The following is a 144,179-nucleotide window of genomic DNA, read 5'->3' on the forward strand; positions in this document are numbered from 1 at the left end:
TTTTTTTGTGAGATTTATTTTTGAGTTTTTAGCTGAGCTTAGAACGACCTGTGTTCAAGCTTTTAAGGTGTCTTTTACCTCTGCTTTGTTTGCCTATATACGGGTGATTGTATTAGAAGTTAGAGGTTAGATTTTTCAATTGTTCTTGTTGGGAAACACGTTTAGAAGTCTCGGGAGAGATATTCTGTGGGAATCGAGGGGATCTCGTGCTTAGGGGGAGCCTAAGTTGCTGTTGAAGAGGATAGACGTAGGTTGGGTAGCTAGCGAGGGAGTCGTTGAGTGTAAAACCTTATCGTACCACATTATCATAGTAGATTGCTTTCCACCGGGCAAAGGCCCTCCAGACGTAGGCACGAATTGCCGAACTGGGTTACCAATCCATGTGTTCTTTATATTTTCGCACTTACTGCTTTCGCTGTTTGATCACTCGAATTTTAGTGTTTGTCACAGAATCCGTCACAACATATTCTGTGACATACGCACAGATCACGTAATTTCAGGCCGGCCAAGTGATATACATCACTTAAAAAAATATCTAGACCCTTGATGACGCGGCAATGTTCAACCTTATCCTATTAATTACAAACCAACCTATTTTCCTTGTTTTCTTTCAAATGGGTCCTCAATTTTCCATTACAACTACACTCGTTGTGACTAAGTTATTTAATTAAATCCGTGACCGATCGAATTTTAATTAAATAATTAGACCGAGAATTTTCTTGTTCGTTCTCGATTGATTTAAATATATTCAAGGTTTCTCGGAAATAATTCTCGTCCTTGAGAATTTATTTTCATAAATTAAATTCCGGAATATTTACTCGGAAAATAATTTATTATTCAAGACGAACTCAATAAATCCTTTATTTATTCCGAGATTTTCCATTACCTTAAAATAATGTAAATTAACTCGATAAACTTCAACGTCCATAATTCACTCAAAAATATAATTGTAACAAACGGAAGCTCGTTTATTTCATCCGAAATTTACAAAGAGACCGATACAAAAGTCCATACTTTACAATCCCTACCCCCTTAAAAGAGTTTTGTCCTCGAAACTTAGAACAAGGCATGGTACTTCTTTTGCATCTCACTCTTGAGTTCCCAAGTGGCTTCTTCTCTGGATTGTCTTTTCCATAGTACCTTGACCAGAGGGATAGTCTTATTCCTCTATACTTTCTCTTTGCGATCAAGAATCGCAACAGTAGGCTCTTCATACCTAACTTCAGGAGATATCTCAACCTCTTGCTCTTGTAGAACATGCGAAGGATCAGACACATACTTTCGCAGCATTGATACATGAAACACATCGTGGATGTTGGACATGGATGGCGATAACGCCAAGCGATAAGTTGTCTTGCCTATCCGTTCAAGGATCTCAGAAGGTCCAACATATCTCGAACTGAGTTTTCCTTTCTTTCCAAACCTCATCACTCCTCGCATAGGTGAGATCTTCAGAAAGACTTTCTCTCCTGCCTCAAACTCTAGCGGCCTTCTACGCTTGTCTGCGTAGCTCTTCTGACGACTCTGAGACGTCGTCATTCGAGCTTGGATTCTCTTAATCGCTTCTGTGGTCTGCTTTAACATCTCAGATCCAATAAATTTCCTCTTACCAGCTTCATCCCAATGAACTGGAGAGCGACACTTCCGCCCATACAAAGCCTCATACGATTTCATACCAATTGTTGCTTGGTAGCTGTTGTTGGACGAGAGCTCAACTAGCGAAAGGTAATGACTCCACGAGCCGTGGAACTCCAAAACACACGCTCGGATCATATCTTCTAACACTTGGATCGTGCGTTCACTCTAGTCGTCAGTTTGGGGATGAAATGCAGTGCTGAATTTCGGTCGCGTCCCCAAATGCTGTTGTAAACTCTTCCAAAATTTGGACGTGAAACGAGTATCCAGAGACGATTGAGCTAGGAACTCCATGTAGGCGTACAATCACCTTAATGTGGAGCTCATCAAGCTTATCCACGGTGTGAGTGGTCTTTATAGGTAGAAAATGAGCTGATTTGGTCAATCTGTCAACAATAATCCAAACTAAATCCTGACTAGTGGTGGTTTTAGGTAAACCAGACACGGAATCCATCGTTATCTGCTCCTATTTCTACTGGGGAATTTCTAAAGGTCGCAGCATTCCCGCTAGTTTTTGGTGTTCCGCCTTAATTTGTTGACAGGTAAGACATTTTTGAAAAAATTCAGCTACATCTTTCTTCAATTCTAGCCACCAGTAGACTTTCTTCAAGTCTTGATACATCTTTGTCACACCTGGATGTACAGAATACGGTGTTCCATGAGCTTCTTCAATCAATTGTCTTTTGATCACCTCGTTGGACGGTATACAAACTATGTCGTTGCACCTCATAATTTTCTTCTCATCTAGCTTAAATTTACCTTATGCGCCATTCTGCGCCTGAAACATCTTCCCAAGAAGATACTCGTCTGCATAGTGATAATCCTTGATCTGTTCCAGCAACATCCGACGTACGCTGAGAGCAGCTAATCTTCCAGTGATCAGCTGAAGCTCTAGCTGCTGAACATCGTCTTTTAGTTGAAGAGACGTTTCAACCAAACTTGTTAAGGACGCTGCAGATTTGCGGTTAAGCGCATCTGCGTATTTGCCTTACCAGGATGATAATGCAAATCAAAGTCTTAGTCATTCAGAAGTTCCATCCAACGTCCTTGGCGCATGTTCAGGTCTTTCTGAGTATCGAGATATTTCAGCGTCTTATGGTCCATATAGATGTCGCAATGCACTCCATACAGATAGTGTCTCCAAATTTTCAGAGCAAAAACGACAGCTGCAAGCTCTAAATCGTGTGTAGGGTACCGAGTTTCATAATCTTTCAACTATCAAGAGGCGTATGCGATGACTTCCCCATGTTGCATCAATACTGCACCCAAACCTTGTTTAGACGCATCACAATAGATGGAGAATCCATCTTCTCCCTGTGGAATTGTGAGTACTGGCGCCGTTGTCAGCCGGCTTTCCAGATCTTGAAAGCTTTTCTCACACGTCTCGGACCAAATAAACTCCTTTACGAGTCAATTGGGTCAGACGCATAGCTAATTTAAAAAATCATTCCACGAACTTTCTATAATAGCCCGCTAGGCCAAAAAACTTCTTATTTCAATTACCGTTTTCGGCTGAGTCCATAGCTTCACCGCTTCCACTTTGGCTGGATTTACTATGATTCATGCGCTACTGACCACATGACCGAGAAAAACAACATGCTCCAGCCAAAATTCACACTTGGAGAACTTGGCATGCAATCGTTTTTCCCTCAGCCTGCTTAGCGCTAGCTCCAGATGTTGTTCATGCTTTTCTTTAGTCTTCGAGTAGATTAGAATGTCGTCGATGAACACGATCACAAACTTATCCAAAAAATTCTCTAACACTCGGTTCATCAAGTTCATGAACACTGCAGGCGCGTTAGTCAATCCAAACGACATCACTAAAAACTCGTAATGACCATAACGAGTACGAAAAGCAGTTTTTGAGATGTCTTCGTCTCAAACTTTCAGTCGATGGTATGCAGAACGCAAGTCGACCTTGGAGAATACAGTTGCTCCAGCAAGTTGGTTGAAAAGATCATCAATGCGCGGCAATGGATATCTGATCTTGATCGTCACTTGGTTCATACCACAGTAATCAATACAGAACCGTAGTGAGCCATCTGCCTTCCTAACGAACAGTACTGGCGCTCCCCACGGTGAATGGCTCGGTCGAATGAACCTTTTACTAAGCAATTCCTGAAGCTGTATTTTGAGTTCTTTCAATTCTGCTGGAGCCATATGATACGGGGTCTTAGATATTGGCTTTGTACCTAGGATGAGTTCAATATTGAACTCCACCTCATGATCAGGAGGTAGGTCGGGAAGATCTTCGGGAAAAACGTCAAGAAAATCTCTAACGATTGGAATGTCTTACGGCTGTGACATAACTGTCTTTGTGACGTCTACCACACTCGCAAGATATTCCATGCATCATCTTCACAACTTTTAGCGCCGATATAACCGGAAAACTTGATTTCCGAGAAGAACCTTTGAACTGGAACGGTTCAAGTCTTGGGGGTTTTTTTTTTTACAAAACCGACTTCCTCCGGCAATCGATGAGTGCATGGTAGTTACTTAGCCAATCCACTCCAAGGATCACATCATAATCTACCATCTCCGGTTCGATCAAGTTTTGTTTTAGTGTCCAATTTTGGACCTAAATCGACACATTCTCATACCGGTACATCGACTGATATTTATCTTCATAAAGCGTAACCGTCACAAACGGATACGAGAACTTCTTCATGCAACGTGGCTCACAATATTCACGTTAAGTCTGTGCATATATTTCATCTTGTGAGCCTGATATGTGGGTACCAGGGAAGGAGCGAACCTTGCCAACGAATTGAACTTCGCAGCGAACCTCGACAAAGAGTCATGAACTCACATACCTTATTTAATAAGTTGGCTTCGCTTAAATACTTCCCAAGAAACAGGTTCAGAAAGTACACCCATGTCATTGTGTTAATATCCTCATATGAGCCACTATCTCCCACCAACCCCTTGCTTTGTCCTCCAACTGATTAACACCACGCGCCACTTTCTCGGTGTCTGACAGCTGCATATAATTATAGATCTGCTGAATCTTCTTCAGCCATTTCTCAGCCGCAGCTGGTTCAACGTTGCCGTCAAAAGTCGGTGGCTTCTGCTTCCGAAACCTCTCGTACACCAGTTCATCTACCGGAGGAACGACGTCTGACATCTGGAAGTTCAATTCTTCCGGAGAATCCACAATCACTTGTGGTGGCTTATCGAGTCGTTCGTCCTGGGCTGGAGGTTCAGGGTTCAGCTGGGGTAACGCGTTTAATCTCGTCAAGACATCCGCGATCGTGCGGCTATGCTGCTCTATCCGTTGAGCAGAGCTTGATTTTGACGCTCTTTATGCTCGTCTCATCGAGCATCATCAATTCATATTTTTCAGGATGCGTCTAACATCTGTGAGATCCGCAGCTGAAACATTCTCGGCATTAGACGTACCTCGTCTAGACCCCACTTCCTTCTTATTTTCTCAAATAAGAGGATGAGCATGGTTGAGCATCACAATCAACCATAACGAGAATGCAACATCAATACGAACTAGCCTCTCAAGGCCTAGTCCAACGAGAGACTTAAACACAAAACGCTAGTTCTCTCGTTAAACACAAAGCAACCACTCTCATGGTTGACAAGCAAACGTCTACACAGCTAAGTCGACCAGAGGCTCGACGGGATTCTCCTCGCAATCTCCCTCGTCACAGTCAACCTTCTCGTCATCATGCGGAACAACCACCGGAAAATCAATCATTGGGGGTAAGGTACTCATATACCACATCGCTTCACGACAAGGAACTCAGTCTGCATTCTCAAGACAACGAACGAGGGACAATAAGATTCCAGCGTCAGATATTGGAGATCTACAAACGTCTCCCAATACTCGATACCTCATTGGAGTCTATTCTTGAGCACAACGGAAACCGGTCCAGAATTTCTGGACAAATCGGTCTCTAGATTGGACAACCGATTCAAAAACGAGCTGGTAGAATCCGTAAGCTTGCTCCTCCCATTCGTCCCTATCCCCTGACCCCGAACGTGCATTGTATCACCTTTTCGAACATCTCTCAATATCGGCTGACATTACCGTCAGCAGTGTAACGAGTCCATCGACTCAACGTTGGGCCAAAAAGGAGAGGTCATCACGATATTCGTACGGGAGCAATGAAACGTCGAGACGACACTCATCCACTCACAAGTGAAACCGATCCACCGATCCCTAAGTGATGGTGCCTCTCACGACACTGAACGTACTTGCGGTCAAAAGAATTTGCTTGACCGCATCGCGGTACATACAAATCTCATCGGGGAGGAGAGATCTAACTCCTAGCAACTCATCATGCATCATGTCAAACCTATCTCTAGACAGGTCGACTCTAACCACAACACTATCACATGGCATTCTCGCGACCTATACCGAGAACACGTATCCCAAGTCTACAGAAACGGCTAAACCTGGGGCTCTGATACCACAAAATCTGTCACGACCCGCGAGCGTCAGCTCGCCCACGAGCCGCGACCGATCAACTCCAATATCATACATATCAAACAATAGATCATAATACTTTTATATATTAAAATAGTTTACGAAAATCCGGAGAAAATTTTCGCTTTTATAACTTAGAGTCTTATAGCGACTCCCACTAGTACAAAAAAGACCTTTGGGTGCGACTTTTTTCGCACCCAAAAGTCAATTTTCGCACCCAAAGATATCTTTAGGTGCGACTTTGGGTGCGACTTTTCCGCACCCGAAAGTCCGCACCTAAAAGTCTTAGGTGCGAAAAGTCGCACCCAAAACTCTTGACTTTCGGGTGCAACATTTAGGTGCGACTTTCCGCACCTAAAGTGGCACCTAAAAAGTCACCAAAAATTAAAAAAAAATGGCGGCTTTCAGGTTTGTTCTTATCTCCGTCGCCGCTCCTCGCCGCAGATAAGAACAAACCCGAAAGTCGCACACACACATATACACACACACAGAGAGAGAAGGACTGGTCGGAGGCTCGGGACTGGTCGAAACCCGCAAATGGTCGGAGGCTCGGGACTGGTCGGAGGGGCTGCAGCGGAGGGGCTGGTCGGAAGGGCTGGTCGGAGGGGCTGCAGCGGAGGTGTTGGTCGGAGGGGCTGGTCGAAGGCTGAGAGAGAGAGAGAGAGTGTGTGTTAGAGAGAAGGGGGAGAGACAAAGTGAGGATGAGAATCTAAGAGTGAGAGGGAGGGATTACCTAGCCGGAGAGAGATCACGACGACGGAGCTCGGAGTGGTGGCGGCGACGGAGCTCGGAGTGTGGTGGTGGTCAGAGAATTTGTAGGAGAGAAATCGGAGAGAGAGAGAGAGACGAAATGAAATGTTTTGGCTCGGATAGAATGAAACCGAGCAAAAATTTGATTTATATAAAACTTTGAATTTGGATGCGACTTTGTCGCACCCAATGACACTTTTGTCGCACCCAAAGACCTGTGTCAGTACTGTTGGGTGCGACTTTGTCGCACCCAATGATTTTTGTAAAAAGAGGGAGAAAATTTGACCGCGAAAAAATTTGGACATTTGGGTGCGACTTTGTCGCACCCAATCATATTTTAACCAAAAAGAGGGAGAAAGTTGGCCGCTAAAATGTTTTCAGTCTATGGGTGAAACTATGTCGCACCTAATAGTTTTGATAGACTTTTGGGTGCGAAAAGTCGCACCCAAAGTTAAAAAAATCAGCGAAAATTTTCATATGCTTGTTTGAGTTTTGGGTGCGAAAAGTCGCACCTGAAAGCCTTATTTGAAAGTCGCACCCGAATGTCTTCCGCACCGGAAAACAGTATTTGTAGTAGTGTTCTATACAAATACGTTCCGGAACGTTTTAACAAAAGACACTAACCCCCGGTTAAGAAACCCCATAGCCCATAGGTCAAGGCAATACGCGCTCGGTCTCGGTCTTCAATCTCGTTTCCCGCTTACAAGCTTTTCACTTATCTACATTACCAAGGGTCATAAAACTATTAGTTGATTGACTCAGTAAGCGGGAGTCTAACCTATGAAAGTAAAACATCTAATGCAGAGCCATGTGACGTGCAAACAATCACATAAGAATGTAGGATGCCATTGCCGCTAATTCTATAGCATGCATAATGTGTGAGCACATCCTAGCTAACACTTGTCACTCTGCAAGGTTATACATTTCTCTGTTATAACCTCCGGAATGACAAGAGACCAACTTCAGACTTCGAGCAGCCGTCTTCCGCTGGCCTAGAGTTTTCGTTTTGTCTGGGATCCACTAGTGGTACCATTTCCTTTTCATTATGACGTCAGTGCATACTGGGCTCTGACGGCAATGAGCTCGCGAATCGCGACCTTCACCCATTCCGCCATACGGTGCCTGCATCAGCTACCGTCGAGTCTCCAGTCCCGCAATGAGCTCGCGAATCGCGACCTTCACCCATTGCGTAAAGAGTACGCAGCGCACGGATTTTTAAATCCGCTTCATACAAGTCATTGACTTGTAGGTACCACCGACAACGTTTTTAATCTTTGGGTACTCTAGCGTATAGAGTACACGACTAACATACAGGAGAGCGTCTCGGGTTAAATCCCGAAAGAATTATTGTTTCCCTTTCATGCTCGTTAAGTGTTTTAGATTGAAGACTCAGGACGTGACTCCTGGTACTTCTACCCTCGGCTCGAATCCGAGAGTCCAACCTGCTCTCCTGTCACCTCAGATCTAGCCAAAGTCTATGGTTAGCAGAGGGATCTAACTACAACAAAGTAGCAACGTGGCTGATTCAAGTTAGCGTTTGAACTTATGGGTAAAAAACCAACTAAAATTTTCCATAAAGAGTGGCCGAAGCCTTGATCTTCACTGTTTGTGTCTTTTAAGGCTTTTCCTACTCTTTATTATTATTAACAGGTAAATGCACGTAAACAGGATTATTCCCTTGGTAAGTAGTTGACTTATGTCTCCACGCTTACCTGGAATAGCTCGACAGAAAGTTCGACGACTTCTGACGATGTCTTGATTTTCACGCTCTCGTGATACTTGACACTTGTCGAAACGTCAAAAGAAGAGTTAATCGAGCTTTGCTTCGATAACTCTTTTTTTTTAATCTTCCAAACCCGAGTTCGTCGCCTTCGACTCGTCCGGTTTCCGCTCGTCCGTACAAAACTGTCATCAAACCACGGAATCCGATTAAAGGTTAATTCCTTAATGATTTACTCAATGGTTAATAGGATTTACTGTTAATATGAAATAATTAGTAAATCGTATTTACTGTTAGATTAACTACAAAATGTTACGGTAAATAAAATTTACTTTTGTTCTTGTTATGATAAATAAGATTTAATGTTATTCTTATTACGATAAATAAGATTTATTGTTTTCTTGTTACGGTAAATAAGATTTACTATTGTTCTTGTTACGATAAATAAGATTTACTGTTATTCTAGTTACGACAAATAAGATTTACTCTAGTTTTTGTTATTGTCAATTAGATTCACTATGATAGTTAATAATATTAACCTAAGGGTATAATTGGAATATTGGAATGTTGTCATGATAAATTGGCTATTTTCCTAAATATGTTAATAGTTGGGCTATAATTTTAAAGTAGGGGTGTCATTTTGACTAATTCTTTAGCCAGCCCATAATTTATTAGTTTTATTTTTTGTTTTACATAGCACACTGTTTTTTTATAAGGTCAATGATCAATGTATTTTGTTTAACATGGTCAAAAAGTTCTCATATGTATCACAAAACGAAAAGAAAAAAAAATGAACTACCAACTTGTTCAAAGCATCTCTTGGTACAATTAAACGATACAAGGCATATCTGTAACTGCTCCATACATGCTAGTTGATAAATTTTGTGACATGTCAATATGGCAACGTAGTAGAATAATGCTTTATTAAACTCCTTTAGTTGGTTGATGTCATAACTTATTTATCATAATATTCATTCAATGATATCTATTAACCGTGTTTTGATTTTCCAATGTTATTTAATTATATTATAAGCATCGTATAGAATTAATCCAAAAATGCTCATCCTTTGAATATTCTAATTTAGAAATAATAATTACCGATGCATTTATTTACTTGTTCAATTATGAAAGAGATTTCGCTTATTAATCTTTATTTATATTTATTTTTTATAGGAAATAGCTTCATCAAAATTTGTTTGAGCAATTTCAATAGGATATTCTCCGCAGAAGAACCAGTGTCAATGCTTCTCACTAATTAATATTTTCCGCCTCAACCAGATAGAATTAGAAATCTCGTGTCACCAAACCTTGTTGGAATCAACGAGCTAACCAACTTTAATAAGATTGTGGATAGCTTCTTGAATAGTACTAGAGCCATGAGAAATTTAGACTCTACATAAGTTATTACAAGCAAAAAAATATCATTAAAAATCAACTCTATCGGAGTCGTATTATACCCATCGTTGAAGTTTGTAGATCATATACCTTGAGAATCAGACTCCGAAAATGGCGTCTAACAAACCTTGTGACATGTGTGAATGTCGTGGAGAATCGTACGAGTTTCAACCACCTCGAGGTTATACTGTTGTACAAAGTACGAATTCGTACAACAGTTTTTGTTCATTCTTTTTCTAATAATATATTTTTTCTATTATAACAACATCTCAAATTCCAATTTTTTTTTCTCTTATTAATCAGTGTTTTAAATAATTTTACCATAGTCAAACTAAAAAAAATTGTGATTTGAAATTAATAAGATAAAAAAAAGGCCAAAAGACAAAAAAAAAATGACTTTCATGCTAATTATTATTTTTTTTGGATGATTGAAAGAAAAAAAAAAATAGGCCCCTTTTTTTTTCTTCGCCCAGGGCCCCCGATTTAGTTGAGCCGGGTCTGGCCGCGACCTATCTAGCTCTAGCCGCAACGGGAATGTACGGCAGCTACATTAAAATTAATAATAGTTCATTGAAAAATTAGTAGTTCTAGGCAAGGAAAAAATGCCGTTTTCGTTACCATTTCGAGTATCCTGATTTACGGAAAATCGACAAGCCGATGAAAAATCGAACGAAAAAATGTGGAAAAGGGTATTCGATTTGCCGTTTTCAAATGCCGTTTTCCATAGAAAACCGACAAGCCGATAAAAAACCGAACGGAAAAAATGTGGCAAAATATATTTAAAATATATACATGGAATACATACATATATTTTTCAATTTTTAAACATATATAAAGAAAATACATTATGTATATAATCTTTTTTAATAGAAAATTGTATATATATATATAATATTTTATAAATTTGTGCTATTAATGTATAATATTTTATAAATTTGTGCTATTTTGTATGTAATATTTTTTATATAATATTTTGTATGTAATATTTTCAAATAAAATAGAATCTTTACAAAATATTTGAAGACTAAAATATGTAATAATAGTTTGTATGTAATACTGGATACATTGTATATAATACTTTATAAAAAAAAAACGACAGCAGCAAAAACGATAGAAAAAAATGATAGCAGCAGCATCAGCGGAAAAAAAAAAACGACAGTAGCAAAAACGACTAATAAAAATGACAAACGACGAAAAACGACAAAAAACGAAAAACGACGAAAATCGGCGAAAAACGACATATTACCCTCTCGACAGCCGTTGACTAGCCGGAAACGAATTTCCGGGCGAAATTGCAGGAAATTCGTCGGCTTTTAAATCCTTGGTTCTAGGTACATAAATTTAATAAAAATTCAAAAGTGTCGATACAAATTAAATTTTTTATGAATAATTTAAATATAAATATAATTTAAATATAAATATATTTGGATTGTGAGCTTTGTAAAAAAAAAAAAAAAAACTTCAAATCATTATTCTTTTACTCAAAAAGTAAAATACTTTGACTATGCAGTCAATTTATAACAATTATTTTGTCTAATATTTTTTTTTAAAGAAATACGATTTATCTGGAAAGTGGGGGTGCTCTTGACGTGGAGGGTAAGGAACTTCCTCGGCTTGTGTACATCTCACGTGAGAAGCGACCCGGTTATCAACATCACAAGAAAACCGGCTTTCCTTGGAGGAGATCCACTTTTTCTCGCACAAGAAGAACCTCATCCATGTGCAAATCATTATCATGGTCAACATGAACAGGAACAACCACTTGAGAAGAAGATAGAGACAAAGGTACTTGCACTCTAACTTCTTGGATTTTCACATTACGTGGTTCCAAACTCCCACTAACTTCACCATTTTCTATGAACCTAGCATTACATGTTTCAACAATTCTCGTACTATGGTTAGGGCAATAGAATCGATACCCTTTAGATTTTTCTGGATAACCAATGAAGAAATCACTGATTATTCTTGAGTCCAGTTTCCTTTCATGTAGATTATAAATTCTTATTTCCGGTGGGCAACCAAAAATATGCAGGTGCCTTAAACTAGGCTTTCTTCCCCTCCGCAGTTCAAAAGGTGTCTTAGGAACTGCCTCACTGGGAACCCTATTCAATAAATATACAGCGGTCTTTAAAGCATACATCCATAAATATTTGGGTAACGAAGAATTGATTAACATACTCCTAAGCATATCCATTAAAGTACGATTACGTCTTTCTGCTACACCATTTTGTTGTGGTGTTCCTGGCATAGTGTAATGAGCACAGATGCCACAGTATCTTCCATAGTATTCACCACCTCTGTCAGACCTGACAATTTTCACCTTTCTATCTAATTGTCTTTCAACTTCATTGACAAACACCTCTAGGTTATCTACCGTTTGAGATTTTTTATGCAACAAATAGATATATCCATAACGTGAAAAGTCGTCGATAAAAGTGATGAAATACCTTTCTCCACCAAGTGATGGAACATCAAACGGCCCACAAATATCGGTATGTATAATTTCAAGGAGCTGTGAGCTTCTTGTGACTGCTTTCTTAAGCGTGTGTTTTGTGTGCTTTCCCTTAATGCACTCTACACAAATTCCAAGATCGGTAAAATCCAAATCAGGTAGGATATCATTCTTCACCAACCTTTCGATTCTTTCTTTGGATATATGACCCAAACGTTTATGCCATAAGTAACAAGATGTTTCATTAGATAAATCACGTTTAGTACCAACATTATGATGCACGGTTAATAGAGTTTCAGCAAAAAGGGTATCAAGCTTTAGTTTGTACAAACCATCACAAAGAATACCAGAACCCAAAAAAAGATTTTGTTTGAATAAACTGAAACATCCATTCCCAAAATTAAAAGAGTACCCGGCTTTATCGAGTTTAGATATGGAAACCAAATTGCGAGAAACGGAAGGAACATAAAAAAGTTTGAAAAAGGTCTAAATGATGCCCAGTGTCTAGGACTAAACGATAGGTTCCAATTGCTTCAACTTGGACTTTGGCTCTGTTTCCCATGATGATGAATTTTTTATTTTGGCTTATGGTTTAGGTCGTAAGAAATCTCTGCATCGTATTTGAAACATGAGTGGTACAACCAGAATCAAGCCACCAAGTATTATAAGGAACTTCAGCAAAATTTGATTCGAAACATACAAAAGCACTAGGCTTACCCTTTCTTTCGAACCACGCCTTACGTTTCAGGTAATCTTTCTGCCAGTGTCCATTCTTTTTACAGAAACGACACACATCATTTCTTTGTTCCTTCTTGTGGATTTGGGCAGATAACTCATTAAGCTTTGATAGTCCTTGCTTGCCCTTTCTGGTCTTCCATGGTTTCTTTCTAGCTCCTTTATGACCAACGAGATTGGCAGAATGATTTCCCGATTTCTTAAGCCTCGCTTCCTCTTGAATGAGCATACTTTGTAATTCATGCACATTTCATTTATCCTTCAGAGTGTTGTAATGCACGTGAAATGTGCCATACTCGGGAGGTAAGGAATTGAGGATGAACGTTATGAGAAAATTTTCATTCACTTCGATTCCCATGGTCTTTAGTCTTGCTGCAATGTTTTTCGTTTCGACAACATGCGCATGCATGGTATGAGAACATTCAAACTTCATGGTGGTTAACCTACCCATTAGTTCCCCAGCCCGCGACTTATCAACCGAGTCGGACTGAGAGCTTTCTTCCATAAACTTCATAAATTCCTTAGCATTTTCAGTTTTCTTAAATGTGGACTTGATGTTGTCTTCTACAGTCATTCGCATAAACATTAGGCTCAGTCCGTTAGATCTTTACCAAGCTTTATGGAATGATCTTTGGTCAGCGCTGCTAGCTTCAGTTAGAGCAGCAGGTTTCTCACTTAAGAGTGCCGAATCAAGATCCAGAACACCGAGGTGGAACTGAACTTGTTCAGACCATTCAGAGAAATTAAGACCATTGAACTTAATAACAGACGTGGCTTGCGACTGAAGAGAAACAGGGAAAGAGGCTGCAAAAATATATAATATATGCTTAGATTCAGAACACGTAAAATAAACATAAGGTACATATTGAAGTCACCTTTGGGCAGAACAACAATATATATAATAAGGTATACATAAATGATGCTAAAAATGAATTTTTCACATTATAGGCTATTGACATACTTGAATTAAATATATTTGCAATCTTTGGATATACTAAACATACCTAACCTAGCATATCAATTAACCACCATAATATTCATGAATTATAAAACGAATAATCAACCTTTGGGCGATCCAAAATATCTTATAGCCATGAACTTCAATTTACTCATGATAAAAACTTAAAATATCATAATGTCATTTACTTTAAAAGTATCACATAAACATGAGTAATTGAATTTATTTTAACTTGATACATAAAACTTTTCTAATTCGGCCACTTTGGTGACTAACAAATTGAATATAATGTATAGATATCAAAATAAAATAGATAAAATATTATGCGATATGATAATATCACAGAACTTAAGGACTAGATATTATGATTTACATATATATTCATAAATATTATGATTTTAGTGTACCAAATCGTGGTAATCAAACCAAAAGGGTTTTCTGACTTTAATTTCGTAAATTACTAAATATAAAATACTTGCTGAGTATTCACAAACATATACTCAAAGTCTTGATTATCAAAGCAGAATCAGTAAAAAGAAAACTTAAAAAAAAATAGTATCTCATAATCCATTCTTTCAATGGGATAAGAACATGCAAACCAAGCAAACATTGCTTCAGATTAAACGTGACTATACAGCAAAACAATGATGAATTTGGAAAGTTGTACATGTGCGATTAATCATTGCACTAAAAGAAATTATATTTCAATGGCAGCCATCCAGTAAAATTAATCGGTGAAAAGCAACAATAATAAAATCAATGTGCAAAAACAGTCATCTCAGCTTCAAGCGATTTAAAATAATCAAAGATAATCAAAACTGTATAAGATACACGCTAATATATTCACGCATTGACATAATAAAATACCGATTATATGTCAATCGCAAACAATGAAATATAACCGCAGCCAAACCTAAAGCTATTTGATAAACAATGAACCCATAATAAAACCGAACAAAATTAAATTATTCAAGCATATCACATCATCATCGTTAATGGAAAATTACTCATTCAAAATCAAGACTTTGATACCACATGTAAACATAATTTAAACGATCCTAATTAGCCAAGATCTTAGAACTAGATGATTTTCACAGAACATTAGGGATTGGGAAAACTTACCTCGATCCATGACGAGAGTGACGGTGACGACAGCGGATGATCACCGGAATTGATTTCAGCTTTCTTTTGATGGCTCAGAAAAACTACGTTATGGGTTGAAAGATGACCAATCCCTAGGGTTAGCTTTATAGAGACTCACGATTAGAGTACAAAGAGAAGTTACGTTTTATTTATTAACCAATAGAATTTATCTTATTCATTATTTAACTAATGGGTGTTAATACATTTGGGTCATAATTGTTTCACACATACAAACCCACGTTGTGGGCTTCAGAAATAACGGGTCACCAACATTCACGATATTCCTAAACAGTCCTAATTCTTAGTGCATAAGGACTATTTTTCTAATTTGTTATGATCATACATTATTTAGTATCCTTTTGTATAGTTTGGATTATTCATATTGTAAATTTTAAATTCAACGTGCAATATCAAAGCAATATATAACGAGTTTGTCTTTTAAATTATTCCTAATATATTTTCAAACAATTCTTATAATATCTTAATGAAATCATTGTTACGGTGAAATTACAAATACACTATTCACTTCATTATCTCATAGCAATATAATAGTTATCTGTTAGTTCGACATATTCTTTTTAAATATGATGAAGATAAATATAAGTAAGATTTAAATTTATTCTATAATGTATAGGTATAGGATAAAGTAAATCACCCAAGACATATTGAGACTTCTTAACAAATGTAAAATTTATAAACTAGTCTATTAGTAGGACAATTAATTTTTATCGTATTGTCGAAGAGCACTTGCCGTGTGTGTGGGGACGAGATCGGGTGCAACGAGAACGGAGAGGTGTTCTCGGCGTGCCACGTGTGCAAGTTTCCGGTGTGCCGGCCGTGCTACGACTACGAGCGCAGCGACGGAAACCAGTGTTGTCCTCAGTGCAACACTCGTTATAAGCGCCACAGAGGTGTGCGATACTACGTACATTTCCGTATCTATGCGCTGGTTGACGACGAGTTTCCAGTTAAGAATCATCTTCAGCTTGATCACTCAGATCAGAATCCTCTTGCCAACGAATCGGTAAAAAAAAATATTATTTTCCGGAAGATCTATTTGAAGACATTTTCAGGGCAATTATAAATAATTATTTATTTTACGGGACGGTGGAGACAACCATAACAATAATAACAGTAATCAGCAATGGCAGCCCAATGTTCACGCTTTCTCTGTTGGAGGAAGTGGTAATTGGATTTCCTAATCGATATCAGAAATATATATATAGACATTCAATTAATTAAGTTGCTGTGATTGGAATGTGTAGTTGCTGGTAAGGAATTTGATGGAGAGAGAGAAGGTTATGGCAATGAGTCCAATGAGGAATGGAAAGACAGAGTGGAAAAGTGGAAAGCGAGGCAAGAAAAGAGAGGAAATGTGCTCAGCAAAGACGATGTAAACAACGTTGAAGCCGATGAGGATGATTACATGCAAGTCTCAAATCACCTCTCAATAAAAGAATAAATAAAAATTACTCACAACTGAATAACAAGAGTAGGCCAATTTTTATTTATTATTGAGCTATGATTAAATGGACAATCTTAACATTAAAGTTGTGTACTTGAAAAAGAAAGACAAGAAAGTCACCAATATCTCCACAAGAGCAATTCCCATCTTTATGATACTAACTGAAGAATAGAAGTAAAATGAAACAAGGTGTAGTATAATTGTTGAAAGAAATTACCAATAATCTCCACAAGAACAATATCCATCTTAGAAATGGTGAAACCTACTAGCGTCCTTGAGAACGATTTCTCTCCCGGCGACCAAAGCGATCAACTTGATCGCGGAGTTGCAATCACCGCTGACCCGATGGCCCTGCGCGATCTGCAGCGGCGTCCCGTCGGAAGTACTGATGATGCCGAACGAGATCGCGAGTTTCTCGCTCTGATGCGACGACCGTTCTTCGCGTTCGTCGAGCACAGAGCCTCGCTCGGGGACGTACCCGAGCTCTGTGATCTCGGCCGTCAGTTCCTCGAGTTTCCGGTAGATTTTTTCGGTTTCCGCATGGGTCTTGTCTCCAGACCGAAACACGTGAGCCTGTTTCTTCACCTCTATCCAAGTGCACGCCGGGAAAATCCTCAGACCCTTCCTTTTCAGGGTCCGAATCACGGAAGAAGCTTCCTTTGCCTTTCCTGTGGCCTTGTATATGTTCAAGAGGAGAGGACTAGATAGCCGTAGAGCAATTCCGGCTCCATTCAGTAGATCTTCTCGGCGGCGATTCTCCCGAGCTCCAAATCCCCGTGGACCCGGCAAGCGGTGAGAAGCGCTTCCCACATGTTGATCTTGGGCTCGAACGGGGCTTTCAGTATCATCTCGTGGGCTTCTTCCAACCAGCCTTCTCTCCCGAGCAGCTCGATTATGCACGCGTAGTGCTTCGCCCGAGGCTTGACCTTGTGGTCTCTGCTCATCGACTTGAAGATCGCCCAGCCTTGATCGGAGAGGCCCGAGTAGGAACAAGCCGAGAGGACCGCGAGGAACGTGACGTCGTCAGGAATGATCTTCCAGTTGTTCTCCCTCGTCATCCTCTCGAAGAGCTCGATGGCCTCGCTCCCGAGCCCGTAATTGCCGTACGCGGCGATCATCGCGTTCCACGTGATCACGTCCTTGAGCGGCATTTTGTCGAACACGTTGTGGGCGTCCTCGGCGCTGCCCCACTTTCCATAGAAGTCGATGAGCGCGGTGTTGGCGACGAGGTCGAATCCGTAGCCGTGGTTCACGAGGTCGGCGTGGGCTTGCTTGGCGTGCGCCAGCGAGGCGAGTCTCGCGCAGATCTTGATGACTATGGAGAACGTGAAATGGTTGATTTTAACGCCCGAGTCTCTCATCTCGTAGTACGAACTCAGGGCTTCCTCGGTGTGTTCGTGGCGCGCGTTCGCTGCGATGATCGAGGTCCAAGCCACCGTTGTCTTCTCTGCCAGCCCGGAGAACACGAGCCGAGCTTCTTTAATGGAGTTGCACTTGCTATACATGTCGATCAGAGCGCAGGCCACGAAGGCGTTGGCCACCACGTTGGACTTGACCGCGCAGGAGTGAATCTGCCGTCCGATCGTCACGATGCCGAGGCCCGAGCAGGCTCGGATCACGGGGGTGAATGTGTGGGCTCCGATCTCGGAGGAACAGACTGATCGCCTCGGCAAAGTGCCTCGAATCCACGAGGCCCGCGATCATCATGGTGGATGAGACCAAGTCCCACTCGGGCAATTCGTCGAACAGTTTGCGTGCGTCGATCATCATCCCGCACCTCACGTGCATATAAAGAAACCTCTTCCTCATGTGCAAATCCAATTCAAGGCCAGTCCTGGAAACGAATTCAGAGAGATTTTTCACTCCTCTAACGGAGTTCAATCCGATGCAAGCCCATACCAGTGAATCGAGAGTACTGGTCCGGATTCCATTACAGCCAGCGATCTCCAAAACCCCGAAAAGCTCGAGTGCTTCTTCGTATCTCTTCCCCGAAACAAGCTTCTCTATCTCATCGCAAATCCCACTCATCGACCTCGTAGCCACCTTCGGCTCCTCGATCGATGCCGTTTTTTTCCTCTCTCCAACGTCCACCGCGAAACGTTTCGCCTCCGGGCGTGGCTGGAGAGAGCACTTTGCGCGGGGAGCCACAGCCTTCGGCGGCGATATCAGAGATCTCCGGCGCTCGAAGGACCGAGTATCGGAGGAAGAAAAACCGAAGACGCAAGAAATTGTGGCGGTTCGAGATCCGAGCGAGATTTCCATGGCTATAGAGATGAGATCGTAGCTTTGGAAACACACGCAGAGAATAAAGATAAGAGCGAGTTTCGTTCGGAGATTTGCTTCGGAGAGTACGCAGGCCCGGCCCTAGTAGTAGGCCACTGCTTACGGCCCATCTCCTTTTGAAAAATATTAAGCCCAAAAAAGGGCCCTTTTTGAAAAATAATAAACCCACAAATAAATGTATTTCTCTAATTATGTTGATAAGACATACGCCTTTGAGTTGTGGAGTCCTATATTTAATTATCATTTTGCTCTTTCTCTTTTGTCATTGACTCCTCTCTTACACCCTCTCACAAATACCAACATTCATCCAGTCAAAGTCAAGTACATGGCCCACCTTCATAACAAAAAGTACGTGACCCAATCCAGAAAAAAAAAAAGTATATCATATAATTATCTTCCATGCAAAAAAAAATGAATTGGTACTAATAAATTATTGACCGAAATGATGAAAAAAATATATATAGAGAGAAAAATAATAATAAAAAGGAGCAAAATGTTATGACCTCATTAAATTATAAACCTAGTGATCAATAAAAGAATTAGTGATGACTAAAATATTACAATGATAAGAGGTTATGGACTATTTACATTAAAAAAAATAATGCCTGATTATTTATTTTCGCTTAAGGCTTCAGTATGCCTTGGGCCGGCCCTGAGACCGACTGTGATACGATATATTATATGCACTGTGTGTGTGTGTGTGTGTGAGTGCGTGGATCCTTAATATAGAGGCGAGAGATACAGAGAGAGTATAAGTGCCAGCTTTGTTTATATTTATTTTAAGAATGATCCAACCACATCATTGAATATGTGGGTTGAATGTCAATTTCTTTCCTGAAAATATAAACACAGCCAAAATAAGCAAATACTCATATCGGGAAATATGATAGGCAATGAAAAACAGCAAAAAATGCATGAATTTGTACGAGATACACGTGGGAGTCAAGACGCAGTAAATAAAGACTAGATAATATAACATATTAGGTCAATGGATGTAACTTATTGTGAGTTGCGTGACTGAAAGAAGTTTTTATTTTATTTTATTTTGGTTATTAGTAAAAGCGTGATTATATTTGCTTTGAATCCGGTTCAGTGAGAGAAGAAATCGATATAATGTAGGATACAGAAGTGAAAACCTACCATCCGCGTTAACTTATATATAAGAAGCTCGATATAAGGTCAGACGAAGTTTTGAACTACCAACCTTTCACTCCCATGTTTAATTTTCCCTCTTTTGAATTGTTATAAGCATTTGAGTTCTTATAAATGTTTGTATTTCTCGATCTGTTCATTGGCTAGAATGGTAGTCATTTTCACTTATTTTTTTTCCTTTGTCCCGCCTTTTATTCAGGATCAACAAATTGGACTGTGGAGTTTTGAATTCTCAATTGAAATTTGTAAAAAAAAAAAAAAAAAAAACTCGATATGTTTTCCTTGGGAGTTGGGACTCTAAGCCATGAATTATTTAAGCCGGAACTTTTACAAACCTAGAGATATAACAAAGAAAAACACATTCAATCCAATAACAGTACACGGAAGCAGCCCAAATTGTTTTAGAGCCAACACAATACTTCCATATATATGTTACTATTACTTTTCAACGACCTGATGAAAGCCAAGGCTCGAGGAGGAGGAAGTTGCCACTAAAGCACCACAGTCCTATCTCGATGATTCTCTTGCACATTGTTTTGGTCAGAGAACTTAAATCTGATGACGAAAACACCATGTTTTAGATGCCAACTGGATTCGCTCCACCTGCAGAGTGGGGAGATTATGAGCTTAAGGGTGTCAATATGTAATTGCGGATATTTATAATTAATAAATCTCAATTTATTAATTGAGAATATAATTTATATAAAAATGACTTTTAAAAGTAGCAGGATATCAGAATATAAATCTCGATTCATTAATTGAGAGTATAATAAACGCGAGCATATCGAACGGCACAAACTGAAACAACCAATTTGTACCTAAGAGCATCTCCAATACATTGCACAAAACTCTATAAATAGAGTAAAAACTCTTCAACGATAAAAACTCTAAAAAAAATTATTTGGTGTAAATATTACACTAAATATTTAAGCATTATTTTAATCTAATTAATTCACAATTCTTAATTATAATTTATAAGTACATATTTTAATTAATCCAAATTCAATCAATATGTTTGTCGGCTCGTATTTCGGAAAACCCAAAGGAAATGGGGTCCAACCAAAACAAAAAGCACGTTTGCCTCTATGCCAGCTGCTATACCTGCCTACCAGCTCCCCGTACATGCATGAAGAGTGCCGCCCACTCTCCTTGTTGCTTCACGCCCAAATGGGTTGGTGAGCCCGCCCACGTTTTGCCTTCTTGTCTGATAATGTCATCCGCTCAAATGCTCACACCAACACAACCCAAACACGATAAATACCACATTCACTTCACCAATTTCTCTCAAGAAAAGAAAAACCTAGGCAAACTCATGCTAAATTTCTCTCTCACTTCTCTCGCTTGATTTTCTCCCACAAGAACACTTAAGATCAAAATAACACCACATGAAAAAGAGAACCAATTTTCTCTCATCTCTTTCAACCAAAATAAAGAGAAATAATCTAGTTCTATTCTCTCTAAAATGGAAGAAAAAATATTTATTGTCTCAAAAACATTTTTCTCACAAAACAAGGCTGATCAAGCCAAATTAGACTTCCCTCTAAAAGTGTTCAAGAGTTTGAAAAATCAATTTTCATGCTCTTCACTTAGTAAGAGAAAAATCTCGTCGACCCGTGATACGATTCAAGATCCTCTGAAGCTCTTGGACACGTTGGACCTTGTCCTAACTTTTCTCGAGCCCTTTGGAATCTTGAAAAAAGTGATTTCTCCTCCCAAAACACAATTTAAAAACTCATCTGAAGCTCCTGACTGCTTTGGGCATTGTCTTAAACTTCCTTGAACCATTTGGAATCTCAAAGAGTGATTTTGGGTCTATCAAAGACTAGGCACGTGACTATTCCAAGTACATCAAGTGTCAACAAATGTTAAATCCAAAAAACGGTTTAACAATGTTTTAAATTGTTTGGAGCTTTGTTTATAATTCAAGTTAATTTCTTCAATTCCACTTAAATTAAATCAATAATTAAAAAAAATGAGAAATTGCTCAAAGTACCACCATATCAATAACTTTTTTCCAAAAATCCACCAAAGTATAATTTTGGCCAAAAATACAATTTGGCCACTTGTGAAAAACCAAATATACCCTCCACCTTAAATTTTCTTTCATTCTCACACCTACCTCATTTATAGAGTTCCTGAAATTAAATTATTATTTAATTTAAAATAACATTCTGTTATAGAGTTCCTTATTAATTATTAGTCCTGTTTGATAAAAGCTACAAGCTTAGCGAACAATTCCACAACCTTCTCACTCTTCGGATTACCGAAATGAAAGCAATGACCTTCTCCGAGAGTCTCTACGATCTCGACGCTCCCGGGCCAATCGCTCTTCCTCAGTTCCTCCACGTAGCGCTTCCCGGGTCCCGCCAGAACGTCCTTCTCCGCCACGAACACCAAAACCTTCTCGCACCCGATCCCACCCAGATCCTCTGCGGTCGGGCTCATCGTAGGATTGCCCGTGTCGGCCTTGTTCCTGATAGGGCCGAGTTCCTCCACCGTGTTGGGCTGCCACCCACCTTAGTATGATATTGTCCACTTTGGGCCCAAGCCCGCACGGATTTGTTTTTGGGTTTCCTTCCCAAAAGGCCTCATACTAGTGTAGTTATGTGGGTCTCTTATATCCAATGCATTCTTTGCATTCACTTCCGATGTGGGACTTTGGTTTGCATCCCAACAATCCTTCCCTCAAACCAAGGACCACATACACATGTCCTTCCCTCAAGCGAAATCATCTTGTACCGCCGTTTGGACGCTAACGGGACCCGCCGCCTGACCGGCATCATTGTCAGGAAGACTTTCGACACAAGGCACACCATCGCGAGGTCACCACACAGAGGGATTCTCCTTCCACATCGCAAGCCCAACCCAAACTCTCAGTCTCCTGAACCATCGGCTCTGATACCATTTGATAGGGCCGAGTTCCTCCACCGTGTTGGGCTGCCACCCACCTTAGTATGCTATTGTCCGCTTTGGGCCCAAGCCCGCACGGATTTGTTTTTGGGTTTCCTTCCTAAAAGGCATCATACTAGTGTAGTTAGGTGGGTCTCTTATATCCAATGCATTCTTTGCATTCACTTCCGATGTGGGATTTTGGTTTGCATCCCAACAGTTCTCGGGCCACATGTACATAATCATCTCGTCGTAGTGGGTCGCGATCCACTGCAGCGCGGCCCAGGAGTCGTCGAAGCAGGCGGGCATGGGCCGGGCCGGGAAGAGGCCGTAGTCGACGGAGACGGCGACGGCGCCGGAAGCGGAGGAGACGGCGGCGACGTAGTCGTGGGACATGGCGGCGAAGGGGGATCCCATGCAGAAGCCGCCGCCGTGGGCGTAGAGCAGCACCGGGAGCTTTTTTCCGGCTGCGGCGTTTTCAGGGAGGAAAATTCTGGCGGTGACACGTGGATCGCTGGAGACGACGACGTCTTTGGATCGGACACCGTTGACGGGAGCGTCGGATGGAGGGACTGTGGGGCTGGGCGGCCAGTTGAGGATGACGTGGCCGTCTTTGTAGACAGTGAAGAAGGCGAACCGGTGGAGGACCTCATCATCGGCGGCGTTGGACGGCGGAGATGCCATTTCCCGCTGTGGCCGGGGAAGAGTTGTGAAGAAGGAAAGGAAAAGAGAAGTTTGTGTGGTTTTTAGTTATGTAAAGAATGCGAGTTTATAAATTATCAAGACGGAATCATAGGATTATATTAATAGTGTAGCTATTCATATATTTATTACAGCTCATATCTGAGATTCTGAATACACTAGCTAGTATTTTAAGAGAACGTGAGCTGAATTATTTGATTTTCTAATTTATTTAATGATGATGATCATATAGTGGGATTGATATTAAGATTGCTTAACTTTGGGTGAAAAAGCTTGATATATTGTATATTGAGGGCATGTTTTTTTTTTTTTTTTCCTCTTGTAACTTTATAATTAGTAAAATAAAATGGTATATATATTTAATAAAATTCTACTAAAATAGAGAAGAATTGTTAAGAGTATATCCAACCTAATAAAACTCTAAAATACAGTTTTTTTACACTTTAAAATGCAATTTATATCCCGTTATTAATGGATTTATTTTTATTATAATGATTTTGTATTTGAGTGATGAACATATATTGAGATTGAGATATTAAAATGTACCCCGAAATTATATCGGCAAACATGTTTACTTTACACGTGCTTATTTTAATTGTCCTCCTGTTTAATAAATTCAACAAGCTTATCCAACATTTCCACAACCTTCTTACTCTTCAGATTCCTCAAATGAAAGTTGTGATCTTATGCGGGTGACTCCACGATCTCAAAACTCCCGGGCCAACCGCACTTCCTCTCCTCAGCTCCTCAACCGCACTCCACGATCTTCAGTTGCACCGTTAAATAAGATTAGTTAAGTATGGTAGAAATATACATGATATCCTCATATTAAACACAACTCATTGGATATTTTGTTTTTAGCATTGTCTTTTAGCACATATGCACTTTTCATTTTATTTTATATTCTTATATATTCTTTATTTGGTTGTGGCCCATTGACAAGTGGAGCTGTTCGCTGACCGGGATGAAAATCATTTACCATATAATATATGTTTGTCCAAGATAGTCCTAAAGACAATTTCACCACCTCGAAGGGAGTATTGTACTATTACAGATTATGTTTGATGTAATTATGCATTAGTTGGTGGTTAGTTAACCAAATTAGTTTGCAGCTCACACGTCACTGCCAATTAGTTCAGCAAGCTCACACAAATATATCACATTGATGTAATTGATTGATTGATTAATGATAAACTAGCAATCATTCATTCATACCACTCTTTTGCGCATTATTATAATATGGCATCATAGCAATATTTCCTCATTCTTGTTTTCTATTCTAGTTCCATCTCCTAATTATTAAGAGAAATTACCTAATTTACAACCAATTTCATAACATTTTCCCATTTTTCACCAAAAAACTATTTTTTCCCAAAATACCACCTCTAGGTCAACAATGTTGATATTTATGTCAACAATGTTGACATCTAATAGTGAAGAGCAAACATAGATATCAACATTGTTGACATAGATGGTGGCATTTTGAGAAAAATTAGCATATTAGTGAAAAATGGGAAAATGTTATGAAATTAGTGACAAATTAGGCAATTTCTCAATTATTAATCTGCTGTTGCCCATACATATAGTCGGTATAATTTACATATCCCAACATTGACTACATATTTGTGGAGTCATGCGTTGATGATCACAGACCTTTGAACTTTGAATTTAATCTTCTCAGTTCTAGGATTCACAAAAACAACATTGAGGCCGAATCATTGAGCCAACTTATCTTCCATTCTCAGTGGAGATTTTAAATACACCAGTCCTTGGCCTGATCCCCGGCAGACATATCTTTTATAATCTCCAAAGCAAACTCTGTTAAGCAGAAATGGGAATTCAATGATAAACATAGTCTATAAGAGAGAGATTAGCTAAGTCGCTAGTAAACACCAAAACTTCATGACAAAGAGAACGTCGATTTGAGTTCCATGACAAACGTAGAGCTCCAAGTATTTCGAAACTCAAATAGTCGAATGGAGAAAATCTCAACCAAACCGTTAAACCAGAGAGGGTAAATTAGTAATTTAATTTAGTTTCTTATACGTTGAAATCATATTTTAGTATAAAACAAGTCATCAAGATATTTTTAGTTTTCTTGGTGATAGAGTAGTCGTGTAATCACACATTATTATTGATTACCATGGGTCGTATCACAAACATTATTATAAATCTATTATTTTTTTATTTTCCTTTTTCTTTTATCAAACAGAAAAAAAAAAGCTCACCATAAACAATGCAGCTCCAATAAACTCCTTTCTGACCCAACCAACACGGTCTCCGGAAAAAAGTCAAAGTCAAAGTCAACTACCGGCGAGACGAAGGCCTGCCACGATGGCGGCGGTTGACACGGGCCTTGCGAGCCTCGTTCCGGATCTGACGCTTCTCAGTCTCCTTTTCCATCTCTTTCAATGCGGTGACGCCGCGCCTCTTGTACATCTTGAAAGTGACCCCTCTCTCCGCGGCCATTTTCCGGACCTTCTCGGTGAGCTCGGCGGCGACGACCCTGTTGTAGAGGCTCTTAAGGCCGAGCATGAGCTTCGCAAACGTGTCGGGCTCGGGCATCTCCCCGGCCTCGGTCATCTGAACGCAGTACGCGCACGCCTCGTCCACGCCGCCACGTTCACTTCCCCTCCCCCTTTCACTATCGTCTCCCACACGTCCTTTGCCATCTCTCGACCCTCCCTTCCTTCGCCAGCCTGTTCATAAAGGTGGGCAAAATGGTTAACCGCTTGAATCTAAAACCGTTAAACTACTAACCATTCAGAATGCCGTGCTTTTTTTTTAATGGTCAACCAATTAACCGTTAATTTCGATATTTATTTTTCTTGATGGTTGGTTAACCCCGATCAATCATGAAATAACCGGTTAATATTAACAATTACTTGAGTAACTAACCCATTAAAATTTGGAAATTTGTTTAGTCAACTTTTTTTAAATTTAAGTAAATAATCATTATGGTGATGTGGCATTGTTTGGACGTTATTAGCATTCCACTTATGCCCTTGAAGTCTGATGATTATTTACAATTATTAACGAATATTTACAACTATTAATGTCTTTTTTGGTTTTGTTATAAAATCTCGTGACTGTTTACTTAAAATTTACCAAAGATTAGCTAAACATGAGTTTTAGGAGTTCCTCCTCATCTCCTCCATTAGCTCGAGACACTCCTCGAGCTGCTCTTTCCGCTCGTGGGCCAGCATGATGTGGAGATACGTCGTCTCGTTCGGGCGAAACCCTTTCCGGGTCATCTCGTGAAGGGTTCCGTAGGCCTTCTCGACCTTCCCGCACTTGCAGAAGCCACTGATGAGCGCGGTGTAAGCCACCACGTCGAGCTCGCAGCCGCTCCGCTCCATGTTGGAGAACACCCTCGCCGCCTCTTCGATCTTCCCTCGCTTGCAGAGCGACTGGACGAGGATCGTGTACGACGTGGCGTTCGGCGATCATTCTTTTTTCCCTTTCTCCCTCATCTCCTCCATGAGGACGTACGCGTCGGTCATCTTCTCCGCAGCGGCGTACCCACTTATCAGGGTGTTGTAGACCGCGACGTCGGGCTCGAGGCCGGCTTCGGTCAACTTCCTCAGCACGAGCTTCGCCTCCGTGAGCTTCCCTTCCCGGCACCAACCGTACAACAGCGACGTGAAGTGCTTGAGATCGGGCTCGAACTTCTCGCGAATCTCCTCGAAAAGCGACGCGGCTTCTCTCACGCTCCCGTTCTTGCACAGGGCGTCCAGAAGGCAGCCGAAGGCGTGCCCGTCGGCCTCGCAGCCGTACTTGGGCATTTCGTCGAGCACTTGGACTGCGTTCTTCACCATCCTTGCCGAGGCGAACCTCCTCATCAGGACGACGAAGATCTCGGGGGTTATCATCTGCGGATTCTCGGCCCTCATTTGCTCCAGCAGAGCCCACACGGCGCCGAACTGTCGCATCTTTCCCAAGCATCTGACCATGGATTTGTAGACCCTCGTGCTCGGCCTGAAATCGGGGTGCTTCGAAGCCCACGCGTAGAACCGGTACGCCAGATTTCCGGCGTCTCCGCAGCGTCTCAGCACACGCTCCGTCAATCCCCGTCTCATGAGAACGCCGGACTGGTCTAAAGCGAGCTCCAATTTGGGGACCCTGGTGTGGAATCTTTGGAGGATTCCGTACACCCTTTCGATGTCGTCCGAGAATTCGTCCGTGCGATACTACGTACATTTCCGTATCTATGCGCTGAGAAAGTTTCATGAAAACTTGTGGCCTAAGTTATTATTATCCTGTTCAGGTTGTCCCAGGATCGCTGAGGATGATGAAGACGAATTCGATGGAGAAGATTTTGACGACGAGTTTCCAGTTAAGAATCATCTTCAGCTTGATCACTCAGATCAGAATCCTCTTGCCAACGACTCGGTAAAAAAAAAATTATTTTCCGGAAGATCTATTTGAAGACATTTTCAGGGCAATTATAAATAATTATTTATTTTACGGGACGGTGGAGACAACCATAACAATAATAACAGTAATCAGCAATGACAGCCCAATGTTCACGCTTTCTCTGTTGGAGGAAGTGGTAATTGGATTTCCTAATCGATATCAGAAATATATATATAGACATTCAATTAATTAAGTTGCTGTGATTGGAATGTGTAGTTGCTGGTAAGGAATTTGATGGAGAGAGAGAAGGTTATGGCAACGAGTCCAATGAGGAATGGAAAGACAGAGTGGAAAAGTGGAAAAAGAGGCAAGAAAAGAGAGGAAATGTGCTCAGCAAAGACGATGTAAACAACGTTGAAGCCGATGAGGATGATTACATGCAAGTCTCAAATCACCTCTCAATAAAAGAATAAATAAAAATTACTCACAACTGAATAACAAGAGTAGGCCAATTTTTATTTATTATTGAGCTATGATTAAATGGACAATCTTAACATTAAAGTTGTGTACTTGAAAAAGAAAGACAAGAAAGTCACCAATAATCTCCACAAGAGCAATTCCCATCTTTATGATACTAACTGAAGAATAGAAGTAAAATGAAACAAGGTGTAGTATAATTGTTGAAAGAAATTACCAATAATCTCCACAAGAACAATCTTTGAAATGGTGATACCTACTAGCGTCCCTGAGAACGATTTCTCTCCCGGCGACCAAAGCGATCAACTTGATCGCGGAGTGGCAATCGCCGCTGACCCGATGGCCCTGCGTGATCTGCAGCGGCGTCCCGTCGGAAGTACTGATGATCCCGAACGAGATCGCGAGTTTCTCGCTCTGATGCGACGACCGTTCTTCGCGTTCGTCGAGCACAGAGCCTCGCTCGGGGACGTACCCGAGCTCTGTGATCTCGGCCGTCAGTTCCTCAAGTTTCCGGTAGATTGTTTCGGTTTCCGCATGGGTCTTGTCTCCAGACCGAAACACGTGAGCCTGTTTCTTCACCTCTATCCAAGTGCACGCCGGGAAAATCCTCAGACCCTTCCTTTTCAGGGTCCGAATCACGGAAGAAGCTTCCTTTGCCTTTCCTGTGGCCTTGTATATGTTCAAGAGGACTAGATAGCCGTTGAGCAATTCCGGCTCCATTCCGTAGATCTTCTCGGCGGCGATTCTCCAGAGCTCCAAATCCCCGTGGACCCGGCAAGCGGTGAGAAGCGCTTCCCACATGTTGATCTTGGGCTCGAACGGGGCTTTCAGTATCATCTCGTGGGCTTCTTCCAACCAGCCTTCTCTCCCGAGCAGCTCGATTATGCACGCGTAGTGCTTCGCCCGAGGCTTGACCTTGTGGTCTCTGCTCATCGACTTGAAGATCGCCCAGCCTTGATCGGAGAGGCCCGAGTAGGAACAAGCCGAGAGGACCGCGAGGAACGTGACGTCGTCAGGAATGATCTTCCAGTTGTTCTCCCTCGTCATCCTCTCGAAGAGCTCGATGGCCTCGCTCCCGAGCCCGTAATTGCCGTACGCGGCGATCATCGCGTTCCACGTGATCACGTCCTTGAGCGGCATTTTGTCGAACACGTTGTGGGCGTCCTCGGCGCTGCCCCACTTTCCATAGAAGTCGATGAGCGCGGTGTTGGCGACGAGGTCGAATCCGTAGCCGTGGTTCACGAGGTCGGCGTGGGCTTGCTTGGCGTGCGCCAGCGAGGCGAGTCTCGCGCAGATCTTGATGACTATGGAGAACGTGAAATGGTTGATTTTAACGCCCGAGTCTCTCATCTCGTAGTACGAACTCAGGGCTTCCTCGGTGTGTTCGTGGCGCGCGTTCGCTGCGATGATCGAGGTCCAAGCCACCGTTGTCTTCTCTGCCAGCCCGGAGAACACGAGCCGAGCTTCTTTAATGGAGTTGCACTTGCTATACATGTCGATCAGAGCGCAGGCCACGAAGGCGTTGGCCACCACGTTGGACTTGACCGCGCAGGAGTGAATCTGCCGTCCGATCGTCACGATGCCGAGGCCCGAGCAGGCTCGGATCACGGGGGTGAATGTGTGGGCTCCGATCTCGGAGAATTTCTCGTGGATCACGAGGAACAGACTGATCGCCTCGGCGAAGTGCCTCGAATCCACGAGGCCCGCGATCATCATGGGCAATTCGTCAAACAGTTTGCGTGCGTCGATCATCATCCCGCACCTCACGTGCATATAAAGAAACCTCTTCCTCATGTGCAAATCCAATTCAAGGCCAGTCCTGGAAACGAATTGAGAGAGATTTTTCACTTCTCTAACGGAGTTCAATCTGATGCAAGCATATACCAGCGAATCGAGAGTACTGGTCCGGATTCCATTACAGCCAGCGATCTCCAAAACCCTGAAAAGCTCGAGTGCTTCTCCGTATCTCTTCCCCGAAACAAGCTTCTCTATATCATCGTAAATCCCACTCATCGACCTCGTAGCCACCTTCGGCTCCTCGATCGATGCCGTTTTTTTCCTCTCTCCAACGTCCACCGCGAAACGTTTCGCCTCCGGGCGTGGCTGGAGAGAGCACTTTGCGCGGGGAGCCACAGCCTTCGGCGGCGATATCAGAGATCTCCGGCGCTCGAAGGACCGAGTATCGGAGGAAGAAAAACCGAAGACGCAAGAAATTGTGGCGGTTCGAGATCCGAGCGAGATTTCCATGGCTATAGAGATGAGATCGTAGCTTTGGAAACACACGCAGAGAAGAAAGATCAGAGCGAGTTTCGTTAGGAGATTTGCTTCGGAGAGTACGAAGTCTGAGACCAACTCCATCCACCCGATTACACCATTTTTAACTCATCTATACCAAATCCCCAAAAAAAAAAAAAACAAAAACTCTTATGTATACTCCTTGAAATATTAATTTTATATTCAACTTTCTCTTTTTATTTCCATACTCTTATATTTATTTCATATATTCCAATTATACTACTTATTTATTATTTAATAATAAATTATTACTCCATAAAATAATTCAAAATACAAATTAACGTAAACTAAACTTAATATTTATTAATGTCATTTTAGTTTTTCTCAAACTCTAAATGTCAATGTTGTATTTGAAAATAAATATAAAATATAAAATATGAATAATTTAAGGATAAATATTATATAATTTTATAAATAAGTGCAAATATATAAATTATAAACTTTACAAGGGCTAAAAAAAATTTAGTGTAGTGAATAGTGTTACGCCATATTTGACGCAACACTAAAATCAATTAAACACCCACGCCATTTTGGCGTGGGATATAGGGTATGGTTGGACTCCACCCTGACGCCATTCAATGGGAATGACGTTCGGGTGGAGTTGGTCTGAAGCCTGAAAGAAACGGTTTCTTGCATTGTTAACTCCGCCTATGTTGTTTTGACTGTTTGTCTGAACACTGAACATAAAATACTTTTTAAATCACTGACATAAAATAAAAAAATAAAAAAAAAGTAGTTGGCTGAGTGACCCAAAAAACCACATTTTTAGATAGCGAGATCCGACCTTTGTTAAAATGAATAATAGTTCATTGAAAAATGAGTAGTTCTAGGCAAGGAAAAAATTTCATTTTCGTTACCGTTCCGAGTTTCGTGATTTACGGAAAATCGACAAGTCGATGGAAAATCAAACGGAAAAAATGTGGAAAAAGGTATTCGATTTGCAGTTTTGAAATGCCGTTTTTCATGGAAAAACGACAACCCGATGAAAAACCGAACGGAAAAAATGTGGCAAAATATATTTAAAATATATACATGTAATACATACATATATTTTTCATTTTTTAAACATATATAAATAAAATACATTATGTATATAATATTTTTAATAGAAAATTGTATATATATAATATTGTGAAATCCCAAATTTTAAGCTTTATTAAAAAGCTAAAATTTTGGTGTTCGAGTGACGCTAGTATATTTATATATATATATATATATATATATATATTGTTTTTTTTATAAAGTAGTAGTGAATGATTTTAGTTATGCGGTAGTTTTGATGCTTTAGTTTTTATGTGTGTTTTGGTGTGTTTTTGAATTTTAATATACTCTTTAAAATACAAATTATGGATATATATGTATTGTATATAAATTATATATTATAACTATATACGTTATATATATAGTATATGATTATATATATTAATTATTTTTTTTTGTACGTATATGTATATATATAATTATCATGTATAGTATGATTATATATATATATATATATATATATATGTATTATAGTATATTATATTATATAAGGTATTATATAATATACATAGTAGTCACGTGTGGTTAGGATTTATATATACGTATATATATAATAACGGTTATATAGCTATATAAGCCACGCGGCTATAGAGATTTTGGATTTGGCCAACGTTTTGTTAATTTTCTGTAAATAGCCACAGCTATCTATTTTCAGTCTAATAAAATACCAAAATGTCCCCACATAATTTCCGCCCATATACACACGAAAAATAAAAAAAATTTAAACCAAATATACGGTCAATAATTACTAGCACAAATCAAGGAACCATCAATTAACAATCGAAATTAAAAGACCAACACCACAAAATCCTTCAAAACAACGCACCACAGAATCTCAGAGATGAACCATCGCCACCAAGCCCACCACGAATCTTTTCTTCTTCTGTCATCTTCTTTCTTCTCCGGGGAGGCAACAAGAAGAAAGAAGATGACAGAAGAAGAAACAATTCGTGTAAATGAGGAAAATATTCATTTGTCCACTCTGAAGATGTCGGCCATGTTGTTCTCCGCCGTGATCATGCTCGACGAGAGAGATGAAGAATTGGGATTGAAGGAATTAATGGATTATCATGATCTTTTTTTTTTCTCTTCTTCTTCTTCTTCTTCTTCTTCTTCATCGAAAATGATGGTGGTTTTGGGTGTATGAGATTAACAGAGTTATTGTGAATTTGTTGAGATTTTGGCTCTGGCTATTTTTTTCAAAAATAATTGTTAATACGATGTTCATTAACAGTTATTTACAGTATATGTTGATTAACAGTTATTTACAGTACATTCAGCGTGATGTTGATTAACAGTTATTTACAGTATGCTCAGCTTAAAGCATTGTAAAAGCAAAGATGATTTTCAGTATATTCGTGTAAAAACAAAAATGATTTACAGTATATGCGTGAAATACAAAGCATATTTACAATATATTCGTGTATTACAAAACTGATTTACAGAATCTTCGTGTAAATACAAAGCATATTTACAGTATATTCATTGTAAATGTAAACCATATTTACAGTCGTGTAAATAAAACTGGAAAAAATTCTGTAAATATGTAAATAAAACTGGAAAAAATTCTGAAAAAACCAGTTCGAAAATCATCAGAGTATTCTAATATTTGAATTGGAATAGGCGGCCATTTGAGATCATCAATAAATGAGTACAAATTTGCAGATATTGTGTATATTCTACTCGGCCACAAATATAAAACCGCCAGATTATGGAAACTAAATCTCAATAACTAATCGCACAATTTTCTCAAACAAGATCCAAATATTTCGGGAATATAATAACTACTATCCAATTCAGTTTATACCAAATTTTTAAAACCGTCTAAATTATTAATGCGACTTAAATATATTAGAAACACACACGTCCAAAATAACCACTTTCCTATTAAGTTTATTTTTAAAATTTAAAAAACTGCCTAATAAATAATAAGTCACGACGATTAAATAAGGGCAAATTAGTAACAAAAAAACAGTTAATATCCTTCCACGTAGGCGCAATGGCTATTTACAAAAAATTAACCAAATGTTGGCTAAAACGCAATTGTCACTGTTTGTAAGGCTTATTTGGCCAATTTTTTGATATAATAATAAAAGTAATAATAATTATTATTATTATTTTTTTAAGAAAATAAGTAGGATTAGGGTTTGGGCTTTTAGGGTTTGGGCTTTTAGGGTTTAATTAAGTCATATTTAAACATCCCCTCATCTTCTTTTAACGCTTCTTCTTTGCTCTCCCTCCCCCATCCCTCTCTTGGTTTGAAAATTCGTAGCTCCTATTAGGTATGCTTTTTTTTTTTTCTCTCTGGTTCGGATTATTTGAAAACGGTTTCTTAAAACGCTTGCCCTGGTTTAAAAAAAATGTTTTTGCGTTGATTCTTTTTGGAAAAGTTAGGTTTATGTTTCTTTTTCAAATCAGTGCACAGACCTGAGACCTATTCCCGATTTTCAGACTTTAAACGCTTACTGTGGATTCAACAAATTTGGTTTTGCGTTGATTCTTTTTAGAAAAATTAGGTTTAAATGTCTTCTATCTAACCCTTTAATCGAAAAATATTTTTATCAAATATATAATATTTTCTGATTATTTTCAAAACAGTACGCAGACAGTTTTTTACAATAATTTTAAAGTTAGATTTTAGCACTTCTTTTATTTTTAATAAATAGTTAAAAAAATATTTTGGCCGTGATGCCTTTACAAAAAGTGATCCAAATTATGTGTTATACGTACTGGAATTTTTACAAAAGTTTTCTCAGAGTTTAAATTTTTCATCGAAACCCTAATAGCCAAGGGTATTTTCGTAATTTCACGTTGAATGTCGTTTCTGAAAATTTCCAGAACCTACAGTATGTCTTGAATCCTTTCCTTAGCTGATCCCCGGTAGCTTTTTATCCCAATTAGGTTCCGAGTCGTTTTGAGCGTCATTTTCCTTCGACGATCTACGATCGTAACCTTCGATATCCAGGTGAGACAAATCTCACTACAACACAGATTAGTTCAAAAATAAATATGATGATTTATAATTCATGTTATAGTTTGTTTAAAACTTTATATGTTGGAGTATGTTTTTCTTTTTGATTGTGTGATTGATTGTAGTAGTTAGATTTATGTTTGGTCAACTATGAAGCGTTAAGTTAAAGTAGATTTTTGAGAATGTACATGGTTTATATTTTTTTTAGTCATGTATTGTATGAGCATATGTTTGAAAGTTTTTATGTACATGTCATATCAGTATGTAATGTTATTTTAAAAGTGAAAAGATAAAGATAAGCAATGGAGTCGTATCGCCTCGAGAGTTATTAAGAAGAAGTTTCCCGGGCCGAGGCTCTAATGGAGAAATTTCTCGGGCCGAGGCCCTAATAAGTTTAAAAGATAGAGCGAAGTGTGGGACTTTATAACCCCCATCTCTTCGTATCTAAAGTGTACACTGAAATTGGTACGACTACCCTAGGGGCACCCCGAATTAAAAGTTGATATAATCATGAATAGAAAGATCACCTCACCGTTTAGTTTTAAAATACTAATAACCGGTTCATGCATTGCATTACTCTTTTTATTTTGTCAGCTTTATATTATTCTCGCTGAGCGTAAGCTCATCTCTTCGAAAAAAAATATACGTCTGTGTTGTAGGTAAACATCTTACAAGGAATTGAGCAGGTCGGACTAGCGACGTCGATAGCGAGAGGGTTTGGTCATGGTTTTCATTCACGAAATAAGTCTTCCGCTACATGTTATTAAGAAATAAAGTTTAAAGTTTTGTTTTCGTTATTAAGAAATACGTCTTCCGCTACAAGTCTCTTAGAAATAATTTTTTTAAAAAGTTTTTATTTTCAATTATTTCAAAGTTATGAAGTTTCAAAGAGTTTTCTAATTTGGTTGAGATTTAGAATACGGATTATGTTGTAGTATTATTGCCGCTATGTTAGTTTAAAATTGGTTTCAGTTTTGGTTAAGTATTTTTTCTAATTAAGTTGTTTTAAATGCAATCTTACCTTTTCTTAATGTTTTGTTTCTTTTTAAGAGCTTTAAAATTTTGGTTCGCCTTTATTCGATGTTTTAAAAAAAAAAAAAAAATTCTTCCAAGTTTTCTAAATAATTTTCTAAAGTTTAAAAAGTAAGATAAGTAAGACGGTCCGAAAAGTCGGGTCGTCACAAATATTTTATAAATTTGTGCTATTAATGTATAATATTTTATAAATTTGAGCTATTTCGTATGTAATATTTTTTATATAATATTTTGTATGTAATATTTTCAAATGAAATAGAATCTTGACAAAATATTTGAAGACTAAAATATGTAATAATATTTTGTTGTAATACTTGATACATCGTATATAATACTTAAAAAAAAATCGACAGCAGCAAAAACGACAAACGACGAAAATCGGCGAAAAACGACAAAAACCGAAAAACGACGACGAAACGACATATTACCCTTTCGACGGCCGTTGACTCGCCGGAAACGAATTTCCGGACGAAATTCTTGGAAATTCGTCGGCTTTTAAATCCTTTATTCTAGGTACATAAATTTGATAAAAATTCAAAAGTTTCGATACAAATTAAATTTTTTATGAATAATTTAAATATAAATATGCAATCAATTTATAACGATTATTTTGTCTAATATTTTTTTTTAAAAGAAATACGATTTAAGAAAAGAAATATCTATTCCTTTAACACCATAAAAAAATGAGTTTAGTTTTATTTTGTTGGATGTATCGAGTTCGTTGTGTATATTTTTAAGAGTTGAAACCTAGAATAAAGTCAATATAGCGGCTCATAATTTTATAATTTACTTTTTTTTAATAAAAATAAACTCATTTGGTTTGAATATATCTCGATGAAGTCTATGATTAACTTTGAGTTACATGATTAAAAATGAATTATATTTTTCAAAATAAAACAATTTATTTAAAAAAAAATAATCATATAAAACTAATTATTTAACAAAATAACAATTGTTTCAAGTTTACATCAAAATAATCAAAATTCTTATCTATTTAGCAATTTTTTTATACAACTATACTACAGATAAATTGCATATCTCAATATGTAAATCTATTCACATCTAATATTTGCCTTTTTTATTTTATTTTTTTTATTTGGACTATCTCTAATTTTTAGATAAACCTAACTAGCTAATAATATACCAATAAAAAAAAAATCAAAATGAATGATTTTTTATAGGGCTGTACAAAATCGAACCGAAAATCGGATAAAACCGATATCCAAACCGAACCGAAACCGATATTTGGAGTCACGTCAGCTAACCGAAATTCGGATTCGGATAACCGATCCGGTTTACAAAATTGGACCGGATATCGGATTTGATTTTGGGAAAATCTGGATATTGGTTATTTTTTAATTAGAAATAAATACATATTAAAAAAAACTTCTCATATATCAACTCCTACTGCTACTACAACTTGATTTGATTATATGATTTATAAAGGTATAATTTATATTCCATTAATAGGACGGTTAATTTTATCGTATTGTCTTATTATGTATTTCGTTCAAAATATTATTATATTATCATATCATGTATTGTTAATTTGAAGAAGGAAGTAATATTTTGATATACGGTTCAAAAGATTTTTTGGTGTTGTTTGTTTCCATTCCATTGGATATATGGTTGTAATTGTAAATACAAACTGAATGTTAAATGTTGAGAGTTGAGTGGGTGCCAACCTAGTTGGGATGTGCTCAACCTCTCATATATCATTCATTTCTTGATCAATATCAATGAAGTATTATTTTTATTCCATTTTTACATTCATGTTTTTACTACCTGATTATTTATCATTTTAAATTTTAATTTTTTTGTTTGCATCAACAGATAACCATATACAATTAATATGCCAAAACGTAGTTTTGTTTCTTTAGATAGAAATAAACTGGTATAGTTCACAATGAAAGAAGAGTCCAAATAACAGTAAAAAAAATAGAAAGAAAAAAAATGGAAGCATGCTAAAACGTGAACATGCTTATACTATTTCCGATTTTATTTTGCAAGTATGGAAAAATGATCAAGACATCGTTTCTTAGTCCTTAACTATACGTACGTGCTTCCATGCTAATAATAAAAAATAAAATAAAGAGATAAAATATCCCACTTCCCCCTTTCAACTCATAAACACCCAAGTGAAATGTGGTTCCTAAGGAGACAAATAACTAATAATAGTGGCAAAAATATTAAATGTTTAGACAAAACACTACTTATATACTCTTTTTTTTTTTTTTTTGCAAAAATACCACATGTTACTATTTAGTAACGCTGTAACTACTTGCACCGTTAAGTTCAAACATAAATTTTAACGGCGAAAGTATTAATACGTAACTAAATTTGTAACATGAGATATTTTTGTCCATGAAAAAAATGAGTATAAATATCGATTAGAGTAAATTTGAGCAATTTTGCAGCCATTTTATTTTTCAAATGTCATAAAAATTTAACAACGAACACAACTAGCCACATCCCACCTCACCCCTCACTCTTTTCCCCTTATAAAAAGCAAGCCTTGCATTCTTTTATTTTTCATTCAAACCATCACTCACACTTAGACAAAGTTCTAATATCCTCTTTGAAGCTCCTTTTTCAATTACACTATTCTCGTTCTTATATATATATATATATATATATATATATATATATATATATATATATATATATATCTTCCCATCTCTATATCAAGCTCAAAGCACAAATGGCTTCCAACACAATGCCGTCATGGACCGACAAGCAAAACAAGGCCTTCGAGCGTGCTCTTCCCTTGTTCGACAAGGAAACCCCTGACCGTTGGGTCAAGGTTGCAAGAGCCGTTAGCGGAAAAACTGCCGATGAGGTTAAGGTGCAATGTGAGCTCCTCATCGAAGATATTAAGTTTATCGAGTCCAACCAAATTCCGCTCCCAAAGTACAAGACCACCGGTGGGTGGTAAAAAGAGGTATACCATGCATGGTTGTTAAATATAAGAGTTCTCTTTTTTTTTTCTTTTTTTTTTCTGGTCAAACGATTTACAACTACTTTTTCCCATCTAAATAACAAGCCCATATTTTTGTCCCACGATAGTGCTTCCCAAATCCAAAGCTTACTAATGGCTCAATCAGCACTAACTCCTATAGTTGGTTGATGCTATAACTTATTTATCATAGTATGCCCATTCATTTAATAATATTTATTAACCGTTTGGATTTTCCGATGTTATTTAATTATGTTACAAGCATCGTATAGAATTTATCCAAACATGCTCATCCTTTGAATATTCTATTTAAAAATAATAATTACCGATGCATTTATTTACTTGTTCAATTATTAAAGAAATTCCGCTTATCGACGCCGCTAGTCCGTCCTGCTCAGTTCCTTGTAAGATGTTTACCTACAACACAGACGTATATTTTTTTTCGAAGAGATGAGCTTACGCTCAGCGAGAATAATATAAAGCTCACAAAATAAAAAGAGTAATGCAATGCATGAACCGGTTATTAGTATTTTAATACTAAACGGTGACTTGATCTATCTTTTCTTGATTCTATCAACTTTTAATTCGGGGTGCCCCTAGGGTAGTCGTACCTATTTCAGTGCACACATTAGAAACGAAGATATGGGGTTGCAAGGTCCCACACTTCGCTTCTTATAAACTTATTAGGGCCTCGGCCCGAGAAATTTCCCCATTTGGGCCCGTAAGTCGGCTCGAGAAATTCTCCTTAAGACCTCCGTAGCTCGAGGCGGTACGACTCCCTTGCTTATCTTTATCTTTTCACTTTTTTTTTCTTCGTTACATGCACGAATGACGTATGACATAGAATAAACATGATAACATGACTAGAAAAAAGAACATGATATAGGTATTCTAATTTATAACATATCATCAAATAACATATCGTACCATATCATATCATCACATAGCATACCATACCATATCATATCATAAACTCAGCATATCATAACATATCGTTCATAATTTATCATACCATACCATATTATATCAAATCATTACATAACCTACTATACCATATCACATCATAAACTCCGCATACATAACATATCATACCATAACACACGTATGTCAAACAATCAAACAATAACAATATAAAAAAAAGTAATAAACTCATTCAGATCATATAACACTTAATATATTTTTGAACTAATCCGTGTTGCAGTGAGATTATTCTCACCTTCGTTTCGGAAATTACGATCGTTGGTCGAGGACGGCTCGGGAAAACTAGACGGGTCGGAAAATCTACGCGACTCGGAACCTAATCGATGGAAATAAATTATTAAGCTACTGTGTAAGAAGTTCTAATGACAACTCAGGTTCTGGAAATTTTCAAAAACGGCTTTCAAAGTGAAATTACCAAAATACCCTTGGCTATTAGGGTTTCGGTGAAAAAATTAAAACTCTGAGAAAACTTCTGTAAAAATTCCATTACGTACAAAACATAATTTTGATCACATTTTGTAAAGGCACCACGGCCAAAATCTTTTTCTATCTATTTATTAAAAATAAAAGAAGTGCTAAAATCTAACTTTAAAATTTTTGTCAAAAACTGTCTGCGCACCGTTTTCAAAATAATCAGAAAATATTCTGTATTTCATAAAAATATTTTTCGATTAAAGTTTTAGATAGAAGACATTTAAACCTAACTTTTCCAAAAAGAATCAACGTAAAACCAAATTTTTTGAATCCAAAGTAAGCGTTTAAAGTCTGAAAATCGGGATTAGGTCTCAGGTCTGTGCACTGATTTGAATATAATCAGAAAATATTCTGTATTTTATAAACATATTTTTCGATTAAAGATTTAGATAGAAGAAACATAAATCTAACTTTTGCAAAAAGAATCAACGCAAAAACATTCGTTTTGACACCAGGACAAACGTTTTAAGAAATCGTTTTCAAAGAATCTGAACCAGAGAGAAAGAAAACATACCTAATTAGACCTACGAATTTTCAAACCAAGAGAAGGATGATGGATGGAGAGCAGAGAAGAAGCGTTAAAAGAAGATGATGCGATGTTTAAATATGACTTAATTAAACCCTAAAAGCCCAAACTCTAATCCTACTTTTATTCTTAATAAATTAATTATTATTATTATAATAATTATTATTATTATTATTTGAAAACACACGCTGATATAAAAAATATAAGTAACTATGTATAACTAACTTTAATACATAGTACATACACGCTCTATATATATAAGTATATATACAGTAACTATATATAACTGACTTTAGTTACTATTATTACTTTTATAATATATATATATATATATATATATATATATATAAACGTATGCACAAATCCTACGTGACTACCAATTATAATATAATATTACCTTATATAATATAATACACTATATTATATAATCATATATATATAATGATATATATATACGTACAAAAAAATTAATTAATATATGTAATCATATACTATATCTATAACATACATAACTTAGTTATAATATATAATTTATATACAATATATATATATATATATATATATTCATAATTTGTATTTTAAAGAGTATATTAAAATTCAGAAACACACATAAAAACTAAAACATCAAAACTACCACATAACTAAAATCATTCACTACTATATATATATATATATATAAATACTAACGTCACTCGAACACCAAAATTGTAGCTTTTGAATAAAGCTTAAAATTTGGGATTTCACAAGTAACATGTGGTATTTTTGCAAAAAAAATTAGCATATAAGTAGTGTTTTGTCTAAACATTTAATATTTTTGCCACTATTATTAGTTATTTGTCTCCTTAGGAACCACATTTCACTTGGGTGTTTATGAGTTGAAAGGGGGAAGAGGGATATTTTATCTCTTTATTTTATTTTTTATTATTAGCATGGAAGCACGTACGTATAGTTGAGGACTAAGAAACGCTGTCTTGATCATTTTTCCATACTTGCAAAATAAAATCGGAAATAGTGTATGCATGTTCACGTTTTAGCATGCTTCCATTTTTTTTTCTTTCTATTTTTTTTACTGTTATTTGGACTCTTCTTTCATTGTGAACTATACCAGTTTATTTCTATCTAAAGAAACAAAACTACGTTTTGGCATATTAATTGTATATGATTATCTGTTGATGCAAACAAAAAAATTAAAATTTAAAATGATAAATAATCAGGTAGTAAAAACATGAATGTAAAAATGGAATAAAAATAATACTTCATTGATATTGATCAAGAAAGGAATGATATATGAGAGGTTGAGCACATCCCAACTAGGTTGGCACCCACTCAACTCTCAACATTTAACATTCAGTTTGTATTTACAATTACAACCATATATCCAATGGAATGGAAACAAACAACACCAAAAAGTCTTTTGAACCATATATCAAAATATTACTTCCTTCTTCAAAGTAACAATACATGATATGATATATAATAATATTTTGAACCGAATACATAGTAAGACAATACGATAAAATTAACCGTCCTATTAATGGAATATAAATTATACATTTATAAATCACATAATCAAATCAAGTTGTAGTAGCAGTAGGAGTTGATATATGAGAAGTTTTTTTTAATATATATTTATTTTTAATTAAAAAAAATCGGTTAAATAACCGATATCCAGATTTTCCCAAAATCAAATCCGATATCCGGTCCAGTTTTGTAAACCGGATCGGTTATCCGAATCTGAATTTCGGTTAGCTGACGTGGCTCCAAATTTCGGTTTCGGTTCGGTTTGGATATCGGTTTTATCCGATTTTCGGTTCGGTTTTGTACAGCCCTACAAAAAAATCATTCATTTTGATTTTTTTTATTGGTATATTATTAGCTAGTTAGGTTTATCTAAAAATTAGAGATAGTCCAAATAAAAAAAATAAAATAAAAAAGGCAAATATTAGATGTGAATAGATTTACATATTGATGTATGCAATTTATATGTAGTATAACTGTATAAAAAAATTGCTAAATGGATAAGAATTTTGATTATTTTGATGTAAACTTAAAACAATTGTTATTTTGTTAAATAATTAGTTTTATATGATTATTTTTTTTAAATAAATTGTTTTGTTTTGAAAAATAAAATTCATTTTTAATCATGTAACTCAAAGTTAATCATAGACTTCATCGAGATATATTCAAAACAAATGAGTTTATTTTTATAAAAAAAAAGTAAATTATAAAATTATGAGCCGCTATATTGACTTTATTCTAGATTTCAACTCTTAAAAATATACACAACGAACTCGATACATCCAACAAAATAAAACTAAACTCATTTTTTATGGTGTAAAGGAATAGATATTTCTTTCCTTAAATCGTATTTCTTTTAAAAAAAATATTAGACAAAATAATCGTTATAAATTGATTGCATATTTATATTTAAATTATTCATGAAAAATTTAATTTGTATCGACACTTTTGAATTTTTATTAAATTTATGTACCTAGAACCAAGGATTTAAAAGCAGACGAATTTCCAAGAATTTCGTCCGAAAATTCGTTTCCGGCGAGTCAACGGCCGTCGAAAGGGTAATATGTCGTTTCGTCGTCGTTTTTCGGTTTTGTCGTTTTTCGCTGATTTTCATCGTTTGTCGTTTTTACTGTCGTTTTTGCTGCTGTCGTTTTTTTTTTTTTTAAATATTATATACAATGTATCAAGTATTACAACAAAATATTTTAAAAAAATTTAGTCTTCAAATATTTTGTGAAGATTCTATTTCATTTGAAAATATTACATAAAAAATATTATATAAAAAATATTACATACAAAATAGCTCAAATTTATAAAATATTATACATTAATCGCACAAATTTATAAAATATTATATATATATATATATATATACAATTTTCTATTAAAAAAGATTATATACATAAAGTATTTTATTTATATATGTTTAAAAATTGAAAAATATATGTTTGTATTACATGTATATATTTTAAATATATTTTGCCACATTTTTTTCGTTCGGTTTTTCATCGGGTTGTCGTTTTTCCATGGAAAACAGTATTTGAAAACTTTAAATCGAATACCCTTTTCCACATTTTTTCCGTTCGGTTTTCCATCGACTTGTCGATTTTCCGTAAATCAGGAAGCTCGAAACGGTAACGAAAATGACATTTTTTTCCTTGCCTAGAACTACTATTTTTTCAATGAACTATTATTAATTTTAACAAAGGTCGGATCTCGCTATCTACAAATGTGGTTTCAACTTGGATCCTGCGCAGTCAAGTCCAACGTGGTGGCCAACGCCTTCGTGGCCTGCACTCTGATCGACATGTACAGCAAGTGCAACTCCATTAAAGAAGCTCGGCTCGTGTTCTCCAGGCTGGCGAAGAAGACAACGGTGTTAAAACCGACCATTTCACCTTCTCCATAGTCATCAAGATCTGCTCGAGGCTCGCCTCGCTGGCGCACGGCAAGCAAGCCCACGCCGACCTCGTGAGCCACGGCTACGGATTCGACCTCGTCGCCAACACCGCGCTTGTCGACCTCTACGGAAAGTGGGGCAGAGCCGAGGACGCCCGCAACGTGTTCGACAAAATGCCGCTCAAGAACGTGATCACGTGGAACGCGATGATCGCCGCGTACGGCAACCACGGGCTCGGGAGCGAGGCCATCAAGCTCTTCGAGAGGATGACGAGGGAGAACAAACGGAAGATCATCCCCGACCTCATCACGTTCCTTGCGGTCCTCTCGGCTTGTTCCTACTCGGGCCTCTCCAATCAAGGTTGGGCGATCTTCGAGTCGATGAGCAGAGACCACAAGGTCAAGCCTCAGGCGATGCACTACGCGTGCATGATCGAGCTGCTCGGGAGAGAAGGCTGGTTGGAAGAAGCCCACAAGATGATACTGAAAGCCCCGTTCGAGCCCACGGTCAAGATGTGGGCCGCGCTTCTCACCGCTTGCCGGGTCCACGGGGATTTGGAGCTCGGGAGAATCGCCGCCGAGAAGATCTACGGAATGGAGCCGGAATTGCTCAACGGCTATCTAGTCCTCTTGAACATATACAAGGCCACAGGAAAGGCAAAGGAAGCTTCTTCCGTGCTTCGGACCCTGAAAAGGAAGGGTCTGAGGATTTTCCCGGCGTGCACTTGGATAGAGGTGAAGAAACAGGCCCACGTGTTTCGGTCTGGAGACAAGACCCATGCGGAAACCGAAAAAATCTACCGGAAACTCGAGGAACTGAAGGCCGAGATCACAGAGCTCGGGTATGTCCCCGAGCGAGTCTCTGTGCTCGACGAACGCGAAGAACGGTCGTCGCATCAGAGCGAGAAACTCGCGATCTCGTTCGGGATCATCAGTACTTCCGACGGGACGCCGCTGCAGATCGTGCAGGGCCATCGGGTCAGCGGAGATTGCCACTCCGCGATCAAGTTGATCGCTTTGGTCGCCAGGAGAGAAATCGTTCTCAGGGACGCTAGTAGGTTTCACCATTTCAAAGATGGAGGTTGTTCTTGTGGAGATTATTGGTAATTTCTTTCAACAATTATACTACACCTTGTTTCATTTTACTTCTATTCTTCAGTTAGTATCATAAAGATGGGAATTGCTCTTGTGGAGATTATTGGTGACTTTCTTGTCTTTCTTTTTCAAGCACACAACTTTAATGTTAAGATTGTCCATTTAATCATAGCTCAATAATAAATAAAAATTGGCCTACTCTTGTTATTTAGTTGTGAGTAATTTTTATTTATTCTTTTATTGAGAGGTGATTTGAGAATTGAGAATTGCATGTAATCATCCTCATCGGCTTCGACGTTGTTTACATCGTCTTTGCTGAGCACATTTCCTCTCTTTTCTTGCCTCGCTTCCCACTTTTACACTGTCTTTCCATTCCTCATTGGACTCATTGCCATAACCTTCTCTCTCTCCATCAAATTCCTTACCAGCAACTACACATTCCAATCACAGCAACTTAATTAATTGAATGTCTATATATATATTTCTGTTATTGATTAGGAAATCCAATTACCACTTCCTCCAACAGAGAAAGCGTGAACATTGGGCTGCCATTGCTGATTACTGTTATTATTGTTATGGTTGTCTCCACCGTCCTGTAAAATAAATAATTATTTATAATTGCCCTGAAAATGTCTTCAAATAGATACGGAAATGTACGTAGTATCGCACACCTCTGTGGCGCTTATAACGAGTGTTGCACTGAGGACAGCACTGGTTTCCGTCGCTGCGCTCGTAGTCGTAGCACGGCCGGCACACCGGAAACTTGCACACGTGGCACGCCGAGAACACCTCTCCGTTCTCGTTGCACCCGATCTCGTCCCCACTCACACGGCAAGTGCTCTTCGACAAGGCTTGTCGTGTCGGAGGCCGATTCTGCAAAAAAAAATTAAAAAAAAAATTATGTCGTGTTGTCGAATCGAGTATTGTGTGTCTGTGTGTATGTGGGGTTAGGAAAGTTATACCTCGGTTTCAAGGAACGAGGTAGAGCCGGCCATGGGATTCGAGGCCATGGCGTGGTGATATGATCAGAGGAGATCGGGGATGAAGAGAGAGTTGGTTTTTGTTGTGGAGGAATGATGAGAGTGTGGTTATATTGTGGGGATTGAGAGTGAAAAAGGAGAAGAGAGAATGGACAAGAGAGTTAGAATCTACCTACTGTGAGTTTGGAAGTCGTGAGTTTGATTCTAAGAGACGTTAGTGATTTGGTACGAGATCAAAAATGGGTTTGTTTTCTATTTTAATATATATTTTTTGGTGTTGCTTAGGTTCAAAGGAAGCATGCTAGATTATATTTTCTGATTAACCTAAGCTTGAAGTTTGGTTGTCACTTCATTTTATTGCCTCTGGCCGTGTATGATTTAAGCTTCGCGTTTGGTCATCAATCGCGTTGTGTTTTTTTTGGTAAGATGGGAAATTTTAGATTTTTAAAGATTACCCAGTCTCAATCACACACAATCCTGCCGAATTTTCTTCGACAATCACAACACAACACGCAATACAATCCGTAAAGGAATTAGCCGGTAAGATATTACAAGTAAACATCCAAGGGATAATAGAGAGAACACAACAGTATCAATCTCAAGGTTATGTAGTCGACGACACTGTATTATTATAATTTAGACCCGAGAACAGTCGATTCCTTGCAGATAACACGGCAATGGAGCCAGATAATTCCCAGAGCCCTAAATACGAGTATTAAGAATAGAGTGTGGCAAAACTTGTTTAATGATAGTTCCAACTGCAATAATTGACAAGTTTAAAAAGCTCTTCTTCCAAGCTACGGCTACTCGATATTACTATTGATGTATTGGCAGTTTCAATTCTAATGCTAAGTTGACTTGCGAGTCGGCTTATTCGGTTGTTCTCGGACGCTTTGTTGGTTGAGAACCGGCTTCGCACGAGTCTAGCTCATGTTTCTCAGCTTCCTCTTGATGCCCGTTGATCTTATCAGAACCTTCTCGCGGTTTAGTTTTGGCATCGTTTTCACTTTTCCCGTGGTCGGTTTTGGAGGTCTCTGGGTCACCCTTTTCAGGGGAATCTCGAATTGGGTCGGAAGGCGCGGCAGAAAGGTTCTCAAAAGCTGAGGATGAAGCCTTTATCTTGTCCATACCTGATTTGCATTGCTTCTCGAACATCATTTGCAAGTATCTCCCTTGTTCTTGTATTCTCAATTGCATGTTTCTTTGTATCTGCACAAGACATATATGTATATCAACATTTATAGCGTTACAACGTGCCCACAAAGGAGAGTGGTAGAATCAAGTTCATTTTTTTTGTATTGTGATCAATTGTGAGGAACATATAGGTGTTAGACTCATCAGGTTATCATTGGTTGGCATCTAATAATCCTATTTGACAAAGAAGTCTGGAGTATTATGAGCTTTCATCTCAAAAACCCTTGACCTTTATAAAATCTGTTAGTTATCATTCAGTTTCAATAAATGATGCTAACAAGAAGTAACACATGACACTACTGCGAACTATGGTTTGGACGACACACTTTGGATGACAGTTCTTAAAAAATGTCGTCCAAGCCTCCTCGCCACGGCGCAAATTACGCTCATTGCGGCTAGGAGCATGTTGTACAACAATTTATTTAAAATGTCAAAGCTTTTGTAATTTGACCGCGGCGGGATTCACTCTCACCGCGGAGACGAATATATTGCATGGCCGTTTTTTTTTATCTGTCTCACATAGTTGTCTCTGTACGATAGTTTAATGTAGCTGCCTTACATTCCCGTTGCGGCTAGAACTAGATAGGTCGCGGCGACGAGAACTTTGATTGACAGTAGTGTTCAAAAACTGCTGTACGAATTCGTACTTTGTACAACAGTATAACCTCGAGGTAATTGAAACTCGTGCGATTCTCCACGACATTCACACATGTCACAAGGTTAGTTAGACACCATTTTCGGAGTCTGATTCTCAAGTTATATGATCTACAAGCTTCAACGATGGGTATAATACGACTCCGATAGAGTTGATTTTTAATGATATTTTGTTGCTTGTAATAACTTATGCAGAGTTTAAATTTCTCATGGCTCTAGTACTATTCAAGAAGCTATCCACAATCTTATTAAAGTTGGTTAGCTCGTTGATTCCAACAAGGTTTGGTGACACGAGATTTCTAATTCTATCTGGTTGAGGCGGAAACTATTAATTAGTGAGAAGCATTGAAACTGGTTCTTCTGCGGAGATAACTCGTATCAAGAATCGAATTCATGTCAAAGCATGGGAAGATTCAAGCAGCAGCTATAATTGTTATACGAGGAAGATTCATGCAGCAAGAACTCCAATACTCATTTTTCAATGATATCTGTAATGTTTGATAGGGATACCGGAGTGAGATACCGGACATAAAATAAATGACGCAGTGAGATAACGAAGTGAGAAAAGCGAAGATACTCGTAGGAAAGTACGAGGTATCGAAATGACGCAGTGAGATAACGAAGTGAGATAAGCGAAGATACTCGTAGGAAAGTACGAGGTATCGAAATGACGCAGTGAGATAACGAAGTGAGATATGCGAAGATAATGTACGATATATGATGGGTTTACCTTTTCTTTCAATACTTCATTCTCTGTCAAAGAATCTGTATTGTGACAACCCGACTTTTCGGACCGTCTTACTTATCTTACTTTTTAAAACTTAAGAAAATTTGAGGTAAATTTTTTTTTTAAACATAACTTAAAATATAAAGTTTGAAAACTCGTAACCTAAAAATAAATTTTCATTTAAACTTGATGAACGAAAACAATTAAAAAGTCGAAGTTGCATAATGGAAATTTAAAACAAACAAAATACCATCGTAAAATAAATACCATAAATAAAGTCGTAACCTTTAACGAAATTGAAAAACATAACTTAAACTATGAACAATAAAACCTTGGGTTTGGATTATTGCAAAACTGAAAGAAAACGGAAGTCTTTTTATTTTCGAAAACGGCAACCATAACCCAACCCTCTCGCTATCGCCGCCGCTGATCCACCCTCCTCACTTGTTCATATGTTGTTTACCTACAACACGGACGTAAATACATAGAGTGAGGTAACGCTCAGCGAGAATAACTATAACTCACAAAACATAAGCAATAAAACAAAAATGCATGAACCGGTTATTAGTACTTTAAATTTTAACCGTGACATGAGATACCCTATTAAAAGTCTATCGTATTTTAGTTCGGGGGTCCCCTAGAGTAGCCGTACCGATTTCAGTGTACACTTTGGTAACGAACCATGGGGCTGCGACCTCCCATAGTACGCTCCGTCACATACATAAACATATGAGGAACTCTCTATGTGAGCCCGTAGTTCGGCTCGAGAAATTCCTCTAGGTACCTCCGTAATTCGAGGCGGTACGACTCTCTTGCTTACTTAACTTATTAATCGTGTTTATTACGTTAAAAGCATGAGCGACATAAGATAAAAAAACATACATGATAACATAGCTAGAAACATAAGACGTGTTATAGATATTCTAACACACAAGCATAAGATAATAACATAAACTCACATATCGTCATATCATATCATAACAAGCACATTCCGAACAAACACGCACACACAAAAATTCACACAATACATAAATACTTCATATCACATAATGCGTATTATATATATATTTTCTTAACTAATCCGTGTTGCAGTGATATTATTCTCACCTGGATATCGGAATTACGATCGAAGACCGTCGAAGGAAAATGATGCTCTTAATGACACGGAACCTAAACGGAAAAGGTTGACTATTACTTATCAGGTAAGAAAAGGATTTAATACATGACTTAGTTTCTGGAAATTTTCAGAAACGAGATCCGACGTGAAATTACTAAAATACCCTTGGCTATTAGGGTTTCGGAGAAAACTGAAACTCTAGAAAAACTTTTGTAAAAAATCAAGTGCGTATAAAATATAATTTTGAGCACTTTTTGTAAAGGCATCACGGCCAAAATAATATTTTAACTATTTATTAAAAATAAAAGAAGTGCTAAGATCTAACTTTAAAGTTTTTGTAAAAAACTGTCTGCGCACCGTTTTGAAAATAATCAGAAAATATTCAGTATTTGATAAAAATATTTTTCGATTAAAGGTTTATATAGAAGGCATTTAAACCTAAAGTTTCCAAAAAGAATCAACGCAAAACCAAATTTGTTGAATCCAAAGTAAGCGTTTAAAGTCTGAAAATGGGGAATAAGTCTCAGGTCTGTGCGCCGATTTGAAAATAATCGGAAAATATTCTGTATTTTATAACAATATTTTTCGATTGCAGCTTTAGATAGAAGACACTTAAAACTAACTTTTCCAAAAAGAATCAACGTAAAAACAATTTATTTGAAATCAGCACAAGCGTTTTAAGAAACCGTTTTCAGGGAATCCGAACCAGAGAGAAAAGAAAGCATACCTATTAGGAGCTACGAATTTTTCAAACCAAGAGAGGGATGAAGGAGAGAGAGCAGAGAAGAAGCGTTAAAAGAAGAGGAGGGGATGTTTAAATAGGGTTTAAATAAACCCTAAAAGCCCAAAACCTAATGCTACTTTTAATATTAATATATTAATTATTATTATTATTATTATTAAACCTAAAACTACACGGATCACATTAACTTTTATATATATATATATATATATATATATATATAAACGTAAGAATCTAATGTTATATAATATAAAGTAATATATATATATATATATATTATTACGTTAACTTAAATTTCCTATAATATATATATATATATATATATAATATATATATATATTATTACGTTAACTTAAATTTCCTATAATATATATATATATATATATATGAATTATGTATAATAACTTATTTATAATATATAATTTATAAATATTATATAACTTATGTATACTATATCCATATTTTATAATCTAAAGAGCATAATAAAATTAAAAACACTTTAAAGTACACATAAAAAAAAAAAAAAAACTTCAAAAACTACCACATAAATAAATCATTTACTACTACTTTATAAAAAAAACTAACGTAACTCGAACACAAAAATTTTAGCTTTTTAATTAAGCTAAAAAAAATTGGGATTTCACATGTACCCGCTACGATATTCTTATTATCCGTCAAAGAATCTATGATGAAGCTATTTCCTATAAAAATAAATATAAATAAAGATTAATAAGCGAAATTTCTTTCATAATTGAACAAGTAAATAAATGCATCGGTAATTTTTATTTCTAAATTAGAATATTGAAAGGATGAGCATTTTTGGATAAATTTTATACGATGCTTATAATATAATTAAATAACATTGGAAAATCCAAACGGTTAATAAATATCATTAAATGGATGGGCATATTATGATAAATAAGTTATGGCATCAACCAACTAAAGGAGTTTAATAAAGCATTATTCTACTACGTTGCCATATTGACATGTCACAAAATTTATCAACTAGCATGTATGGAAAAATATAATTTTTTTCTCAAATACTAATTGACTTGAAGAATTAGTACTTAGTTCTCGTAACAAAACAAAAAAAGGGAATTGCATTTACAGATATGCCTTGTATCGTTTCATTGTACCAAGAGATGCTTTGAACAAGTTGGTAGTTCAATTTTATTTTTAATTCTTTTTTTTTCGTTTTGTGCTATTTATGAGAACTTTTTGACCATGTTAAACAAAATAGATTGATCATTGACCTTATGAAAAAACAGTGTGCTATGTAAAACAAAAAATAAAACTAATAAATTATCACTAATGGTACACCTCTTTTTGGATATTTGAAGAGTGACCTAATTAATATTAATGTCGATATTTGGGGAGTGCGTATAAAATCTAATCTAAAATTGGATATATATAAAAAAAAAAATTGCACATTCTGTAATAAATATTTTTGACTTATTGAAGATTTATATAAATGGTGAAATTTTGAGGGGGAACGTATCCTAATAATTTGAGTAATATTTATATGGATAACTTTTTAAAATTGGCTTATACATAGTAAATTGTTTTTCTAAGGTGAATGCAGATTGCAAAATATGAGGTTGGGGGACATCGAATGTAAAATTTATCGGACCTTTCTATTAAAAGAACATTATTACTTTATGTTTAGGGGAAAAAAATCCTATTTATCCTCTAAGTTGTGCATCTATTTGTGTGTCTTTTGAGCATACTGTTTATTACTTAAGTCTCCCTAAAAATAGTTATTTAGTAACTCAAATACATCCTTTCGATTAGGTCAGAGATCTCTCGGTTTCGCTTCATATATCTTTTTTCTTCTTCTGCTTTTTGAGCTGCGGTTTCTGTTTGGCTGTTTCGTATGATATATTTTTCGAAGATTTTACATTGCTGATTCAATATTTGGATCTGAAATGTGACACGATGATATGCGAGAGAGAGAGAGAGAGAGAGAGAGAGAGAGAAAGAGAGAGAGAGAGAGAGAGAGAGAAAGAGAAGGCGAGAGACTACTGATTATAACAGAATGATCTCATAATGAAATCTTACGTTGGAAAATACGAGATTGCAGAACAAAAAGCTATGGAGACTGAGATAATCAAGAAAGAAATAGAAATAGCAATTACGAAACGAACTAAACATGCATAGCTAGAAATTACGAAATAAAACGAAAAATTAGATTATTCTTCGATCATATTTAATCTGATACGTGGTTGAGCTTGAGGTTTCTAATCCTGCAATGGAAAACAATAAAATAATAAGTATGTGAAGCCACGAAATTAGTGGTTTGTAAATAGATTCCAGTAATTAATTAAATACATGAAACGAAAAAAAAATATAAAAAATAAAGTAAAAACGCTCGCTTCAGTTAGTTATTGTATATATCAAATAAGGATGTGTTTTCCAGGAACTAATAAGAGTAAACATGAATGTGTTTTTGAATAGATTTTTAAATTTATTTTTAGGAAGGCTCTTTCTTTTTGTTAACAGATTCTTATCGGTATATAAGTGAGAAGCCAGTGCTGATTGAGCCATTAGTAAGCTTTAGATTTGGGAAGCACTATTGTGGGACAAAAATCTGGGCTTGTTATGTAGATGGGAAAAAGTAGTTGTAAATGGTTTGATTAGAAAAAAAAAGAGAACTCTTATATTTGACTACCATGCATGGTATACCTCTTTTTACCACCCACCGGTGGTCTTGTACTTTGAGAGCGGAATTTGGTTGGACTCGATAAGCTTAATATCTTCGACGACGAGCTCATAGTGCACCTTAACCTCATCGACAGTTTTCCCGCCAACGGCTCTTGCAACCTTGACCCAACGGTCAGGGCTTTCCTTGTCGAACAAGGCAAGAGCACGCTCGAAGGCCTTGTTTTGCTTGTCGGTCCATGACGGCATTGTGGAGGAAGCCATTTGTGTTTTGAGCTTGAGAGAGATGGGAAGATATATATATATATATATATATATATATATATATATATATATATATATATATATATAAGAACGGGAATAGTATAATTGAAAAAAGAGCTTCAAAGAGGATATTAATTAGAACTTTGTCTAAGTGTGAGTGATGGTTTGAATGAAAAATAAAAGAATGCAAGGCTTGCTTTTTACAAGGGGAAAAGAGTGAGGGGTGAGGTGGGATGTGTCTAGTTGTCACGGATGTGCCTTGTTAAATTTTTATGACATTTGAAAAATAAAATGGCGGCAAAACTGCTCAAATCTACTCTAATCGATATTTATACTCATTTTTTCCTTGGGCAAAAATATCTCATGTTACAAATTTTGTTACGTATTAATACTTTCGCCGTTAAAATTTATGTTTGAACTTAACGGTGCAAGTAGTTACGGCATTACTAAACAGTAACATGTGGTATTTTTGCAAAAAAAAAATGAGCATATAAGTAGTGTTTTGTCTAAACATTTAATATTTTTGCCACTATTATTAGTTATTTGTCTCCTTAGGAACCACATTTCACTTGGGTGTTTATGAGTTGAAAGGGGGAAGAGGGATATTTTATCTCTTTATTTTATTTTTTATTATTAGCATGGAAGCACGTACGTATAGTTGAGGACTAAGAAACGCTGTCTTGATAATTTTTCCATACTTGCAAAATAAAATCGGAAATAGTGTATGCATGTTCACGTTTTAGCATGCTTCCATTTTTTTTTCTTTCTAATTTTTTTTTTTACTGTTATTTGGACTCTTCTTTCAATGTGGACTATACCAGTTTATTTCTATCTAAAGAAACAAAACTACGTTTTGGCATATTAATTGTATATGATTATCTGTTGATGCAAACAAAAAAATTAAAATTTAAAATGATAAATAATCAGGTAGTAAAAACATGAATGTAAAAATGGAATAAAAATAATACTTCATTGATATTGATCAAGAAAGGAATGATATATGAGAGGTTGAGCACATCCCAACTAGGTTGGCACCCACTCAACTCTCAACATTTAACATTCAGTTTGTATTTACAATTACAACCATATATCCAATGGAATGGAAACAAACAACACCAAAAAGTCTTTTGAACCATATATCAAAATATTACTTCCTTCTTCAAAGTAACAATACATCATATGATATATAATAATATTTTGAACAGGATACATAATAAGACAATACGATAAAATTAACCGTCCTATTAATGGAATATAAATTATACCTTTATAAATCACATAATCAAATCAAGTTGTAGTAGCAGTAGGAGTTGATATATGAGAAGTTTTTTATTAATATATATTTATTTTTAATTAAAAAAAATCGGTTAAATAACCGATATCCAGATTTTCCCAAAATCAAATCCGATATCCGGTCCAGTTTTGTAAACCGGATCGGTTATCCGAATCTGAACTTCGGTTAGCTGACGTGGCTCCAAATTTCGGTTTGGTTTCGGTTTGGATATCGGTTTTATCCGATTTTCGGTTCGGTTTTGTACAGCCCTACAAAAAATCATTCATTTTGATTTTTTTTATTGGTATATTATTAGCTAGTTAGGTTTATCTAAAAATTAGAGATAGTCCAAATAAAAAAAAATAAAATAAAAAAGGCAAATATTAGATGTGAATAGATTTACATATTGATGTATGCAATTTATATGTAGTATAACTGTATGCAAAAATTGCTAAATGGATAAGAATTTTGATTATTTTGATGTAAACTTAAAACAATTGATATTTTGTTAAATAATTAGTTTTATATGATTATTTTTTTTTTAAATAAATTGTTTTGTTTTGAAAAACTAAAATTCATTTTTAATCATGTAACTCAAAGTTAATCATAGACTTCATCGAGATATATTCAAAACAAATGAGTTTATTTTTATAAAAAAAAAAAGAAAATTATAAAATTATGAGCCGCGCTATATTGACTTTATTCTAGATTTCAACTCTTAAAAATATACACAACGAACTCGATACATCCAACAAAATAAAACTAAACTCATTTTTTATGGTGAAAGGAATAGATATTTCTTTCCTTAAATCGTATTTCTTTTAAAAAAAATATTAGACAAAATAATCGTTATAAATTGATTGCATATTTATATTTAAATTATTCATGAAAAAAATTTAATTTGTATCGACACTTTTGAATTTTTATTAAATTTATGTACCTAGAACCAAGGATTTAAAAGCAGACGAATTTCCAAGAATTTCGTCCGAAAATTCGTATCCGGCGAGTCAACGGCCGTCGAAAGGGTAATATGTCGTTTCGTCGTCGTTTTTCGGTTTTGTCATTTTCGCTGATTTTCGTCGTTTGTCGTTTTTACTGTCGTTTTTGCTGTTGTCGTTTTTTTTTTCTTTTTTAAATATTATATACAATGTATCAAGTATTACAACAAAATATTATAAAAAAATTTAGTCTTCAAATATTTTGTGAAGATTCTATTTCATTTGAAAATATTACATACAAAATATTATATAAAAAATAATACATACAAAATAGCTCAAATTTATAAAATATTATACATTAATAGCACAAATTTATAAAATATTATATATATATATATACAATTTTCTATTAAAAAAGATTATATACATAATGTATTTTATTTATATATGTTTAAAAATTGAAAAATATATGTATGTATTACATGTATATATTTTAAATATATTTTGCCACATTTTTTTCGTTCGGTTTTTCATCGGGTTGTCGTATTTCCATGGAAAACGGTATTTGAAAACTTCAAATCGAATACCCTTTTCATCATTTTTTCCGTTCGGTTTTCCATCGACTTGTCGATTTTCCGTAAATCAGGAAGCTCGAAACGGTAACGAAAATGACATTTTTTTCATTGCCTAGAACTACTAATTTTTCAATGAACTATTATTAATTTTAACAAAGGTCGGATCTCGCTATCTACAAATGTGGTTTCTTGGGTCACTCAACCAACTACTTTTTTTTTTTTTTTTTTTTTTTTTTTTGTATTTTATGTCAGTGATTTAAAAAGTATTTTATGTTCAGTCTTCAGACAAACAGTCAAAACAACATAGGCGGAGTTAACAATGCAAGAAACCGTTTCTTTCAGGCTTCAGACCAACTCCACCCGAACGTCATTCCGACTGAATGGCGTCAGGGTGGATTCCAACCATACCCTATATCCCACGCCAAAATGGCGTGGGTGTTTAATTGATTTTAGTGTTGCGCCAAATATGACGCAACACTATTCACTACACTATTTTTTTTTAGCCCTTGTAAAGTTTATAATTTATACATTTGCACTTATTTATAAAATTATATCATATTTATCCTTAAATTATTTTATATTTTATATTTTATAATTTATTTTCAAATACAACATTAACATTTAGAGTTTGAGAAAAACTAAAATGACATTAATAAATATTAAGCTTAGTTTATGTTAATTTGTATTTTGAATTATTTTATAGAGTAATATTTTATTTTACAGTACGCATGTCATATGAAACACTGCCTCAACTTTCTTCTCTCTGCGTGTGTTTCCAAAGCTACGATCTCATCTCTATAGCCATGGAAATCTCGCTCGGATCTCGAACCGCCACAATTTCTTGCGTCTTCGGTTTTTCTTCCTCTGATACTCGGTCCTTCGAGCGCCGGAGATCTCTGTTATCGCCGCCGAAGGCTGTGGCTCCCCGCGCAAAGTGCTCTCTCCAGCCACGCCCGGAGGCGAAACGTTTCGCGGTGGACGTTGGAGAGAGGAAAAAAACGGCATCGATCAAGGAGCCGAAGGTGGCTACGAGGTCGATGAGTGGGATTTGCGATGAGATAGAGAAGCTTGTTTCGGGGAAGAGATACGAAGAAGCACTCGAGCTTTTCGGGGTTTTGAAGATCGCTGGCTGTAATGGAATCCGGACCAGTACTCTCGATTCACTGGTATGGGCTTGCATCGGATTGAACTCCGTTAGAGAAGTGAAAAATCTCTCTAAATTCGTTTCCAGGACTGGCCTTGAATTGGATTTGCACATGAGGAAGAGGTTTCTTTATATGCACGTGAGGTGCGGGATGATGATCAAAGCACGCAAACTGTTCGAGGAATTGCCCGAGAGGGACTTGGACTCATCCACAATGATGATCGCGGGCCTCGTGGAGTCGAGGCAGTTCGCCGAGGCGATCAGTCTGTTCCTCGAGATCCACGAGAAATTCTCCGAGATCGGAGCCCACACATTCGCCACCGTGATCCGAGCCTGCTCGGGCCTCGGAATCGTGACTATCGGACGGCAGATTCACTCCTGCGCAGTCAAGTCCAACGTGGTGGCCAACGCCTTCGTGGCCTGCACTCTGATCGACATGTACAGCAAGTGCAACTCCATTAAAGAAGCTCGGCTCGTGTTCTCCAGGCTGGCGAAGAAGACAACGGTGGCTTGGAACTCGATCATCGCAGCGAACGCGCTCCACGAACACACCGAGGAAGCCCTGAGTTCGTACTACGCGATGAGAGACTCGGGCGTTAAAACTGACCATTTCACCTTCTCCATAGTCATCAAGATCTGCTCGAGGCTCGCCTCGCTGGCGCATGGCAAGCAAGCCCACGCCGACCTCGTGAGCCACGGCTACGGATTCGACCTCGTCGCCAACACCGCGCTTGTCGACCTCTACGGAAAGTGGGGCAGAGCCGAGGACGCCCGCAACGTGTTCGACAAAATGCCGCTCAAGAACGTGATCACGTGATGATCGCCGCGTACGGCAACCACGGGCTCGGGAGCGAGGCCATCAAGCTCTTCGAGAGGATGACGAGGGAGAACAAACGGAAGATCATCCCCGACCTCATCACGTTCCTTGCGGTCCTCTCGGCTTGTTCCTACTCGGGCCTCTCCAATCAAGGCTGGGCGATCTTCGAGTCGATGAGCAGAGACCACAAGGTCAAGCCTCAGGCGATGCACTACGCGTGCATGATCGAGCTGCTCGGGAGAGAAGGCTGGTTGGAAGAAGCCCACGAGATGATACTGAAAGCCCCGTTCGAGCCCACGGTCAAGATGTGGGCCGCGCTTCTCACCGCTTGCCGGGTCCACGGGGATTTGGAGCTCGGGAGAATCGCCGCCGAGAAGATCTACAGAATGGAACCGGAAAAGCTCAACGTCTATCTAGTCCTCTTGAACATATACAAGGCCACAGGAAAGGCAAAGGAAGCTTCTTCCGTGCTTCGGACCCTGAAAAGGAAGGGTCTGAGGATTTTCCCGGCGTGCACTTGGATAGAGGTGAAGAAACAGGCCCACGTGTTTCGGTCTGGAGACAAGACCCATGCGGAAACCGAAAAAATCTACCGGAAACTCGAGGAACTGAAGGCCGAGATCACAGAGCTCGGGTACGTCCCCGAGCGAGGCTCTGTGCTCGACGAACGCGAAGAACGGTCGTCGCATCAGAGCGAGAAACTCGCGATCTCGTTCGGGATCATCAGTACTTCCGACGGGACGCCGCTGCAGATCGTGCAGGGCCATCGGGTCAGCGGAGATTGCCACTCCGCGATCAAGTTGATCGCTTTGGTCGCCAGGAGAGAAATCGTTCTCAGGGACGCTAGTAGGTTTCACCATTTCAAAGATGGAGGTTGTTCTTGTGGAGATTATTGGTAATTTCTTTCAACAATTATACTACACCTTGTTTCATTTTACTTCTATTCTTCAGTTAGTATCATAAAGATGGGAATTGCTCTTGTGGAGATTATTGGTGACTTTCTTGTCTTTCTTTTTCAAGCACACAACTTTAATGTTAAGATTGTCCATTTAATCATAGCTCAATAATAAATAAAAATTGGCCTACTCTTGTTATTTAGTTGTGAGTAATTTTTATTTATTCTTTTATTGAGAGGTGATTTGAGAATTGAGAATTGCATGTAATCATCCTCATCGGCTTCGACGTTGTTTACATCGTCTTTGCTGAGCACATTTCCTCTCTTTTCTTGCCTCGCTTCCCACTTTTACACTGTCTTTCCATTCCTCATTGGACTCATTGCCATAACCTTCTCTCTCTCCATCAAATTCCTTACCAGCAACTACACATTCCAATCACAGCAACTTAATTAATTGAATGTCTATATATATATTTCTGATATTGATTAGGAAATCCAATTACCACTTCCTCCAACAGAGAAAGCGTGAACATTGGGCTGCCATTGCTGATTACTGTTATTATTGTTATGGTTGTCTCCACCGTCCTGTAAAATAAATAATTATTTATAATTGCCCTGAAAATGTCTTCAAATAGATACGGAAATGTACGTAGTATCGCACACCTCTGTGGCGCTTATAATGAGTGTTGTACTGAGGACAACACTGGTTTCCGTCGCTGCGCTCGTAGTCGTAGCACGGCCGGCACACCGGAAACTTGCACACGTGGCACGCCGAGAACACCTCTCCGTTCTCGTTGCACCCGATCTCGTCCCCACTCACACGGCAAGTGCTCTTCGACAAGGCTTGTCGTGTCGGAGGCCGATTCTGCAAAAAAAAATTAAAAAAAAAAATTATGTCGTGTTGTCGAATCGAGTATTGCGTGTCTGTGTGTGTGTGGGGTTAGGAAAGTTATACCTCGGTTTCAGGGAACGAGGTAGAGCCGGCCATGGGATTCGAGGCCATGGCGTGGTGATATGATCAGAGGAGATCGGGGATGAAGAGAGAGTTGGTTTTTGTTGTGGAGGAATGATGAGAGTGTGGTTATATTGTGGGGATTGAGAGTGAAAAAGGAGAAGAGAGAATGGACAAGAGAGTTAGAATCTACCTACTGTGAGTTTGGAAGTCGTGAGTTTGATTCTAAGAGACGTTAGTGATTTGGTACGAGATCAAAAATGGGTTTGTTTTCTATTTTAATATATATTTTTTGGTGTTGCTTAGGTTCAAAGGAAGCATGCTAGATTATATTTTCTGATTAACCTAAGCTTGAAGTTTGGTTGTCACTTCATTTTATTGCCTCTGGCCGTGTATGATTTAAGCTTCGCGTTTGGTCATCAATCGCGTTGTGTTTTTTTTGGTAAGATGGGAAATTTTAGATTTTTAAAGATTACCCAGTCTCAATCACACACAATCCTGCCGAATTTTCTTCGACAATCACAACACAACACGCAATACAATCCGTAAAGGAATTAGCCGGTAAGATATTACAAGTAAACATCCAAGGGATAATAGAGAGAACACAACAGTATCAATCTCAAGGTTATGTAGTCGACGACACTGTATTATTATAATTTAGACCCGAGAACAGTCGATTCCTTGCAGATAACACGGCAATGGAGCCAGATAATTCCCAGAGCCCTAAATACGAGTATTAAGAATAGAGTGTGGCAAAACTTGTTTAATGATAGTTCCAACTGCAATAATTGACAAGTTTAAAAAGCTCTTCTTCCAAGCTACGGCTACTCGATATTACTATTGATGTATTGGCAGTTTCAATTCTAATGCTAAGTTGACTTGCGAGTCGGCTTATTCGGTTGTTCTCGGACGCTTTGTTGGTTGAGAACCGGCTTCGCACGAGTCTAGCTCATGTTTCTCAGCTTCCTCTTGATGCCCGTTGATCTAATCAGAACCTTCTCGCGGTGTAGTTTTGGCATCGTTTTCACTTTTCCCGTGGTCGGTTTTGGAGGTCTCTGGGTCACCCTTTTCAGGGGAATCTCGAATTGGGTCGGAAGGCGCGGCAGAAGGGTTCTCAAAAGCTGAGGATGAAGCCTTTATCTTGTCCATACCTGATTTGCATTGCTTCTCGAACATCATTTGCAGGTATCTCCCTTGTTCTTGTATTCTCAATTGCATGTTTCTTTGTATCTGCACAAGACATATATGTATATCAACATTTACAGCGTTACAACGTGCCCACAAAGGAGAGTGGCAGAATCAAGTTCAATTTTTTTGTATTGTGATCAATTATGAGGAACATATAGGTGTTAGACTCATCAGGTTATCATTGGTTGGCATCTAATAATCCTATTTGACAAAGAAGTCTGAAGTATTATGAGCTTTCATCTCAAAAACCCTTGACCTTTATAAAATCTGTTAGTTATCATTCAGTTTCAATAAATGATGCTAACAAGAAGTAACACATGACACTACTGCGAACTATGGTTTGGACGACACACTTTGGATGACAGTTCTTAAAAAATGTCGTCCAAGCCTCCTCGCCACGGCGCAAATTACGCTCATTGCGGCTAGGAGCATGTTGTACAACAATTTATTTAAAATGTCAAATCTTTTGTAATTTGACCGCGGCGGGATTCACTCTCACCGCGGAGACGAATATATTGCATGGCCGTTTTTTTTTATCTGTCTCACATAGTTGTCTCTGTACGATAGTTTAATGTAGCTGCCTTACATTCCCGTTGCGGCTAGAACTAGATAGGTCGCGGCGACGAGAACTTTGATTGACAGTAGTGTTCAAAAACTGCTGTACGAATTCGTACTTTGTACAACAGTATAACCTCGAGGTAATTGAAACTCGTGCGATTCTCCACGACATTCACACATGTCACAAGGTTAGTTAGACACCATTTTCGGAGTCTGATTCTCAAGTTATATGATCTACAAACTTCAACGATGGGTATAATACGACTCCGATAGAGTTGATTTTTAATGATATTTTGTTGCTTGTAATAACTTATGCAGAGTCTAAATTTCTCATGGCTCTAGTACTATTCAAGAAGCTATCCACAATCTTATTAAAGTTGGTTAGCTCGTTGATTCCAACAAGGTTTGGTGACACGAGATTTCTAATTCTATCTGGTTGAGGCGGAAACTATTAATTAGTGAGAAGCATTGAAACTGGTTCTTCTGCGGAGATAACTCGTATCAAGAATCGAATTCATGTCAAAGCATGGGAAGATTCAAGCAGCTATAATTGTTATACGAGGAAGATTCATGCAGCAAGAACTCCAATACTCGTTTTTCAATGATATCTGTAATGTTTGATAGGGATACCGGAGTGAGATACCGGACATAAAATAAATGACGCAGTGAGATAACGAAGTGAGAAAAACGAAGATACTCGTAGAAAAGTACGAGGTATCGAAATGACGTAGTGAGATAACGAAGTGAGATAAGCGAAGATACTCGTAGGAAAGTACGAGGTATCGAAATGACGCAGTGAGATAACGAAGTGAGACATGCGAAGATAATGTACGATATATGATGGGTTTACCTTTTCTTTCAATACTTCATTCTCTGTCAAAGAATCTGTATCCGCTACGATCTCATTATCCGTCAAAGAATCTATGATGAAGCTATTTCCTATAAAAATAAATATAAATAAAGATTAATAAGCGAAATTTCTTTCATAATTGAACAAGTAAATAAATGCATCGGTAATTTTTATTTCTAAATTAATGTTTTCTCACAAAAACAATTTTTTTCAAATTGTAGATGATCATTTTTCTTGATGTTAAATTTTTTTTTAATTATTTTTATACTATTTTGAGATTTATTCAATATTGTTCATTGTCTATATAATTTCATTTATCGGAAAAATAATTGTTTTCATTTATGTTTTTGTATTTTTTGCTGTTGTTGTAAGTTGTAACATGATATACCTAGTACTAGCAACTAGCTAAAAACATAAAATTTCTATTTGTGTACGGAACATCATAGGAAATAAAGTTCTTTAAGCATCTTTTGTCATAATATTTTTTTAAGGCCATTTGCTATCTTTTTTCATATTTGATTGACTATTTTCTAGCTACCATATACTATAAGCTTTGTAGGGATGAGAATATTTTTTTAGATGATAAATAAATAAAAATAAAAAATATGAGAAAGAAGAGTAGAAATAAATAAAAATCATTTTACAGATACATGTAGACTGGTCAAAATATACTCAGACCCCCTGCTTCCTCAACTTTTTCAGGGGCATTGTTTCGTCTATGAAAATTTAGATCATCAGTATTATTATGCTTCTTTATGTTAATAAAATACGTGAAATATAAAAAATTTAATTTATATTTGCATTTTTAATTTTTGAAGAAATATATTTCGAAGAACGCACGTGATCACATAGCAGAAAATATATAAACTCAATTTTATGACCTTCATCTTATAAATTTAATCTTGTGCTTTATCACACATACATTTTACAAAATCTCTCTTGTAAATTCATATTTTGTAATGATCTCCAATCTTCCATTAATATATGGACTACTTACATATTTTGTCCCTCAACTCTTACTCATGTAACGATAGTCCTCTCAAATTCAAAAAATAGCATCCGTGCCCTCAAAATCCGACATCAGGGAATATGTAGTCCTTCTGTTAAATATTTTTGACGGTGTTAAACAATTAAAAGATAAAATGGTATTCAACCTTATCTTTTCTTTATTGTTTATTTATTTTATTATTTTTGTTTATTTTTTTTAAAGAGAGAGAAAGAGAAAAATAAAATAAAATTCTTTTAAGGGACACACTTATGGTCACATTATATGCTAAAGGCTTTGTAGGATGGAGAATAAAGGCTAGAGATTTTTTTTGAAGAGAGAGAAAGAGAAAAATAAAATAAAATTCTTTCAAGGGACACACTTATGGTCACATTATATCTAAAGACTTTGTAGGATGGAGAATAAAGGCTAGAGATTTTTTTTAAAGAGAGAGAAAGAGAAAAATAAAATAAAATTCTTTTAAGGGAAACACTTATGGTTTGTTGAGATTCTTGAGAATATACATGCTCAGAGTCATTGCTTCAGCTATTCTATTCTTTGTAGGTGCATTGCTTTATTCTATTGATATAACATTGCTTGATCTTTTAAAACATGGCTTTTATTATTCTTTGTATATTAGTTCAAATTAAAAACCTGAAAAGAGAAATTTGTATCTTTTATTAATGGACAAAAGTACTGATAATAATAATAATGAAGAAATCATGAAATCCTAAGCCATTGGGATGAAAATTTACTTCCATATTCTATAAAATGTGGAACCATAAATTATAGGATGAAAATTTTCATTCCAAATATTTATGCATTAATCTAGATGGATCTGGAAATTCATATTTTTATATAAAAAAAAAAACTAAATGTGATATTAAATCATTTTAAAATTTGTTTTTGTAGTTGTGGGTTGTAAAATAATTGATCTAAGCAATTTTACACTTGTGTATATGTACTTTTGATGACAAATATGTGATTTAATAAAGTAGTTGATTCTAATATATTATTAATTCTACAAGCGAATATATCAATTAATAAATTATTTAATGGAAGAAAAATAAAGGTGAGAGATTCCGATTCTCCAAAGAAGACGATGGCTCGCTTTATCCCGGAGAATAACAGGAAGGTGAGCATAAGTCTGGGAGTTAACTGTTGAGCCCTCCGACGTGTTCTGCGACGGCGATAGAGTAATCGGTTTATTGGTGGCGTAGACTTTGCTTATTGGTGGAATCGGCTCCATGAGAAGGACTTGACCCCGAGCATGAGTGTATTTCTCATTCAATCCCATGAGGAATTGCATAACATATTCCGATTCAGCGAATTCACTCAATTTGGCCTTTCCTCCACAAGTGCACGGACACGTACAGTCTGGTTTGAAATCACAAAGATCTTGATGAATAGCCTTGAGTCTTGTGAAGTAAACACCGATGGATTGTTGATCTTGTGATAGGTTGATGAATTCACGCCTTACTTGGAAGATTCTTGGCCCGTTGCTTTGTTGAAATCGATCCTTCAGATCGTTCCAAATGTCTCTGGCAGTTCCTCCAAAAAGAATGCTCGAAGCGATTTCCTTGTTCACAGAATTCATGATCCAAGCGATAATAGTGCTATTGTTTCGACTCCACAAGCGAAGAAGATCTGGATCTTCAGGCGAAGGCTTCAAGATCGTGCCGATACCATATTGGATTTGAGAATCCGATCCAAGAATGAAAGAAAAAATACTGTTTCATTGATTCAAAATAACCAGAGTACAAAGGTATTTAAATACAAAAACTATCAGCTTTAACAAACGTCAATCGACTATGTCCACACGACAAGTCGTATTGCAATTCATTAAAGCCTCAAACTAAAACGACAACAATGGTCGTGTTTGGCACAACTTTTTTAAGCCTGTTTTTGCTGTTAGCAAAAAACAAACTGCAATCTTACTGTTTGGTAAAACAGTTTTTAGAAAAAATTTCAAAAACGATTTTAAAAATTGTGCATGAGTCACAAAAGCTACGAATCTTAGCATTTAGAAAGTGTTTTTGTATTTGATATAAAATTATTTTAATATCCTCACGTGATTATCCATATCACTGTAAAATATTTATTTTATGTCTATTTTAGTCTTTTTACTATAATATATTTATTTTACCAAACGCAAAATGAGCTTTTGTTATTAGCAACAACTGTTTTATAAACAGCTTATCAAACACCTATCAGTTTAAAAAAAAAAAAAAGTTTTTTCCAAAAACTGAATCTAAAAGCGTTTTTTTTAAAACAAAGCTATGCCGAACAATGCCAATAACAAACGAAGAGAAATTAAAAACAGAAACACGCTAAATAAAGCCAACGAAGAAACACAACCAGCCAAAGTCCCTCATCTCCAATACTCTGCGTGTGTTTCCAAAGCTACGATCTCATCTCTATAGCCATGGAAATCTCGCTCGGATCTCGAACCGCCACAATTTCTTGCGTCTTCAGTTTTTCTTCCTCCGATACTCGGTCCTTCGAGCGCCGGAGATCTCTGACATCGCCGCCGAAGGCTGTGGCTCCCCGCGCAAAGTGCTCTCTCCAGCCACGCCCGGAGGCGAAACGTTTCGCGGTGGACGTTGGCGAGAGGAAAAAAACGGCATCGATCGAGGAGCCGAAGGTGGCTACGAGGTCGATGAGTGGGATTTGCGATGAGATAGAGAAGCTTGTTTCGGGGAAGAGATACGAAGATGCACTCGAGCTTTTCGGGGTTTTGAAGATCGCTGGCTGTAATGGAATCCGGACCAGTACTCTCGATTCACTGGTAAGGGCTTGCATCGGATTGAACTCCGTTAGAGGAGTGAAAAAACTCTCTGAATTCGTTTCCAGGACTGGCCTTGAATTGGATTTGCACATGAGGAAGAGGTTTCTTTATATGCACGTGAGGTGCGGGATGATGATCGACGCACGCAAAATGTTCGACGAATTGCCCGAGAGGGACTTGGTCTCATCCAACATGATGATCCTGGGCCTCGTGGATTCGAGGCACTTCGCCGAGGCGATCAGTCTGTTCGTCGAGATCCACGAGAAATTCTCCGAGATCGGAGCCCACACATTCACCCCCGTGATCCGAGCCTGCTCGGGCCTCGGAATCTTGATGATCGGACGGCAGATTCACTCCTGCGCGGTCAAGTCCAACGTGGTGGCCAACGTCCACGTGGCCTGCGCTCTGATCGACATGTACAGCAAGTGCAACTCCATTAAAGAAGCTCGGCTCGTGTTCTCCAGGATGGCGGAGAAGACAACGGTGGCTTGGACCTCGATCATCGCAGCGAACGCGCTCCACGAATACACCGAGGAAGCCCTGAGTTTGTACTACGAGATGAGAGACTCGGGCGTTAAAATCAACCAATTCACGTTCTCCATACTCATCAAGATCTGCTCGAGGCTCGCCTCGCTGGCGCACGGCAAGCAAGTCCACGCCGACCTCGTGAGCCACGGCTACGGATTCAACCTCGTCGCCAACACCGCGCTCATCGACTTCTACGGAAAGTGGGGCAGCGCCGAGGACGCCTGCAACGTGTTCGACAAAATGCCGCTCAAGAACGTGATCACGTGGAACGCGATGATCGCCGCGTACGGCAACCACGGGCTCGGGAGCGAGGCCATCAAGCTCTTCGAGAGGATGACGAGGGAGAACAACCGGAAGACTATCCCTGACGTCGTCACGTTCCTCGCGGTCCTCTCGGCTTGTTCCTACTCGGGCCTCTCCAATCAAGGCTGGGCGATCTTCGAGTCGATGAGCAGAGACCACAAGGTCAAGCCTCTGGCGATGCACTACGGGTGCATGATCGAGCTGCTCGGGAGAGAAGGCTGGTTGGAAGAAGCCCACGAGATGATACTGAAAGCCCCGTTCGAGCCCACGGTCATCATGTGGACCGCGCTTCTCACCGCTTGCCGGGTCCACGGGGATTTGGAGCTCGGGAGAATCGCAGCCGAGAAGATCTACGGAATGGAGCCGGAATTGCTCAACGGCTATCTAGTCCTCTTGAACATATACAAGGCCACAGGAAAGGCAAAGGAAGCTTCTTCCGTGCTTCGGACCCTGAAAAGGAAGGGTCTGAGGATTTTCCCGGCGTGCACTTGGATAGAGGTGAAGAAACAGGCCCACGTGTTTCGGTCTGGAGACAAGACCCATGCGGAAACCGAAAAAATCTACCGGAAACTCGAGGAACTGACGGCCGAGATCACAGAGCTCGGGTACGTCCCCGAGCGAGGCTCTGTGCTCGACGAACGCGAAGAATGGTCGTCGCATCAGAGCGAGAAACTCGCGATCTCGTTCGGGATCATCAGTACTTCCGACGGGACGCCGCTGCAGATCGTGCAGGGCCATCGGGTCAGCGGCGATTGCCACTCCGCGATCAAGTTGATCGCTTTGGTCGCCGGGAGGGAAATCGTTCTCAGGGACGCTAGTAGGTTTCACCATTTCAAAGATGGAGGTTGTTCTTGTGGAGATTATTGGTAATTTCTTTCAACAATTATACTACACCTTGTTTCATTTTACTTCTATTCTTCAGTTAGTATCATAAAGATGGGAATTGCTCTTGTGGAGATTATTGGTGACTTTCTTGTCTTTCTTTTTCAAGTACACAACTTTAATGTTATGATTGTCCATTTGATCATAGCTCAATAATAAATAAAAATTGGCCTACTCTTGTTATTCAGTTGTGAGTAATTTTTATTTATTCTTTTATTGAGAGGTGATTTGAGACTTGCATGTAATCATCCTCATCGGCTTCAACGTTGTTTACATCGTCTTTGCTGAGCACATTTCCTCTCTTTTCTTGCCTCGCTTTCCACTTTTCCACTCTGTCTTTCCATTCCTCATTGGACTCATTGCCATAACCTTCTCTCTCTCCCTCAAATTCCTTACCAGCAACTACACATTCCAATCACAGCAACGCAATTAATTGAATGTCTATATATATATTTCTGATATCGATTAGGAAATCCAATTACCACTTCCTCCAACAGAGAAAGCGTGAACATTGGGCTGCCATTGCTGATTACTGTTATTATTGTTATGGTTGTCTCCACCGTCCTGTAAAATAAATAATTATTTATAATTGCCATGAAAATGTCTTCAAATAGATCTTCCGGAAAATAATATATATATATATATATATATATATATTTTACCGAGTCGTTGGCAAGAGGATTCTGATCTGAGTCATCAAGCTGAAGATGATTCTTAACTGGAAACTCTCGTCAAAATTTTCTCCATCGAATTCGTCTTCATCATCCCCAGCGACCCTGAGACAACCTGAACAGGATAATAATAACTTAGGCCACAAGTTTTCACGAAACTTTCTCAGCGCATAGATACGAAAATGTACGTAGTATCGCTCGTAGTCGTAGCACGGCCGGCACACCGGAAACTTGCACACGTGGCACGCCGAGAACACCTCTCCGTTCTTGTTGCACCCGATCTCGTCCCCACACACATGGCAAGTGCTCTTCGACAATACGATAAAAATTAATTGTCCTACTAATAGACTAGTCTATAAATTTTACATTTGTTAAGAAGCCTCAGTATGTCTTGGGTGATTAATTTACTTTATCCTATACCTATACCTATACATTATAGAATAAATTTAAATCTTACTTATATTTATCTTTATCATATTTAAAAAGAATATGTCGAACTCTGAAACAGATAACTATTAATGTATTTGTAATTCTCATCGTAACAATGATTTCATTAAGATATTATAAGAATTGCTTAAAAATATATTAGGAATAATTTAAAAGACAAACTCGTTATACATTGCTTTTATATTGCACATTGAATTTAAAATTTACAATACGAATAATCCAAACTATACAAAAGGATACTAAATAATGTATGATCATAACAAATTAGAAAAATAGTCCTTATGCACTAAGAATTAGGACTGTTTAAAAATATCGTGAATGTTTGTGACCCATTATTTCTGAAGCCCACAACGTGGGTTTGTATGTGTGAAACAATTACGGCCCAAGTGTATTAATACCCATTACAACACGGACGTATATACATAGAGTGAGCTAACGCTCAACGAGAATAACTATAACTCACAAAACATAATCAATAAAATAAAATGCATGAACCGGTTATTAGTACTTTAAAATTAACCGTGACATGAGATACCGTATTGAAAGTCTATCGTATTTTAGTTCGGGGGTCCCCTAGAGTAGCCGTACCGATTTCAGTGTACACGTTGGAAACAAACCATGGGGCTGCGACCTCCCATAGAACGCCTCGTCACATACATAAACATAAGAGGAACTATCAATGTGAGCCCATAGTTCGGCTCGAGAAATTCCTCTAGTTACCTCCGTAGTTAGAGGCGGTACGACTCTCTTGCTTACTTAACTTATTAATCGTGTTTATTACGTTAAAAGCATGAGCGACATAAGATAAAAACATACATGATAACATAGCTAGAAAGATAAGACGTGTTATAGATATTCCAATACACAACATAAGATAACATAAACTCACATATCGTCACACCATATCATACCAAGCACATTCCGAACAAACACACACACAATACCTAAATACTTCATATCACATAATACTTAGTATATTTTTGAACTAATCCGTGTTGCAGTGAGATTATTCTCACATTCGTTTCGGAAATTACGACCGTTGGTCGAGAACGGCTCGGGAAAACTAGACGGGTCGGAAAAACTACGCGGCTCGGAACCTAATCGATGGAAAAAAAATTATTAAGCTACTGTAGAAGAAGTTCTAAAAACAACTCAGGTTCTGAAAATTTTCAAAAACGACTTTCAAAGTGAAATTACCAAAATACCCTTGGCTATTAGGGTTTCGGTGAAAAACTAAAACTCCGAGAAAACTTCTGTAAAAATTCCAGTACGTATAAAATATAATTTTGATAACTTTTTGTAAAGGCACCACGGCCAAATTAAGTTTTAACTATTTATTAAAAATAAAAGAAGTGCTAAAATCTAACTTTTAAATTTTCGCCAAAACTGTCTGCGCACCATTTTTAAAATAATCAGAACATATTCTGTATTTGATAAAAAAAAAATTCGATTAAAGGTTTAGATAGAAGACATCTAAACCTAACTTTTCCAAAAAGAATCAACGCAAAACCAAATTTGTTGAATCCACAGTAAACGTTTAAAGTTTGAAAATCGGGAATAGGTCTCAGGTCTGTGCACTGATTTGAAAATAATCGGAAAATATTATTTATTTCATAAAAATATTTTTCGATTAAAAATTTAGATAGAAGACACTTAAATCTAACTTTTCCAAAAAGAATCGATGAATTTTTGAAGCCAGGGTAAGCATATGAAAATCAGTGATTGATTAAATCCGAACCAGAAACCCTTTTTAAAAAAAAAAATTGTTGTTCATATAAATGTTAAAGAAAACCATAAATTTTCATATAAACCAAAGAGCTACATGAATTTACCTTGATTAGGGATGAAGAAAGAAAAAAAAACACTTCTTCAAAGCTTTACACTAGATGATCTAATTAGTATTTGGTGGCTAGGTTTTTTTTTTTTTTTTTTTTTTTTTTTTTTTTTTTTTTTTTGGAAATGGAGAGAGGGATAGAGAGGAAAAGGGTAGAGAAGGCTGAGGGATAGAATGGCGTGAAAAGAAGAGAAAATGAATTATGGGGTCTGGTGTATTTATAAGACTTTTGGCATAAAACCCTAGCAAAAGACTTAGTCAAGAATTACGGCGTCAACCAATTACTTTCTTATTAACAAACTCTACGTAATAAAAAAAAAAGTACATATATCATATATATAGATATTTTTTTAAAAATAAAAATTGTTATTTCTTCCCCACTATAATACGTAACCAATAAAATAAAATATTATTATAAAGTATAAAGAGTATCCAACTTATATATAAGTATATATATATATATATATATTATATAACATAAAAGTTAAAACATACGTCAGACTCATAATAACAATATATAGGGAAATATAACCATACATAATATAATATATTATATTATTATATATATGGTTATTAGATATATCATGCACTCCCGTTTTTTTTTTAGAACTAAAACTAGCTAAAAAGAAATAACTTTTCTTATTGGACTAAAAAAAAAAACGAGATATCACACAGCCGTTTCGGCAGAGATGCAAAATATTTTTTCTCCTTGCGAGGACATCGTTTGTAGGGAACTATATATTCATGACTAAGTTTTCAAAATATGGTTTATATTTTTAAGGGTAATCTAGCAACGTAGCCAATTTCAAACATGGTTTTAAGGATGTAGCCAACGTTTGGTAAATTTTTGTAATCTAGCCATTTACAGAAATAAACGGTTAGAAAATATCGTAAATACCCTGTTGTCGCTGTTTTTCGGACAACTATTTAGGAGCCAAAGACGGTTAGACCCAAGGCCGGACCAAGTGGTCTCGTCTTGACTCGAGCGTGTCGGACTTGGTATCCCAAGTCGTCCCTTAGCTGTAGATGTCCCTTGAGTTCGTCAGAGTACCTGAAAAGGAGTAGAGAACACGTGAACTACAAAGGGAAAACAGGGGGGGGTGCCCATGTTTACCTCTCCGACGCTCAACATTAGTGTGATTGAGGTGGAGTACAGAGGTTTTAGGGGTGTTTAGAGGCCAAAGCTTGAGAGAAACGAGCGAGGTACGAGTTCGGCAGCGTTTCAGTACTCAAGAACGGATTACCTGGACCAAGGGGGGTGCCTTGGTATTTATAGGCAGCCAAGGGGTGGTTTGAAGACCCCTTGGCCGAGTGAGAATGTTTGGGTCGGCCTTGGAGGAGGCTGGGTCGGCCAATGGCCGAGTGAACATGGTGGTGAGGTTCACTCGGCCATTGGCCGAGTGAAGGTCTTGGGCCGGCTGAGGTTCACTCGGCCATTGGCCGAGTGAACTGCTGGAAGGTTCACTCGGCCAATGGCCGAGTGAACTGCTGAGGCAGCTGGGAGGTTCACTCGGCCATTGGCCGAGTGAACTGCTGGAAGGTTCACTCGGCCAATGGCCGAGTGAACTGCCTTGGTGGCTGAAGGGTTCACTCGGCCATTGGCCGAGTGAACTGTCCAATGGCCGAGTGGGCCATTTGACCCAGCCAATGGCCGAGTGAGCCATTGACTCGGCCCACGGCTGGGCTTTGACTTGGCCATTGGTTTGGGCCGGCTCCTGGTTGAGTCAGGGTTTCGCCGCCCAAGACCTCGTACTAGCCATGTGGGTCGAAGAGATGCCCTTGTTCCCGTTGGCCCTAGACGGGCCAACAACATTAGCCCCCCGAGTTTCCGGTCGAGCGTAGGTCGAGTGGAAACTCAAAATCTACGTTTTTATGCGGACGCGGGATGAATGCTCTCGGGTTTGCATCATGAGGAATGGCCTTCGCGCGTCGCGAGGGACGACTTTTTGTTTCGAGTTGATCGCGCGTGGCTCATTTTCTCGATCTACCAATGAGGGCGTGATCGATTAGCACGGCTTTATTGCGTTGTGCGCGTCTTATTTTCTCGACTTGCCAACGAAGGCATAATCGATTTGCACGTCTTTGTTGGTTTGTGCGCGTCTTGTTTTCTCGACCTGCCAACGAAGGCATAATCGATTTGCGCGTCTTTGTTGGTTTGTGCGCGTCTTGTTTTCTCGACCTGCCAACGAAGGCGTAATCGATTTGCGCGTCTTTGTTGGTTTGTGCGCGTCTTGTTTTCTCGACCTGCCAACGAAGGCATAATCGATTTGCGCGTCTTTGTTGTTTTGTGCGCGTCTTGTTTTCTCGATTTGCCAACGAAGGCATAATCGATTTGCGCGTCTTTGTTTGGACGCAGACCTTGAACCTATTTGTAACTCGTTGCCTGTCGGCCGACGAGCTGGGCGGCGAGCGCAATGCCACATTTGTGCGGCGAGGTTTCCCGTGGACGCTGGCTAGACCAGATATGCCCTGCGGATGCAGACCTTGAACCCATTTGTAACTCGTTGCCTTTCGGCCGACGAGCTGGGCGGCGAGCGCGATGCCACATTTGTGTGGCGAGGTTTCCCGTGGATGCTGGCTAGACCAGATACGCCCTACGGACGCAGACCTGGAACCCATTTGTAACTCGTTGCCTTTCGGCCGACGAGCTGGGCGGCGAGCGCGATGCCACATTTGTGTGGCGAGGTTTCCCGTGGACGCTGGCTAGACCAGATACGCCCTGCGGACGCAGGCCTTGAACCCATTTGTAACTCGTTGCCTTTCGGCCGACGAGCTGGGCGGCGAGCGCGATGCCACATTTGTGTGGCGAGGTTTCCCGTGGACGCTGGCTAGACCAGATACGCCCTACGGACGCAGGCCTTGAACCCATTTGTAACTCGTTGCCTTTCGGCCGACGAGCTGGGCGGCGAGCGCGATGCCACATTTGTGTGGCGAGGTTTTCCGTGGACGCTGGCTAGACCAGATACGCCCTGCGGACGCAGGCCTTGAACCCATTTGTAACTCGTTGCCTTTTGGCCGACGAGCTGGGCGGCGAGCGCGATGCCACATTTGTGTGGCGAGGTTTCCCGTGGACGCTGGCTAGACCAGATACGCCCTGCGGACGCAAACCTTGAACCCATTTGTAACTCGTTGCCTTTCGGCCGACGAGCTGGGCGGCGAGCGCGTTGCCACATTTGTGTGGCGAGGTTTCCCGTGGACGCTGGCTAGACCAGATACGCCCTGCGGACGCAGGCCTTGAACCCATTTGTAACTCGTTGCCTTTCGGCCGACGAGCTGGGCGGCGAGCGCGATGCCACATTTGTGTGGCGAGGTTTCCCGTGGACGCTGGCTAGACCAGATACGCCCTGCGGACGCAGACCTTGAACCCATTTGTAACTCGTTGCCTTTCGGCCGACGAGCTGGGCGGCGAGCGCGATGCCACATTTGTGTGGCGAGGTTTTCCGTGGACGCTGGCTAGACCAGATACGCCCTGCGGACGCAGGCCTTGAACCCATTTGTAACTCGTTGCCTTTCAGCCGACGAGCTGGGCGGCGAGCGCGATGCCACATTTGTGTGGCGAGGTTTCCCGTGGACGCTGGCTAGACCAGATACGCCCTGCGGACGCAGACCTTGAACCTATTTGTAACTCGTTGCCTTTCGGCCGACGAGCTGGGCGGCGAGCGCGATGCCACATTTGTGTGGCGAGGTTTTCCGTGGGCGCTGGCTAGACCAGATACGCCCTGCGGACGCAGGCCTTGAACCCATTTGTAACTCGTTGCCTATCGGCCGACGAGCTGGGCGGCGAGCGCGGACTCAAGACTCAACTCGAGGGCTCATGTAGAGCCTGCACGAGGAATAGTTAGTTGACTTGTGGGCTTGAGACTCAACTCGAGGACTCATGTAAAGCCTGCAAGAGTAGTGGTTAGTTGGCTTGTGGACTTGGGACTCAACTCGAGGGCTCTTGTAGAGCCTGCACGAGGAGTTTCGTGAAGAGTCGGCGCGAGGAGTATTGGTCGACTCGCGGACTCGTAGCTCGACTCGAGGAATGAATTCATCTCGAGGAGACATGTGAAGAGTCTCTCTTATTTTTATTTTTTGAGTTGTTGTTGAATTGTTTTCTGATTGAGCGTTGGTCCCTGTTAGCCCCCCGAGTTTCTTGCGTTTGTGTGACAAAGGTTGAGAAACTCTCGCGTTAGAGGTATACAATACTATGCGTTACATTTTTTCATGTGTGAAATAACTCTTTATTGCAATAAGGGGGTCATTACAGTTTGCCATGGCACTTGGCCTTCTTTGAAAAAAGGAAATTACATTTTTGAAATGAAAGTGACCACGAAGCCGATCGAGTTCGGGCGTGAATGTCGAAGTCGCGACCATCATGGCTTGCTAGTAGACGCGACGAATTCCCTGAGATTCCCAACTCGAATTAGGGAATCAATTCGCTTCTTGAGCTGCTTGCATTCGATCGTCACGTGCCCGTGATCTTTGTGGTATTCGCAGAACCTGCTTCGATCTCGCTTCGCGGGGTCCTTTCTGAGTGGAGCGGGGCTTCCCAGCTCATCGCGGCGTAAGCGCAGGATCCGGTCGGGCGTTGTGTTGAGCGGGACGAAGGATCGCTTCGGGGTCGGAGAAGGGTGGTCGTTAGGGACTTGACCCTTCCGGCGCCTTTTCCTTCGTGACTCGGGACCATCGGCCGGCATCACAAGCGTGGCTGCGCGCTCTTGGTCGAGTGCTCGATCAATGTTGGGTGGTTGTTGCCCCAAGATGATCGCGGTCTCGCGTCGGGCGTTGAGCTTTTCTCTCAAGTCGAACTCGGGATCCTCTCTTTGAGAGTTGATGCGGTCTCTCAAGTCTCCGGAGGCCGTCCCTATCACCCTTGTTAAGGGCGCATCATTCAGGCGACGCCTTTGGCGGAGGCCGAGACCATCGACGTTGTCACCTTCACAAGGGTTTTGGACGCGGATGGTGAGCTTGGAGCGTCCCTTTCGGGACCTCGAGGTCAAGCGTCCTCGGGCATTGTGCGAGCTTTGATGCCTTGACGTGGTCGCCCGAGGGTGTCCCCTCGAGGGCGCGTGTGCGTGCTCACCAGAAAGTTGACGGTTTGACGCGGCCGCCCGAGGGTGTCCCCTTGGAGGCGTGCGCGCGTGTCCACTTTCGTGAATAGCGTGGTCGAGGTTGGTCTCATGGTTGATGTCATCGACATTGTTGGAGTCGAGGAGGTCGGTGATGAGCGCGCCGGTGACGCCGGGGCGGTCTAGGAGCTCGGCGAGCCTTCGAGCCGTGTCCTCTCGGACTGCGGCCTCGGGGTCATTCGCCAGGTCTCGGGGCTGGCTCTCGTTATCACGAGGTTGCCCTTCGAGACGGCGCACGGAGCTTTGGAGGTCGCGCCTCGAGCTAGTCGCTCGGGCGCCCATGGAGGTGGCGGGGCTACGACTCATCTCTCGAGAGTCGTAGAAGTGAGAAGAAGACTGGTAGAGGGGATGTGTTGCCAAGGTCGAGAGATCCCCTCCTTCTAGCGCCAAAATGTTGTCGCTGTTTTTCGGACAACTATTTAGGAGCCAAAGACGGTTAGACCCAAGGCCGGACCAAGTGGTCTCGTCTTGACTCGAGCGTGTCGGACTTGGTATCCCAAGTCGTCCCTTAGCTGTGGATGTCCCTTGAGTTCGTCAGAGTACCTGAAAAGGAGTAGAGAACACGTGAACTACAAAGGGGAAACAGGGGGGGTGCCCATGTTTACCTCTCCGACGCTCAACATTAGTGTGATTGAGGTGGAGTACAGAGGTTTTAGGGGTGTTTAGAGGCCAAAGCTTGAGAGAAACGAGCGAGGTACGAGTTCGGCAGCGTTTCAGTACTCAAGAATGGATTACCTGGACCAAGGGGGGTGCCTTGGTATTTATAGGCAGCCAAGGGGTGGTTTGAAGACCCCTTGGCCGAGTGAGAATGTTTGGGTCGGCCTTGGAGGAGGCTGGGTCGGCCAATGGCCGAGTGAACATGGTGGTGAGGTTCACTCGGCCATTGGCCGAGTGAAGGTCTTGGGCCGGCTGAGGTTCACTCGGCCATTGGCCGAGTGAACTGCTGGAAGGTTCACTCGGCCAATGGCCGAGTGAACTGCTGAGGCAGCTGGGAGGTTCACTCGGCCATTGGCCGAGTGAACTGCTGGAAGGTTCATTCGGCCAATGGCCGAGTGAACTGCTGAGGCAGCTGGGAGGTTCACTCGGCCATTGGCCGAGTGAACTGCTGGAAGGTTCACTCGGCCAATGGCCGAGTGAACTGCCTTGGTGGCTGAAGGGTTCACTCGGCCATTGGCCGAGTGAACTGTCCAATGGCCGAGTGGGCCATTTGACCCAGCCAATGGCCGAGTGAGCCATTGACTCGGCCCACGGCTGGGCTTTGACTTGGCCATTGGTTTGGGCCGGCTCCTGGTTGAGTCAGGGTTTCGCCGCCCAAGACCTCGTACTAGCCATGTGGGTCGAAGAGATGCCCTTGTTCCCGTTGGCCCTAGACGGGCCAACAACATACCCTTATGTAACATAAATCATAGAAACCAAATACTAGCCAACGTTTCAGCCAGCCGAAGTTTATCGTGCGTAAAATAAACGGAAATTAACTGAAAGTAACAAAGCAGCGGAGATTAACAAAAAATTAGAAAGAAATAAACGCTCAATAACCAACTTTGCCAAATATAGAATTTTTTTTTAAATTCTAAATATATACACGTGTATTAACTTCGAAAATTCGTATTGAAAATTTGATCGGCTTGTGAATAACACCATATTAAAAGAAATGAAAGAAATATCAATTGATAACACCATCGACCTCTACCTGCACATATGTAAATTTACGTTAATTAACAGAAATTAACAAAGCAGCGGAGATTAACAAAAAGGAAAGAAATATCAATTGATAACACCATCGACCTCTACCTGCACACATATAAATTTACCATAATTTATATAGAAATAAATTTACCATAATTTATATATAGAAATAAGAAAACGCTCAATAACAAACATTTTCAAATATAGATTTTTTTTTTAAAATTCTAAATATATACATGTGTATTAACTTCGAAAATTTTGGTTGATCAAACGTGGGCTACAAGTTTTGTAAGCAAATTCTAGTAGAGGATATCATAGTAATTAACATCTTACATAATTAAGACACGTCATCATTTTTGGCTAGAGTGAAAATTTGGACGAAACGTTGGTTAGATTACAATTTCAACGTTTCAGGTGGCTTAGTTTGACTAATTTTTCTATTTTTTAAGTGAGTTTGAGTTTCCTAAACTGTTTCCACCTATCTCTCAACGAGGCGGAGGTAGAAGAGGCGGTAAGGTAGGTATGGGTAAAGACGATGTGGTCAATGGTGGAGACAGAAATTGAAGTCAGGATAACAAATTTGAGAAAAAAATATAAATTTGCGCTAAAAATATAAAAATTAACAAAATTTTAAGGAAAAACTGGGGCTGTTTGGTTTATGATTCCAAATTTGTTTTCTGTTTTCTAATTCTAAATTCTAGAAAACACTTTTAGAAAACATGTTTTGTTATAGCACTTAGAAAACAAATTTAGAATCATGTTTCTTTTTCTTTGAAATTTGTTTAGAAAGCACAAAACAATGAAAATGTGTTTTCTATTTTATCTCTCTTATATTTTTAATTAAACTCTAAAACAATTGAATGTAAAACATAACCAAACAACATTTTAAAATATTCTGAAACGTAACTCTAAATCTGTTTTTTAAATTTAAAATTAGAATCAGAAAACAAAATTTAAAAGCAAAAAACAAATTTAGAATACTAAACCAAACGGCCTCTACAATTTTCAAAAATTTAGTAGTGCATTCGTCCCATCTGGTCACCATATGGCTCCCACTTTATGTTGCAGCCACTTTTGATATTGTATTCTCCGTGTTTCGAGTACTTCCTGTCAGTAAAAAACCTAACTATAGAAATAATATGTCTAAATGTTTTCTCACAAAAACAATTTTTTTTCAAATTGTAGATGATTATTTTTCTTGATGGTAAAACAATTTTTAATTATTTTTATACTATTTTGAGATTAATTCAATATTGTGCATTGTCTATATAATTTCATTTATCGGAAAAATAATTGTTTTCAATTTAAAAAAAAAAAAATAATTTTGAGCTACTTTTGTAAACAGTCAGTGAAGAAAGTGAGTAAATGTTGGTCCAAATCAATGAATGCCTTATGTTTTTGTATTTTTTGCTGTTGTTGTAAGTTGTAACATGATATACCAAGTACTAGCAACTAGTTAAAAACATAAAATTTCTATTTGTGTACGGAACATCGTAGGAAATAAAGTTCTTTAAGCATCTTTTGTCATAATATTTTTTTAAGACCATTTGCTATCTTTTTTCATATTTGATTGACTCTTTTCTAGCTACCATATACTATAAGCTTTGTAGGGATGATAATATTTTTTTAGATAATAAATAAAAAAAAAATATGAGAAAGAAGAGTAAAAATAAATAAAAATCCTTTTACAGACACATGTAGACTGATCAAAATATACTCAGATCCCCTGCTTCCTAAAATTTTTTAGGAGCATTGTTTCGTCTATGAAAATTTAGATCATGAGTTTTATTATACTTCTTTATGTTAATAAAATGAATAAATTATCTATTTGCCCCTTGTACTTTGGCACATAATTAAATATAGTCGCTATACTTCTATTTCTGCAAATTTCCCCTTTGGACTCGGGCTTTGGGCCTTTGATATCCTTCTGTCAACTTATGAGTCACGGTTTCTGTTAGTGGTGCACATGTATTGCACATGATAACGTAAAAAATAGTAAATAACGTTATTACCCTTAACGTTATTGGATCTATTCATTATTCAATTTATATTCGTCGATTATTAGATTGAATAAGGAATTGAGTTTACAAAATCCCAAATTTGTAAGCCCTAGGTAACTAATCGACAGAAATCCCAAATCTAAAACCAAGGTCTTCTTCTCAATCCTGTCTTGCTATGGATTCGAGTTTCTCTAGTTCGTCAAGTCAACACAAGTCGCGATTGACAAGAAGCGACAATGGAGCAGAACGCCGATGTGTTCCGACTTGTACCTGCGGTTTGAGCGTCGTCGAGAGAACTGCGTGGACCTCAGATAACCCTGGAAGGCGGTTTCAATCATGTCGAGCGTATAAGGTGATTCTTTTCAAATTAATCGATTAGTTGTACTGCAAAATATGGCTTCTGATGATTTTATATATTTGTTTTGTTAAGCTTTTTTTTTTTTTTGGTGATTTCTGTATTGTTGTTGATTGGGTTAGAGTAAGGCGTCACCGAGATGTGATTTCTTTATGTGGCTGGACCCGACTAAGTGCCCAACAGCCGCTCAAGACATTCCGATGTTGCTGAAGAAAATGAAGTGGTACGAATCAAGAATGTCGACTATTGTTGATGAAGAACTTGAAGACGAAGAACGAGCTATGGACGTCAAAGATGACTTTAGTGAGGGAATTGAACTGAAGAAGCTTATTGTTTGTGAATCGAAGAAGATTAAAATGCTAGTTATTGTTTTGGTTGTTTTTGTTGTTGTGTTTTATTTCAAATAAGAGGAGTCTTCAAATTACTGGTTATATATACCGACATTGTACTAGTATTTGCATATTTGAAGTATTTGCCTATTTATACTATAAAGAAGTCGAAAGAATCAGTATAATGTCTCAGTTGCATGAGTTATAAATAGTTGCATATTCAAGTTATTAATAGGAATAAATAGAGTAAACACAAAACAATGATTCATTCGTGAATATTCTTCATTCACAAAACAACTTTAGTTTGTGACACAGCCTTTTAACTTCTTGTAGTTAGACCAAAACAAGCTTTACAAGCTTTTTACACGTGACATGTTTGTAGGTTTATAAACCCCTAATACAGATTACATTTACACAAAATATTAACAAAACAAGGGACAACAGACAGGCTGAATTATCTTTGTCCTTGATCAACCCCTCTCGATCACTCTCGGAATAATTCTCGACGACGCATAGGACTGAGATTTCTGGTGTTATGAGTCCTGAATCTTGGGCTTGTCTGCAATTGAAATAGATAGTGTTACAGAATATATATATATATATCCACCACAATAATCTAAAGACTGAATATAGTAATGTTATGAATGTACCCTAATCTGAGATAGTTGTGACGCTGGAACTGGCTGAGACTGCGACTGACACTGTGTTGCTGCCGGTGCATCATGGTCAGTGGCTTGTTGTGTTGATGAACCACGTCGCTGTGGATTTGATCTATTCTCTCTCTGAATCACAACAGCATGCATTAATATATGAATTCTCAACCAAGTTAACAACTTTTAAGAATAATGAAAACCAGTATTACCTCGGTTTGTTGTTTTCTTCTAAAGCATGTTTTGATGTTATGTCCCTTCTCTCCGCACTGTGAGCATTTTACCTCGACATACTTCATTGTCATTCTTGTTCCATTCCTTGGAACCACCTCATCATGTTGTAGTCTTCTTAGCTTCTTAGGTCTACCTGGCTTTGCTCTATCTGGAGGCATAGCCATGGGTTCCAATCCAGTCTTTGGCCACTGCTCAATTGGATTGATTGGTTTGATTTTGTGGACGTAAATGTTTGTGTACGTCTCCTTCTTATAGCAGTCAGCCACGTAGTTCAATGGATCCTCATGCTTTTGCCATATGCAACTTATGGCATGAGAGCATGGAATACCTGGTACGTTGATAGAACGTCAATAACAATTCCAGGAAATTTTAATGATAATGTACCAGAGTATTACCTGATAGGTCCCATCTTTTACAAGAGCAAGTCCGTCTCATCAGATTCACAGCGTACATTGTATCGTACATATTTGACACTTGGTAATCAGAGTCCCCAGCCCAGTAGGGTATGTTCTCTGCACTTAGTTCTTTGTTCTTTTCTAATATCTTGTAAATTCGCGGGCCTAAGTCACAGTCCCATTTTTCACCTGCTACTCTTTGTTTAGTAAATCGTTGAAGAAGGTAAAGTCTGACACGCTCCAACAATGATAGTATTGGTTTCTGTCTGTTATTCAAAAGATTAACTTAAGTTCAGTTGAAGCTAACTTAAACATAAGGTTTACTTGAACATACACTGAAATTACATACCTGGCCATTAAAATTGCTCTAGTTCCGTTCAAACTATCACAAAGATTATTCAGTAAAATATTGGTGTCGTTCGGAAATGGCTCCTAGCCCAATGTTGAGGGTGCTTCTCTATTAACCATTCAGATGCTTCTGGTATTTCAGTCTTAATGATATTCATTTCGGATTCATATTTTGGAATTGAGTAAGCCATAGCTGCATACATCATCATGTCCTTCAGAAATTGACCCCTGAAAACTTGTACATATAAGCATACATGCATGAGCATTTTAAACCATCTGAATTAATAGGGCTGAATAAATAAATACGTAAATGAGATTTACGTTACCTTTGTAAAGTTACCATGTAGATGTCTCGCGCAATGCCTGTGTTCAGCTTCAACAGAACCCTCATCCCATAATCCACTTAATGCTTCTTTTAGGCCTTTTTGTTTGTCCGTAATAAAAGTCCAATGGTGGCCATTTCTGATGCTCAAATCTTCTCTCAAGAACTCTAAGAACCATGTCCAAGAGTCTTTATATTCTGATTCAACTACAGCATACGCAATAGGGAAAATCCCATTGTTGGCATCAATTCTAATTGCTGCTAAAAGTTGACCAGTATGGTGCCCTTTTATGTGACAACCATCAAGACCAATAACAGGACGACAATGAGCAAAACCCGCCTTGCAACCTTGGAAACAGATAGATCCGTTTAAATACAAGTTTTCCATCACTCCCAAACTCAGTTTGGATCTCAACTGTAGACCCTGGATTAGAACGTCGTAGTTCTGCAGCGTAATCCCATAATGCAGCATACTGCTCTTTGTAAGAGCCTTCAATGATTTTGGTTGCATACTTTTTGGCTCGATACGCCTTCTGTCTGCTCACTTCGAGAATGTGATCTTTTAGCACACGTGTGAGACCCGCACAACCTAACTTTCTAAACGCCGTCTCCATATGATTCTCTCTCTCGCAAATAAATAAATGAAATTATATTTCTCTCTCTCGTTTGAATTTATATAGAATTTCATTCCTCTCTCGTCTCAGATAAACGAGAAGATTTTCTCTATACTCCCTCGGTTCACATTTCAAGTGAGATTTCAAGATTTCAAAGGAAATAATATCAAGGAATTTCTCGAAGGAACGAGGAAATAATCGAGAATGAGGAATTAAGAATATTAAGGTCGATAAGGTTTTAGAATATTTTCACGAATGTAAGAAGGATTGTGAAAGTGAGAATATATTTTAACGACCTAGCTGATTTCAACGTGAAAGGAATCCGGAAGGAAATTAGTGAAGTAGATTCCTCGTTATATTTTTTCGTCTCTCGAACGAATTATGGTCCAATGAGTTTATCAAGTGATTTAAATATATTAAGGTAATGAGAAATCTCGGAATGAGTAAAGGAATTATCGAGTTTATCTCGAATAATAAATTAATTCCGAGAAAATATTCCGGAAATTAATTTAAGAAAGACATTCTTAAGGACGAGAATTAATTCCGAGAAACCTTAAATATATTTAAATTATTCGAGAACGAACGAGAAAATTCCCGGTTCGAATCCTATAATTATAATCCGTACGGTTATGGATTTAATTAAATAATTATGTCAAAGGACGTGGTTGTAACAATTTTTAAGGGACCCATTTGAAAGAAAACAAGGAAAAGAGTTTGGATTGTGAATAAGATGTTTTCTTCCTAGCTTGCCACGTCATCTATGACTCATCTTCTTCAAAGTGATAAGTATCACTTGGCCGAGTGAAGAAGAAAAGAATCGGCAACCAGGAAAAAAAAAAGAAAAGAAAAGAAAGAAGAAGAAGAAGAGAACCGAGCGGGAGTGAGAGAGAGAGAGAGAGGGAGAGAGAGAGAGAGAGCCGAAAGAGAGACTGAGAAAGAGTGCGAGACGGAGTTGAGCTCGCGAAGAGAAAGCTCGGCCGACAGCCACCGAGATCGAGACCCGGAGTCACTGGACGCGCGCGCGCCTCGACCGAGCGAAGCGACGCCGCCGCGAGCTCGCCGTGACCACCGCCTGAGGAAGAGACGCCGGGAACGAGAGTTACAGCAACGAGGACTCCGGATTCACAAGAATTTCGGTAAGAAAAGCTAAACCCGAATTGATTTTTGATTTAGGGTTTTTGAAATTGAAAATTTGGGGGTTTTCGATTTCAATGAGGATTTTCGTGAAATTGATTTGGATTTTGAGGAAAAATGGTTGTGAATTCTGGATACTTGATTTTTGTTGTTGTCGTGGCCGATTGTTGTTGTGGCCGTGTATGTGTTTGGATATGAGTTGGATAGTTGGGTTTGATTGCTGTTTGTGGAGGCTGTGATGTTTTCAGGGCTGTTGGATTTTCGGGTTGAAAGTGTTGTTCTGATTAAATGCTCGTTATGGCCAAGTGTGTTCTTCCTTGGCCGTGTATTTGGTTTGGTCAGAGGTTTGTTGACCACGAGCATTTTTATCATTTTGATCTGATTTTGGAATGATATTTCTGAGCCTCGGGTTAAGTGTTTGCTTGGTTTGGTTCGGGTTTGAGTCAATGTGGATTTTGTGACAAGTTATTGGGTTTGTTGACAAGTTTGGGAATTTTGGTACGAGTTTGAAATTGTGAAATTGACTCGTTATTGGATTCAATGACTTGGTTACAGATCTAGACGGACGAACGGAAACCGGACGAGGCGGAGGCGACGAAGCCGGTTTTGAAGATTCTAAGAAAAAGAGTTATCGAAATTAAAGCTCGATTAACTCGTGAGTCTTTTAATCGCGTCTCGCGTTTAAATACTCTTGGATTTGATTTGTGTGATGTATTTCGCGTATTTAAATAAATAATTTATGTTTATTTATTTAATAACGTTTAAGAGTTTGATTTGATTCGCTTTGGAATTCTCGGTTACTTTTTATTCGGATCAATTTATTTAAGACTCGTAAGCATGTTGTTGGATTTTATTTCGTATTGTTCTCGATACGAAAATACGCGAGTCTTGAATAAGTTTGACTTCCGAAAAACCGGAGAATAATGGATTAAATTCTCGAATTCCGAACCGACTCGAATCTAATCCCGACAACGAACCTTATCTTTTCAAGTAGTTTCAAATCCAGTAACTAACGAAGTTCCAACTTCGGATTCTAGTTCTCTCGACGCTCCAGGACGTGCTAAAGGTCTCGGGAAGCGTGTAAAGCAAAGTGTTCTCCGGAATTCATCGAGTTCTTCAACGAACTATTCCGGGTAAGTGGGATTTAAGTTTGAGGCGCCAAAAGGGGAATGCTGCCTAGTAGAATAATTGTTTATGTTTTTTCGTTTAATCCTAAAACAAAGAGAAACCCTCAGTTAGACAAGATGACCGAATAAGGCTTCGGCCACTAACTAATAAGATAATAAAATGGTAGGGTTAAACGATTAGCTAGTTAAGAACCTTGAAGCCTTTAAAGCTATGTTGAGCTTCTGTAATAGGTTTTTAACCCTTTGTCCTGATGAGGAGGACAACAGGAGGAGGAAAGACGGTGTTCTCCGGATTCAATCCCGAGAGAAACTGCTCTAGGAGAAGGTCCAGCCTCACAGCTGTCGACAACTCCTTCTAAAATACGTAAAGAGCCATACAATGAAACTAATAATGTTAATGATGGGCTTTATCCCGATAAGATCTCCTCCTGTAGTAGGATAGGCAGGTAGGCTGTAGACAGCTCCTGTAAAACATAACGAACTCTTGTCGGCAATGTAGCGAGTGGCATTCCTGAAGGCCCTTTAATGGGAAGTCGATGGGTGGCTTCAGGTAAGTCGATGAGTGGCTTACCTGTCCTGAGGGAAATATGAACCCTGAACTAATCAGGGATTGGTGAGGGTTAGCTCCCCTCTACCATACACGCGTCAAGGCCCTCCTACATGTGCTAGTGGATCCCAGACATTAAAACTTCGGCTTTCCGAGAGCTAGGCTCGAGTTTTCGGAATAGCTTACTCATCTCTCATGAGCGGCTGCGGACTGAAGTGTCGATTGGGCCCAGTCCAGTGATGTAAGGCGCCGGGATGCGTGAGATGGATGAGATTTTGAGGGAACCGGAGAATGCCGGATTCCTGAATGAATGAATGGATTTCGATAAGAAATTGTTCGTGTTAGCCAGTTAGATATTTCCTTGATGCTGAATGATCGTTATTCTGCTGAATCTGCTACCTGCTGTTGTCATTTGCATTCGTCATCAGCATCTATTGTCTGTATTCATCATCTGCATTCGTGCATCTCATGTAGCACTAGGTTAGATATCCTGCTTACTGAGTCGGTGTGACTCACCCCACAATACCCCCTCCCTGTAGATGAAGGAAGCTCAGGCGAAGCGGAAGTGCTAGTCAACGTAGATCTCATGACGACCTGCGGCAAGGACAGATACATGTAGGGAAGACATGTAAGGTTTTATTTTCTTTAAAACCAGCTCGAACTCTGTTTCTAGTTCATTTGATATTAAGTAAGTATTTTACTAAAGTTTTGTAAAATGTAAACACGCGCTGAAGGCCTAGGCCGTGTTTACGAGTAGCGGTCATAAGTAGTTGTAAAGCATTTTAAAAAGAAAAGAAAAATTTTACCGTATTTTTCTACCAACTACTCATGACTTCAATGCTACTCTTTTCAAAAAATGTGGTTTATAAATAATGAATGAGTTGATAGTATATGAGTATAGGTAAAGGTCGCGGTCCGATGGCGACGGGTGTCCTGCGGATCGTGACAAAGTTTTTGGTATCAGAGCTCAGGTTTAGTCGTTTCTGTGGACTGTGAGATCTATCGGTTGACTGAGTATTTCGTTTACGGCTTGAGCATCTACAGTATTAACCATGTTTTAAATGGTTATTCGGGGAGCTATGGGTCGACAAAACGTGATAGCGTAAGAAGGTCTTCTTGTTACGAATGAAGTGATCTCTTAGCTTGACCTTCCATATCTTCAGGACTAGTAATTGTGGTCTCGTACCCCTTCGTCTTTGATCGTCGGCTTATGAGCAGATGGTCGCTTGGTTAGTTAGAGTACGACGAAGTGTTCCTAAGGCTTCTAGATGAAGCAAGGAGCCCAAGTTCACGATAAGTGAACGCTGGACGCGAGTAATTCCTCAACGAAGGAGGTACGCAATCATCCTTAAACCATCATGGTATGCTAGTGATCTATTTCCGTTTCATTAGACTCGTGCATGTAAATTGACGAGCATAGAGCTCTGTGGAGCCGTGATGGGCTTGAATAGGTCTTGGGCAGAGTATCCCAAATGATAAGTCAATGTGTTCTGCGATGTTTCACCCTGGATAAGAGGGAGCGCAAGGCAAGATGCCTAACCCATGATGCTGAGAATCAGTTATGGAGTGTGGAATGCAGATTAAGGAGTTCCTCAACAGCTGTTGAAGCAGCTAAACGAATGAGTCTAGAAAGAGACATATGCCTACGTGGACTGTGAACAGATCCTCGTAGAAGGGGTATCGGTTGATGCATGAGGTTGCAGGCCTTTGTACTCATGAGTAGTACTGACGTACCCTGATATGTGATGACAAAGTAACTCCACTCCCCATTCCCAGTCACTCTTGGCTGATTGATGATCTCTTCTCCGAATAAGAGGAGCAAGATCTGTTGTAGAACCCTTGACCAGCGACGGAAGATCACTTTGCAGATGACATGATCGCCTAATGATTTTGGATGATAATATAAACAATTTTGAGTATATGGTTACTTAGTTAAGAAAAAGTCTTGACTAGCTGTGAACAGACTAGTCGATAGCCAAGGAACTTATGAAGGATCCTTGTGAGATAAATGGTTATGCTTGCCGAAGCGAGTTAAAGAGACCATCCTGCAGGATTGTACATACTCTGAGTGATGTGTAAGGGTATGTGTTATCGCTCCAATGTACATTAGTATCACTTGGTGTGATCAAATTTCAAATAAACAGGTTGAGGGAAGTGTGACCCTCGATGCTCGAGTAACTGAAGTCGAGCGATCGTTAGAGAGCTCAAATGTCATGATGAGAAGAGGGGCAACAAACTCGCTGGATGGTGCAATCGCTCAATCTGGATTGGTAGTTTGGCCAAGTCCAAGGACCAGCTGTCGAAAACAAGTCGTATGAGCTCTTCACCTAATTTTGGGATTAAAGGCGAAGAAGCCGCACTACCGTTTTCCTAAGGTGACCTTTGAGTGGAAGAGACAGTGGACATGCAATTCTGGAAGCAGAGTCTTCGGTGTTTAACATAAGTCATGATCCACCAGTTGTTGAGAATTGGAGTGAAAATATTCAGCCGCTATTGGCTATATGTAGCTAGAATGCACATAACGTGTCGCATGTTGTTTACTAGTGGGTCTAAATGACCTATAAGCTAGTAAAATTTTCATGGCAATGCATGATACCAAGATGACAATAATGAGAGCCATTTTGTTAACAAAAGGTGTTCAAGTGAAGTTGGTACGACAAGGAGGATCCACGAGCACATAGATCCATGCAATGAAAAGATGCGAGATCAATGAACTAGTTCAATCATCTTCAGCTCTGGTTTCAACTTATCAAGCGAGGGAAATCAAGCATATGCATAAGTTGGTTATCACGTCGGTGAAGCAAGTAGAGGCAAGACCAGACTATGGATCTACGCCCTTGTAGTTCAGAGGGCATGGTGGATTAATGTTTGACAAGGAGACTTGGAAGTCGCAGTCATTGTGATGTTACCACCGTTTGCTAGCATAAACAAAGGAAGAATTACTTCCAGCAACGCTTTGATCGTTGAGGCCAAAAGGAATTTAGCACTAGGTCTCAACCAAGGAGTGGTAAGATGACTCAGTAAAAGAACGTGAAGTTTTATGGAATAGGCGAACACTCAAGGAAGGGTGGCATGAATTTGAGTAACAAGCATGTGTAGTTTGAGGATTAAACCCTTTGTGTAACAAGTTTAGTCTAGAAAGAGATCTTCTGAGTTTACGTTAAAGTTGAGAACGTACTTGTCTATGCCCAAGGCTGACACTTAGCGACTCATCTAGGTAAGCCTAGACAAGTCGATATGACGTAATACTCATAATGGACTAACAAGTGAAGGCATTTCATAGTTGGAAACCCTAACATGGACAAGGGTGGGTTACGTGCTCTCAGAAGTAAGCCGTATTACTTTCATGGATGGCTATGAAGATCGTTCCCTTTTATGGTTTTGAAAATAAGAACCTTGGAGTTGCTATGGATTAACGCTTTTGAATCCCTAACGAACGTAAGCGATATCAACAAGATAGATCGAGCCAATACATATCTGTGTCATAAGTGACTTTTTGGAAGTATCCTTGGACAACGTAATAAGAATTCCACATGAAAAAAAAATTTAATTAAGATGCGTATGGAGCTAACTCATCGAGATATGCCATATAGCGAGATATGTATCAAACCACCTTAACATAGTTCAAAGAACTCAACGAGGTATCCGGAAGGGTTGATGGATAAGAGTTTTTCTTACGCTCAAGGAGTTTTATACGTTAACCAAGCCAACAAAACTCTGAGATTTGTAATGACAAGGATGTCATAAACCAAGTGACGATTAAGAACGAATATGTATCATGTTTGGACAATAGTCTATCCAACCAGCTAGTGAGAACGACAGTCTTCTCAAAGGCCAAGCTACGATCAAGGTACTAGTAGCTAAGATTCAAGGTGGAGATACCTTGACGACAACTGATTGGAAGCAATTTGGGCATCGTGAGTTATTTTCATGTCTTTTGGATTACTCATGTCTCTACCACGTTTAAGAATTCGATGAACCAAGTGTTTGAGGAATTTCTAGATAAACTCATGATCGTCCTTGTGGATGATATCTTCATATACTCGGGAGACTAGAGCGAGGTATGAATAACATGTAAAGGTCAATTTTAGTGGAATTCAAGAGAAATGACCCTAGGCCAGACTCTCAAAGTGTGAGTCTTGGCTTGAAGAGATAATCCTTTGAGTGATGTCCTCATTGAAAGAATGATGGACTGAAGCAATTAAGGAAAATGGTCGTGTACCACGATAAGAATACGCGAGCAAGTTGGGACGAACATAGAGATGTGTGGACATTACCAGAAGGTAATGAGTGTCTAATGTCAACTCCATTTCTTGCATTTCCCCCGAAGAAATTAAGATTTGATGATGATAATTTGTTGAGGCAAGGACGTTGAGTGAGGTTAGAGAACGCAACTATGGTTGATAAGGAAAAGTTTAGTACGTGTTAGTACTGCACTGACCCTTCTCATAAAGATTAAAGAAGGGCGTTATGTTGGCGTGCATTTGTTTGATAAGAGGTTTGACGCCCATGGTAAGTGAAGGGGCGAGTTCCAACTGTACAACAATGGAATTGTAATGTGTAACGGAGAGGTTCATGTACCTGCTGATGATATCTCTGTAGCCAATCGCTACCAGGGACTCATGGAACTCCTTATTTTATCTTTCCAGGAATGAGAATGATGTGTTAAGACCCGAAAGGGGTATATCGGTGGCCGGATGTGAAGAGAAATGTGGCAACTTGCGTCTAGAAGTATCTAGCATGTCAACAAGTTAAGGCTGAGTATCGAAAACCCGTAGGGTTATGGTAACCCTGGATGTCCCACAGAGAAGGTGGGATGAGATCATGATGGATCTTATGTTGGGTTTCCCCAGGACTGTGATGCGGTCTGGGTGATTGCAGACAAGTTGACAAAGAAAGGCCACTTCTTTTCCATAAGAACCACCTATTACGTTGATAAGGTAGCTAAATTTTGTTATCAACGAGATGGCACGCATGTATGGAGTGCCTCCATCGATCGTTTCTGATCAAGATATTTGTTTTGCTTAGAGGTTATGGAAAAATAATCATAAGCTATGTAAGTAAGCGTTAAGGACCTCTCAAAAATTTGGGACAAAGAGCTCCCAAATGATTCACTAACGTATGAAGTGATGAAATTTGAGAAAAGGGAAGTTAAGCTGCGAGATGTATAGGATCCTTTGAGGTCCTAAAGCAAGTTGTAGCAGTGATTGTCTGCTAGTACTGCGCATGTAAACACTTTTATGTGAATGAAACTCTCAAGCTGAGGAAGCATGTAGAAATCTCTCCTGACCTTCTCTCGACCAAGAAGTAAATTTCTGAGAAAGGTGTGGAAGGAGGGTCGATAGTGGCAACTCTCGATAGAAAGAAAAGCTGTGAGAAGCAGAATCGTCCCCTTAGTAGGAGTGCAATGAGAATGGCACAAATAAGAGAAATCGATATGGGAACTTAAGAAGACGTATCCGTCGTTTTCCTAAGTTTCGAGGACGAAACTTTTCTAAGGGGGTAGGGGTTGTGAGACCCGCACAACCTAACTTTCTAAACGCCGTCTCCATATGATTCTCTCTCTCGCAAATAAATAAATGAAATTATATTTCTCTCTCTCGTTTGAATTTATATAGAATTTCATTCCTCTCTCGTCTCAGATAAACGAGAAGATTTTCTCTATACTCCCTCGGTTCACATTTCAAGTGAGATTTCAAGATTTCAAAGGAAATAATATCAAGGAATTTCTCGAAGGAACGAGGAAATAATCGAGAATGAGGAATTAAGAATATTAAGGTCGATAAGGTTTTAGAATATTTTCACGAATGTAAGAAGGATTGTGAAAGTGAAAATATATTTTAACGACCTAGCTGATTTCAACGTGAAAGGAATCCGGAAGGAAATTAGTGAAGTAGATTCCTCGTTATATTTTTTCGTCTCTCGAACGAATTATGGTCCAATGAATTTATCAAGTGATTTAAATATATTAAGGTAATGAGAAATCTCGGAATGAGTAAAGGAATTATCGAGTTTATCTCGAATAATAAATTAATTCCGAGAAAATATTCCGGAAATTAATTTAAGAAAGACATTCTTAAGGACGAGAATTAATTCCGAGAAACCTTAAATATATTTAAATTATTCGAGAACGAACGAGAAAATTCCCGGTTCGAATCCTATAATTATAATCCGTACGGTTATGGATTTAATTAAATAATTATGTCAAAGGACGTGGTTGTAACAATTTTTAAGGGACCCATTTGAAAGAAAACAAGGAAAAGAGTTTGGATTGTGAATAAGATGTTTTCTTCCTAGCTTGCCACGTCATCTATGACTCATCTTCTTCAAAGTGATAAGTATCACTTGGCCGAGTGAAGAAGAAAAGAATCGGCAACCAGGAAAAAAAAAAGAAAAGAAAAGAAAGAAAAAGAAGAAGAGAACCGAGCGGGAGTGAGAGAGAGAGAGAGGGAGAGAGAGAGAGAGAGCCGAAAGAGAGACTGAGAAAGAGTGCGAGACGGAGTTGAGCTCGCGAAGAGAAAGCTCGGCCGACAGCCACCGAGACCGAGACCCGGAGTCACTGGACGCGCGCGCGCCTCGACCGAGCGAAGCGACGCCGCCGCGAGCTCGCCGTGACCACCGCCTGAGGAAGAGACGCCGGGAACGAGAGTTACAGCAACGAGGACTCCGGATTCACAAGAATTTCGGTAAGAAAAGCTAAACCCGAATTGATTTTTGATTTAGGGTTTTTGAAATTGAAAATTTGGGGGTTTTCGATTTCAATGAGGATTTTCGTGAAATTGATTTGGATTTTGAGGAAAAATGGTTGTGAATTCTGGATACTTGATTTTTGTTGTTGTCGTGGCCGATTATTGTTGTGGCCGTGTATGTGTTTGGATATGAGTTGGATAGTTGGGTTTGATTGCTGTTTGTGGAGGCTGTGATGTTTTCAGGGCTGTTGGATTTTCGGGTTGAAAGTGTTGTTCTGATTAAATGCTCGTTATGGCCAAGTGTGTTCTTCCTTGGCCGTGTATTTGGTTTGGTCAGAGGTTTGTTGACCACGAGCATTTTTATCATTTTGATCTGATTTTGGAATGATATTTCTGAGCCTCGGGTTAAGTGTTTGCTTGGTTTGGTTCGGGTTTGAGTCAATGTGGATTTTGTGACAAGTTATTGGGTTTGTTGACAAGTTTGGGAATTTTGGTACGAGTTTGAAATTGTGAAATTGACTCGTTATTGGATTCAATGACTTGGTTACAGATCTAGACGGACGAACGGAAACCGGACGAGGCGGAGGCGACGAAGCCGGTTTTGAAGATTCTAAGAAAAAGAGTTATCGAAATTAAAGCTCGATTAACTCGTGAGTCTTTTAATCGCGTCTCGCGTTTAAATACTCTTGGATTTGATTTGTGTGATGTATTTCGCGTATTTAAATAAATAATTTATGTTTATTTATTTAATAACGTTTAAGAGTTTGATTTGATTCGCTTTGGAATTCTCGGTTACTTTTTATTCGGATCAATTTATTTAAGACTCGTAAGCATGTTGTTGGATTTTATTTCGTATTGTTCTCGATACGAAAATACGCGAGTCTTGAATAAGTTTGACTTCCGAAAAACCGGAGAATAATGGATTAAATTCTCGAATTCCGAACCGACTCGAATCTAATCCCGACAACGAACCTTATCTTTTCAAGTAGTTTCAAATCCAGTAACTAACGAAGTTCCAACTTCGGATTCTAGTTCTCTCGACGCTCCAGGACGTGCTAAAGGTCTCGGGAAGCGTGTAAAGCAAAGTGTTCTCCGGAATTCATCGAGTTCTTCAACGAACTATTCCGGGTAAGTGGGATTTAAGTTTGAGGCGCCAAAAGGGGAATGCTGCCTAGTAGAATAATTGTTTATGTTTTTTCGTTTAATCCTAAAACAAAGAGAAACCCTCAGTTAGACAAGATGACCGAATAAGGCTTCGGCCACTAACTAATAAGATAATAAAATGGTAGGGTTAAACGATTAGCTAGTTAAGAACCTTGAAGCCTTTAAAGCTATGTTGAGCTTCTGTAATAGGTTTTTAACCCTTTGTCCTGATGAGGAGGACAACAGGAGGAGGAAAGACGGTGTTCTCCGGATTCAATCCCGAGAGAAACTGCTCTAGGAGAAGGTCCAGCCTCACAGCTGTCGACAACTCCTTCTAAAATACGTAAAGAGCCATACAATGAAACTAATAATGTTAATGATGGGCTTTATCCCGATAAGATCTCCTCCTGTAGTAGGATAGGCAGGTAGGCTGTAGACAGCTCCTGTAAAACATAACGAACTCTTGTCGGCAATGTAGCGAGTGGCATTCCTGAAGGCCCTTTAATGGGAAGTCGATGGGTGGCTTCAGGTAAGTCGATGAGTGGCTTACCTGTCCTGAGGGAAATATGAACCCTGAACTAATCAGGGATTGGTGAGGGTTAGCTCCCCTCTACCATACACGCGTCAAGGCCCTCCTACATGTGCTAGTGGATCCCAGACATTAAAACTTCGGCTTTCCGAGAGCTAGGCTCGAGTTTTCGGAATAGCTTACTCATCTCTCATGAGCGGCTGCGGACTGAAGTGTCGATTGGGCCCAGTCCAGTGATGTAAGGCGCCGGGATGCGTGAGATGGATGAGATTTTGAGGGAACCGGAGAATGCCGGATTCCTGAATGAATGAATGGATTTCGATAAGAAATTGTTCGTGTTAGCCAGTTAGATATTTCCTTGATGCTGAATGATCGTTATTCTGCTGAATCTGCTACCTGCTGTTGTCATTTGCATTCGTCATCAGCATCTATTGTCTGTATTCATCATCTGCATTCGTGCATCTCATGTAGCACTAGGTTAGATATCCTGCTTACTGAGTCGGTGTGACTCACCCCACAATACCCCCTCCCTGTAGATGAAGGAAGCTCAGGCGAAGCGGAAGTGCTAGTCAACGTAGATCTCATGACGACCTGCGGCAAGGACGGATACATGTAGGGAAGACATGTAAGGTTTTATTTTCTTTAAAACCAGCTCGAACTCTGTTTCTAGTTCATTTGATATTAAGTAAGTATTTTACTAAAGTTTTGTAAAATGTAAACACGCGCTGAAGGCCTAGGCCGTGTTTACGAGTAGCGGTCATAAGTAGTTGTAAAGCATTTTAAAAAGAAAAGAAAAATTTTACCGTATTTTTCTACCAACTACTCATGACTTCAATGCTACTCTTTTCAAAAAATGTGGTTTATAAATAATGAATGAGTTGATAGTATATGAGTATAGGTAAAGGTCGCGGTCCGAGGGCGACGGGTGTCCTGCGGGTCGTGACAACACGGTTCATGAAGTCTCCAGCTGTCAATGACTCACAATCTTTGAAATCCTGGAGATACTTTTTAGCTAACCACATTGGCATTGCAAACCTGTTCCGAGGGACTCTAGGACAAGTATGCCGAGAGTTATATGTCTTGATAATGAACGTACCAGTATCTCCAAGCAGTGATGCATAGCAAACCCATTTGCAGTTCGGATCCTTGCACGTTGCTCTGACACGGTCGCGATCATTTTTCTTGAACCATATATCTTTCCCAACTCGAATTGAGTACTCTCTTATCACATTCTTGAAAATACTTGCACTTGGGAAAGTTAACCATAACTTCAGTGTTACATTCCTGAAATTTGTTCCATTCTTGAACTCTTGGAACTTCGGCAATTTCTTCTTGACACTTCTATTCCTGACGTTATCAGCTGCTTCTTCTTCTGATGAAGACTCATTCAATGGCAAGTGAGCATCGATGTCGTCTCACTGCCCTCGTGAGTAAAGTCTTCATCTTCACGCATAGGTCTCTTGCCTTTATCTTTTAACCCTGCCAAACCATTGTCTACAGCTTCACCGTCCACAATAACTTTGTCTTCACCTCAACTCAAACCCAAAATCCTGTTGAATTGGTATCGCCGTGTCTGTTGCCAATTCTTCATCGTCGTCGTCATCCTCATCCGCATCGTATTGTGGCTGTGGTTGTGGGGCCTTAGTCTCATCGGCTTCTGGCTGTGGTTGTGATGGCTCAGTCTCATCAGCTTCTGGCTGTGGTTGTGGTGCCTCAGTCTCATCAGCTTCTGGCTGTGGTTGTGGTGCCTCAGTCTCATCAGCTTCTGGTTGTGGTTGTGGTGCATCAGTCTCATCAGCTTCTTGCGGTGGCTCAGTCTCAACAGCCTCATTTTCTTCTTGTTGCACTATCTCATCTTGGTCTTGCTGTACAAGTTCATCGTCACAAAACACGCCGTGATCGTCAACATCAATCTCTTCTTGAACATCATCACCAAATGTGATCATACGAATCTGCTCTTCACCTTCGTCAATGACAGTGGGGACATTAACTGGGTGATCACAATACACGTCAACTTCCCAGCTGGTTTTCAGTGCGTCCGATAAGTTTTCAAGCAAAATAGCGTCATCATACACAATCTCCATCTTCCTACACCCCGGGTACCTCATGTAGTAGATACAATGATCAGCATAACCTAAATCCCTTCTTATCATCTTATCCAATTGAATAATAGAAATCCTATCCCAATCAACGTTGTCATAGTGTGCAACAGAACCACCTACGTACTTGGCTTCAGTATCTGACAATGACATTACACCTCCATGGTATACATTTATAGTGAAGCAGTTTAGGAGTTCCTCTAAGAAGCAGATACACAGCAAAAAAAAAAAAACAAGAATCATTAAATAACACACCAACCACATGTCCATATCGTTATAACACCCACCAACACCACAAATGTACTTTAAATTGTTTATTCTAACCACATACCCCATACTTTATCAATATACGAGACAAACCCACAAAAAATGGACCCCATACAGAACCAATATGTCGACAAAAAGAGTTTTCTCACACTATTCGACAAATTAAGTCGACCTGAAAGTGGTCCTAAAAAAGCGAAGATATAAATACAAGAAAATATATATTTTGTACTTACCATAAGCTCCACACTGAATCGGGGTTCTATTTCTACTCCCATAAGGTTTTCGCAACCCTGGTGATGAGGTGGATTCATCTCTCCGTCGACGATTTGAGGTTTGACGAGACGTCGACGGAGATGGAGTGCTTTTTTTCCTGCCGCGACCAGAGCTCGGCGGTGTTTTCTTCACCGGAGATTTTCCCTTCGCCCTCACCATTTTCTTCCAAGCTTGTTCAGTCGAGTACCATTCTAGGGTTTTTGAAATCGATTTTTTTCAACTTCTGATATTGTGCAATGTCGATCTGATACTGTGCAATGTGGATTTAAGTTTTGTTTTAACGATTTCTTCTTCTAATTATTTACATATTCATCAGATTTTTATTTACATTTTTTATACAACATTACATAAATGCCCTTTTTACACAGGTCACGTGCAATACATGTGCACCACTAACAGAAACCGTGACTCATAAGTTGACAGAAGGATATCAAAGGCCCAAAGTCCGAGTCTAAAGGGGAAATTTGCAGAAATAAAAGTATAGCGACTGTATTTAATTATGTGCCAAAGTACAAGGGCCAAATAGATAATTTATTCTAATAAAATATGTGAAAGATAAAAATTTAATTTATATTTGCATTTTTAATTTATGGAGAAATATATTTCGAAGAACGCACGTGATCACATAGCAGAAAATATATAAACTCAATTTTATGACCTTCATCTTATAAATTTAATCTTGTGCTTTATCACACATACATTTTACAAAATCTCTCTTGTAAATCCATATTTTGTAATGATCTCCAATCTTCCATTAATATATGGACTACTTACATATTTTGTCCCTCAACTCTTACTCATGTAACGATAGTCCTCTCAAATTCGAAAAATAGCATCCGTGCCCTCAAAATCCGATATCGGGGAATATGTAGTCCTTCTGTTAAATATTTTTGACGGTGTTAAACAATTAAACGATAAAATGGTATTCAACCTTATCTTTTCTTTATTGTTTATTTATTTTATTATTTTGTTTATTTTTTTTAAGAGAGAGAAAGAGAAAAATAAAATAAAATTCTTTTAAGGGACACACTTATGGTCACATTATATGCTAAAGGCTTTGTAGGATGGAGAATAAAGGCTAGAGATTTTTTTTAAAAGAGAGAGAGAAAGAGAAAAATAAAATAAAATTCTTTCAAGGGACACACTTATGGTCACATTATATCTAAAGACTTTGTAGGATGGAGAATAAAGGCTAGAGATTTTTTTTTGAAGAGAGAGAAAGAGAAAAATAAAATAAAATTCTTTTAAGGGACACACTTATGGTCACATTATATCTAAAGACTTTGTAGGATCGATGGAGAATAAAGGCTAGAGATTTTTTTTAAAGAGAGAGAAAGAGAAAAATAAAATAAAATTCTTTTAAGGGACACACTTATGGTTTGTTGAGATTCTTGAAAATATACATGCTTAGACTCATATTGCTTTAGCTATTCTATTCTTTGTAGGTGCATTGCTTTATTCTATTGATATAACATTGCTTGATCTTTTAAAACATGGTGTTTATTATTCTTTGTATATTAGTTCAAATTTAAAACCTGAAAAGAGAAATTTTGTTAAATATGTAATAACGCACATGAAAATGAAAGTGTCAAAAATTGAATTTATGTATCTTTTTTTAATGGACAAAAGTACTGATAATAATGAAGAAATCATGAAATCCTAAGCCATTGGTATGAAAATTTACTTCCATATTCTATAAAATGTGGAACCATAAATTATAGGATGAAAATTTTCATTCCAAATATTTATGCATTAATCTATAGATGGATCTTGAAATTCATATTTTTTATGTAAAAAAAACTAAATGTGATATTAAAACATTTTAAAATTTGTTTTTGTAGTTGTGGGTTGTAAAATAATTGATCTAAGCAATTTTACACGTGTTACTGTGTATATGTACTTTTGATGACATATATGTGATTTAATAAATTTAGTTGATTCTAATATATTATTAATTCTACAAGCGAATATATCAATTAATAAGTTATTTAATGGAAGAAAAATAAAGGCGAGGGATTCCGATTCTCCAAAGAAGATTTTGGAGTTTGGTCTTTTATGTCGTTTTTCCTTTTATGTCGTTTATTTGTTGACTGGAAACGATAAGTCGTTTATCTCTTTTATCTTGTATATATTCTGAGAAACCCAAGTATTTTGGGTGCTCTCAATCAATAATTCAAATGAGTTCTTTTCCTTTCTTTCTCTGAATTGTTCGTTTCTCTCGAACTCTTCTCTCTTCTCTTTCTCTTCGTATCAATCGATATCTCAGATTCAATATGGTATCAGAGCGATAATCGCTTTCTCTGATTTTCTTCCTCTCAATTTCTTGACCATCGATCTCTGTTATATTGGAACAACAATATTGGAGAATCAGTATCTCTAAATGAATTCATGTACTTAACAAGTAAAAGAGTATCACTCATTACATGGGAGTATTAACTAATTAAACCACGTGGATTAACATTACAGGATTAGAAGGTCATAGGTATGTCCGTATACATTAACCCAATGTACTAAGAAAGCTTCTTGCTTGTTTAACAAACTAGCTTGAACAGTGGTACCTAGTATAGCCTAGTGGTAATTCCACACCACTTCCTGTGTGGAGGTCGTGGGTTCAATCCCCACAGCAGCAAAGCTGCCTTCAAAAAAAAAAAACAAACTAGCTTGAACTTGGCAAAAACTCACGTGGTGTGCCTTTTGGGTAGAATTGTAATTTTACTCGGACCCTTAATAAACTAATTCAAACAAAGTAGGAAGGAAAACCAAAACTATTAAACCTGCTCTGTTTGATATTAATCCTTACAAGGATATAGAATTTGGCCACAAAATCAAAACAGTACTGAGCCTTTCACGGGTGTTTTCTCTCTTTAGCTAACTTTTATTTTAAAAGCTTTCTGCTGTAATAAATACACCTTCCATGCCATGCTACCTTGTGTTTTCTTTTCAAAATGTACTATTGTCCTTAACAACATTCCAAGGGCTTTCTTATATGCCATGTGACTTATGTGTCTGAAGTATTGACATAAAAAAAAAAAGAAAAAAAAAGCTGATTGTGTCTGATGTAGTGGGGTTGAAAAAAAAAAACGAACATAAAATAAATGGGATAAATTTATAGATATGCTGATTCGCTCGCAAATGTCAGATTATAGTTTTTAAGACCTATTGATTCAAAGAATACTAGGAGTTAAGCATCTAAAATTCGTCGATTGAAATGAATAGAAAATTTGAGAATAAAAAGAGAACACTCTCAAAAAGGTTTTTTTTTTTTTTTTTTTTTTCATCATAATCTGTTGCATTGAAGAAGGATGTAAGATTGTATAGGAGACCTTGAGACTTTTCACAGATCAAAACCAACAAAATATGAAAGGTCTTACAATCTGGAATCGAAAACCAATAAACTCAAACTTAAAAGTCAAGAAAAGAGAAATTGAAATTGTATACAAATGGCCGAAAACATAAAACGTCATTTTGAAGTACAAAATGTTTGAATTTGGCTTAAATCACCCGACCCCAGTGCTTAGCACTGGGTCCATTTTTTTATGCCGTTTCCAAACCGAAAACACTACTTTTGCGTCGATTTCTGTCAAGGAAATCCAAATTTTCAAAAATTATAATCTCACACATTTTTTCTATTATCAGAAGCTGATTGAATCACATGTGTACTACGTGATGCTGATTGAAAGTTATCTATTCTTTTCCTTCTGCCATTTTGTGAAAACTGCAATATTTTAATGCTGTGAACTTCTTTATGAGAAGCCTTGGTACAAAGAAAAACTATTATACTACAGCCTGGCAGATAATGTATTGGAAGAATTTAAAGAAGGCATAGGATTGTTTACAGGATCTTCCGCGACCATTATTCAGTACAATTTTGTTAAGAACTGATCATGTATGAATTGGACACTACATAAATTACTATAATTCATTAGTCTTTTTGCATTACTTGCTCTTGGTCAAGGCTAAGCTAAATATCCGTGTGACATAAACATTCTGCAGAATCAAACCAAGCATTGGATATCTCAGGAAGGTCGGTGACGCGATTCAATGGCCGCTTAGGTGTTGCCCCAGCCTATATTTGGACCTCATGAATCTCACCATACCTTTGTATATGTGAGGTACGAAAATGCTGTGGAACATCATTTTATACCTAACTTTGATCACCTTAGTGAAATCACCTTAGTCCACGAAATCACCTTAGTTACTACACAGACATAATTATTCATTACTTTCCACAAAATCACCTTAGTTCTATTCTTTTCTTTTTATTTTAATTCCTAAATTCTTTGTTTCAAAATAGCACTATTATGGGTTTAAATCACCTTAATTCCATAATTATTCTTTGTTTCTTTATTTTCGACCAAAAGAAAGTGAAAATGTGAAAGTACTTTGTGTATGAGGGTAATTTTGTCATTTTTGAAAATTTAGTAAAGAAAAAATAAACGAAAAATAGATGAAAGGATACATTTGTGTCATTAAATACTTGTTAGGGAAACTTAAGTAATGAACAGTAAGCTCACAGGATATAAATAGTATAATTGAAAACTCAATGTATAGATACAGTATTTGACAAAACTCAGAGGATAGATATGATTTTATATCCAATTGATTATAAAGTAATATTGTGCTTTTAATAGACTAGTGCGATAAATTTTACAATTGTTGTCCCTCAACGCCATACTTTTGATCGTAACAAGACGTACGTTCAAGATATTTTATAGGTGTTGTCCATGTTAATTTTCTTCTATTTGGAACTTCGTAAGATTTTTAGTTCTCTTCAGTTTAATTGGATTCACAGGAGTTGAAATTTGTAAATGGGTGTTATCCGAAACTTCGGGATTTTGTTGGCTAAAGGAAGTCCCAACCCTTGTTCTGAACCAAGTGTCAAACATTTTAATGAAATTTTACTTCTATATTCTATAAATTGTAGATCCATTATTAATATGTAATGAAAAATTCTATGAAAAAGTTACGAAAATAACGGTTTTAAGGTCACATTTGTTAAAGTAGCAATTATTTTAAATCCTTTAAAAAAATAAACAGTTATTTTTCTTATTATAAATGAAATTGTAAACAGTAAAAAAAATAAAATAAAACCTAAAGCAGTAAACAATTATTGTTTACTGTTTGAAAATGACTGTTTATAAATTAAAAAAAAAACTCTATTTTTACAGTAAAAATTTTAAAACGCAAAAAGCTGAAAATCCATTCCAAATTTGTATGGGTTAATCTAGATGGATCTGAAAATCCATACATTCGTATTTTAAAAATATATATTTTAAATGTGATATCAGAAGTTTCTTTGAAAAGCTTTTGTAGTTGTGGGCCAATTTGTAAAATATTGACAAAAAATATTGGGTAATTAAGTTATATAGCCTCTTGAAAATAGGCAATTTATTTTTAGCCCACATTCTGTTAATAAATGGTAAATAGCCCGGATGATTTATTAACAGCCAAAATTTGACTAGACTACCCTTTTCTTTTTCCCGCCCAGTTTCGTTATTAATCAGCTCAAATATTTCGTTATTAATGCTCGCGAAAATCTAGGAAGTAATTAAAACCGTGTAGATGCGTTCACACACAACCGCCCACATTAATTTCCATAAAAAAAAAGAAGAAGAACCAAAAAAAAAACGCGAGAACGCAGATGCCCAAATTTGAACCGAAATTAAAATCCAACCCCTTTATTTACAAACAAAATCGAAACCTAGACAAGAAAGCATCAAAAACAGCGACGAAGAAATTGGACGAACCCAGGTTAGTAAATAAATCGAAAACCTAGAATCGTATTGTTCTTCTTTTTTAATTTTCTTTGCATGGTTAAAAAATCGTCTCCTTCATCTCATTCTCCTATCTTCTTTTTCATTCCTTGCGCGCCATCAATGGCCGAGACCGAGCACCACCCGCGCGTGTTCCAGCCGAGAAAACGAGGACAGCCACGAGCCGCCATGGATGCCAGACCGAGAGGAGACACCGGAAAACGACGCAGAGAGCACCGGAGAATTGATTTCACAGCTGAAATTCTGATTAGTCGCAAAGACAAGATGTCGCACACAATGTGTTGACAATGTGTCCGACAACTTGCTTGAACACAGATATGGATAAACAACAAAACAGTGCAGAAAACAAAGTACACATGATATGGTTACCCAGTTCGGTGAAACACACCTACATCTGGGGGCACGCTGCCAGTGGAAAGGATTTTCACTATCTTGTAGTCAATAGTACACACAAGGTTTATATTTGATTACAATCAACAAATCAATAAAACCTAGAGACTATTACTACCAGTGATCACCTAGACAGGGACTCCCCCTGAATTTGAGCTCCGTCTTAATTCCACTCTTCGAGCAACCTCCTGGCTCGGATGACCTTTAGTCTTCAGCAGTACGTGAACCTTCAATCACGAGAACACAAAACTCAACTCTCACATACACTCAATCTTTGTGGAATAGTGTTTGAGAGAATACACCACTTATAACCAAAATACACAGCCTCCCAGTCCGCCGGTCTTGCACGTCTAAGAGCTCTGAGTGTTTGATCAAAAGTGTCGAGGCTGCTAAGGGGGAGTGCATGGCTTTTATAGCAGCTGTACAATCCTGGAAGATATCTCGGGTTTCCTTACCCGGCCTCAAGCGAATATCACAAAGTAAAGACTCCATCAAGGCGAATATCGTGCAATGAAGACAGCAGCGAAAGATATCTTGCAATGAAGGCTCCAGGGAGGCAGATATCTTGTAATGAAGACAGCAGCGAGGCAATAACTCAGCAATAAGTCACCAGCGAAACAATCTGTCAAAACTGGAAACTTGCCAGAAAAACTGTCTGCACACAGGAGGAAAGATGTCATACCAGAAGCAAAAACATAACAGCCGACATCTTTCCACACAACTTGCACTAAAAAATAAAGCCAACAGAACAACGTATCAACAATCTCCCCCTTTGGCTATTTTTTAGGCAAGCACTTCCAAGACCAGTTCTCATACAAGCGTCATGACCAGAGAAGAGAGTCAAAATAAATGACCTCATGACGCCTCTCCCCCTGATTGCCTCAAAATAATACCAAAGGCAAAGATCGACCAACACAAAGGGAGGAACAACAGCCTGTAAAGGAATGAGAACTAAAAACAGCATATTATTCATCAGAAAAGGTACGAGAAAGTTGTCTTACAAACCATCCAGAGAGAAAACATCAGTCTGAAACACAGTAGAAGTAGTAGCAAAAGATGTCTTAAAAGGAGAATATTACAGACCAGATCTTGAGAGAAAAAAGAATTAAGCAGAATCACCAACAGTATCCTGGTCACTTCCAGAGACATCTTCATCGTCGTCAGCCCTGTCAGTACTCTCAGATTCTTCAGCAGCTTTAGAGACAGAGGCTTGACCTGGCTGAGATGAGGTAGCAGAGCTGGGGGCAGTAAGATCCTTGATAAGAGCTTCACACTTGGTCTTCCTGGATGAGAGAGTCTCGATGGTCTTTTTAAGAGTCTCAATCTCTTCAAGAAGTTCCTTCACCACTTTTCTCTGAACATCTTCTGTCATAGTCCCCAAGAGAAGTTTGCTCGCAGGGGCGTCAGATGTCTCGACAGAAGGTTTGACAAGATCTTGAACATGTTTCCCTTCAAATAATTTGGGGCTGAAGGTGAGAGCACCAGGATGTTTACCCACCACATCTGAACTCCTCAAGATGTTCTTGTTTTGATCAAGCAGGATCCCAGTGATAAGAGAGGGAAAGCCTATGGGAAGCTTTACTGCAAAAGACTTGGAATGCTTTGCCAAGTGATCATACACAAAATCACCAAAATCAAAAGAGGAGCGGGTACCTATTTGGAAGATGAGACGTGCCAGATCAGCCGTGATACTCGACCCATGAGAGGAGGGAGATCAATTGGCGGTGCCGATGCGATAAAGGACGGAGTATTTGGCAGTAAGCTCGGCAGAAGGCAAAGTCCCCTTTGAAGGCCAGACCTTGGTTTCGTTGCCTGTGATCTCTTGCGCGATGATGTCCAGAGAGGTAACACGATCGGCTATGATGATCTTCCCTCGACCCATGAACTTGTTGATCACTTTGGGTGAAAACTCAAAGCAATGACCTCTGACAAAGACCTTACTGAGCTCTGGGTCTTCTGGAGAATCGAAGGATGGGGAGAGATTCACAATAAATTCCTTCACCAGAGCCGGATAGAACACTCCAATATCAGTGACAGTCCTGAGCATCTCGGCGTCGTGAAGGAGCTCCATGATGGCATCAATCTTGAGCGCCTCAGCAGACAATTCCTTTTCAGGAAAAATGGCTCGATGATACACGTACCTCCACTTGAGAACACCATCTTCTCTATGGAAGGAGACATTGTCCATGGGAGCAGCAGGGACATTCTTCGGGAGCTTTTGACCTCCCACCGATCTCTTGTTACCCAAACCAAGAGAGATTACAGGTTCTTCTTCTTCAGCCACCTGGTCTTCAGCAACAGGAGACAAAGGAGTCTGAGCCGACTTCTTTAAACGCTTCTTAATCAAGCCCACCTTCTCTTTCTTCTTTTTCTTGACAGGGATGGGAGTGGGAGCAGCTTCTTCCACAAGCTTTCTTTTCTTCTTTCTTTTCTCAGATAGAAGAGTGGCTAGACACACGTCGTCATCTTTCTGAACCTTCTCTTTCAGAGAAGCAAGGATATCCTCTCTAGCATCCTGGACAGGGTCAGACGTTCTTTCTTGCCCCTGAGAAGATGTAGGCACATCTTTACTCAGGCCCAACATGCCTCCAATGGCATCCTCAGGAGTAGGCTCTTGAGTATGGGGCATCGAATCCCTATCCCTAGGATTGACAATAGGAGAGATAGACGCAACATGATTACCTAGCACAACCTTGTGAGGGATTTTGATGGGGGATTCACCGGTGATGGTTTCTTCTTCTGGAGCATCGTCACCTTTTCTTTCTTCCTCAGACGAACTGCTGGAACTTGCTTCTCCTATGATGTCAGTGATGGAAAGAGCAGCTTTCTTGAGGATTGCGCTTCTGGTGGCAGAAAGAGATGGATTCTCAGGAGGAACCGATGACCCAGCGATCGCACCTCCGGCCTGACCATCGGCGCGTACACTGGGTCGAAGACCTCGAACCCTAACTCCGTGCATGTTGCTTTCAGCGCCAGGCTTTCTTGTCGCGACATTTTTCTTCTTCATTGTGGGTTTCACCTTTTCAGAGGGAGTGGTGGTACTGATCCCGCTTCTTGTGCCAACCATTTTGAAAAGGATTTTAAGGAAACTGCCACACAGGTAACTGTCAAAGAGGGTAAGCGAGCAAATATGGGAAACAAAGCTTAAGAACACCGAAGAAAAACGGGAAATTTCAAAGTTCAAACAAGAAGTAACTTCCCCTTCTTTCTCGAGAATGTAACCGTCTGCATGAATGAGAGCATGGCAGGGAGTAAAACGACGTCGTGACTTGAAGTGGGCCTTGATCGTTCTTAGGCCCAGAGAGACAATAATTGGCATTTTAGCCCAGCAAACTAGTCAATTGGGCCAACCAGATACATGGGCCCATGAGAGAAAACTCACAACAGTAATGCGAACAAGAATCAGCGAAGGATTAGCACAGAAGTTAAGACCAAAGAATCCTCCGATAAACAGTAATTGCTATTGATCAATAACGCATAAACCAAGAGAGGATCTGAGATTTTCAAACCGGTTAGCATCCAAAGCCTTGGTGAAAATATCTGCAAGCTGTTTCTCGGTGTGAATGTATTCGAGTTTGATCTTCTTTTCTTCTACAAGATCTCGAATGAAATGATGTCTGATCTCAATGTGCTTGGTCTTACTGTGTTGAACAGGATTCTTTGAGATGTTGATGGCGCTAATGTTGTCGCAGAACAATGTCATGACATCTTGTCCAACATCATATTCAGCGAGCATCTGCTTCATCCAGAGGAGCTGAGTGCAACTACTCCCGGCGGCGATATATTCAGCCTCAGCTGTGGACAAGGATACACAGTTCTGCTTCTTGCTGAACCAGGAGATGAGATTGCTTCCAAGATAGAAACATCCACCAGAAGTACTTTTTCTATCAACCGTGCTACCTGCCCAGTCAGCATCACAGTATCCCACAAGCGTAGAGGAAGTATCATAGGTATACAATAAACCAAAATCAGCAGTTCCTGAGATGTACCTTATGATTCGCTTAGCTTGAGCCAGATGGCTAGCTTTGGGATTGGCTTGATAGCGCATACATACACCTACCGAGTAGGCTATGTCTGGTCGGCTGGCAGTGAGGTAAAGAAGGCTGCCAATAATACTCCTGTAGAGGCTTTGATCAACAGATTCTCCATGCTCATCCTTAGTGAGTTTGATGTGAGTAGCGGCAGGGGTCCGCTTGTGAGAAGATTTTTCCAAGCCAAACTTCTTCACCAAATTTTTGGCATACTTACTTTGGGAGATAAAGATACCATCACTCATTTGTTTGATCTGAAAGCCCAGAAAGTAGTTTAACTCACCGACCATACTCATCTCAAATTCAGACTGCATTTGTCGAACAAAAAGATCCACCATCTTGTTTGACATTCCTCCAAAGACGATATCGTCAACATAGATCTGAGCTATCATGAGATTGCCATTCTCCTTTTTCACGAACAAGGTCTTGTCAACTCCACCTCGGGTATAACCATTCTGCACAAGAAACTGGGTCAGTCTCTCATACCATGCACGAGGAGCCTGCTTAAGGCCGTAGAGAGCTTTTCTGAGTTTGTAGACATGTTGTGGAGAGCTAGGATCTGTAAACCCTTTTGGTTGTGCTACATAGACTTCCTCATTTAGGTACCCATTGAGAAAAGCACTCTTAACATCTATCTGGTAAAGCTTGAATTGCAGGTGACAATAGATTCCAAGCAGGAGTCTGATGGCTTCAAGTCTCGCAACAGGGGCAAAGGTTTCATCAAAGTCTACGCCTTCCACCTGTGAATAGCCCTGCGCCACAAGTCTAGCTTTGTTCCGAGTTATATTACCATGTTCATCAGATTTATTCTTAAAAATCCACTTAGTTCCAATGACATTCACATTGTCAGGTTTAGGAACCAGCTCCCAGACTTCATTTCTTTCAAATTGAACCAGTTCTTCTTGCATAGCATTAACCCAGTATTCATCATCAATAGCTTCATTAACATTCTTAGGTTCAATCTTAGAGACAAAGCAGAGATTACCAATCATTTCCCGGTAGTTAACAGGAGGTTTTGGACGAGTCTTTATTCCTTCACTGATTTCGCCAATCACCTCATGAGCCGGATGATTTTTCTGAATTCTTCGGGAAGGAATTCTCTGTTCAGTCTCAGGAGGAGATCCTTCATGTGGAACAATGTCGCTTACTTTGTCATCAGCATCAGTCCTGACATTTGGATTTCCAGTAGAGATGTCGTCCAAAGAGTTTTCACCATCTGTCCTGACATCTGTGTTGCTAGGAAAAACTTCATCTTCATCATTAGTACTGTTAGTAACATCATGATCATCATTTACCACCACATTTATGGATTCCATCATAGTCTTAGTGCGTTTGTTAAAAACATGGTAGGCACGACTATTTCTAGAATATCCAAGAAATATACCTTCATCACTTTTCGGGTCAAATTTACGCCGAGGATCTCTGTCAGCAAGAATATAACAAACATAACCAAATACATGAAAGTATTTAACATTCGGCTTTCTCCCCCTCCATATTTCATAATGAGTGCTGGAAGTACCTGGACGAATAGTAACTCTATTGTGAATATGGCAGGCAGTATTGAGAGCTTCAGTCCAGAAATGTGGTGGAATATCTTTGGCCAACATCATCACTCTAGCCATCTCTTGGATTTTTCTTTCAACAATTCCATTTTGTTGTGGTGTGATTGGAGCAGAGAACTCATGGGCTATCCCTTCTTCAGTACAAAACTTAGCAAAGCTCATGTTCTCAAATTCCCTCCCATGATCACTCCGGATTATGATCACTTTGCCTATGCTCTCTCCTTTTTCTCTCTGAACCTTCTTACATAGAGCTTCAAAAACAGCAAAAGTGTCAGATTTCTCACGAATAAAATCAACCCAAGTGTACCTGGAGTAGTCATCCACACACACGAACACGTATCTCTTCCCTCCAAGACTCTCGACCTGCATCGGTCCCATCAGGTCCATGTGAAGAAGTTCCAGAACACGAGATGTGGTAAGATGTTGCACCATCTTGTGAGACTTCTTGTCCTGTTTCTCAATCTGGCACTCACCACAAACTTTTCCTTCTATAATCTTCAGGTTTGAGACACCGATGATGGCTTTCTCAGAGACAATTTTCTACATGCTTCTGAGATTCAGGTGACCAAGCTTTTGGTGCCACAGTTTGGTTTCGTCAACTTTGGTCAAGAGGCAATTGCTGTTTGGTACGGGAGACCACATATAGCAGTTGTCACGAGATCTGTTTCCTCGCATAAGTTCATCCTGTTCCTCATTAATCACCACACACTTATCACGAGTAAAGTTGACATGCAAATTCAGATCACAAAGCTGACTAATACTGATAAGGTTAGCAGTAAGTCCTTCTACCAACAAAGCCTCAGTCAAGCAAGACATACCAGGATAGTTTAATTGACCTTTACCCACAATTTTGGCATTTACTCCATCTCCAAAGGTAACATGACAGTTAGAATAAGGTTTCACGTTGGTCAGGAATGTGTGATCACCAGTCATGTGGCGAGAGCAACCACTGTCGAAATACCAGTCATTCCCGGTGGATGCACTCAGAGATGTGTAGGCAATATTCGTACGATATAAGGCATTTTCACTCTCCATTCCAGCCGAGTAGTAGGTTGTTGACGAGATGGGACATTCATGTGAATGGACCTTTGCTGACGGACATTTCTCCCATACAACCGATAGCAAAAAGGTCGGATATGGCCCTTCCTACCACAATAATGGCATACCCAACGAGGTCTGTTGACAGGAGACCTGTTTGATCCAGAGAGATGATGCCGAGAAAGATCATGAGAATTGTTGTTACCAGATGGTTGAGGCATGTTTCGCGACATCTGGCTAGTCTGCTTTTGGGGAACGAACGTAGTCTGGGATGATGAAGCTCCATGGGTATATCCAAGCCCCTTCATGTTCTTCGCAGGTTTGCCAATGGTGAGGATTTTGTCAAGGCTGTCAGTCCCAGAGTTCAGCATTCTGACAGTTTTAGTCATGTGATCGAGTTCGCCATTCAGCCGACTGACTTCCTTCTTCAGATCCATAATCGTCTCTAGGAGCCTTGCCTTATCTTCAGTCAGGGAAAGAATAAGAGCACTCTGTTTGTCTAGAATCTGGGATTCCTCAACCCATTTGGTGTGCAAGGTATTGTATGCTTCATTCATAGCATCGTCAGATAGTTCTTCATCTAGAACATATTTCTGAGAGCATTTACGAAATTCATTAGTAGACTCATGAGTATGGACAGAGGCAGTAAAGGCTACAAAGTTACTTATCTGATCTGAGTCGCTATCTTCATCTTCTTCATCTGAAAGAGTAGCGTTGTATCACTTTTTCTGTTTCTTGAGGAAGTTGGGACACTCCTTTTGAATATACCCAAAACCTTCACATTCGTGGCACTGAATGCCTTTGCCTTTCCCAGATCGTTCACCACTTTTACTATTCCTGTGAGGATTAGTATTCTTCTGGAATCGTTGTTGGAAATTGTCCTTGACATCTTACGGGACATTTTTCCCATTCATCTGGTTGAGTCTTTTCATGACCCTGCCATAGTTTTTTGCAAGCATAGCTATAGTATCGTCAATATCATTGTCAGAGTCTGAATATACCTGTTCCCTTTGTTCATGAACAGAGCTTTTGAGAGCCATCCCTCTGTGTTTCTTTTCCACCTTAGGGAGAGCTCAAAAGTCATGAGGGATCCCATTAGCTCGTCGAACTTCAACGTTTTTAGGTCATGAACTTCCTCAATGGCCGTGATTTTCATTTTGAACCTAGAGCTCAAGGCTCTCAGGGTTTTTCGAACAAGATCTTCATCTGTCATTGGTTTCCCGAGAGAATATGATTCATTGGCGAGATCACGAATGCGAACGTTGAACTCAGCAACTGATTCACCCTCGAGCATCGCGAGGGCTTCAAAGTTGGTTGTGAGATATTGAAGCTTATGTTCACAGACCTTTGTAGTTCCCTCATAGGCAACAGCGAGGATTTCCTAGGCCTCTTTGGCAGTAGTGCATGTATTTATCAACCTGAAAACATCTTTATCGACTTCGTTAAATATAGCATTAAGAGCACGGGAGTTACCAAGGGCCGCCTCATCTTCAGTGGGGGTCCAGTCCTTTTCGGGTTTTGTGCCTGTACGGGCTCCTTTGTCATCAGTCGTCGTAGGAGCTTCCCACCCGTGTATCACTGCTTTCCATGTTCGACTATCAAGAGACTTCAAGAAAGCGGTCATACGTGCCTTCCAATATCCATAGTTGGTTCCGTCGAGTACTAGAGGGCGATTGACAGAACCTCGCTCTCGGAAACTATCCATAATAGGCAATAAGAAAAAAAATCTAGGAAACCACCTAAAGATCAAGGTGCCTGCTCTGATACCAGTTGAAATTCTGATTAGTCGCAAAAACAAGATGTCGCACACAATGTGTTGACAATGTGTCCGACAACTTGCTTGAACACAGATATGGATAAACAACAAAACAGTGCAGAAAACAAAGTACACACGATATGGTTACCCAGTTCGGTGAAACACACCTACATCTGGGGGCACGCTGCCAGTGGAAAGGATTTTCACTATCTTGTAGTCAATAGTACACACAAGGTTTATATCTGATTACAATCAACAAATCAATAAAACCTAGAGACTATTACTACCAGTGATCACCTAGACAGGGACTCCCCCTGAATTTGAGCTCCGTCTCAATTCCACTCTTCGAGCAACCTCCTTGCTTGGATGACCTTTAGTCTTCAGCAGTACGTGAACCTTTAACCACGAGAACACAAAACCCAACTCTCACATACACTCAATCTTTGTGGAATAGTGTTTGAGAGAATACACCACTTATAACCAAAACACACAGCCTCACAGTCCGCCGGTCTTGCACGTCTAAGAGCTCTGAGTGTTTGATCAAAAGTGTCGAGGCTGCTAAGGGGGAACGCATGGTTTTTATAGCAGCTGTACAATCCTGGAAGGTATCTCGGGTTTCCTTACCCGGCCTCAAGCGAATATCACAAAGTAAAGACTCCATCAAGGCGAATATCGTGCAATGAAGACAGCAGCGAAAGATATCTTGCAATGAAGGCTCCAGCGAGGCAGATATCTTGTAATGAAGACATCAGCGAGGCAATAACTCAACAATAAGTCACCAGCGAAGCAATCTGTCAAAACTGGAAACTTGCCAGAAAAACTGTCTGCACACAGGAGGAAAGATGTCATACCAGAAGCACAAACATAACAGCCGACATCTTTCCACACAACTTGCACTAAAAAATAAAGCCAACAAAACAACGTATCAACAACAGCCATAAATGGTTCTGGCCGTGCGTGCGTGTGAAATGGTTCTCCCCGCCTCCAACTCCGCGAGAGGCAGCACCTCCTTCAGGCCGCCGCCACCACTAATAATCACGACCACCACCACGTCACCACCGCCGTCAAAGCGTCACTTCGTCCTCCTCTCCGCGATTTGCGTCTAAGGTCCTGATCAGCGACACCGCGAAGAACAGTTTTTTTTTTTTTTTTTGGTTGTTGTTCATAGAAAACATATTTACTGTATATTCGTGTAAATAAGAAGCATATTTACAGTATATTCATTGTAAATACAAAGCATATTTACAGTATATTCATTGTAAATAAGAAGCTTATTTACATTACAGTATATTTGAACTGAAAAAAAATTCTGGAAATATTTTGAGCACGAAAATTCTGGAAATTATGAATATATGGAAGACAAAATAATATCAATAAATGAAGAATATATTTACAGAGTTTAACCACGCAAATAGATACTAATTACCTAAAGTCAATGCTAAAAACTTCCAAAAACATAACAATAAATGGGCTATTAATTTTCAAAATCTGCAGGAAATTTCAAATTTCAAATTTGAAAACTTTCCTATTCGGTTTCTGCGAATTAAATAAGGGCAAAAGTGTAAACCTAATTTAATTAATAAGCTGTCACGTAAGCAATATGGCTATTTACAGCATATTAACGAAAGGTTGGCCAATTTTAAATTGCTACACATTCCGTGGCTTAAGCAGCCAATTTTTTGAAAAATATTTTATTATCGTGTACTTTTGCCGATGCGAGGACAAATATATGTAAAAAAAAACGAGTTGATGGTTTTGCATGCGATAATAATGAGTTACATTATTACATGAAAAAAGAAAGAAGCACGAAAAAAAAATAAAAAAGGACGGGGATTCCAAGCTCTATCTCTACATCATCATGAAAAGGCGAGAACAATATCGATCAAGACTTTGACTATAAACTCATGTACTTTTGCAAGATATGCATGACAAATCGAAACCCCATGATATCAAATTATTAATATTTTATTTAGAAAAACACAAGACCTTCTTGTTCTCTTCTCTTCTTGTTGATTCCAGTACGCCTGCTTTGTCATAAATATTAATACTGAACACTTTTGGTCCCGGGTCAGTTTCTAGTTTCATCGCAGTTAATCGTTTTTCACAGCATGATTAGATGAGAGTGAGATAACTAATTCAAGATAGAGGATGTATTCTGAAAATAAGGCGGTTATTTATTCAAATCTTATTTAGCAATGACTGCATAATCTTGTCCTTCACGAATACAAGGCTACAAGCCACTGAAAGCATTTTCAAAACTATTATTTTTATGTCAATTCTATAAAACATAGCCTCAAAATATATACTTTATTCTCAAACTGTGATAAATGGCTGTTCAACTAAGTTACTGTGCCTACTTGTTGAATAATTGATTAATTTTAATGGAATTAATTAAATCAACAATCAATCAAACAATAATATGTGAAAGCAATAAAGAACATGCAAGATTGATAACTCTATTCGGTGATAAAACACCTACTCAAGGGAATTGATACGTTAGGAGTGAAAAAAAATCCACTAATACGAATAGTCAAAGATATATAATATTAAGTTTGACAAAACTCTCATTCATAAACACCTTCTTCTTTGACTCATTCTCTGGATTTTTGCAACCTAAGTTCCAATTAGTTTGAAACTCCCTCACCCTTTCACCCAATCCGCTCCCGAAGATTGACAAACACACAATGCAAAAACACACACTCTCACACAGTCAGTACGATGTTACACAAGTTGTAAGTTTCTTTGAGCTCGTTATCGATGATGATCTCTAGAGTAGAGAGACAAACTCAAAGTTATGGCTGGGCAAATTTTACAAAAAAAAAAGTGAATTCGATCGCTCAAAATAAACCCTAGGTGTATTTATATGATTGACTTCTTAATCTCTCGCGAAATCTAATTATTTGGATTCTCCTAGCAAAAAAGTGCTTTGTTTCTATTTTCGCGCAGGAAGAAAAAGACACAAATACCCCGATATCTTTAAGTAGCTTGAACAATTCATTGAACATTTGACTTGAACAGCTGTTACAATTTGTTTTGTCAAACATAAAACATCCAACACATAGAATCACGTACTTTAAAAATAAAGGAAAATATATATGTTCAAAACCGTGATGTTGGAGGCTTCTCAATCACTCAATGATATCCTCCACATAAGGCTTCAAGAGATCCGCTCAACTTATTTTCTTTCTATATTTATTTGGTGCTGAAACAGTTGATCTTCTCACTTTTTGGCCAACGTTCTTGTTATGCCACTTTCTTAATCGTTAAGTTGATCTCCAATGAAGAGAGAGATATTTTTCTGATACCAAGTCCATTGTAGTATACACTGGAAGAGAAAAAAAAATCTATATATGAAACAATAGCTTCAATCAAAATGAAAATCTTCTCTTTTTCTGAAACGAGATGCGCTAACCAATAATTTATTCTCATGAGAGAGAGATATTTTAGAAGCCAGCTAGTAAGCCCTTGGAATGTTGTTCAGGACAATACAGTACATTTTTTAAAAGAAAACACCTGTTAGCATGGAATGAAAGGTTTCCGTGCAGACGAAAGCTTTTGGACCAGAGTCTTGAGATAAAACTTATAATATATCTATAAAAAAAATCATATAATATTAGTTTTTGTCGTTGCACACGTGAAAGGCAATGTACGGTCAAAGAAATTAGATCCTTGTAAGGAGACTAATATACAGGTTTAAAAAAAAAAATCTCTTACTACTTGGTTTGAATTAGATAGTGTTCTGTCATATATATATAGATATTTTTACTTTCTATCATGTTAACCCACGTGGTTTAGTTAATCCTCCTATAAATGATATAGTTTTTCTTGTTAAGCGTAGGAATTCATGTAGATTCTCCAATATTGTTTTTTTTGCATAGAAGGTATATTTCTGATAAAAGGGCGGTTATTTATTCAGATATTATCCTTGACTTTCATCCACGTTTTCGACAATTTTCCACAACCAGCGTAAAAATGACTGCATTATCTAATCCATCAGGAACAACCCACTGAAGCATTATCAAACTGTTTTTATGCCAATTCTGTAAAACATAGCCTCAAAATACTTAATTCTCAAACATAAAATCACGTATATAAAAAAATAAAGGAAAATATGTCCAAAACCGTGATGTTGGAGGCTTCTCAATCACAAAATGTAATTTTTTTTTAAAATGGGCAAAAAGTGCAAAAAAAAATAAAATTTGAGGGGGGGCTTAAGCCCCTGCTGAGCCTATACCGGCTCCGTCACTGATCCTCCACATAAGGTTTCAAGAGATCCTCTCAACTACATCAGACTCAATCCGCTTTTTTTTTTTTTTTTTTTTTTTTTTTTTTTTTTATTTTATTATGTCGACGCATAAGTCACATGGCATATAAGAAAGCCCTTGGAATGTTGTTAAGGACAATAGTACATTTTGAAAAGAAAACCTGGTAGCATGGCATGGAAGGTGTATTTATTACAGCAGAAAGCTTTTAAAATAAAAGTTGGCTAAAGAGAGAAAACATATAATATTAGTTTTTGTTGTTTCACCCGTGAAAGGCTATGTACTGGTTTGATTTTGTGGCCTAATTCTATATCCTTGTAAGGATTAATATCAAACAGAGCAGGTTTAATAGTTTTGGTTTTCCTTCCTACTTTATTAATTTGAATTAGTTTATTAAGGGTCCGAGTTAAATTACAATACTACCCCAAAAGGCACACCACGTGAGTTTTGCCAAGTTCAAGCTAGTTTGTTAAACAATCAAGAAGCTTTCTTAGTACATTGGGTTAATACATACGGACATACCTATGACCTTCTAATTAGTTAATACTGTTAATACTCCCATATAATGAGTGATACTCTTTTACTTGTTAAGTACATGAATTCATTTAGAGATGATTCTCCAATATTGTTGTTCTTCATCTTAATTTTTGTGGTTCCTAAGGAGACAAATCACTCATGATTATGCTCATTTTTTTTCTTTTTTCTTTTTTCGCAAATGTCTTAAAAATTTAACAAAGCACATCCGAGACAACTAGCCACAATATCCCACCTCACCCCTCACTTCTTTTCCCTTATAAAAAGCAAGCCTTGCATGCTCTTTTTCTTCACTCAAACCATCACTTACACTTAGACAATTTCTAATAGCCTCTTTGAAGCTCTTTCTCTCATTTTCTTCCCATCTCTCAAGCTCAACACACAAATGGCTTCCACCGCAAAGTCGACATGGACCGTCAAGCAAAACAAGGCTTTTGAGCAAGCTCTGGCCGTGTTCGACAAAGACACCCCCGACCGTTGGGTCAATGTTGCAAGAGCCGTTGGCGGCGGAAAAACTCCCGAGGAAGTGAAAAGGCACTACGAAATCCTCGTCGAGGATGTCAAACGCATCGAGTCGGGATATTAAGGACGGTGAAAATAGGTATACCATGCATGTGGTCAAAGTCATGAAAACACTCTCTATAAGCAAATATTGTAGCCATTTTTTCTACATGGTTGTCAAAGTCAGTTTACATCGATACCTTCAGTGTTAATATATAGAGACACTAGCTAGAGTTCTCTTTTTTTCAAGTCAAACCTTTTACAAACCTTTTTTTCCATCAACAAAACTAGCCTAGTATTCTTTTTTAATTCTTTTTTTACATATTACTGATAAGTGAGATTCATTCACACTTATCTATGACTCTTAGATAAGAATCGAAGCTTGTTCTTAATGTTTTTGATATTATTTTGTAGTTTTCATTGCATTTTCAGGTTTGAGAGAGTATGAGAAGGTGGTGGTGCGAAAACGGGCTGAATCGGAGCTAAATCGAGCAAGTTATGGTCATTTGAAGTCAAGTCAACAAAAGTCAACGGCGGTCAACAAGAAGTCAGCTTCTCAAGGCTGGCGCGCCGCGCCTATTGAATGGCGCGCCGCGCCCCTGGTGACCAAATTTTCACCCGAGAGCTCGAGCGGCCAACGCGCAAGAGAGGCGCGGCGCGCCTTCAGAAATTCAAGAGTGGCGCGGCGCGCCTGTTATGTGGCGCGCCGCGCCAGGCGCTTTTTCAGAATTCTTGGAGCTCGTCTTTTAAATCATTTCTGGCCCTTGGATCTCATCCAAGGGTCCATATTTGCTCCGAAAACCTCTTCTAAACCCTCATATACACTTATTCAAAGAAAAAAAGAGGAGGTTTTGACATAGAACACTTTAGTTTTTGTTTTGAAACCTTGAGAGAGAAAGTGAGAGAGAGAAAGCTAGGGTTGACACTCATTTTTGTTCTTGAGCTTGGAAGTGAAGAAGAAGAGGGAGAAGTGACAACCTCCATCATCCTCATGATCTCCATTTGTTCATCCTTAACTCTATCTCTTTTATTTATTGTTATTTACTTATTTACTCCACTTAATGCTTTGTTGAACATATTTTAAGCTTTCAAGCATTCTATTGAGTTTTGTTGATTATTTTTATCTATTGAGCATTGAGTATTGTGATTACTTTATTGTTTTATCTTAGTGGAATATTGAAGTAGTGTTTGAGTTAATGAAAGCTTTGTTTGGTTGTTGAGATTAGCATTCTATGTCTTGTTTCTTTATTGTTTTGTTTCTTTTACTTATTTCAATTTTACTTTGTTTATTCTCAATTATGAGTAGCTAAATAGATTTGGGGTGCGATGTAGTTGAGTAGTTGAGTTGGTTGGTCAAACCTTTAGATTAGATTTTGTGCTTCATGGTTGGGTTGAGAGTGAAATATTATGGATTTGGGTTGTGTGTTAACGCTAATTAGAGTAGCTAACTAATTAGTGAACCTTAGACGAGTTTAGAAACCGAGAGGTAATAAACGAGTGAGCTCTACCCGTCCCATCATTAACCTTCCTAGAGCTATAGAAAGACTAGGGGGTAGATGTAGTTGATTGAAATCCCGGGCTAAATGCGGTTTTGTGTTTTAGTAGGACCCAAACCGAGAGGTGTAAGTTCGACACGTAGCTAGATTCCTAAAGACTCGAGAGAGATTAGTGAATGTTTTAAGAGGGATTGAGACTAAATTTTACAACTCTAAACCCGAGCTTAGAATCGTACCAAGACCGACCGACTCGATGAAATAACGAAATCGCGCCCCTTCCTTTTAACTTGTGTTTAAATAGTGTTTTCACTTTTGTTTACATTTCATCTTGTTCTCAAAACAATCAAAAACCCCCCATTTTTCATTTTCCATAACTCGAAAAAGAAAGCTAGTGAGTTTGCTTCGGAAATAGTCTAGAGTCCTTGTGGGATCGATATCCGTGCTTTTGCACTCTATTACTTGACGACACGTTCGCTTGCGTCGTGTAGAATTTTTCTTTAGTTAAGAAAATTCACATCAAGTTTTTGGCGCCGTTGCCGGGGACTTCGGTTCTATTTTCGATTGAATTATCTAGTTTAATTTTTGAGTTTGCTTGTTATTATTGTGCTTATTGTGTGCCTCTTATGTTTTAAAGGTGCATGCGACGACGTAACCCTCCGCTCATTCCTATCAATCACGAGATCGAACGGACTTGCCGACGGAACCGAGCGGAGGCAAGGCGAGCCGCCATGGAAGGAGGCAATGAAGCACAACATCATGCTCGTCGAAACGCGGAACATGGAGAAGAACGAAGGACCATACTCGACTATGGTCAACCTACTTTCGACGAGCACCAATCGGCAATACGAATTCCGGAGATGGAAGGGAACCCAAACTTTGAGATTAAAACCTCGATCATCCACATGGTGCAAAACAACCAATTTTCCGGTTCCCCCTCCGAAGATCCGCAAGACCACATCAACAACTTCTTGCGGATTTGCAACACGTTCAATCTCCCTCACTTATCCAAGGAGGCCGTGTGTCTACGACTCTTCCCGTTCTCCATCCGAGACCGCGCACATGGGTGGTTATCCTCTCTTGCTCCGGGTTCGATCACCACATGGGATGACTTATGCTCGAAGTTCATCTCACGATTCTTCACTTTTGAGAAGATGACCCGGAGGAGAAACGAAATCCATAACTTTGGACAATACGACGGAGAGTCCCTTTACGAAGCGTGGGCTCGTTTCAAGGATATGATTCGGAAGTGTCCGGGCCACGGTATTGCGGAGTGGGTGCAACTCCAAATCTTCTATAGCGGGCTTATGGCCTCGACGCAAGACCGAGTCAACACCGCATCGGGAGGCTCACTTCTCGACAACACCACCACCGATGCATTTGCACTACTCGAGAAGATGGCCCAAGTGAACGATCAATGCCCGGTCGAGAGGACAATTGCCGCGAGAGAACCGATAACTCCGGAGATGGAGCTCCTCAAATCGTTGACAATTGAGGTAGCCAAACTCGCAAAGACCGTCCACGGAAAAGAAGCGGTGAAGGCGGTGGGGACATCTCACCACAAGTGTGGTTTGTGTGCGGGTCCTCATCTGACGGACGAATGTGGCGAGATAGAGGAGTCCAAGTTTGTGGGAAACCACAACAATCGTCCCACGTACCAAAACTCGGGGAATTATTACACGGGAGCGAGGAACAATCATCCAAACTTCTCATGGAGAAATCCTCAAGACCAAGTGGCGATGCAACCGGCTCCACCTCAACACCAACAACCATACCTTCCACCACATCATCAACAACATCAACACCCACCGCCTCAACAACAACATCAACAACACCATGGGAGCTCACAATACCGGAATAATCCTCCTCCTCAAGACAAGAGACCAAATCTTGAAGATTTAATTGCCCAAATGGCAATTGAAAACACCAAGTTCATGACGAACACCACGGCCGCACTCGAACGCCAAGAAGCGGTCCTCAAAAGCAACTCGGCCCAAATAAGAACTCTTGAAGTTCAAATGGGTCACTTCGCTAAAGCCATGAGCGAGAGACCGCAAGGGTCCCTTCCAAGCAATACCGATGTCAACCCCCGATCACAATGTAACGCCATCACTTTGAGAAGTGGTAATGTGGTTGACAACTCGACCGAGAGCCAAGAGAAAAAGAAAGAAAAGGGGCATGTAGACGAGTCTTCACCGACGGATCAAGCTTCACCGACGCGACTTCCGATTGCCCCACCAACCATCAAGGTTCCCGTTCAAGTCCCGTTCCCTCAACGCCTCAAGAAAAACAACATCGACAAGCAATTTGGTAAGTTTCTTGACATCTTCAAGAAACTAGAGATCAATATACCATTTGCCGATGCGATAGAGCAAATGCCGAAATACGCGAAATTCCTAAAGGAGATCATTTCCCACAAGAGACGGATAAGCGAAGAGTGCGATACTATAGCTCTCACCGAGGAGTGTAGCGCGATTATCCAACGGAGGCTACCCACGAAGTTGAAAGATCCGGGGAGCTTCACCGTTCCTTGTGATATTGGAGGCTCGAATCTTGGGAGGGCGTTATGTGACTTGGGAGCTAGCATCAACTTGATGCCGTACTCAATCTTCCTCAAGCTTGGAATCGGAGAAATCAAACCGACTCGCATCACGCTTCAAATGGCGGACCGGTCAATCAAGTATCCTCGTGGAGTGATTGAAGATGTACTCGTCAAGGTTGATAAGTTCATCCTCCCCGCGGATTTTGTTGTGCTCGACATGGAGGAAGATCGGAACATTCCGATCATTTTGGGGAGACCTTTCTTAGCGACCGCTGGTGCGCTCATCGATGTGCAAAAAGGAGAATTGAAGTTGCGGGTCAATGGCGAAGAAGCTCATTTCAACGTCTTCGACTCGGTGAAGTATTCGAGAGCTAGCGATGACGTGTTCCGAGTCGATATGTGCAACGCCATCATCAACGATTATGCTCACCAATCCACCGACTCACTCGAGGTATGTCTTCTAAACTCATTGGATTTTGCTAATGAGTTGTTGAGATGTGAAGCTTTAGGTGAAGCAAATTACATGGATAGCTTTGAGCCAAACCGAAAGAAGTATTTTGAAAGTTTGGGAGAGAGACCACCACGAGTCCTTCCATCCATCGAGAAGCCACCCGAGCTAGAGCTCAAGGAGTTGCCATCGCACCTCCGATATTCCTACCTAGGAGACGAGTCCACACTCCCGGTGATCATTTCCGCTCACTTGAGCAAAATGGAGGAAGAGAAAATCTTGGAGGTGTTGCGGAGACACAAGACCGCTTTAGGATGGACTTTGTCCGACATCAAAGGCATTAGTTCATCCTATTGCACGCACCGAATCCTCATGGAAGACGACCACCGCCCCTCGATCGAGCATCAAAGACGACTCAATCCGGCGATGAAGGAAGTGGTGAGAAAGGAGATTTTGAAGTGGCTCGACGCCGGAGTCATTTACGCCATCTCCGATAGCCCTTGGGTGAGCCCGGTTCAATGTGTGTCGAAGAAAGGAGGCATAACGGTGGTGAAGAATGCCAACAACGAGCTCATTCCGACTCGAACGGTGACCGGTCACCGCATTTGCATGGACTACCGAAAGCTCAACAACGCAACTCGGAAAGACCATTTTCCGTTGCCATTCATTGATCAAATGCTCGACCGTCTCGCCGGCCACAACTACTATTGCTTCCTCGACGGCTATTCCGGGTATAATCAAATCGCCATCGCCCCCGAAGATCAAGAGAAGACCACCTTCACGTGTCCCTACGGCACGTTTGCTTTCCGGAGAATGCCATTTGGGCTATGCAACGCACCGGCGACTTTCCAACGGTGCATGATGGCGATCTTCTCCGACATGGTGGAGCGTACCATCGAGGTATTCATGGACGATTTCTCGGTGTTTGGTTCCGACTTTGACCAATGCCTTGAACATTTGTCCATGGTGCTTTCGAGGTGTGTTGAGACCAACCTTGTGCTAAATTGGGAGAAGTGTCACTTTATGGTGAAAGAAGGCATTGTGTTGGGTCATCGAATCTCGGCGAAAGGATTGGAGGTTGACCGAGCAAAGATAGAGACGATTTCTAAGTTACCTCCTCCAATATCGGTGAAGGGAGTCCGAAGCTTTCTCGGCCATGCGGGTTTCTATAGGCGCTTCATCAAAGATTTTTCAAAGATCACTAAGCCTCTTTGTGGCTTGCTCGAGAAGGACGCGAAGTTTGTTTTCACTTTGGAGTGTTTGGAAGCTTTCAACACTCTAAAGAAGATGTTAAGCACGGCCCCGATCATCACCGCCCCGAATTGGGACTTGCCTTTTGAGTTGATGTGTGACGCGAGTGACTTCGCGGTTGGAGCGGTTCTCGGTCAAAGGAAGGACAAGGTCTTCCACACCATCTACTACGCAAGCCGAACTCTCAACGAAGCTCAACTCAACTACACCACCACCGAAAAGGAGCTCTTAGCCGTGGTGTTTGCCTTCGACAAGTTCCGGCCGTACGTCATCGGAAACAAGGTGGTAGTCTACACCGATCACGCCGCGATACGATATTTAATGACGAAGAAAGATGCCAAGCCTCGGCTTATTCGGTGGGTTCTCTTGCTTCAAGAATTTGATGTGGAGATCAAGGACAAGAAAGGAACGGAGAATTTGGTAGCCGACCATCTCTCGCGTCTCGAGACCTTTGAGCACGTCCATGATCGTGCCAAGCCCATTGACGACTTATTCCCCGACGAGAAACTCATGGCGGTTAAAGGAGTCGCACTACCATGGTATGCCGATTATGTCAACTATTTAGTCGGCGAGGTAATTCCGGAAGACCTCAAGTCGTACCAAAAGAAGAAGTTTCTCTCAGATGTACGAAGATACTATTGGGAAGAGCCGATTCTCTATCGGCAATGTGCGGACCAAATCATTCGGCGGTGTGTCCCGGAAGACGAAATGGACTCGGTTATGAGGCATTGCCACAAGTTGGAGTGTGGAGGGCACTTCGGCCCGACACGTACCGCGGCTAAGATTCTCCAAAGCGGCTTTTATTGGCCGTCGATCTTCAAGGATTGCCGAGAATTCATAATGTCATGCGATCGTTGTCAACGGACGGGAAACATCTCTAACCGGAACGAGATGCCGTTGACGAATGTCCAAGAGATTGAGCCATTTGACGTGTGGGGGATCGATTTCATGGGACCGTTCCCATCGTCTTACAACAACAAGTATATCCTCCTCGCGGTGGATTATGTGACAAAGTGGGTTGAAGCTAAGGCGACTCCGATGAGTGACGGTAAGGCGGTCCTAAACTTCCTCAAGAAGAACATCTTCTCTCGATTCGGTACCCCTCGAGCCATCATAAGCGACGGTGGGTCTCACTTTTGCAACCGCCAATTTGAAGCGCTTCTCACTAAGTATAGCGTTACCCATCGGAAAGCGTTGGCTTATCATCCTCAAGCCAATGGTCAAGCGGAAGTGTCGAATCGAGAAATCAAGCAAATTCTCGAAAAGACGGTGGGTAGTTCATTGAAGGATTGGTCCAACAAGCTCCATGATGCTCTTTGGGCCTACCGAACCGCGTTCAAGACGCCCTTAGGTATGTCCCCGTATCGACTTGTTTACGGGAAAGCTTGTCACTTACCCGTGGAACTTGAGCACAAGGCTTTGTGGGCAATGAAAAAGCTCAATTTTGACTACCAAGCGGCGGGGCAACAAAGACTTCTTCATCTCAACGCGCTTGACGAGCTAAGGACCGACGCGTACGAGAATGCGAAAATCTACAAAGAAAAGACTAAAGCATGGCACGACAAGCATATCGTGCGAAAGGAGTTTGTAGTAGGCCAAAGAGTTCTTCTCTTCAACTCTCGGTTGAAACTTTTTCCCGGGAAATTGAAGTCTCGGTGGTCCGGCCCGTTCGAAGTCGTTCGAGTATTCCCATACGGCTCGGTGGAACTCAAGGCAGCCAATGGATCGACCTTCAAAGTGAATGGACAACGAGTGAAGCCATACTACGGTGGAGTATTCGAGAGTGAGCGGGTAGTCACTCTCCTCGCCCCGGAACAATGAACGACAAATCGGTACCCCGTCGAGCTCTAGACGTTAAATTAAGTGCTTGTGGGAGGCAACCCACGATTCTTTCGTTGTCTTTAATTTCTTTTATTTGAAAAAAAAAAAAAAAAAAAAAAATCAGACAGGGCGCGCCGCGCCATGACCATGGCGCGCCGCGCGCTAGTGGAAAAAAGTTCCCGAGAGCCAGCGCGTTGAGGCGCGCTGGTAGGCGCGGCGCGCCTTCACGTTTCTGGACATTGGCGCGACGCGCCTGATACGTGGCGCGGCGCGCCAGAGCGTTTTAATAGCCACGGCCTTGGTCCAAAAAACACAATTTTCAAATTTTTCTCAAACTTTCTCCTCCCCCTCCGAAACCCAACATTTTTTTGCTCGAAATTTCTCATTCCAAACACAAAATTTCTTCAAAATCTTGCATCCAACATCATCATTTGTGCATTCACTTCGGATTTCATCGTCGATTTTGACTCGTTGAGCACATTTTCACCCGAATTTCAACTTTTGAGGTGAGTTTGATTTCGAATTTTTATGAGTTTAAAGCACGTTTTGGGCTTGGATATTGATTGAATAATGTGTTTAGGTTGTTTGTAGAGGTGTTTGGGTGAACAAAATTCTAGTTTGGTGTAGTTTTCATAGTAAAATCTCATGCACGCTAGGTGTTCGTAAAAATGCCCGAGAGAGAGTTTGTTGACATTTTTGTGTGTGTAGGTCTCGTTCTTGATAGTAAGTGTCTTCATGTAAGTTTGCGGTGTCGTGCATGAGTTTTTGTTTGAAAATTTTGGGTGTTTGGTCGATTTGTAATTTTTCCATATTGTGACCCGTTGTCCCGGACGCCGCGTCCCGGCCTCGTGAGTCTAATGCCGTGTCGAGTTGTGATTTTCAGGAATGGCACCAAAGCGAGCGCGAGCGGCGTCGGCCCGTGGAACTCCGTTGTCGAGGCTCATCGTCGGAGCCGACGCAAAATGGGCAAAAATCGTAGACAAGAACTTCATCCCGGAGAGGAAATTCGTGCCGAGCCCCGACAACGGGAACCTAAAAGCTCAAATCGAGGAGCGCAGTTGGGAAAACTTAGCGACCATCGAGACCCGCGCTATCATGGACCTTGTTCGCGAATTCTACGCGAACCTTGGGGCCACCGAAGAAACAAGCCCCTCGGTAACGGTTCGGGGGGTTTTCGTGAGCATAACGTCGAGGGCAATCAACGAGCATCTCGGCCTCCCTAGCATACCCGACGACGACTACCACAACTTAGCCCTCAACCCTCAATTCGACGATATTTTGACCACGTTGTGCGGCCCCGGAGCGTCGTGGAAGCGCAATCAAGCGGGAGAACCGCTCGAGCTCAAGACGACGCACATGAGCAAGTACGCAAAGACTTGGGCTCATTTCATAAGCTCGAACATCATGCCGAGCACGCACGCCCACGGCCTCCCGATCTCCAAAGCGGTGCTCTTGTATTGCATCGTCACCGGGCGTAGTGTCAACGTCGGGAAAATAATTCGAGCAAAGATGTTCGATGCGGCAAAGTGTTCTACAACCGGCGGTCTCGGTTTTGGCGGGCTTATCACGGAGATGTGTGAGACGGCCAATGTGAAGACGTATGACGACGAAGAGAGGGCGCCGAAAGGGAAGAAGATCGACTCCGCCTTCATCAACGGTCTTCCTCAAATGGCCGGGCTAGCGGAGGCGAATGGAAGAGGCTTCCTCAACATGGCTCCCGACCTCGAGGAACCCGCCCGCTACCGACACGCGGCTCCGGAAGCGCCTATGCCCGAGCCCGACATCAATGAGCCACAATACGCTCAAGTGCTCGCAATGATGGGGAACCTCGGTGTCGCCTCTCAAGAGCGGTACCAAGTCGAAGACCGAAGGTGGGATGACTTCATGCGTCAAGAAGCCGAGCGGCGCCAGCAAGACGATCAAAGATGGGAGTACACCTCTCAATTCATGCGCGAGGAGACGGAACGACGCCGTGTAGAAGACCAACGGTGGGAGCAATCGGAGGCTCGACTTGGGCAACTCGAGCGGAGCATCGATCAACTCGGTGCGGCGCACAACTCGCTCGCCACCTTTGTCGAGAATCAACACTCGTGGTTCTCGACCACGGCGGAGTTCGGCTACAACGCCTACACCCAATGGACTTCCGGAGGCGCCTCGGCAAGCTACCCCGACGCAAGTGGATCCGGTGCATCGTCAAGCCTCCCCGACGGCTTCTTCGACCCATTCCCGCCGTGTTACCGATACCAAAGCTACTACGACGCACCACCGCCACCGCCGGACAATGATGGCGACACCGCCATGTGATCTCTTAGCTCCGCCCCTCTCCAATGCGCGCCATCGAGGACAATGTCGAGTTCAAGTTTGGGGGGGTGTTTCCACAAATTGCGGGGGCTTGTCGGTACTCCATTTTCTCTCTTTTCTCATTTTTCATGGATAATTTAAGTTTTATTGCTTTATTTTCGTTTTCGTAGCATATTTTGTTTTGGATAATTTAAGTTTGTTTGTTGTGTTATGTGTGTCTTTGGTTTAATCTAGTTTTTTTTCTTTTTAGGTTTTCCATAATTTGTGTGATTTGATCTTAAGTAGCTTAATTTTATAATTTATTTATTTTCTTTCTTTTTTTAGTGTTTGGATGTGTGAAATGCCTTGGTTTTGCTTGTGGAATATGAATGTTGATGACCCATAGAGTCTTGAGACTTAGGAGTAATAGCAATGTATCTTTCTTGCGCTACAAGTCTCGTGCTTGGCCAAAACTCTATGGTGGCTTTGCTTAGCTTTTAGTGACCCGATGAATCTTCATCTCACGTTGCACGTTTCGAGTCCATAGAGAGTATTTAGGAGTTTTGAAAATCTAACCTTAGCAAGAATGCATCTCGGAACACTAGAACCGTTTGATCCTTCCTCGAGGCTCAATGGTAATAGGAGAGAAGCGTTAGGATGAAAAAGGCATAGGAATAGCCAATCGAGCCAAAAGCCAACCCGTTCTACTTCCACTTAGAACCATATTCACAAAAAGCCGAACGTAAATCAACTCTTGATACATAGTCACAAAGAAGCCTAGCCAATGAATTGAAATTCCCACAAAGAACCCCGTGAGCTAGCGACTCTTGAGTGACTCTTTGAGCTTGTGTGTTATATCTTGTAGAATATGTGCTCTTCTTGCTTGTCGAAATTTGTGCCGCGCCGGCTTTTGTTAGATCCATGTAATTATTATTTTCCTTTATTTATTCAAGTTAGCATCTAAAGTAAAAAAAAAAAATAAAAAAAAAAAAAATGAAAAAAAAATAAAATAAAATTAAAAAAAAAAAAAAAAGCACAATCTTGTCTAGTAAAGAGATGTACATATTCATATACCCTTTTGCATTTTATTTTATTTTGTTTGTATTTGGCGTGGTGCAACATTTTTTTTAGACGAGCAAGCACATAATCTAGACTAGAGTTTGAAAAGTCTAAGTTTGGGGGTATTGGTGAAGTTTAATGTTAACGAAGAAATGAATGTAAAAGAAAGTTGTGAATATTGCTCTTTTGGTGAGTATGAGTCGCTAGGGTAGCGTGTTTAGTCACTTAAAAACTCCATATCCTACCCTTGACCCAAGCCTAACGTTACAAGCCTTGAAAGACCTTTGGACTAGCGCTTACTCTCCTAAACCGAGTGGAGAGTGTTTGGTGAAAGCCTTATGGTGTTCCTAATTCATCATTGAGTATCCATTTTGAGTTTGCATGCTAGGAAAAAGGTGGAAAGAACTCCGAAGATACTTGACTTGGACTCGATGAAAACTTTTACACGGGAAGCCTCAAGCTAGGTGAAGCCACACGAGAATTGGTTGAACACTTGTATTAATTGAGCTTTACATGTGATTGTTCTTACTCTTGAGTCGATTTTGTCTAGGAGAGATGTTCATGCGAAACCAAGGCCATAGCACTTTCAACACTCATTTTTTTAGTTTAGCGTAGCATAACTTCTTTCATTCTTCGGTATAGCTTTGTGACTTTGTTAAGTTTTGTGTGGTTGTGTTGTATATATTTTTGTTTTGTTACTTGAGGACAAGTAACGGTTCAAGTTTGGGGGTTTGATAAGTGAGATTCATTCACACTTATCTATGACTCTTAGATAAGAATCGAAGCTTGTTCTTAATGTTTTTGATATTATTTTGTAGTTTTCATTGCATTTTCAGGTTTGAGAGAGTATGAGAAGGTGGTGGTGCGAAAACGGGCTGAATCGGAGCTAAATCGAGCAAGTTATGGTCATTTGAAGTCAAGTCAACAAAAGTCAACGGCGGTCAACAAGAAGTCAGCTTCTCAAGGCTGGCGCGCCGCGCCTATTGAATGGCGCGCCGCGCCCCTGGTGACCAAATTTTCACCCGAGAGCTCGAGCGGCCAACGCGCAAGAGAGGCGCGGCGCGCCTTCAGAAATTCAAGAGTGGCGCGGCGCGCCTGTTATGTGGCGCGCCGCGCCAGGCGCTTTTTCAGAATTCTTGGAGCTCGTCTTTTAAATCATTTCTGGCCCTTGGATCTCATCCAAGGGTCCATATTTGCTCCGAAAACCTCTTCTAAACCCTCATATACACTTATTCAAAGAAAAAAAGAGGAGGTTTTGACATAGAACACTTTAGTTTTTGTTTTGAAACCTTGAGAGAGAAAGTGAGAGAGAGAAAGCTAGGGTTGACACTCATTTTTGTTCTTGAGCTTGGAAGTGAAGAAGAAGAGGGAGAAGTGACAACCTCCATCATCCTCATGATCTCCATTTGTTCATCCTTAACTCTATCTCTTTTATTTATTGTTATTTACTTATTTACTCCACTTAATGCTTTGTTGAACATATTTTAAGCTTTCAAGCATTCTATTGAGTTTTGTTGATTATTTTTATCTATTGAGCATTGAGTATTGTGATTACTTTATTGTTTTATCTTAGTGGAATATTGAAGTAGTGTTTGAGTTAATGAAAGCTTTGTTTGGTTGTTGAGATTAGCATTCAATGTCTTGTTTCTTTATTGTTTTGTTTCTTTTACTTATTTCAATTTTACTTTGTTTATTCTCAATTATGAGTAGCTAAATAGATTTGGGGTGCGATGTAGTTGAGTAGTTGAGTTGGTTGGTCAAACCTTTAGATTAGATTTTATGCTTCATGGTTGGGTTGAGAGTGAAATATTATGGATTTGGGTTGTGTGTTAACGCTAATTAGAGTAGCTAACTAATTAGTGAACCTTAGACGAGTTTAGAAACCGAGAGGTAATAAACGAGTGAGCTCTACCCGTCCCATCATTAACCTTCCTAGAGCTATAGAAAGACTAGGGGGTAGATGTAGTTGATTGAAATCCCGGGCTAAATGCGGTTTTGTGTTTTAGTAGGACCCAAACCGAGAGGTGTAAGTTCGACACGTAGCTAGATTCCTAAAGACTCGAGAGAGATTAGTGAATGTTTTAAGAGGGATTGAGACTAAATTTTACAACTCTAAACCCGAGCTTAGAATCGTACCAAGACCGACCGACTCGATGAAATAACGAAATCGCGCCCCTTCCTTTTAACTTGTGTTTAAATAGTGTTTTCACTTTTGTTTACATTTCATCTTGTTCTCAAAACAATCAAAAACCCCCCATTTTTCATTTTCCATAACTCGAAAAAGAAAGCTAATGAGTTTGCTTCGGAAATAGTCTAGAGTCCTTGTGGGATCGATATCCGTGCTTTTGCACTCTATTACTTGACGACACGTTCGCTTGCGTCGTGTAGAATTTTTCTTTAGTTAAGAAAATTCACATCAAGTTTTTGCCTATTACCCAACATGTAATTAACTGAGGCGAGTGTTCTTTTTTTTCTTTCTTTCTTTTTCATGTATTTAATTACTGGAATCTATTGTTGCTTCATTTAAGTAATTTTTCTTTTCTTTCTATTTCAGTTGACTTTCCTATTTTAAAGGATTATATGTTATTTCCCGTTTAAAAATAATGAATACTCAGTTTTTTAATTCTATATTTATTAAATGAAAAAATAATCATTTTGACATTTTTTGTGGTGTTGAATTTCCTTATTTATAACTCTAAGTTTATAACGTTTTGCTTTATTTAATTTATAAAAAAATTACTGGTTTGTTTACTTACAAACAGTCATCTTTATTTATTAAATTAATTAATTTTATTTGATTTTAATTTTAAAATAAACATCTCAGATTAAAAAAACGTATAAATGGAGTTCTTTTTTTTTTATTTGTAAACCAAATAATAGCTTTTATTTCCATAATTATCTCATTGAATGTGTATTAAATATTTTTATTATTTAAATTAACAGGATGATTTCGAATTTAAAGCTTTTAATTAAATTTTTGTAATAGATGCATTGACTATGTTTGATTAAAGAGTAAGTGATGCGAACTTAATATTGCTGATCATACGTACAACACTGTAACAAAGGTCATGAAAAATGAATGCATTGAATATTTTTTTATTAGATATGTACATTAATACCATATTATAGAAAGAGAAAGTTCAATGATAGTTAAGTTTAGTGGTAATCTCACACATACTTTGTCTAAGAGGTCTTGAATTTGAATCTCTTGAACTAAAAAAAAAATGTATGTTCTTTTTTTAAGTGGAAAATTTATCATTTTTCAACTTAATGCTAATTTTGGACAGTAAAAAAAATATTAGTATGATGTGCAAAATGAATGGCATTAAATATTCTCAAACGGAGTAGCTATAGTAAATTTCTTGTGCATATATATGAAATGAATGACGTAGCTCGCTACTTTAATGGATATGTCACATGATAAATTCGGAATTAAATCCCAAAAAAAAAAAGTTTCCCCGTTTGTTTAGAGAAATTTCATTTTGTAGACTCAAAAGTTATGAAAATATCTCAATTAGACTCACTAGTTCAGAAATATCTAAAATTAGACTTTTGTACCAATTTCGGACAAAAATACCCTTTCAAGGTAGTATAACCATGTTTCATCTCTCATTCTCTCTCATTTCCTCTCGTTCTCTCTCATTTCCCTTGTTTTCATCATTTTCGAGTATCCAATTCGTTCAATCTCGTCGAAATGGGTTAGTATGTTCATTCATTCATCTTTTATAGTTATATTGATATAGTTTGTGTAGAAAAAAAAAGTTGGTTGATTTAGGTCAAAGAACCCGGAATTTAACGTTATTTCCGATGAAATCCGATAGTTTAGGATGAAATTTAAGTACTATTTTCGATGAAATTCAAGCTGAAATTCCGATAGGATCAGACCGGATCTGGCAAGATCTTGCAGGATCTGGTAGGATCTGGCAAGATCTGGCAGGATCTGGCAAGATCTGGCAGGATCCGGCAGGCTGCCAGAAATCCGACCAGATCTGGCGGGATCCGACCGGATCCGACAGGTTACCAGAAAAATGAAAAAATTCGGTATTTTTTTTATTTAATGTATTCATGTTCAACAAAAAATTTTCAGAAAATTTGACAACCCTAAAACTTAGTTTTACCTCTAAATCACATATAAATCAACTTAAATAACTACTTATCTTGTATTATATCATCCTACACAACTAAAACCTTGAAAAAAACATAAAAAACTAACCTTTTTTTTTTACATTTATGGTGGTGGTTGAGTTCTTGAGAGGTTAAAGATGATGGTCGGAGACAGTCGGATTTGTGGATGTGGTGGTCGGGTCTCGTCGGATTTTGAGAGGAGATCATCGGATTTTGAGAGGAGATGGGGGGCGGTTTTTTTTTTTTTTTTTTTTTTTTCTTCCTTTTTTTGAGATTGAGAACAAGAAAGAGAGAGGTTTTAATGGGTTAGGGGTATTTTTGTCCGAAATTGATACAAAAGTTTAATTTTAGATATTTCTGAACTAGTGAGTCTAATTGAGATATTTTCATAACTTTTGGGTCTACAAAATGAAATTTCTCTTAGTTTATTTGTTTTCAATTTGTACCTCCCTACCCTACCCCTACAAAAATTAGGACGTACCTCCCTAAATTAGGGACAAGAAGTATAAAGACAAATTAAGAGACAACACAAGAATATACAAACACATATAAGACGAAAAAGAATGTCAGATAAATATCAATTTATTTTTTAAGAACAATTAATGGATATTTGTACACAGAAATTTATTTCATAAGGAGATGCAATCATATGCCACCGAATCTCATCAAAACTTCAAAATTAATCATGTTTGGGCGAAAATAGTACTTAAATGGATGAACTCCAGAGAAATTTCCGTGTTGCATCTCTCTTTAATTTTCTACAAATTTTGTTTTATTTTTATTTTTTATTTTTTTTTATTTATTTCATTACAGTAAACATATTCATTAGCTGTGCCAGTTCTATGTAGCTCATTTATTCAAAGCAGATACACAAAGAGCCAATACTTTAAATTTATACCACCATGGACTCTAATTTTTTTACTTTTATTTTTATGAACACCATGGTCTCTATTAATGGTAAAATTTATTTAGTATTATTGTGAATGTTCTAGGTTGTTGCCCAAAAAAAGACAGCCTACCAGTTTGTAAAGATTAAATAATTGTTTAATAATTGCTCTATTTTTTTCTTTCTTTCTAGATTATTACGTACAGTTGAGAAAGATTAAACAGTCCCACCTTTCAACCTTTACGTTTGTTTTGTAATTTTCACAAGAGAAGTAAAGTGGGGCATCCCTTACACATCCCTCATGTTTTTTTTTTTTTTTTTAGTAGGGGCACTATCGGCCAGAATTACATGATATATTAGCAGTGCAAAACGCAGGTGACACTATCGGCCAAAATTACATAATAGATGACACTATTGGCCAAGATTATATACTTATTAGAATAAATCCTATGGGGCATGGATTTCTGCATCCCATGAGGGTTTGAACCCATGACCTCTCCGAGGTGTGTGTGGGATTACCGTAGACCAAGCTAGTTACCACATCCCTCATGTTTTCTATAAAATATCAATTAGCTTAAGATAACCATATATAGCCTCTTGTACGGAAAAATGGCAAGTTACACAAATTAGACCCATTAATAAATTAAGTCTACGTATGTAAAACTAGACCCGTTAATAAATCAATTATAGACTTGGTAATCTAAATAAGTTAATAAATATAAAGGCGTACTAAAATGAAAGGCCCTAAAAAAATTATAGCCGGTCCTGCTTGAGAGAATAGCTAGCTATTCAATAATGTCTAAGGCAAGGCAAGCTTATCATGAAAATCCCAGATATCAAATCCATCCGGACCCACCGCGGCGGCTCCGACGACGACAGCTCGGCCTTCTCGTGCGTCGTCCAGCGCCAAGATGCCGCCAGCGAGACCGGAGTCTCGCTCTCCAAGGACCTCATGTCCGTCGCTGCTCGGGCCCTTCGCCGGAACATCACCGAGCTCGGCCCCCTCGTCCTCCCGGTCTCCGAGCAGCTCCGGTTCGCCGCCGCGCGGGTCTTTCCCTCCGGGAACAAGCTCCGGCCGTACGTGCCGGAGTTTGGCCGGGCGTTCGGGCACTTCTGTATCCACGCGGGCGGGCGGGCGGTGATCGAGGAGCTCGAGCGGAGCCTCAGGCTCTCGCCGGACCAGACCGAGGCGTCGAGGATGACTCTGCACCGGTTCGGGAACACGTCGTCGAGCTCGATATGGTACGAGCTCGCCTACGTGGAGGCGAAAGGGAGGGTGAAGAGAGGGGATAGGGTTTGGCAGATCGCGTTCGGGAGCGGCTTTAAGTGCAACAGCGCTGTTTGGGAGGCGATCAGGGACGTTGAACCGTCGAGTGAGAACCCTTGGGATGACTGTATTCATGATTATCCGCTCACTGTTGTTCAACGATGATATGTATGTATATAATATCTATGCGTGTGTACTTTGTGTGTTTACGTACGGAGGAGAGTGAGGGTGTTTGTTTGAGTTGTGTGATATGAGACATGCACGTGCGGTTTTTCTTGTTTGGTTGGTTTGGTTTGATTTGATAAGTATTGTGTTTTTTTTTTTTTTTTTTTTTTTTTTTTTTGTGTTCGTGCTCTAACTTCTAATAGTTGTGAAATTTAATGCAAACGTGGGAAGGAATAGAAATCGAACTTGGTACTTGATAACATGGGAAATGAGAGTATTTTTCGCTTTATAATACAAAGATCTATACAATGTGATATTGCAGGGATCAATTATACAAAACAGATTTTGTTTTAGTAATCTCAATTTTTCTGGAGTCTCGTGCTAATTTAGAAGCGAAAACGAGATAAATTAAGATGACGAAAAGAGATTGAGAGTAAATACAGAGTTAAAAAAAAAGGAATAAAAAATCAAAAGCATCAAATAGTTTGAGGTTTAATTATAACATTTTATTTCATCAAAATCAAAATGAAAATACAGTTTTCAAACTTGTTAAATTAGTTTTATTTTAATTCTTTGATAACTTGTTATACGTCTAGTTCAAAAAAATTCTCTACATATTTAACGGCTTAGAAGCATACATAAATGACATAATCTTAAATATAACTTGTTAGTTATACAAATATATATTCTATGGTACTATAATCAAATTTTGAAAAATTTCGCTGATGACTTATTTTGCTTTCATGCTATATATATAAGTGGTTGGTATTTGTATCAAATATGACAAATCATGGTTGTATTTAATACTAAAAACGCGTGAACAAACGTTTAATTTTTTTGTTAATTTATGCAAGTTATGAATATCTTTATTATTCTACCTAATAGTACTTCTGAAAGTTCAAATGTATATTAAACATACAGTACTAAGTAACCTAGATAATCAAAGCTCCATAAATAACGTTATGTTTGCAGCGTCCATACAAATCCTAGGTACGTATTATAATTAATACCACATCTTGTACATGTATTGAAACAGTTAGCGTGACAGATCCTTATAATAATTAAGATACAAAATATGTCATCAACTGAACACTTTACGCTTCAATTCTACTTTTGGTCATATTTTTTTATTTGCATCATGCGGTTAGAAATTAAGTGAGAGCTCTACTTTTTGGTCATATAATATGTCAATCCGAACACTAAACCAGTCAAACATATAAAATTTGCGAAACTCTATATATAACGTATGGTCACTAGTATTCTATTTGCGTGACGCAATTAAAATCCTGGTTTGGGAGAAAGGATGAAAAAATAAGGCACATCCCCAAAACTTGTTGGGCTATTTTCTTACAGAGCCATCTTTGTTCAGTGTTTTCCTTCAAATTGGAATGAATGAGCCCTATATATATATATATATATATATATATATATATATATATATATATATATAGGCTTTGTGTATAAGAAATTAAAACCAATAAAATTGGAATATTCTAATGAAATTATTTACCGAGAAAAAATGTTGTATGGATAAGCCACTATCTATAGAATACGATGACTTGAATTAATTTTAGGGCAATGTATTGGTGTGAAAGTATCATGAGGTTTCATCTCAAAACCAATTGGTAATGAGAGGAGTAATCCATGAGCTTATAAGCTATTGTTAGTTTCCATTCACTTTCGATGTGAGATTCCTAACACGCCCCCTCAAGATGGTCGAATCCCAACGATTGGATCGGATACACGTTTGGACTTAATGGGCTCTGATACCAAGTCGAGAATTGATTGAGACGATTCCTAAACTACAATCACACAAAGAGAGAGAGAGAGAGAGTACATGAAATAAGATTGTATCGCTACTACCCCTACAATTTGTTTTATAAATTCCCATGATGATAACACATTCATAGTTAATGACGTCATCATGAACTATCTAATCCAATATAAATGATATATTATACGTCTCTCGATGAATAGTTCAAATAGCTAGCATATTTAACATGAAACTTTCAAATTATATAAAATCATAACATTTTTAAAGTAATTCATAGAAAAAATAAGAAGAAATTGTATCAAATAGTCGAATGGTTACTCTCAATTATTAAGTTTACATTTATTTAACAAAAAATTAGCTACGTAAACCACCTAAACTCACTACTACAAATACAGTTTTCCGGTGCGGTTGACTTTTGGGTGCGACTATTCGCACCTAAAAGTCGCACCAAAAAGACTTTCAGGTGCGAATAGTCGGACCCAAAAATCAATTAAGCGCTGAAAAATTTTCGGGAAATTTTTTGAATTTGGGTGCGACTAGTCGCACCCAATAGTGTGGTACTACTATTGGTTTACAGAGGAGCCGTACATACTCGCAATTCAAGCGAAACAAGTCTTTTACATCAAAGATCTTGTTTTAGGTGGTAACTGGGAAATCGTTCAGGAATGCAATCATCGAGGGATTTGGGACGTTCCTGAAGTCGACCCCACCACCTCAGCCTCGATTCCGTTGACAATAGAATTGTCAAACATCGATCGTCTGAATCATCGACATGAAATCGAAGATGCTGAGCTAGTAAATATCGTTGACGATGGTGAGGAAGACGATGATGATCATGAGGAATGCATCGTTTTTTAGGGAGAAGATGTTGATGTTGATGTTGATGTTGATATAGGTAGTGATGACGATGAATGAGAACTATCTATGTAACCACGGTTTTCCTCCGCCATATGTGAGGTTTTATAATAAAATATATCCGTGGTGTCACCCACGTTTTTGTATGATGTTGTTTCCTTTTGTTTTGTGATGTATGTTCACAAATGTTGTTTTATTTTATACGATGTCAATTTACAAATGTTGTTTTCATTTTATAGGATGTCGACCGCTTCAGGTTCTGGTGGAGATTCGCCACAGAGACCGGATTCTCAAGGTCCGCCACAGGAACCTGAGTCCCAAGGTCCTAAGAAATCAAGGGGACCAACAACCGGCTCGACGTCGGCGCGAGCAACACACGGGGTACCGGGTGCGAAGGTGGTCAAGTGGGACCCAATAAACCAAACATTCTATCAAGAGATAAGGAAAGAAAATAAAAAAGTTGGACTATTTAACAACCGCCTCGGTGCTTTGGTGAAAGCACATATCCCGCCTACGACTCGTGATTGGAGTGAAGTGACGCCACAGATGTTGGCTGCTATTTTGAGCGCACTTCATTCCGAGTTCAGATTTGTGTACACGGATCTTGACACCGGCGAGGATCTGCCTGCGGATTGCTTTCAGAATACGATTGATCAGGCTATCATTCGGAATGCCAAGATCAGGCGACGCAACCAGAAGTCCAAGCTATCAGAGAAGTTCAGATTGGAGTTTTGTGGGAGCACAGAAAACGCTAAGGCGGAAATACCACCGGGATATAAGAAAGATGATTGGGAGGCGGTGGTAGACGAGTTCGCGACTGACGATTGGAAGGTACGTAATGTATGATTGTAATAAATCACAATATCTTTATCAGATTGAATAATGACAAAATTAATTATTTGCAGAAAAAATCTACTCGCAACAAGGAGAATTCGAAGAAGAAGAAGACGAGGTCGACTCAAGGATCTCTTTCTTTCTTGGCTCATCGTCATTTGAACGTAAGTTATTCTAATTTTGAAATACTTAAGTTGAAATAAATTCAGTACTTATATTTTCATAACAATTACAGAGTAAGGATGATGGGACTTTGGGCTCCGCGTTAACGACGTGGGAGCAAAAACACCATAATAGAAAAGGTGAATGGACGACAGATTGGGCGAGACGAGCACATGTAAGTCATATGTTATAATTAAGAGTACGTTACTTACATAATAATTAATTTTTAATAATTTTTTTATGTGTAAAGGCGCGGATAGTTACTCTACTGGCGGATCTTCAGCGACAAGCAGAAGAGCAAGGCGTAGTCTTTGACCAGGACGCCGCAGAGGAGCACGCGATGCTAGAAATTCTCGGGAACCGTCAAGATTGGTACGTTGGAATAGGTCCAACGGTCCCGAGAACATCTTGGGCTATTGCTCAGGCTCAGGACGAAAGCTCGTCGTCAGGCTCAGGCTCGTCGCGGCGCCGCGTTCCAGATCCAGTGGTTGGCGAGCTCCAAGCTCAGGTGGCGGCACAACAACTCGCTATGGCGGCACAACAACAGCAGATGGAGGAGATGCAGCGACAAATGTTCGCGTTCACGCAGCAGTTTTCGCCCTTGCCTCAGATGTCGTCCGGCACGATGCCACAGATGCCGCAGATGTCGCCCGGCATGATGCCACAGATGCCTCAGACGACGCCGCCGCCTCAGATGCACCCTATGCATCAGACAACGCCGCCATCAGTTTCAATGGCAGATGCTCAGACGACGCCGCCAGGTTCAGCAGATTACCAGCGAGAGCGTACGAGCGGCAGTGAGCGTATGAGCGGAAGTGGACGAGGAGGTAGCAGCAGTTCTGGAGGAAGATTTGGCGGAAGAGGGAGTAAAATGTTCAAGGATTGGTTTACAAACCGAGGAAAAGGAAAGGGAAAAGAATGAACATTTATTTTAATTATTTGTCGTACATTATATAATTATTGTAATCGAACGACAAATGGTTAGTTTTTATTATGATTATAAATATTAATTAATGAATTTTCTAATTAATAAACTATTTAGTTATTTGATTACAATTATAGAATTCGTAATATATTATGATTATAAATATTAATTAATGAATTTTTCTAATTAATAAACTATTTAGTTATTTGATTACAATTATAGAATTCGTAATTAATGAATTTCTAATTAATAAATATTAAATAATAAATAAAAAAAAACTTAAAAACAGCTATCGGGTGCGACTAGTCGCACCCATAAATTTGGCGGGTAGGCCAACGGGTGCGACTAGTCGCACCTAAAGACTTGGCGCGAATGAATTTGGGTGCGACTAGTCGCACCCGTTGGCCTACCCGCCAAATTTATGGGTGCGACTAGTCGCACCCAATGGCCTTCGCGCGGACTTTTTCGCACATTTTTTCTGACTTATGGGTGCGAATATCCGCACCTAAAAGTCGCACCTAAAAATCATGACCTTCGGGTGCGACTAGTCGCACCCATGACCTTTAGGTGCGAACTTTCGGGTGCGACTTTGTCGCACCTAAAGTCGCACCTAAAGGTATCAATGGGTGCGACTTTCGACCTTTGGGTGCGAAAAAAGTCGCACCCAATGCTGTTTTTTGTACTAGTGACTATAGGAATTGTAAATTAGCCAACCTTTGGTAAATAATTTGTAAATAGCCAACTTGCATACGTGGCAGCCTATTAACTACCTAAAATATATGTTTGGTTTTGTTAAATAAGACTTTTATTAATTTGTTAATAAATTTACTTGGCTATTTACAAGAAATTAATCAAAGGTGGGCCATATCTCAATCCACTATATCCGTGTGGCTATATAACTTAATAACCCTTTATTTAAATACTCGCTCCAATATCTCAGATAGTAAGCACATACAACTTATTAAATTTTTGGTATTTTTAATTATTAAATAATTAAGCTATAATTTTTAATATAGAAAGTGTAAAGTGACCATTTGACTTATATATATATATATATATATATATATATATATATATATATATAAAAGATTTATTTTTAAAAACAATAGTGAAAAATATGTTTAGAGAAAACTATGAAGATAATCTCAAAAGAGGATATACCTTTCACACATTGCATTAAAAGTTAGCATCCGCAATAATAATTTCCAAATAGACGCGACATTCTTGTGGTTTCTATTTGTTTTTTCTAGTATAGGCGCGATAAGTCTATATTAAGTTATAACATATACGTTGTTTTCATGTAAACGTGACTTCTCGGGTCTAAGTAATTATAAAATAAATACATGTTTGATTTTGTCGCGTCTACGTTAACTCAAAATAAAAAAGGAGGTAAATCTCACTCCGAATATATGTGTTGAGAATTTTTTAAATAGACGCTTCGTAAATTATAGAGTCTAATCTTTTTCGTGTCTTAAAGTACATAGCGAGCCCCATCAAATTTACGGGACAAAAGTAAAATTTGACCCAGAGATCATCACGACCCTTCAAAGTACCCTAAAAACAAAACCCATAGATGATTTAACCGATACGGTGATTGGGCTTATTAACAATACCGATTCATTACACATTGGCAATCAGATTCAAACAAGAAAGAATTTTAGTCATGAATAAAATCTGAAATTGTACTATGCTCCAGTCCAGAAACTCCCATAATAATAGCACGTCTTCATTATTCGTGCCGTTAGCTGAACTATCTTATCCAGTATAAAATACCCACGCACATTATTTTGTGTCTTGAATGATGTAGAGTTAGAAAAACATATTAAAAAAAATTGAAAATGAGATGTGTGGAAATAAAAAATAAAAAATATATATATATGTTACGGGATAAATTAGTCAGACACCGAGTAGGTTAGTCAGACTCCCGAGCAGAAAGAAGAATCCAGCATCAAGCTCAGGTAGTATAGACCCAAGGGCTGTCCATTGAAAAGGAACGAACCGTTCATAAGACAAGAACGAAACCTACCGATCAGAACTTCAGAGAGAAGAGAAGATCGTGGGTCAAAGACTAATCAAACCAAAAGAAAACATGTTTCAAATGCGTAAACGCACACCTCGACGGTTCCAAAATCATACGAAGAGAAGTAACCGTCCGCCTCAGCAAAAGGGGAGTGGCAGTTACCCGAAAAACCGTCTAAAACGTGGGATTGATCACCCCACGTTCCCCAGAATAACCGTCAGAGCCCACAACCACGAAGCTACACCAGACAAGAGGTTCTCACGGCACGGAACTCTTGGAATACTTTTACTTACTTTCTTTCACTTAGAACCTCTAGAAAACATTGCTCTCTTGTATCAGATTCGTCTGTATAAAGAGAAAGTCTTGCCTAAATCGTCTCTGTACTCGGAGCCCTCGTACTCGTTGTCTGTGTATTTTCGTAAGATATTGTTGTACTAGTTTTACAATGTTGTCAATGGTGCCCACAAGAAGAGTAGTAGTGTCTATTTATGTACATTTGATGTCATATAGTCTTACGAAGACTCTTGCTTGTAATTGCTTATTCATTAACAAAGTTGAAACATTCATTCATTCTTTCTTTGTTTGAAGCTTTATGATAAAACCTTAGTCTTTTAGTCCATAAACAAACTTAACAACTTACGAAGAGACAAATGTAGATTTGCATGAACAAACTCTTCGTAGTTTGCTTAAAACGATATATTCGCAATCTTAGGGTCAAAGGACTATTGACCTCAGTATGATTGTTAGAAGAATCTATGATGTCTGGTTATGAGGCATTGAGAGTTGGGGACTCTATAGTTCTTCTAGGTATCTTCCGAAGGTACTGAATTGACCAGTGCACTTCTAGAGACAATATAAGAACAAACCATTTAACCTCTTATGTCTCGAAGTCACTATGTATGAATTGCATCATGCTTACCTTAATCCTGAAATGAGACATGCCATTTCACACCTTAGTATTCTCATTTGAGAAAGTCAGAGTTCGGACTCACTATGTCATTCCGAACAGGGCCTATTGGTGAAATACTAAGTTGTGAGTATGTCATGAGTAACTTTGTGAAGTTCTCATAGATATGGAATTCATGTACAAGATTGCTGAAATGCAATGTATGTCACCTCATGCTTTGTTCCTTGGAGTGTGAATAAATGAACTGGCCAGTGTCCAAATTGAGTCCTGACTCTTTTGGATGAAACAATGTGACTTGTTAGCTCCTCGTCAATACATTGTTTCTAACTTATTCACAAGCGACAAAGGAGTTGAGGAAATAACAGCTAGAAGGGTAAAATGGTAATTTAGTAAATCCCAACTAGCTGATGACATTCATGAAGGGTAAACATAGATAATATTCAGTGGATCCGCTCATCGTAATTAAGTCGAATTCTTGAGTAGAAAATAAATTCATTTGAACCGAGAGATTTTCAGTGTCAGCTCTTTAGTGGAGTCAGTTGGCATTAAGCTAAACTTGGAAAAGGTTTGTGAACTTTTGAGTCCAAGTGTTTAGCTCAAGCTTTGTTCATTTGGGTCCATGAGGTCACTGTCACGAATCACATCGATAGGAATAGTTAAACTGGAAGCTAAGTCAAAACAAGAACGAAAATAGTTAAAAGGGTATTTTTGTCTTTTGAGATAAAGGATGAAATGAATGTCAATAAATTTTTTGACAAGGTCATTTGATGACTTAATGTCACTCGGCCATAACTTGTTTATTGGGCCTTGTGAATTAATTTCATTTCATAAGAATTTTATTGAAAATTCTTAATGGGCCTTTTTCATGTTGTCATGAACAAGTGGAAAAGCTTCTAGAAGGCCTTTCTAGCATCACTATAGGCGCCCAAATACCCAAGAGACAAGAGAGAATATTTTGTGCATAAATGTATGAAGATACTTGCCAAAAGAAAAAGAGGAAACAAATTTCCTCTAAGGGAAATAAGAGGTAGGCGCCCAACACAAGAAACAAGCAAGGAATGGAACAAAAAAAGGAAACAAATCCAAGGGCTTCTAGAAGCCTATTTGGCCGAGTGACTCTAAGGGAAGGAGAGCAATATTTGCCCATGAATATGTGATATTCAATGAAAGAGGAAACTACCTTATTGAAGGTAAAACCTCCCCTATAAATAGAGGCCTCATTCCCTTCATTCCATTCATTCCACATAAGTTAGAGATTGAGAGCTTCTCTCTCTAGAACTTGTGGTTGCCGCCCCTCTTCTCTCTCTCTCTAGTTTATTTTCGATTTTTTCTTGTCTTGGCATCTAGGTCCTCACTCGACCTAGTGTTTAGCTCTGCGACTTCGAGACTCGTTCTTAAGTCGTAGTGTTTAAAAGTGCCCACTCACTGATTCCTTCTTTTCGAGTGATTTAGTGATAGAAACTTTCGTGGTTGTTCGAGGTGCCGAGGAAAGAAAGAGAGACGTGCTGCGAGGGGAGACGAGCGTTGCAAACTTTCCAAAAGCTTCTTCAAAGTTCAAGCTTCTAGAAAGGTTAGTAAACTTCTAGCTCATATTGGTTTTTAATTACATGTACTTGCACTTGTCTAGGTTAGTAAAAACTGTTTTACTTGTAAAAGAAAATTTTTAAAATTCCGCCGCTTACCGAAGCGTTAATTATTTTCTCAAACCCTAGATCGATTCCAACAAATGGTATCAGAGCTATGGTCAAAGATTAGCATGTACATGTTTTTAAAATTATGAGCTTGAAAATCGTTTTCGAAAGTTTATTAATTTTGTGACAAGTTAGAATTGTAATCTTAGATTTTTTTTAATTTAATGCTCTTGTCTTTAAATCAAAAAGCATGTTGATTTTCTATGAGTTTGGGATGTTTTTAAAACACATTAGAATCAGTTCTAAAAGTTTTTAATTTTTTATATTGAAAAACGTATTTTAAAGGTTTGAGAAATTTCGAGTAAAATTTTGTGACTAGTTTTGATATCTTGCTAGTTTCTTATTTTTACTTGAATCGTTTTATGCATGTTGTTATTTCTTTTATTCTATGTTATTACCCTGCTAATAAACAAATAAAATCTTTAAACAACATCTTAAAACGTTCCATTACACTTGATTCTTTTTCGCACCTAAGTAGGACCAAGCTTTAATTTATTTCTTTTTCTTCGAGTTGGAGTAAACCCGCATTAAAAGTGGCATAACTCTCTGCTCAGAAATCGAAATTTAATGATTCTTGAATCAAATTAAAGCTCTGTCTGTCCTCTGTCCAATGCCACCGGTTTCGGCTGAAAAGGACATCGGAGCCACCAGATATGGCGATTTTACTCC

The 144,179-nt window shown here is 39.1% G+C and overlaps 4 protein-coding genes, 3 long non-coding RNA genes and 5 pseudogenes across 8 annotated transcripts; 8 read left to right on the forward strand and 4 right to left on the reverse strand.

The window, feature by feature from the left end:
• Positions 1 to 16,823: 16,823 nt before the first annotated feature.
• Positions 16,824 to 19,049, reverse strand: LOC149387739 (pentatricopeptide repeat-containing protein At5g50390, chloroplastic pseudogene; annotated as a pseudogene).
• Positions 19,050 to 22,106: 3,057 nt separating this feature from the next.
• Positions 22,107 to 23,747, reverse strand: LOC149387740 (putative carboxylesterase 12). Its single transcript, XM_089622236.1, has 4 exons — positions 23,202 to 23,747; positions 23,075 to 23,136; positions 22,832 to 22,970; positions 22,107 to 22,631 (listed from the first exon to the last, which is right to left on the reverse strand). Exons 1-4 carry the CDS (start codon positions 23,697 to 23,699, stop codon positions 22,323 to 22,325), a joined length of 1,008 nt encoding a protein of 335 aa, XP_089478362.1. The 5' UTR covers positions 23,700 to 23,747; the 3' UTR covers positions 22,107 to 22,322.
• A 20,329-nt stretch (positions 23,748 to 44,076) lies between these two features.
• Positions 44,077 to 45,353, forward strand: LOC149387741 (pentatricopeptide repeat-containing protein At5g50390, chloroplastic pseudogene; annotated as a pseudogene).
• A 272-nt stretch (positions 45,354 to 45,625) lies between these two features.
• On the reverse strand, positions 45,626 to 46,285 carry LOC149387742 (uncharacterized). Its single transcript, XR_016300795.1, has 3 exons — positions 46,013 to 46,285; positions 45,853 to 45,934; positions 45,626 to 45,772 (listed from the first exon to the last, which is right to left on the reverse strand). It is a non-coding gene; the product is annotated as an uncharacterized LOC149387742 (long non-coding RNA).
• An 11,196-nt stretch (positions 46,286 to 57,481) lies between these two features.
• On the forward strand, positions 57,482 to 59,514 carry LOC149387743 (pentatricopeptide repeat-containing protein At5g50390, chloroplastic pseudogene; annotated as a pseudogene).
• A 409-nt stretch (positions 59,515 to 59,923) lies between these two features.
• LOC149387744 (cellulose synthase A catalytic subunit 4 [UDP-forming]-like) lies at positions 59,924 to 60,638 on the reverse strand. Its single transcript, XM_089622237.1, has 2 exons — positions 60,275 to 60,638; positions 59,924 to 60,184 (listed from the first exon to the last, which is right to left on the reverse strand). The coding sequence occupies exons 1-2, from the start codon at positions 60,320 to 60,322 to the stop codon at positions 59,924 to 59,926; spliced, it is 309 nt and encodes a 102-aa protein (XP_089478363.1). The 5' UTR covers positions 60,323 to 60,638.
• A 5,551-nt stretch (positions 60,639 to 66,189) lies between these two features.
• On the forward strand, positions 66,190 to 68,463 carry LOC149387745 (pentatricopeptide repeat-containing protein At5g50390, chloroplastic pseudogene; annotated as a pseudogene).
• Positions 68,464 to 83,964: 15,501 nt separating this feature from the next.
• On the forward strand, positions 83,965 to 86,760 carry LOC149387746 (uncharacterized). Of its 2 annotated transcripts, none has more exons than XR_016300842.1 (4): positions 83,965 to 84,485; positions 85,039 to 85,138; positions 85,521 to 85,616; positions 86,632 to 86,661. It is a non-coding gene; the product is annotated as an uncharacterized LOC149387746 (long non-coding RNA). The 2 variants fall into 2 exon arrangements; XR_016300841.1 differs by lacking the exon at positions 86,632 to 86,661 and adding an exon at positions 86,697 to 86,760 and having other exon boundaries at positions 83,969 to 84,485.
• Positions 86,761 to 92,337: 5,577 nt separating this feature from the next.
• Positions 92,338 to 95,279, forward strand: LOC149387747 (uncharacterized). The gene is made up of 4 exons (XR_016300820.1): positions 92,338 to 92,843; positions 93,397 to 93,496; positions 93,879 to 93,974; positions 95,055 to 95,279. It is a non-coding gene; the product is annotated as an uncharacterized LOC149387747 (long non-coding RNA).
• Positions 95,280 to 116,889: 21,610 nt separating this feature from the next.
• On the forward strand, positions 116,890 to 117,090 carry LOC149387748 (transcription factor RADIALIS-like). Its single transcript, XM_089622238.1, has one exon. It carries the CDS (start codon positions 116,890 to 116,892, stop codon positions 117,088 to 117,090), a length of 201 nt encoding a protein of 66 aa, XP_089478364.1.
• Positions 117,091 to 119,229: 2,139 nt separating this feature from the next.
• LOC149387749 (uncharacterized) lies at positions 119,230 to 124,560 on the forward strand. Its single transcript, XM_089622239.1, has 4 exons — positions 119,230 to 120,067; positions 120,374 to 122,469; positions 122,566 to 123,449; positions 123,585 to 124,560. Exons 1-4 carry the CDS (start codon positions 119,230 to 119,232, stop codon positions 124,558 to 124,560), a joined length of 4,794 nt encoding a protein of 1,597 aa, XP_089478365.1.
• A 9,170-nt stretch (positions 124,561 to 133,730) lies between these two features.
• On the forward strand, positions 133,731 to 134,342 carry LOC149387750 (3-ketoacyl-CoA synthase 17 pseudogene; annotated as a pseudogene).
• The last annotated feature ends 9,837 nt before the right edge of the window (positions 134,343 to 144,179 follow it).

Source organism: Urtica dioica, chromosome 8 (genome assembly GCF_054948205.1).
Source record: "Urtica dioica subsp. dioica isolate 48M chromosome 8, U.dioica_male_clone48M_v1_H2, whole genome shotgun sequence".
In the NCBI taxonomy this organism is placed as follows: Eukaryota; Viridiplantae; Streptophyta; class Magnoliopsida; order Rosales; family Urticaceae; genus Urtica; species Urtica dioica.

Bases quoted from the DNA above. Each gene is read 5' to 3' on its own strand.
- LOC149387749 (XM_089622239.1), top strand. From the start codon at position 119,230: ATGGAAGGAGGCAATGAAGCACAACATCATGCTCGTCGAAACGCGGAA. The intron at 120,068-120,373 runs GTTTGTGTGCGG...CTCCTCCTCAAG, and splicing joins GACATCTCACCACAAGTGTG to ACAAGAGACCAAATCTTGAA. The intron at 122,470-122,565 runs GTTGAGACCAAC...AAAGGATTGGAG, and splicing joins CCATGGTGCTTTCGAGGTGT to GTTGACCGAGCAAAGATAGA.
- LOC149387748 (XM_089622238.1), top strand. From the start codon at position 116,890: ATGGCTTCCACCGCAAAGTCGACATGGACCGTCAAGCAAAACAAGGCT.
- LOC149387744 (XM_089622237.1), bottom strand. From the start codon at position 60,322: ATGGCCTCGAATCCCATGGCCGGCTCTACCTCGTTCCCTGAAACCGAG. The intron at 60,185-60,274 runs GTATAACTTTCC...TTTTTTTTGCAG, and splicing joins CCTCGTTCCCTGAAACCGAG to AATCGGCCTCCGACACGACA.
- LOC149387740 (XM_089622236.1), bottom strand. From the start codon at position 23,699: ATGGCATCTCCGCCGTCCAACGCCGCCGATGATGAGGTCCTCCACCGG. The intron at 23,137-23,201 runs GTGAATGCAAAG...GATGCCTTTTAG, and splicing joins ACCAAAATCCCACATCGGAA to GAAGGAAACCCAAAAACAAA. The intron at 22,971-23,074 runs GTGGGTGGCAGC...GCGATGTGGAAG, and splicing joins GCGGACAATAGCATACTAAG to GAGAATCCCTCTGTGTGGTG.